The sequence below is a fragment of the Jaculus jaculus genome, chromosome 9 (assembly GCF_020740685.1).
Source record: "Jaculus jaculus isolate mJacJac1 chromosome 9, mJacJac1.mat.Y.cur, whole genome shotgun sequence".
NCBI lineage: Eukaryota > Metazoa > Chordata > Mammalia > Rodentia > Dipodidae > Jaculus > Jaculus jaculus.
This window is the reverse complement of record NC_059110.1, coordinates 108,470,927-108,590,075: the sequence shown is the minus strand read 5'-3', so window position 1 is coordinate 108,590,075 and position 119,149 is coordinate 108,470,927. Positions and strand designations below refer to the sequence as shown.

General features: G+C 45.0%; 1 protein-coding gene and 3 pseudogenes across 2 annotated transcripts; 3 read left to right on the top strand and 1 right to left on the bottom strand.

Annotated features, from left to right (window-relative positions):
- Positions 1-8,106: 8,106 nt before the first annotated feature.
- On the top strand, positions 8,107-72,150 carry Calcoco2 (calcium binding and coiled-coil domain 2). Of its 2 annotated transcripts, none has more exons than XM_045159589.1 (13): positions 8,107-8,194; positions 34,693-34,890; positions 45,576-45,678; positions 46,504-46,637; positions 48,483-48,608; positions 53,792-53,880; positions 54,960-55,029; positions 57,668-57,790; positions 58,021-58,107; positions 62,653-62,748; positions 64,191-64,326; positions 69,163-69,191; positions 70,511-72,150. In XM_045159589.1, the coding sequence occupies exons 2-13, from the start codon at positions 34,702-34,704 to the stop codon at positions 70,685-70,687; spliced, it is 1,359 nt and encodes a 452-aa protein (XP_045015524.1). In that variant the 5' UTR covers positions 8,107-8,194; positions 34,693-34,701; the 3' UTR covers positions 70,688-72,150. The 2 variants fall into 2 exon arrangements, with proteins under 2 accessions (XP_045015524.1, XP_045015523.1); XM_045159588.1 differs by lacking the exon at positions 8,107-8,194 and adding an exon at positions 22,796-22,854.
- Positions 35,254-36,088, top strand: LOC123463386 (annotated as a pseudogene).
- On the top strand, positions 64,495-65,487 carry LOC105943812 (annotated as a pseudogene).
- A 3,630-nt stretch (positions 72,151-75,780) lies between the features above and the next one.
- LOC101617301 lies at positions 75,781-76,957 on the bottom strand (annotated as a pseudogene).
- Positions 76,958-119,149: the final 42,192 nt, after the last annotated feature.

Sequence of the window (119,149 nt, the reverse complement as noted above, 5' to 3'; positions counted from 1 at the left end):
TCTTGCTCACTCTCGCATTTAAAAAAAAAAAAAAAAAAAAAAAAAGGCCAGTCTGTTGGGCTTGCCTCAAAGAAATGTTAAAAACCAAAGAATTCCCTCTCTCTTTCTCTCTCTATCTCCCTGCCTGGATTTTAAGTCCCAGTTCTGCCGCTTTCTATCGTCTGACTTCAAGGAGTTTAGTTAACCTCCTTGGCTTCCCCTTCTGTGAAATGGCCTGCTCCTATTACTGGGAGCAGACAGGTTAACTCAGTTGACTTCACACAACACAGCAGTGCCGTGGCAAGCAGTAGGTACTCACACGGGTCTAGCCATCAGCCCCAGGTGGCCTTGTTAGAGGAGGTCATGCCTGGAATTTCAGCATGGCACATCCAGATGTTTTTATACTTCTTGAATTCATGGGTTGGAGGAATAAATGAACTCATGAACTAATGTAGCTTCTCCAGGGTTCTTTTTGTCCTAAATATTTTATTTATTTATTTATTTACTTGAGAGAAAGACAGAGGAAGAGGCAGAGAGAAAGAGAGCGAATGGGCACGCCAGGGCCTCCAGCCACTGCAGACAAACTCCAGACACATGCGCCCCCTTGTGCATCTGGCTAATGTGGGTCCTGGGAAATCCAACCAGGGACCTTAGGCTTTGCAGGCAAATGCCTTAACCACTAATCCATCTCCCCAGCCCTCCAGGGTTCATTTTTCTTAGCTTATATTGGAGTGTTTTGTGAGCACTAATAAAAGCATTTTTAATTTTTCAAATTTTTATTTATTTATTTGAGAGAATACAGAAATAGGCAGGTAGAAAGAGAGAGAATGGGCATGCCAGGGCCTCTAGCCACTACAAATGAACTCCAGATGCATGCACCCCCTTGTGCATCTGGCTTACATGGGTCCTGAGGAGTTGAACCTGGGTCCTTTGGCTTTGAAGGCAAACACCTTAACCGCTAAGCCATCTCTCCAGCCCAATGACATTTTTAAAAACAGCAACATTGGATTCTTTCATATGATCAAACCAGTTTCATTTACTTATGATAATAGCTACTGGCCTGATACAATGGCTTGGTGATTAAGGGGGCTTCTTTGTAAAGCCTGCTGGCCAGGGTTCAATTCCCCAGCACCCACAGACACTGGATGCACAAAGTGACACTTGGATCTGGAGTTTGTTTGCAGTGGCAAGAAGCACTGGTGCCTATTCTCATTCTCTCTCTCCTCAAAAATAAATAAATATATTTTTTTAATGTTTTTTATTTACTTATTTGAGAGCGACAGACACACAGAGAAACACAGATAGAGGGAGAGAGAGAGAATGGGCGCGCCAGGGCTTCCAGCCTCTGCAAACGAACTCCAGACGCGTGCGCCCCCTTGTGCATCTGGCTAACGTGGGACCTGGGGAACCGAGCCTCGAACCGGGGTCCTTAGGCTTCACAGGCAAGCGCTTAACCACTAAGCCATCTCTCCAGCCCTAAATAAATATTTTTATCCCAGGCTAAACAGGAATTCACTCTGTAGTTTCAGGCTGGCCTTAAACTCACAGTGATCTTTTTTACCTTTTTTTTTTTGAGGCAGGATCTCATTTTAGCCCAGACTGACCTGGAACTTACTCTGTAGTCACAGGCCAGACTTGAACTCATGGAGCTCCTCCTACTTCTGCCTCCTGAGTGCTGAGATCAAAGGCGTGTGCCACCGTACCTGGCTCAATAAAAATATTCTTAAAAAATAATTTCGAGGGCTGGAGGGATGGCTTAGCAGTAAGGTATTTGCCTGCAAAGCCAAAGGACCCAGGTTTGATTCCCCAGGTCCCATGTTAGCTAGATGCACAAGGGGGTGGACATATCTGGAGTTCATTTGCAATGGCTGGAGGCCCTGGTATGCCCATTCTCTCGTATCTCTCTCTCTCTCTCTCTTTCTTTGTCCAATAAATAAATAATAAAATGTTTTTTAAAAATAACAATTTTGAGCTGGGCATGGTAGCACACGCCTTTAATCTCAGCACTCAGGAGGCAGAAGTAGGAGGATCACTGTGAGCTCAAGGCCACCCTGAGACTACATAGTGAATTCAGGTCAGCCTGGGCTAGAGTGAGACCCTACCTCAAAAAGAAAAAGAAAGAGTGCCACAAACCAGGCATGGTGGTGCATGGCTTTAATCCTGCATTTGGGAGGCACAGCTCAAAAAAGAAGGCTCAAGTTATCCATGATGGTACATGCCTATAATCCCAGGCTGAGGCAGAACGATTACCATGAGTTCAAGGACAGCATGAACTACAGAGCGAGACCCTGTTTCATAAGCCACCCCTTCCCAGCCCCCACAAAAAAACTGAGTTGTGTTACCAACATAGCAAAAAGGAACAGAAAATACCATATTTTGTTTTTCCTAATGATATAAGAAACATTCAGTTCACCTGTGCAAATAGAAAACTTAAGACCGAGGACAAACACTGGTGTTTCCTTCTATTTTAGCGCAGGCTTCCCTTTTGCATCATCCATGCCAGAAGCAGCCAGCCAAATCCCTGACAGCACGAAAATGCCTTTTCTTGGCCACCAGGGGGAGGGAAGGAGCACTGGCATGGCCCAGAGCAAACACAAAGCAGGTTATTTGGAGAAAGAGGAGGATCCATGTCTCATTTCCACTTAAAAAAAAACCAAAAAACAGCATTTGCCAGGTGTGGTGGCGCACACCTTTATCCCAGCACTCGGGAGGCAGAGGTAGGAGGATCACTGGGAGTTCAAGGCCACCCTGAGACTACATAGTGAATTCCAGGCTGACCTGGGTTAACGTGAGACCCTACCTCCAAAAAGCAAAAAAAAAAAAACATTTATTTATTTGCATGTGGAGGGGGTGGAAGAGTCTTTTGCTGCTGCAAACGAATGTCAGACTCATACATCACTTGCATCTGGCTCTATGTGGAGGCTGGAGAATTGAACCCAGGCAAGCAGGCTTAGCAAGCAAGCACTTTTAACCAGTGAGCCAGCTCCCCAGCCACTGCTTTTTTGAGATAGGGTCTCATGTATCCCAGGTTGGTATCAAACTCCCCATGTATACCAAACTAGCCCTGAACTCCTGATCCAACTGCCTTCATCTCCCAAGTACTGGGATAATAGTTGTGTACCATCATGCCAGCCTCATTTCTACTTCTTTTTAAAAATATATTTTAGGGGCTGGAGAGATGGCTTAGCGGTTAAGCACTTGCCTGTGAAGCCAAAGGACCCTGGTTCGAGGCTTGATTCCCCAGCACCCACGTTAACCAGATACACAAGGGGGCGCACGTGTCTGGAGTTCGTTTGCAGTGGCTGGAAGCCCTGGCGCGCCCATTCTCTGCTTCTCTGCCTCTTCCTCTCTCTCTCTCTCTGTCGCTCTCAAATAAATAAATAAAATATATATATTAGAGCCAGGCACACACCTTCAATCCCAGCACTTGGGTGGGTTAGCTTGGACTAGAGCAAGACTCTACCTTAAAACAATTACGTGTTTGTAAGCTGGGTGTGGTGGCGCACGCCTTTAATCGCAGCACTCAGGAGGCAAAGGTAGGAGGATAGCCATGAGTTCAAGGCCACCCTGAGACTACACAGTGAATTCCAGGTCAGCCTACACTAGAGTGAGACCCTACCTCAAAAAAAAATTGTGTGTATGTGCATGTATAATATTGATTTATTTATTTGAGAGAGGCAGACAGAAAGTATAAGAACACCAGGATTCCAGACACATGTGCCACATTGTGCATCTGGCTTTACATGGGTACTGGGGAATCAAACCAGGACCATCAGGCAAGGCACTGCAAACAACTGCCTTTGACTGCTGAGCTATCTCCCCAACCCTTCATTTCCACTTCTGAAGGACTATAGATATTAACCACTCCTCTTCCCCTGGAGATGTTCCAAAGGGTAGAAAATGGGTATTGCTTTCTTGGTCAAGAAGGAATGAATACAGGAGAAAGAATAATTTGTTAAGGAAGGGAGGAGGGTACTTAATAGGTTGATATTGTATATATGTAAGTACAATGATTGAGATGGGGAGGGGATATGATGGAGAATGGAATTTCAAAGGGGAAAGTGTCAGGGGGAGGGAGGGAATTACCATGGGATTTTTTTTTTTTATAATCATGGAAAATGTTAATAAAAATTTAAAAATTTTTTAAAAATCTGAAGAAAAAAAAAGAAAGAAAAGATCAGGTCTGGAGAGTGGCTTGGTGGTTAAGGCATTTGCCTGCAAAGCCAAAGGATCCTGGTTCAACTCTCCAGGACTCACATAAGCCAGATGCACAAGGGGACGCACGCATCTGGAGTTCATTTGCAGTGGCTGGAGACCCTGACATGCCTATTCTCTCTCTCTCTCTCTCCCTCCCTCTTTCTGTCTCTCAAATAAATAAATATATTAAAAATAATAATAATAATTTGTTGGTTTATGAACAAGAATGATAGGGGAGCATGGTTCCAGAGTTAGCCAAGGGACTGGGGAGAGGCATCTGTGAGTAAGCGTGGCGTGGAGATGGAGTTCCATTCCAGACATTCTCCTCCGGCCTCTGCATGTGTGCACATGGGACAGATCATCTGCACACACATGCATACACCAGAGAGAGAGAGAGAGAGAGAGAGAGAGAGAGAGAGAGAGAGAGAGAGAGAGAGAGAGAGAGAGAGAGAAAGTTGTTCTTTAACCCCTGAACTTCCAGAACATACAGCGCTGAAGGCTTTCCTATTGTCTGCTTATAACTTCTTTCTTCTTCTCTAAATAGTAGGTTTTCCTTCATGCATCTTCCTTTTCATCTTTTAGTCCTCATTTCCCTACTAGAAGCATTCTCCAGAAAGCCTCTAGTGGCCAGAAAGATGTTGAATGAAGGAGACACAAAAAGATGAGGGTGGTGAGGAGAGATGGCTTAATGGTTAAGGTGTTTGCCTGCAAAACCAAAGTACCCAGGTTCGAATCCCCAGATCCATGTAAGCCAGTTGCACAAGGTGGTGCATATGTCTGGAGTTCGTTTGCAGTGGCTGGAGGCCCTGGTGTGCCATTCTCTCCTCCCTCCCTCCCTCCCTCCCTCTCTCTCTCTCTCTCTCTCTCTTTCTCATAAAGATGGGGTGGTGAGAGCTTTCAGCTTTGCCCTTCTGACCAGTAAGCCATAGGGAGCAAGGTTATTATTTCTGCATTCCCAATCATCGCTGTGATTACAGTACCACCAGGAAGATAGGAGCTTTACAGCCAGAAAAGGATTTTGAGTCAGCAAGTCAGCAAGGGCTACAATGAATTCTAAGTCAGCTTGGGCTAGAATGAGATCCTGCCTCAGAAAGGGGCAGGGGGAGATGGGGCTGTAACTCAGTCCGCAGAGTGCTTGGTGCTTGCCTAGCATTCACAAAGCCCCTGGTTTGATTCCCTCAGCACTGCATAAATGAGGTATGGTGGCATGTCTGCAGTGCCAGGACTTAGGAAGTGGAGGCAAAAGAATCAGAAGTTCAAGGTTCTAGCAAGTTCAAGGTTAGCCAGGGATACATAACATCCTGTCCCAGAGAAAAATAAAGTGAGTGGGGGAAGGGGTGGAGAGACAGCTTAGCATTTAAGGCACACGCCTGTGAAGCCTAAGAACCCAGTTTCAATTCTCCAGGTCCCACGTAAGCCAGATGCACATGGTGGCACATGCATCTTGAGTTCATTCGCAGTGGCTAGAGGCCCCAGTGTGCCCATCCTCCCCAACAAATAAATAAATAAAAATAAAATCTTAAAAGAAATAAAAAGAAAGTGGGAGCCTTGTGATTACACTGAGTCTGCCCCAGCAATCCAAGAAGTGCTGAAGATTAGAGACTACATTTACTGGGAACAATGATTCTTCACTAACTCAGACGCCACCTCTATCCTGCTACAAGTTGAGTCGTTCTGCTAGATTGGAAGATGCAATTGTCAGGCCAAGCTCATGCCCTGCCATTCCCTCCACAGCACTCAGGACACTACCAGCAAAATTAGTGTTACTTCTTTACCTTTCTTTTACTCTTTCTGTTTCGACAGGATCTCACTGCAGCTCTACTACTTCCTTTCCTCCTTTCATCTTTTTTTCGAGAGAGAACTGGTGTGCCAAGGCCTCAGCCACTGAAATCCAACGCCAGACACTTGCACCACCTAGTGGGCAGTTGCGACCTTGCACTTGCCTCACCTGTGCGTGTCTGTCTCATGTGAGATCTGGAGAGTAGAAGGTCCTTAGGCTTCAAAGGCAAGCACCTGAACTGCTAAGCCATCTCTCCTGCCCCTCTCAGGTTTTTTTGTTTTGTTTTTGCTTTGTTTTGTTTTTCGAGGTAGGGTCTTGCTCTAGCCCAGGCTGACCTGAAATTCACTATGCAGTCTCAAGGTAGCCTCGAACTCAGGACGATCCTCCTCCCTCTGCCACCACTCCCGGCCTTCTACTACTTTCTATGGTGGTGGCTGTGGTGAGTCAGTTATCCTCTGGATCTCAGTTGTCTCAAGTAAAATGGGGCAGTCAGTCAGTATTCATCTCATGGGTTGGTTTCTGGCATGTGCGTATGTATGATGTATGTGTGTATGCTCACGTGTGTTAGGGCAGGCACGGACGTGCCACCACCCACCTGAGGCAGTCAGGGGACAACTTCAGGCGCCAGTCTTCACCTTCCTTCTTGCTTGAGGTCCTCACCATGCATATGGTTATCACGGCTAGCTGTCCCGCCCGCTCAGCTTCTAGGCTAATTCTCCTGTCTCTACCTCCCTTTCTGATATGAAAGCCAAAGAAAAGATAAAAGGGCCTGGGAGGTTGCTCAGTGGTTAGAGAAGCTTGTTTGCAATGCCTGCTTCCCTTGTGGTTCAGACTCCCTCCAGCCACCCCCATAAAGCTGGACTCAGGAAGTGGTGTAACAACTATGACTCCATTTGCAAGAGACCCTACCACATCCATACACACATTCACGTGCAAATAATTATTTTTTTCCAGAAGGAAAAAAGAAAGCCTGGCATGGTGGCTCATGTCTCAAACTCCAACATTCAGGAGGCAGAGGTAGGACTGACTGGAGCTACAGAGAGAGTTCCAGGTCAGCCTGGGCTACAGTGAGACCCTGACTTAGAAAATAATAATAATAATTAATTTAAAACAAATGCTAGGTCAGGTGTGGTGGTGCACACCTTTAGTCCCAGCACAGGGGAGGTTTGAAATAGGAGGGCTGCTGTGAGTTTAAATCCAGCCTGGGACTTCAGAGTGAGTTTCAGGTCGGCCTGAGATACTGTGAGACACTACCTTGAAGAAAAAAAAAACAGTATTTTTTTTGGAGAGATGGAGAGCTGGAGAGATGGCTCAGCAGTTAAGGTGCTTGCCTGCAAAGCCCAATGATCCAGGTTCAGTTCCCCACTGCCCACGTAAAGACAGATGCACAAAGTGACTCGTGCATCTGGATTCATTTGCAATGGCTGGAAGCCCCGGCAGGCCCTTTCTCTCTGTCTCTTCTATCTTTCTCTGCTTGCAAATAAATAAATAAAAATATTTTTAAATACTATATCTAGCTGGGCGTGGTGACACACACCTTTAATCCCAGCACTCAGGAGGCAGAGGTAGGAGGATCACCGTGAGGTCACCCTGAGACTACATAGTGAATTCCAGGTCAGCCTGGACTAGAATGAGACCCTACCTCAAAAAACCAGGAAAATAAATACTATATTTACTAGGTATACTGGGATTACAGACACAGCTACAGCATCCAGCTTTATACGGGTTCTGGAGATCTGAACCCAGGTACTCAGGACTTCAAGGCAAAGGATTCCTCCACTGAGCCTTCTTCCCCTCCCAGAGCTAATATTTCTAATGCTCTCAAAGCAGTGTTTGGTTGGAAATGAGCGCTATATTATAAAGTGAGACTATAGGGAGTGGTGTGGGGCTCGGTGTTAAGCGTGCTTGCCCAAAACCCTGGGTTTTCTCCTCAGCACCACGAAGTCAAGACGGTGGTGGTAGGACTGGTGTAAATATTAAGTAACTTTCAGGAGTGCCAGGCACATACCAGTGCTTGATGAACGTTAGCTCCCCACTTCAGAGAGGGAAAGGGAGAAGGGGGAGAAAATGGAAAGGAGGCGGTGGAGGCATCCTCTACACAGAGTTATCCAGAGCGTTTTAAAACAAGTGGGGAAGGGTGCCGGGGGAGTGGTCTTCTTTCTGGAAGGTTTCTCCAGTCAAAGGAAGAAAAATACTAAAAGGATGGACTCCTGATGAGGAAGACAGAAGTGAACAGCGGTAGGTGTCTCCGATCTTCGGTATTTAAGGGACTGATCCCAAGTGTCGCCGGGAGGATGGGCAGGACACCAGCGTTTACCCAAGGGCTGGAGAGGCGCTCGAGCATCAGCGGAGGGCAGCGGAGCAGGGGGGTGGAGGAGGAGGGAAGAGGGAAGACGGGGTGTGTGGGGACAGGTTTTCAGGGCAGAGACACCGAGCTCGGGAGCGTTCTTACCCGCGCTTCCTACCGCCCCGGCTCTGGCCCGGTTCGACGACCGTAGGGCTCGCAGCCACACCCGCGGACCGGCTCCCCCCGGGAGCAAGGAGGCGAGCTCCCATTGGCTGCCACACCGCCCGCCCCCCCACCCCACTCGCGCCCCGACTAACCTCCGGTCCGCCCGGCCCTCATATTTGCATATAGGACCTCCCAGGCCTTCGATTGGCCCCCCGAAACAGACGGCCATGCGCCCCCCCCCTCGAATGTAATTAACCGCCAGGCGCCCGCAAAGGGAAGCACCGCCGTGGTTGCCCCGGGAGACGCGGGAGAACGCCCCGAGACCGCGAGCCTCCCGCCTGGCCCCGCCCCCTGGTGCCCCGCCCCCCCCACCACGGTATCACCCCACTCCCAGCCCCCCACCACCAACCAGGGTCCACCTGCCAGGCGCATGACGCAGGCGCAGTCTGAAGGTCTGGCTCGCGAACTTAGGCTCTAAGGTCCTGGAAGGAGGAGGGGACATTTCGGAGGTCGGGTGGAAGAGCAGTGGGTTGAGATGGATCTCAGGCCTGTTGGTACAAGCTGATCCAAAAATACACAGCTCACTTGTGCACCTGGCTTACGTGGGCGCTGAGGAATCGAACCTGGTCTTTAGGCTTTGCAAGGAGAACCTTCAGGGCAAAGCCATCTCTCCAGGCAGAGTGACTTTTCTCTGTGCGCATCACCAGCCAGACCAACGAGGAGCCGGGTGGAGAAGCTGCTTGTACATTAATGGGTCCTCTGTCCACGGGATTGGCGGCGCTTTGTCCGTTCTCTCCCCCAGATGGTTTTACTTCTTCTGCAAGTTATTGACTGAGTCAGTTCCCTTTACTTACTTACTTTATTTTATTTTAGAGAAAGAATTAGCACACCAGGGCCTCAGCCACTGCAATCCGACTCCAGGTGCTTGCGCCACCTAGTGGGCATGTGCGACCTTGGGCTTGCCTCACCTCTGCATCTGGCTTACATGGGATCGGGATAGTGAAACATGGGTCCTTAGGCTTCGCAGGCAAGCGCCTTAACCGCTAAGCCATCTTCCCAGCCCATTTCTTTTTTCTTTTCTTTTTTTGTCCTTGGGCTACACAACTGGCTGGTAATGGTCTAATTTGTAATTCACCCTCACCCCCTGACTGCCTTGAGGTGTTAATGCCTATCTATCTTAACTCGATGTCACTGAAAGGTGACTATGCCTGTGGAGAAGATTGGTCTCAAGGTATAAGACAATGGCTCATGTCTGTCTTCTGAGCTTTGCGGGTCACCTGAAGGGAGACGTAAAGGAGAGAAGAGCCTCTTCTCGGGGTCAAGGGAAGAGGCAGGGAGAAGCGCATGCCAGATGCAGAACCTGTCAATGCTAATCCAGGAAACTTTTATTAGATTTTATTAGATTTATTGGGGACATTTTGCCTGTGAGTGTGTCCTGGGCCTCATGTTACTCTTTAAGGGGAAAGTTGGCGGGGGGATATAGGTAAATTATCGACCAAGTTTGAGGCCAGCTTGAGCTACAGTAGTGAGTTTCAGGTCAAACTGGGATACGAAGGGTAACCTGTCTCAAAAAAGAAAGAAAGAAAGAAAGAAAGAAAGAAAGAAAGAAAGAAAGAAAGAAAGGAAGGAAGGAAGGAAGGAAGGAAGGAAGGAAGGAAGGAAGGAAGGAAGGAAGGAAAGAAAAGAAAGAAAAGAAAGAAACCAGGGCTGGAGAGATGGATTAGTGGTTAAGGCGCGTACCTGTGAAACCTAAAGACCCAGGCACTTGCATCTGGAGTTCCTTTGCAGTGGCTAGAGGCCCTAGTGTGCCCATTCTCTCCTTCTCTCTCTTTCCCTCTGTTTTAAATACATACATACATACATACATACATAGATAAAAATAAAATATTAAAAAAATATTTAGCCAGGCATGGTGGTGCACGCCTTTAATCCCAGCACTCGGGAGGCAGAGGTAAGAGGATTGCTGTGAGTTCAAGGCCACCCTGAGACTACATAGTGAATTCCAGGTCAGCCTGGGCCAGAGTGAGACCCTACCTCAAAAAAACCAAAAAGAAAGAAAGAAAGAAGAACACCCAAACCAAGCAAAATCCCACCGATATAATACAAAGATTTCTTCAAAGTGAAAACATTTGAGCAACAGCAAATACACAAGAAAATTTTTTATCAGAATTCCCCTTATCTGAATAAACCAGCAGCCACAAGCCCTTTATGGGAAAAGTGTTGCTATCAGAGACTTTCTTCTTGGACTCTTAAAAACATGATCCAAATAGGGGTGTGACTCAATGGTACAGTGTTTGCCTAGTATACATGGGGTTTAATCCCTAGCAGTGAAAAATAAGGTGCCAACAGCCTCATGAGAAATTTCCACATATCTTTTTTAAAAAATATTTTATTAGCCAGGCATGGTGGCACATGCCTTTAATCCCAGCACTCAGGAGGCAGAGGTAGAAGGATCACCATGAGTTTGAGGCCACCCTAAGACTCCATAGTGAATTCTAGGTCAGCCTGGGCTAGAGTGAGACCTTACCTTGAAAAACCTAAATATATATATAACCTATATATATAAAACCTGTATGTGTATTACAAGGAGAGAGAGAGAGATTGGGTGTGCCAGGGCCTCTAGCCACTGCAAATGAACTCCAGACACGTGTACCACCTTTTGCATCTAGCTTCATATGGGTACTGAGGAATTGAACCTGAGTCATTAGGCTTTGCAGGCAAGCATCTTAACTGCTGAGCCATCTTTCCAGCCCCTCCATATTATCTTTTTAAAAATACTTTTAGTGGGCTAGAGGGATGGCTTAGTGGTTAAGGTGCTTGCTTGCAAAGCCAAAGGACCCAGGTTCAATTCCCCAGGACCCACATTAGCCAGATATACAAGGGGGCACACATGTCTGGAGTTCGTTTGCAGTGGCTGGAGGCTCTGGTGCACCCATTCTTTCTCTCTCTCTCCCCCTCTTTCTTTCTGTCAAATAAATAAATGTTTGCTTGTTTATTTATTTATTTGAAGGAGAGACTGACTGTGGCTGCACCAGGGCTGCTAATCACTGAAAACTGAACTCCAGACACACATGACACTTTGTGCATCTGGCTTTATGTCAGTACTGGGTAATTGAACCCCAGAACAATCCAAGCCAAGAGATTTTGCAAAAGCAAGTCCTTTTAAACATTGAGCCACATCTCCAGCCCTCCATGTGTCCTTTTTTTAAGGTTAGGAAGGATTTATTTTTAGAAATTTCTGTCTTGAAGCAACTAAAGCACTTTTCCTCATAAAGCTAATATGTAAATCTTTATCCATAGCTATATAGGAGTTACTCACTGCTGAGTTAACAACTTAAATTCTTTGCAACACAGGAAACAGCTGCTTTTTCACCTGCTGATCTACACAGACAGGAGGCTAGAGGCAAACCCTAGCTTAGCCCCAGGATCCTGGCAGCCTGTGATCTGATGTTTATATATTTGCTCTGGAGTGAATAGAGGGACCAATGTAAAAAATCAACAGCCCATTTGCTGCTCTTCCAGAAACCTCTGGCCATCTAGTCCTCTTCCCGGCAGGTGGCCTAGGCCCCCCCCCCCAGTGTCCTAAAGGCCCAGGTGACCATCATCAACTGGCCACCCGGCAGATGTTTCCAACTGTCTCAGCTAGGCTCTCCTCCCCCAGCCCATCCTTTTCTTTCCCCTGTGTTCCACCAATCTGCTCCACCACGCTCTGGCGTGTCCCTCTGGAGTGATATTGTGATGGAAATGAGCGAGCAGCCAAGATTTACTGCTTCTAGAGGGTTTCCATTAAAACCCCTGACAACTGAATATTTATGAAAGCACTGGCTACAAGGGGGGCTAAGGGGCCAGAGCCTGGTGCTGTGTCCTCTCAGGGGTGGTGACAGGAGCACACAGGGTGACCTGCCCCCAAGACAGGCCAAAGCAGGCTTCCACTGTCAAGCGTGTCCTCAGGGCCAGAGAGTGGCAGCCAGGAAATCAGAGAATATCAGTGATTTGTGCTAGGCAAACCAGAGCAGGAAAAACCAGCTGGGGGTGGTGTCTCAGGCCTGTGAAACCAACATCCCAGAGACCAAGAGCAGGAGGATCAAGAGCTCCGAGCCTGGATTACATATCAATTTCTGGGCCAGCCTAGGATACACAGGGAGACCCTTTCTCAAACAAACGAGCAAGCAACAAAGGCTGGGGATATAGCTCAGTGGTAGAGTATTTGCCTACCATGACTGAGGCCTTAGGTTCAATACCTAGTACCAATAAATAAATAAATCTATACTTAAAAAAAAAAAAAAGCTGGTTGCCCATGGTGGCGCACACCTTTAAATCCCAGCACTAGGAGGATCACTGTGAGTTCAAGGTTAGGTTGAGACTACGTAGTGAATTCCAGGTCAGGCTGGGATAGAGCAAGACCCTACCTTGAAAAACCAAAAACAAAACAAAACTAAACTGGGGCTGAGGAGATGGCTCAGTGGTTAAAGGTGCTCACAAAGTCTGGCAGCTTGGGTTCGATTCCCCAGTACCCACAGTACCCATGTAAAGCCAGATACACAAAGTGGTGGGTGCATGCATTTGGAGTTCATTTACAGAGGCAAGAGGCCCCAGCATGCCCATGTTCTCAGTCTCTCTCTCTCTCTCTCTCTCTGTCTCTGTCTCTCTCTCATAAATAAATAACAACTGGGCTGGAGAAATGGCTTGATGGTTAAAGAAACTTGCTTTTTTCACCCCCTCCCCCCAGCCACCTGTGTAAAGCCAGGTGGACACTCACTTGCAGTGGCAAGTGACTTTGGCTTGGACACACAAATAGCATTTTGCTGTTGTTGTTGTTTTGTTTTTTGAGGTAGGGTCTCACTCTAGCCCAGGCTGACCTGGAACTCACTACGTAGTCTCAAACTAACCTGGAACTCAGAGATCTCACCGAATTCACAATGTAGTTTCAGGGTGGCCTCAAACTCAGAGTGAATTCTCCTACCTTTGCCTTCCAAGTGCTGGGATTAAAGGCGAGTGCCACCCTAACTGGCTGTTTTTGTTTCTTGTTTGTTTGTTTAATTGAGGTGAGGGCTGAGAAGATGGCTCAGTAGTTAGAGGTACTTGCTTACAAAGGCTGTGGACTGGGTTTGATTCCCCGGATCCCACGAAAAGCAAGATACACAAAGTGGTGCATATATACATCTGGAGTTTGCAGTGGCAAGAGACGTTTGCATATCAATACACTCTTCTCTCCCTCTCTCTCAAATATAAATGTAACCATATATATGTGTGTGTGTGTGTGTGTGGTTTTTAAGGTAAGAGAGAGAAGAAAAAAGGAAAGAAGAAAGAGAGGAAGAAAGAAGGGCTGGAGAGATGGCTTAGCAGTTAAGCGCTTGCCTGTGAAGCCTAAGGACCCTGGTTCGAGGCTCAATTCCCCAGGACCCAGGTTAGCCAGATGCACAAGGGGACACATATGTCTGGAGCTCGTTTGCAGTGGCTGGAAGCCCTGGTGTGCCCATTCTCTCTCTCTCTCTCTTTCCCCTTCCTTCTCTCTGTCGCTCTCAAATAAATAAATAAAAATAAAAAAAAAATAAGAAGGGAAAGAATAGAAAAAAGGGAGAAAGAAAGAGGGCTGGGGCAACAGCTCAGTCAGGAAAGTGCTCACCTCACAAGCATAAGGACTTAAGTTAGATCCTCAACCCACACACAGATGCACAAGATGGCGCATCTTGTCTGGAGTCTGAGATTTGCAGCGATTGGAGGCCCTGCTGTACCCATTCTCTCTTTGTTTGCAAATAAATCAATAAAATTATAAAAATATGCCTAATATTATAAGAAGATATATGTGTATATATATATATATCTCCTCCTCTGAGCTTCCAGAGACAAGAGTGTGTCAGACAGAAAAAAAATAAAAGACAAAAAAAAAAAAAAAACAGGGGCCCAAGTTGGAAAGTAGGTGACTTCTTTTCACTGTTGTTTGTCCCTAAGGCACCCACCTGACTCAATAAATAGTGAAACAATAAAACCTTCAGAAGTTTGTTTGCTAAGCAGTTGACATGCTGGCTCTTTTCTCAGCTCCAGGATTCTTTTAAGTAGTTACAAAAAGAGAGATCCTGGTTCTGTTCCCTGAACCATCCTAGAAGCCTTTTGCTTCCTGGGCCAAAGTCTTGGTAAACATAGCTATGGATGGATTAAAAGAAGAGAGTGAGAGAGGCAAGGTTTCTAAATTTTGCACACCACAGACTTTTTTTTTGGTTACCACCTCCAGGTAGGGTCGCACTCTAGCCCACGCTGACCTGGAGCTCTCTCTGTAGTTACAGGCTGGCCCCCAACTCCCAGTGATCCTCCTACCTCTGCCTGGGATTAAAGGCATTCACCACCACAGGCTTTTATTTTTATGTTGCCCACTTGTCTGTCTCATCTTCCTTCACCTGCTAGAGGAAACAATTTTCCAAGAAAAGAGCTGTTGGGCTGGAGAGATGGCTTAGCAGTTAACCACTTGCCTGTGAAGCCTAAGGATCCCGGCTCGAGGATCCATTTCCCAGGACCCACTTTAGCCAGATGCACAAGGGGGCGCATGCGTCTGGACTCTGGAGTTCATTTGCAGTGGCTGGAGGCCCTGGCACTCCCATTCTCTCTATATATCTGCCTCTTTCTCTCTCTGTCTGTTGCTCCCAAATAAATAAATGAAAATAAACAAAAAAAATTAATTAAAAAAAAAAAGAAAAGAGCTGTTCATGGATGGGTATAGAGCCAAGGCTGAAGAAATGGTTCAGTAGTTAAAGGCACTTGCTTGCAAAGCCTGACACCCTAGGTTCAATTCCCCAGTACCCATGTAAAGCCAGACACACACAGTGGCACATGCATCTAGCATTCAGTTGCAGTAACAAGAGGCCCTGGCACACCCATGCTTATTCCTGCTCTCTCTTCCTCTCCTCCACCCATCTTGCAAATAAATAAATAAAAATACTGGGCTGAAGAGATGGCTTAGCAGTTAAGACATTTGCCTGCAAAGCCAAAGGATCCAAGTTCAGTTTCCCAGGACCCATGTAAGCCATACATGGCACAAGAGGGCGCACACATCTGGAGTTCGTTTGCAATGGCTGGAGGCCCTGGCGTGCCCATTCTCTCTCTCTCTCTCTGTCTACCTCTTTCTCTCAAATAAATAAAAAAAAATATTTTTAAAATATTTTTTAAATTGTAAAACCTTGCACACAAAAACATTTCTAAGTCCTCTTCTGCATAACCCGGAATCTGACAAAAGTCCAGCTTGTATATCTCTGAGCCCTACTTTTGTTATCTGTAACGTAGGGAAAATCAAAGTACATTTTGGCGGGGGACGTAGCCCGGGGGTAGAAGGCTTGCTTAATATGTTCAAAGCTTCAGACTTTACCCTCAGCACTCCAGGAGCACTCTGACACTGAACTACACCCCAGCCCCAAGATTATATTATCATAGCACTCTCCCTCTCTCTCCCTCTCTCCCTCTCCCTCTCTCTGGCAGGTTCTCACTCTGACCCTAGAGCTCTCAGCACAAATCTCAGGCAAGCATTAAATTCATGAGGATTCTCCCATTCTAGCCTCCTAAGTGCTAGAATTATAGGTTTGAGTCACTCACTGAGCTCCAAAATGATTTTGTTGCTGTTGCTGTTGCTGTTGAGGCCGGGTCTCACTCTAGCCCAGGTGAGCCTGGAACGTGATCACTCTAGTTTCAGACTGGCCTCAAACTCACAGCAATCCTCCTACCTCTACCTCCTGAGTGCTGGGATTAAAGTCTTGCACCGCCAAGCCTGGTCTTAAAATGACTTGTTGATAAGACAAAGCTAAGGATTTTTTTTTTTTTTTTTTTTTTTTTTTGGTTTTTCGAGTAGGGTCTCACTCTGGTCCAGGCTGATCTGGAATTAACTATGTACTCTCAGGGTGGCCTCGAACTCACGGCAATCCCCCTACCTCTGCCTCCCGAGTGCTGGGATTAAATGCATGCGCCACCACACCCAGCTAAATTAAGGAATTTTTGTATCTTTTTTTTTCTGTTTGCTTTTAGAATAGAATCATGCGCCAGATGTGGTGGTGTATGCTAGTAGCTATTACTAAAGATGTAAAGATGCAGAGGTGGGAGGATTAGGTGTTTGAGGTCAGCCTGGGCTTAAAGAAAAAAAAAAAAAAAAGGAGGGGCTGGGCACTGTGGTGCACCCCTTTAGTCCCAGCACTTGGGAGGCAGAGGCAGGAGGATTGCCATGAGGCGGAGGCCAGCCTGAGACTACATAGTGAATTCCAGGTCAGCATGAGCTAGGGCGAGACCCTACCTTGGAAAAAAAAAAAAAAAGAGGATCTTGGTATGTTGTTCAGAATGGCTCGGAGAACTCAAAGGATCGTCCCTCTTCAGCCTCCCCAGTTGCCGGGACTACAGGCGATGCCACCATGCCCTGTGTGACAAAATTATTACATTACGTACAGCACCGAGTGTGGCAGCTGCTCAGAGTGGGGAAGAGAAAGTACAGACGTTTGACTGAGTTTGGCCTTGGGGGCCTTCTTTAATGCAGGTGGAATGATCACTAGCGTTGAAGATGATGATACAGCACTTAGCCTTCGTGAAGACATCGTAGCGAGTATTTTGCAGCCAGGGGTCTTAAGAGCCTGGAGCACAGACCATGTCAGCAGATGCTTTCTAGTGAGGATTCTTTTAGGAAGTTCCTGGTGGACAGTCAATTTATTTGCATTTTTAACTTCCGGAACACATTTCCTGAAATAGTTGCCGTGTGAATGTACAAAGCAACCCAGAGAAGTATAACTAGTTTCGGTTTCAATTCCCAATGCCTTTTTTTTTTTTTTTTCTCCAGTCAAGGTTTCATTCTAGTCTAGGCTTAACCATCTGTAGCCCAGGCTGGCCTCAAACTCATGGCAATCCTTCTGCCTCAGCCTCCTGAATTCTGGGAGTATAAGCATGAGCCGCCACATTTGGCCCTAATACTTTTATTTTATTAAAATTTTTTAAATTTATTTGCAAGCAGAGAAAGAGAGAGAGAAAAAATATGTGGGCAAGCGAGAGCCTCTTGCGCCTGCAAAAAGAACTCCAGAGGTGTGTGGGTACTGGGGAATTAAACCAGACTGTCAGACTCTGTATGCAAGTGCCTTGAGCCAAAGAGCCATCTCCCAGACTTCTTTTTTTTTTTTAAACATTTTTACTTATTTGCCAGCAATGACAGAGGGTGGGGGGGTACACCAGGGCCACAGATGAATTCCAGATGCATGGTCCACTTTCTGCATCTGTTTTTTCTTGGGTACTGGGGAATTGAGCCCAGGCTGTCAGGCTTTATAGACAAGCAACTTGAAATGCTGAGCCATCTCTCCAGCACCTTTTTTTAAAAAAAATTTTAAAAATATTTGGACTGGAGAGACGGTTTAGCAGTTAAGGTGCTTGCCTGCGAAGCCTAAAGATCCAGGTTCAATTTCCCAGTACCCTTGTAAGCCATGTGTACAAGGTGGTGCATGCATCTGGAGTTTATTTGCAGTGGCTAGAGGACTTAGCACCCCCCATTCTCTCTCTGTCTCTCTCTCTCATAAATAAAATATCCAATTAAAAAAAAATATTTATTTATTTATTTGAGAGAGAAAGAATGGGCATTCCAGAGCCTCTAACCACTGTAAACAAACTCCAGACACATGTGCCACCTTGTGTATCTGGCTTACATGAATACTGGGGAATCGAACCAGGGTCCCTAGGCTTCACAGGCAAGTGCCTTAACCACTGAACCATCTCTCCAGCCCCCTTTTTGTTTTCTTAAGACAGGATCTCTTGTAGCTCAGGCTGGTCTCAAAGTTGCAATGTAGTTGGGATGACCTTGAATTGTTGATCCTCCTGCCTCCACTTCCTGATTGCTGAGATGACAGGTGTGTGCCACCACACCCACTTTCTGTTTTTTTATTAAATATTTTGTTTTTATTTTTATTTATTTGAGAGCGACAGACAGAGAAAGAGGAAGAGAGAGAGAGAGAGAATGGGCATGCCAGGGCTTCCAGCCACTGCAAATGAACTCCAGACGTGTGCGCCCCTTTGTGCATCTGGTTAATGTGGGTCCTGGGGAACCGAGCCTCGAACCAGGGTCCTTAGGCTTCACAGGCAAGCGCTTAACCACTTAGCCATCTCTCCAGCCCACTTTCTGGTTTTTTGTTTATTTGTTTTTTTTTTAATTTTTTGTTCATTTTTTTATTTATTTATTTGAGAGTGACAGAGAGAGAGAAAGAGACAGAGAGAGAGAGATTGAGAACGGGCACGCCAGGGCCTTCAGCCACTGCAAACGAACTCCAGATGCGTGCGCCCCTTGTGCATCTGGCTAACGTGGGTCCTGGGGAACCGAGCCTCAAACTGGGATCCTTAGGCTTCACAGGCAAGCGCTTAACCGCTAAGCCATCTCTCCAGCCCTTGTTTTTGTTTTTTGAGGTAGGGTCTCACTCTAGCCCTGGCTTATCTAGAACTTACTATATAGTCTCAGAACTCACAGTGATCCACCTACCTCTGCCTCCCGGGTGCTGGGATTAAAGGCATGCACTACCACACCTGGCCCACTTTCTGGTTTTATTGTTAGTTATTGTTGTTAATTTTACTGTGCCTAATTAATAAATTAAGCTTTATTATAGGTTTGTATAGGAAAAAGCATGATGCATATATGGTTTGGCAGGTACTATCTAAGCGTTCTTGGAACCTATTCCCTCTAAAAATAATGGAGGAGGCTACAGATCCAGACTTGCAGGGCGTTTGTCCTCATACACAGAGTTTAAAATGGAAAAGTTGGGAGTGGGAAAGATGGCTCAGCAGTCAAAGGCCTGGGGCAAGGGCCCTGGTCCAGGCATTAAGGTCACTTGACTGCTCTGGGGTCTGGTCAAGCTGGCTCAGAGTGACCCTCTATGGGGAGGGGTCTCCCTAATAGGAACTAAGAGAGATTGGGAGGTTAGCTGGCACTTTTGTAAGAAGATGGTATAGAGACAGAAACGATACTCGGGGGCTGGAGAGATGGCTTAGTGGTTAAGCGCTTGCCTGTGAAGCCTAAGGACCCCGGTTCAAGGCTCAATTCCCCAGGAGCCACGTTAGCCAGATGCACAAGGGGCGCACACGTCTGGAGTTCGTTTGCAGTGGCTGGAAGCCCTGGTGCATCCATTCTCTCTCTCTCTCTCTCTCTCTCTTTCTGCCTCTTTGTCTGTAGCTCTCAAATAAATAAATAAAATAAACAAAAAAGAAAGAAAGAAATGACACTCGGGTCTATTCTGTCCTCACTGCTAAAGAAGCTCTCTCAAGAGGCCTTTTCCTGGCCTTTGAGAAGTTTTGCCTGTGGTGGTGCAATCCTGTAATCCCAGCATTCCAGATGCCAAGGCAATTTATTGCAAGTTAAAGTCAGCTGGTCTGAGCAGCATAGTCTTGAACCTGTCTCAAAAAACGAAAAAACAAAAAAACAAAAACCATGCTCGGTCATGGTGGCACACACCTTTAATCCCAGTACTTGGGAGGCAGAGGTAGGAGGCGCATTGTGAGTTCAATGCCATCCTGAGATTACATAGTGAATTCCAGGTCAGCCTGGGCTAGAGTGAGACCCACCTTGAAAAACTAAAAAAAAAAAAAAAAAAGGTGAGGGCTGGAGAGATGGCTTAACAGTTAAGGCATTTGTCTGCAAAGCCAAAGGACCCAGGTTCGATTTCCCAGGACCCACATAAGCCAGATGCACAAGGGGAAACATGCATCTGGAGTTCGTTTGCAGTGCCTGGAGGCCCTGGGACACCCATTCTCTCTCTCTCTCTCCTTCCCTCCCTCCCTCTTTCTCTCTGTGTCTGTCTGTTGCTCTCAAATAAATAAATAAAAATTTTTAAAAAAAGGTGAGTGAAAAAAAAAAACCAGAAACTAGGAGACTCTGCAATGTTTCTGGGTTTTATTTGGGGACAGCTGTGATGTATGATATATACATATATATATATATTTTTTTTTTTTCATGCAGTGCTGGCTGGCTTGGAATTCACTACATAACTGAGTATGAACCTTGAACTTTTCTGATCTTTCTGCCTCCTTCTCCCAAATGTTAGGATTACAGGTAGGTGCCACCATGACTTACTGCTTTTGAGAGGCATGATTAAATGTCAGAGTCTCATCTTCAGGGCTTGTTAGTGTATGGAGTGCTTTGTGGAAGCATAAGAAATAAGATAAACTTTGTTGTTGTTTTGAAGTAGGGTCTCACTCTAGCCCAGGCTGACCTGGAATTCACTATGGAGTCTCAGGAGTGGCCTTGAAATCATGGCAATCCTCCTACCTCTGCCTCCCGAGTGCTGGGACTAAAGGCATGCACCATCATGCCTGGCGAGATAAACTTTTTATTTTGTTTTTAAAGTTTATAAAGGGTTGGAGAGATGTCTCAGTGGTTAAGGTGCTTGTCTGCAAAGCCTAGGGACACAGATTTGATTTCCCCAGTACCCACATAAAGCCAGATGTATAATTTGACATATTATTCTTAAGTTTGTTTGCAGTGTCTGGAGGCCCTGGAATGCCCATTCTCTCCCCCCCCCCTTCCCTCTCTCTCAAATAATAAAATTTTTTTTAAAAAAGTTTTAAGGCCCGCTGGGCGTGGTGGCGCATGCCTTTAATCCCAGCACTTGGGAGGCAGAGGTAGGAGGATCGCTGTGAGTTCGAGGCCACCCTGAGACTCCATAGTGAATTCTAGGTCAGCCTGGGCTAGAGTGAGACCCTAACTCAAAAAAAATTCAAAAAATAAAGAAAAAAATAGTTTTAAGGCTGGAGAGATGGCTCAGCCGTTAAGATGCTTGCCTGTGAAGCCTAAGGATCCATGTTCAATCTCTCTCCAGATCCTAGCTAAGCCGGATGCACAAAGGTGAAGCAAGCTCAAGTTCACACATGTGCAGTAGGTGGTGCAAGCATCTGGAGTTTGATTTCAGTGGCTGAGGCCCTGGCGTGCCAATTCTGTCTCTCTCTTTCTCTCTCTAATAAAAGAGGGGGTAGAGAGACTTTATAGATTAAGAGAACAGGGTATGAAGAGCTCCTGCCCATGAGAAGGCAGAAAGCATATACTAAGATAAATGTTTAATGCCCATTCAAGCGTATGGTGCTTTCTCAGTTCTGGAAGAAATAAAGGTTAAGAAGCAGAGGTAGAAGGATCACTGTGAGTTTGAAGCCAGTCTGAGACCATGTGATGAGTTCTAGATCAGCCTGGGCTAGAGAAAGACCCTACTTCCAAAAAAAAAAACAACAAAAAAAAAAGAGGTCTGGAAAGATTACTTAGCAGTTAAGGCACTTGCCTGAAAAGCCAAAGGACCTAGGTTTGATTCCTCAGGACCCACATAAGCCAGATGCACAAGGTGGCTCATGGGTCTGGAGTTTGTTTGCAGTGGCTGGAGGCCCTGGCTGTCCATTCTGTCTCTGTATCTGCCTCTTTCTCTCTCTCCAATAAGTAAATAAAATATTTTTTTAAAAAAGGGGAGGGGCTAGAGAGATTGCTTAGCAGTTAAGGCATTTGCTGAAGGCCCTGGTGGCCCATTCTCTCTATCTGCCTCTCTTTCTCTCAAATAAAGAAAGTGAAAGATAGAAAAAAGGAAAGCAAAGGAAAAAGGAAGGAAGGAAGGAAGGAAATTAGTTTGGACACATAACTATTTTTATGCCATAGTGGGGTAATCTTCAGAGGGTGAGAGGTTAAAAAAAATAAAAAAGAAAGTATGTGCCGGAGATGGCTCAGCTTATAAAGCATGATGGCCTGAGTTCCCCAGCACCCACGTAAAGCTCCATGTACAAAATGGTGCACACATCTGAAATTCCAGTTCATTTGCAGTGACCAGAGACTCTGGCGCACCCATTCGCTCTTTTTTCAAATAATAAAAAAAAAATTTTTTTTAAAAGTAGGGCTGGAGGGATGGCTTAGCAGTTAAGGCGTTTGCCTGCAAAGCCAAAGGACCCAAGTTCGAGTCCCCAGGACCCATGTAAGTCAGCTGCACAAGAGGGCGCATGTGTCTGGAGTTCTTTTGCAATGGCTGAAGCTCTGGCGCGTCCATTCTCTCTCTCTCGCTCTCTCTCTCGCTCTCTCCCTCTCTTTCTCCAAAATAAATAAATAAATAAAATCACACACACACACACACACACATATATATACATATATATATATACATATATATACATATATATATATATATATATATATATATATATATATATATATAGAGAGAGAGAGAGAGAGAGAGAGAGAGAGAGAGAGAGAGAGTAAACAGCTTGTTGCAGAGGACAAAGCCAAACCCAGCCACTGACCCCCACCCCACAACCGGACACCCGGTACTACAAGTCCCAGCGGGCCTCACGGCGGAGGCGGGGCTTCCGACCCTTGCGCTGTAAGGGGCGTGGTCTGGCTGTTGGGGCGCCCCCTCGGGCCCTTAGCCACGCCCCCGCCCCGTCCCCGCCCGGTCGCTGGTAGCCGTCGTGCCGCTGCTGGCCGCTGTCCCTGGTGAGTTCCTGCAGTGAGGGGGGTCACTTGGGTCTCCGGGGTTCCCCAAATCGACACTTGTAGCTCTGGCGGAAGGGCCCTGGACGGATAAAGCTTCGGCCGGTTTCGGCGCTCACCTAAGTCCACTTTCGAGGGAGTTAGTGACCTCCTGGGGACCCCGCTCTGTGTTCCGGGGCTCGGGAGGCTCTCGGGCCGCTTCTCTTCTGCGGAGGGCAGGGCTGCGGCGTTCCCGGCAGCTGGGAGGCTCCTGGAGCCCGAGAGAGCCCGCTGACCGGAGCCAGGGTGGTGGTGTCGTCGTCCCCAACATGTCTTGGGGTCATGCTTGCTCCCCCCACCCCACGATCGTGGGGGTTTGGAGTCACCGGTCCTCCTCCTGTGTGTCCTCAGGGTCGCCCGTGCTTCCCGGCGCTGGAGGGCCCTGCCGCGTCACCCCGGGCCACTTACTTTCTCTTTAGGCCAGTTTCCTCCTCCAGGAGAAAAAGTTGAATCCTGAAGCGCCTTTCATTCGCATCCTGAAATTTTTTGCATGTCCTAGGCAGCCAGTGGACCTGCACCTGTACAGTTGATCGGCCATTGCCTCCCCCACCCCCAACGTAGTGCGGGGTGCAGGGGTCCCACACAGATATGATTTCAACTCGAAATGACATGTTAACTTGTCTGTTTGCTTTTGGTTTGTCAAGGTAGGGTCGTGCTCTAGCCCAGGCTGACCTGGAGCTCACTGTGTAGTCTCAGGGTGGCCTCAAACTAACAGTGATCTTCCTATTTTTCCACACACACCCCCCCCCCCACGTGCTGGGATTAAAGGAGTGTTAATTTTTGTTGTTGTTGTTCTGTCATTTGGATTCTTTTCTCCAGATGCAAACCAACAAATGGCTCTGGTTGGAGCCAGGAAGAATAATTTGAATGTTGTATATGTTCTGCTTGCCTGTAACCCTGGCACTGGGGAGAGCTGAGGCAGGAGGCTCTCTGGGGCACACAACAAAACCAAAAACCTCGAGATTTGATGAGAGACACTGTCTGTCTAGGGAGATAAGAAGAAAGGACATGGGACATCCTCCTCTGGCCACAGTGTGGGTGCCCATGCACATGGGGAGTGGACACACATAACAAAAGACTTTATACAATTTTTGTTGGCTGGTTGGTTGGTTTTTCCAGGTAGGGTCTCACTGTAACCCAGGCTGACCAGGAATTCAGTATGTAGTCTCTGGCTGACCTTAAACTCAAACTCACGGCAATCCTCCTACCTCTGCCTCCCGAGTGCTAGGATTGATGGCCTGTGCCACAACACCTGGCTACAGTGGGCTTTTGTAACATGTAGCATGTATGATCAGGAATACCTAGGTGGCATCCTTTCTCGGGTATTTTCAGGAGCCTTTGAAACTCTACCCATTAGCAGGCGTGAGAGCTGTGGGATGGAAAGGGCCTTGAAAAGCACGTCCATCATCCTAAGTTACCTGGCACTAACGAGTAGGGTATTCTGTCTGCTGCATGTGCTGGTGGATTCCTGTCGTCCCAGCACTCTGGACAGGCTGAGGCCGAAGAATGGAAAGTTTGAGGTCAGCCTGAGCTACAGAGTGAGGCCCTGTCTCAAAAAACAAACACATTAAAAGTATTTTATTGATAAAAAAAAAAAAAAGAGAGAGAGACAAGCCGGATGTCGTGGCGCACACCTTTAATCCCAGTACTCGGGAAGCAGAGGTAGGAGGATTGCCGTGAGTTCGAGGCCACCCTGAGAATACACAGTGAATTCCAGGTCAGCCTGAGCTAGAATGAGACCCTTACCTTGAAAAACAAAAATCAAAAAACAAAAATTGGTTGCACTGACTGATATCTCTTTCTTTCTTTCTCTCTCTCTCTCTTTTTTTTTTTACCTTTTTAAAATTATTTTTATCAGAGAGAGAGAGAATTGACATGCCAGGGCCTCCGGCCATTGCATCCAAACTCCAGACGTGTGCATCACCTTGTGCTCACATGTGACTTTGCATGCTTGTGTCACATTGAGCGTCTGGCTTACGTGGGACCTGGAGAGTCAAACATGAGCCCTTTGGCTTCACAGGCAAGCGCCTTACCCACTAAGCCATGTCTCCAGTCCCTGACTGATATTTCATGTGTTTTTATTTTCTTAGACAAAAACCCAGTTAACATGAACTTTGACTTCCATTTCCTTCACTTAGGATCATCATTAGAGCTGGAATGGCCCTTAGAGATTTTCTAGCCAGAGCCATGCGTTTTCCAGAGGCCTAACAGGAGCTAGCGTGACTTGGCCAAGACTTGAGCCTAAGTAATGGTAGAACTAAGGCAGGAGCCCAGGTACCGTGGTCCCCTTAAACACTGTCACTGTGGATGAATAGACTCGGTAAGCCTTGCATGGTTTTTTCTGGTGTCTGCACTTCACAGAACGATTCCGTGCTCCCCTAGTACAGCTCTGCTATGTGGGATGACTACTTGCTGAAAACAAGCTGGACAGCCAATTCAAAAAGTTGTTCAGTCATCTTCAAGAACTCGGGTGGGGGTGGAGACCTCCAGAGATGACTCAGCCATTAAGGCGCTTGCCTGCAAAGCTTGACAACCCAGGTTCGGTAGCCAGATACAATAAAGGGGCACATGCATCTAGAGTTTGTTTGCAGTGGCTAGAGACCCTGCCCTTTATCTCTCGGCTTGCAAATAAAAAAATATATTTTTAAAGAGACCTCTAGGGATTTTTTTTTTCCTTAGAAACTAAAACATTTCAGAAAAGGAATTAGAATGAGCTTTGTAAATCTGGCTTGAGTGAGTGTCTTTTTTGTTGTTGTTGTTTGTTTTAAAATAAATTTATTAGTAGTAAAATATTTGCTTTGTATCCTTACATACCCAAATTGTAATGAAAAGGGGTCATAGATGGAAAAAAAAGTTAAGTCAATTAACTATATATCAATTATGCTTATTATCTTTTTGAGGTAGGGGTTCACTCTAGTCCAGGCTGACCTGGAATTCATTATGTAGTGTCAGGATGGCCTCAGTGAGTGTCTTAATAATAAGGAGCAGTGATTTTAGTTTTAGTTTTGCCAACTTTCTCAGGACCATCTACATAGTAGTGCTATCTATTCACAGTATTCACTAAATATTATTATTATTATTTACTAAGTATTATTATATGTAATGGCAAGGCCAGGGAGGAGTTCAAATCAGTTCATCCATTTGGCTAATTGCTTCTTTTTTTTAATTTTTTTTAATTTATTTATTTGAGAGTGACAGACACAGAGAGAAAGACAGATAGAGGGAGAGAGAGAAAATGGGCGCGCCAGGGCTTCCAGCCTCTGCAAACGAACTCCAGACGCGTGCGCCCCCTTGTGCATCTGGCTAACGTGGGACCTGGGGAACCGAGCCTCAAACCGGGGTCCTTAGGCTTCACAGGCAAGTGCTTAACCACTAAGCCATCTCTCCAGCCTGCTAATTGCTTCTTTAAAAATTTTTTTTTTATTTATTAGAGTGAGAAAGAGAAAGAGGCATACAGAGAGAAAAAATAGGCACACCAGGGTCTCTAACCACTGCAAATGAACTCCAGATGCATGTGCCACCTTGTGCATCTGGCTTACATGGGTCCCAGGGAGTCAAACCTGGATCCTTAAGGCTTTGCAGGCAAGCACCTTAACCACTAAGTCATCTCTCCAGCCCTAATTGCTTCTTATAGAGAGTAAAGTAAACAGAATGAAAGAAGTAAATGTGGGTTTTGTTAGGACATAGATGTGTTTGTGGCTGTCCCCCAAGAGAAATTTGAGTGTCTCCATACTGAACCTGCTCTCAGTCTTTCTTATATCGTCTTACAGGTTTGACTTTTTAAATTTTTGTTCATGGTTTTGACTTTTACTAGTCTTTTTATTTTTTTTTTTCTTTACTTTTCCCAAATTAAGAACCTTAGGGCTAGAGAGATACATCAGTCAGGAAAGTGCTTGTCATGCAAGCATGAGGACTTGAGTGTGGGTCCCCAACACCCACATAAAAGCCAGGTGCAAGCCAAGGAGCAGTGGCACACCCTTTTAGTCTTAGCACTTGGGAGGCAGGAGGATCGCCGTGAGTTCAAGGCCACCTTGAGACTACATAGTGAATTCCAGGCCAACCTAGGCTAGAGTGAGGCTCTGCCTTAAAAAATAAAACACCAAACAATAAAAAAGTCAGATGCAGTGGAAAGTGCACTCAGTGCTGGGGAAGTGGAGACAGGATTCCTGGAGCTTGCTGGCTACCTCTTCTAGATAAATGGAGAGTTCTAGGTTCCCTGTCTGAAAAAAAATAAGGTGAGCCATTGAGAAAGACCTCTGGCTTCCACATGCATATGCACACCACATGTGCCCGCTGACATATGTGAACATACAGGTAAGTAGCTAGCCACCGAGCCATCTCTCCAGCCTAAATATTTTTATTTATTTGCATGTGTGTGTGTATTTATGGGTGTGCCAGGGTCTCTTGCTGCTAGATGCTTGTGCCACTTTTTACATGGGTGCTGGGGAATTGATCCCAGGCTGGAAGGCATGAGCATACATACATGTATAACACACACACACACACACACACACACATTAAGAATTGATTTGCAGGGTAGAGAGATAGCTTAGCAGTTTAGGCATTTGCCTATGAAGCCAAAGGACGGAGGTTCAGTTTCCCAGGATCCACGTAAGCCAGATGCACAAGGTGGTGCATGTATCTGGAGTTCATTTGCAGTGGCTGGGGGCCAGGCGTGCCCATTCTCCCTCTCTCTCTCTCCCTCTCTCTCTTCCTCTCTCTCTCTCTCTCTCAAATAAATAAAATAAATAAAAAAGAATTGATTTGCAGCCAGGCATGGTCATGGCTCATGCCTTTAATCACAGCATTCAAGAGGCAGAGGTAGGAGGATCACTGTGAATTTGAGGCCAGCCTGAGACTACATAGTGAATTCCAGGTCAGCCTGGTCTAGAGCAAGACCCTGCCTCGAAAGAAAACAAAAAAAAATTGATTTGTAATACTGTAAGATTTGGGAGAATTTGATTTCTTTTTGTGAACTAATCTTTATTGGGCTCTTTCTCTCTCTCTTTGAGGAAGGGTCTGGATATTTAGCTCTGGCTGACATTTGACATTTGATGTAGAACAGGCTGGCTTCAGACTTCCCGCAGTCTTCCCATGCCTCACGAGTGAGCAAGCACACCCCTGTCGCTCTTTCTCTTGAAGCACGTACCCACTGGGACGTAATGCTAATGTCTGCAACGTCAAACTTCTTCTGCTGCAAGGATATCAGCAAAGTTTGTAGATTCACTCAGAAAGAGACAACTGGCTGTTGTTGCCTTGCTTCGGGATAAGAGGATCTATGCCCTCGTGGAACAGTCTTGGGAGTAGTATATTAAACCTAAAAAGCTCATTAGATGAAAATATGTCAGGTTTTCTTAGGATCTAAGAGCCAGTTCAGAGGACTTATTTTAAAATACATTCTCATTATTGTCAGCTCCCTTGAGGGTCCTAATCCTTTTGGAAACTGTTGGGGGTGGGGAGGGGAGGAATAATAACTACAGTCAGAGTCTGAATAAAGAGCCTCTTACAGTTTGTAGAATCTACATTATTTTCCCATGATTGATTTTTTTTTTCATTTATTTGAGAGAGAAACAGAGAAAGAAGCAGAAAGTGAATATGGGTATACCAGGGCCTCCTGACACCGCAAATATAATCCAAATGCATGCACCACTTTGTCCACCTGTCTCTACATGGTTACTGGGGAATTGAACCTGTGCTATGGGACTTTCAGGCTTTGCTTGCAAGAAAGCACCTTTAAGCCCTGAGCCATTTCTCTAGCCCTTGATTTTTTTAATAAGTATTATTTATTTATAAGGAGAGAAAGAGAATGGGCACACCAGAGCCTCTAGCCACTGTAAACAAACTCCAGATGCATATGCTACTTTGTGCATGGGTACTGGGGGAACTGAGCCCAGTCGTTAGGCTTTGCAAGCAAGCACCTTAACTGCTGAGCCATCTCTCCAGCCCCTTGGCAGTTTCTTAAAAAATATTATTATTTAATAGATTGATATTGTATATATGTAAGTACAATGATTGAGATGGGGAGGTAATATGATGGAGAATGGAATTTCAAAGGGGAAAGTGTGGGGGAGGAGGGAGGGAATTACCATGGGATATTTTTTTATAATCATGGAAAATGCTAATAAAAATAAAAATATATATATTATTATTATTTTATTTGCACGTATGTGCATGTGTACCAGGACCCCTTGCTACTGCAGAGGAACTCTAGAGGCATGTGCCACTTTTTGCACTTGGCTTTATGTAGGTACTGGGGAATTGGACCTGGGCCAGCAAGGTTTTCAAGCAGACACCTTTAACCAGCTACTTCCCCAGCCCTTGTTTGTTGATTGAGACACAGTCTCATGTAGCCCAGGCTGGCCTTGAATTCACTATGTAGGCTGAAGATGACCTTGAATGGATCCTCCTGCCTCACCTCCCAGTGCTGAGATCACAGGCACAGGCCACCACACCAGGCTTCTTGATGGTTTTGCAGCAGCATGCTCTTGTAATCCCAGCACTGGGGAGGCAGCTCACTTGCCATCTATACTAGCCTAATTAAATGAGGTCCAGGCCAATGAAAGACCCTCTCAAAAAAGGTGGATAGTGTGTGAGGAAAGACACCCAAAGTTGCCCTCTGACTTCCACATGAACGCACACACAATACCCTCATTTGTTTTTCCTGGTCCCTTTTTAAAAAAAGATTTATTTTTATTTATTTGACAGAGAAAGAGAGAAGGAGGGAATGGGCATGCCAGGGCCTACAGCCACTGCAAACTAACTCCAGACACGTGCACCCCCTTGTGCAGCTGGCTAACATGGATCCTGGGGAACCGAACCTGGGTCCTTTAGCTTTGCAGGCAAATGCCTTAACTGCTAAGCCATCCCTCCAGCCCCCTAGTCCCTTCTTAGGTGACCAGCCTAGGATTTGGAGGAAGGAGTAAGAAATTAAATAGAATAAATACCAGTCCACAATTTATAAAGAACCTAATACGCTCCACTATCTTTTCATGACTCAGTAGCTCTCTGAGCTTCTGAAGTGAACTTCTGCTTTAATTATATTTCTTTACTCTTCCTGGCCTCTATGAATTATGCCAGAATTAGAGTGGATGATAGAGAGTTTCTGCAGCAAGATGGTTCAAGGAAAGGGAAAATGATGCTCAAATTATTCCTGTTTTCTTTCCATACTCCCTTACTGCCATACACACACTCATTTCTAAACTGCTTTGTTAAAGATAATTTCCCAGGTCATTGTTGGAGCCCATTTTTCCCAGGGGAGTTTATCACTTGGAGGAAGGAAAGGCTTTGTGTGTGTGTGTGTGTGTGTGTGTGTGTGTGTGTGTGTCAGGATTTCATTCTTGCCCAGGCTGACCTGGAACTCTGTAGCCCAGGCTAGCTTGGAATGTACAACTCACTGTGATCTTCCTACCTCAGTCTCCCAAGTGCTGGAATTAGAGGCATAAACTACCACACCCAGATAGAGAAGGCTTTTAAGTATCACGATCTTGATTTTTTTTTTTTTTTTTTTGAGATAGGGTCTTTCTTGCTATGTAGCCAAGGGCCTGGAACTCACTGTGTAGACCAGCCTCAAACTCAGGACAGTCCTCTTTCCTCGGGCCTACCAAGTACTGGGACCACAGGTCACCATGCCCAGTTTAGGATCATTGATCTTAGAAATCAACAGATCTGTGCCCTCCAGGAAAAAAAAAAAAAAAAAAACAACAAGCAAACAAAAAAACCTTGGAGTACTTTCTCACTGACCTAGTGCAAGGTGGTGTGGCTACACCCGAGGTTTGCCCATGGCCCATTCTGTCTTGAGCTTCATCAAAAGAGAGACGGGGAAACATTGCTGTTCTCTGCTTGCCTCTTCTGCCCCTTCCCCAACCTTGTAAGGTGGTTTCAACCTCTGTTTCAAGATGGTTGACTGGAGAAACCCAGAGGCTCATAGGGTACCCTGTGAGTTGTATTAGGAATATGGTGAGATCTTTAAAATTGGAACTTTCATGTACTCAGCCTTTTGTTTTGTTTTTTTTTGTTTTTTGAGGTAGGGTCTTGCTCTAGCCCAGGCTGACCTGGAATTCACCATGTAGTCTCAGACTGGCCTTGAACTCAAACAACCATCCTCCTACTTCTGCCTCCCAAGTACTGGGATTAAAGGCATGTGCCACCATACCTGGTATATATATATCCCCCCCCCTCCGACTTTTTTAAACATTTTATTTATTGGAGAGAGAACAGACATACACCAGGACCTCTAGCCACTGCAAATTAAATCCAGACACATGTGCCACTTTGTACATCTAGCTTATATGGGTACTGGGGAATTGAACCTGGGTCCTTAGGCTTCACAGGCAAGCTCCTTAACCACTAAGACATCACTCCAGCACCTCCCTTTTATTAAATATTTTACTTATGTATTTACAAGGAGAGGAGAGAGAGAGATTGAAAGGGCAAGAGTGCACACAAGGGCCTCCGTCACTGCAAACGAACTCCAAACACTTATACCACTTTGTGCATCTAGCTTTACATGAGAAATGAGGAATTGAACCCTGGCCTGACAGGCATTACAAGCCAACACCTTTAACCACTGAAACCATCTCGCCAGCCCATGATGGAGTTCTTTAAAAAACAAACAAACAAAAAAAAACTTTTTTGCTTTTTTGAGGTAGGTTTTGCTCTAGCCCAGGCTGACCTGGAATTCACTATGTATCTCAGGGTGGCCTTGAACTTTTGGCAATCTTCCTACCTCTGCCTCCAGAGTGCTGGGATTAAAGGCATGCACCACCACACCTAGCTAAAAACATGTCTTTAAATTTATTTGCAAGCAGAGAGACACAGTGAGTGAGCTGGGCATGCCAGGACCTAGTACCAAATGCAAAATGAGCTCCAGATATATGTGCCACTTTGTGCATCTGGCTTTATGTGGGTACTAGGGAACCAGACCCAGGCTGTCAGGCTTTGCAAGCAAGCACCTTTAACCACTGAGCAATCTCTCTAGCCCATGATGCGGTTCTTAAATCAAACTTTTGCCTTTTTTTTTTTTTTTTGCACCTTGCCACTTAAACCAGCCATGCCAGCTGAACTAGTCATACCTAGAATTGGCATTGCACTAGGAGGTTAACTGTACATATCACACACACACACACACACACACACACACACACACATACCACTCACACACTGAAAAAGAGAGAGGGGGGCTGCTGGAGAGATTTCTCAATGGTTAAAGGCACTAGGTTCAAAAACAAAACAAAATAAAGTGACTCTGAGGTTTGAGGTTCAGGATGTGACTAGACTGTCACAAACCCAAAAACCAGTGATTCCTTGGTTCTGTTGTTTAATCCCAAGAATAGGCAATTCAGTGTCCCGAAGTCCACTTGCCTTCTCTATGAAAAACAGACTGACTTCTGGGAAGCTAGAAGAGGAGGCCTGGCTGGACTCACTTCAAAGAAAGATCAGGAAATAGGTGGGGCAGGGCTGTAAGAGCTGTGGTGATTCTCTTTTCGTTATTGTACTTACTTACCTATTTGAACTGTGGGCGTGCTTATGTAAATAATCTTCCCGCACATTCCAGTGGCTGAACTTGTAACGTATCATGCAGCATTTGCATATGGACAGCTTTGGAGTATTTTCCATTTCCTGGTAAAACCCTGGGTTGAAAATCAGACTCAATGTTAGATCAGCACGCACTTGTTAAAATGTTAAAAGACAGTCCCTATGACTTGTTGGAAGAACAGGAAGTATCAGATGACAGCAATTTTAAAAATAGCCTGCTTCTGGGCTGGAGGGATGGCTTAGCAGTTAACACGTTTGCCTCCAATGCCAAAGGACCCAGGTTGGATTCCCCAGGACCCACGTTAGCCAGATGCACAAGGGGGCGCATGCATCTGGAGTTTGTTTGCAGTGGTTGGAGGCCCTGGCGCCCATTCTCTCTGTACCTCTCTCTCTCCTTCCTTCTCTGTCAAATAAATAATAAAATATTTTTTTTAAAGATAGCCTGTTTCTTTTATGTGTTTTTACCCAGTTTCCCACCTTTTTTTATTTAAATATTTATTTATTGGCAAACACAGAGAGAAAGAATGGGTGCAGCAGGTCCTTGAGCTGCTGCAAGCTAGCCTTGAACTCACGGTGATCCTCCTGCCTCAGCCTCCTGAGTGCTGGGACTAAAGACATGCGTCATCACACCCAGCTATTTTGCATTTTTTTTTTCTTGTTGTTGTTTTGCTTTTGTTTTTCGGGGTAGAGTCTCACTCTGGCCCAGGTTGACCTGGAATTCACTATGTAGTCTCAGGGTGGCCTTGAACTCATGATGATCCTCCTACCTCTGCCTCCCAAGTGCTGGGATTAAAGGCATGCACGCCTGGCTATTTTGTATTTTTTTTTTTTTTTGTGGTTTACGTATATGTGTTTGTGTATGGTGTGCATGTACATACATACTGTAGCAAGTTGTGAAGGTTATAAGACAACTTTTTTATTTTTACTTATTCATTGAGGCAGGGGGGTGGTGAATATGGACACACCAGGGCCTCCAAATGAACTCCAGAAACATGCAGCACCATGTGCATCTGGTTTACATGGGTTCTGGGGAGTCGAACCTGGGTCCTTAGACTTCATAGGCAAGCCTCTTAACTATTAAGCCATTATCTCCAGCCCACAAGGCAACTTTCAAGTGTCACCTTCTACCTTTTTTTGAGACAGGATCTCTCTTTGTCATCACTGTTGGCTTGGCTAGCTATTCCGCCAGCATCAGCCGATTCTCCTGTCTCTTCTCACCACAGGCAAGCTGGGATTAGAATCACCTGTGGCAGCGTTGGGCTTTGTATGTGGGTTTGAGAGATCCAAACTCGGTTCCTCACACTTGTGTGGCAAGCACTTCGGATACGGAGCCGTCTCCCCAGCCCCGCGTCACATTCTCTCTTGTCTCTGTCTTTAAACCCTATTTTCAGCTCCCTGCACAGATATGAAAGGCCTAGTTATCATAGGATAAACGAAATCGAACGGAAACGCTAGAATCCAAAGAGATTAAATTTCTTAAAATCACAGGGCTTGTTGGGATGACAATTTAGGTTTTATAAGTTCCCAGTTTAGGCTGCTTTTCTCTAGAGAGTCCTGAGAAGAGAAAAGGAACCAACCTGAGACAACAGAGCGGATTCCTGGTCTGCTTGGGCTGGGCTAGAGCAAGACCCTACCTCAAAACACCAACTGGGGAGATAGCTTAACTGTTAAGGCACTTGCCTTAACAAAGGACCTCGGTTCAATTCCCCAGGACTCATATAAGCCAGATGCACAAGGTGGCACATGCATCTGGAGTTTGTTTACAGCAGCTGGAGGCCTGGCACACGCATTCTCTCTCTCTCTCTCTCTCTCTCTCTCTCTCTCTCTCTCAAAAAAAAATTAATGAAAATAAAAATATTTCTTAAAACACCAAATTAAAAAAAGGCACAAAGTGAAACAGAAAACAAATTGTATGATCTCAAAACTTATCAGAATTTTGCTTTTCTGGAATGGAATGTTCTTGGGTGAGAGCCCAGAAATCTCTACCAAACCCTTCTTGAGCCTTACTGTATTACACAGCTTTTTAAAAAATGTTCTGTTTATTCATTTATTAGAGAGAGAGAAAGGGGCAGAGAGAAAGAGAGGGAATGGGCACACCAAAGGCCTATAGCCACTGTAAACAAACCCCAGATGCATGTGCCTCCTTGTGCATCTGGCTTATGTGGATCCTGGAGAATCAAACCGGGATCCTTTGGCTTTGCAGGTAAATACCTTAACCGCTGAGCCATCTCTCCAGCCCTGTGTACTTTGTTCTGTGTCTCCTAACAGGACCTCACCATGGAACAGACAGGAGACGACATCCCTCCCACATCAGCTATCTTGCTGGACCCGGATCATTGTAATTTCTCTCAGGTCGTCTTTAACGATGTGGAGAAGTTCTACGTGCCTGGAGGAGACATCATATGTAATTATACCTTCACCCAACACTTCATTCCCCGCCGAAAGGACTGGATTGGCATCTTTAGAGTAAGTGGTTAATTTGGTACAAAGTGATTGGGAACTAGTGATGAATCTTAGCTACATGAGGGTACAACTCCTCATGCTCATTATGAGCACATTGTATACCAACTGTGGACAATTTAAAAATTCTAAACTAGCTTCCTAGCACTTCTGTCATCATTCACCACTGTATGCCAGGAGGTTCACATTTTTTATTTTTTTGGTTTTTTGAGGTTGGATCTCACTCTAGCCCGGGCTGACCTATAATTAGACTCAGGGTGGCCTCAAACTCATGGTAATCCTCCTACCTCTGCCTCTCAAGTGCTGAGATTAAAAGCATGCGCCACCATTCCTAGCAGGAGGTTCAAGATTACATTCAGGGCTGGAGAGATGGCTTCGCTTGCATGTGAGGCTTAAGGACCAGGTTCGACTCCCCAGAACCCATGTAAGTCAGGTGCACAAGGTCATACATGCACACAAGGTGGCACACACGTCTGGAGTTCGGTTGCAGTGGCTGGAGGCCCTGGTGCACCAATTCTCTCTGTCTCTCATAAAAAGGATTGCATTCAGCAGTGTCCCCTACAGCCAGGGCTGCTGTGGGCGCTGGGGAGCCTATGTCCCCTGAAGGATTGCTCCCAAAAGGCGATGTGGAAAAGACCAACCAACTAGAGGAGACTCCGGGGTCTGATGGAAATGTTTCTGGAGAGGGTCCATTCTGAGGCTGCAGCCAGCTTTGATCACTTGCTTTTTGTGGCTCAAAAACTGTTATAGATTTTGGGCTGGAGTGATGGTTTAATGGTTAAGGTGCTTGCCTAAAAAGCCAAAGGACCTTGGTTTGATTTCCCCAGGACCCACGTAAGCTAGATATATAAGGTGGCGCATGTGTCTGGAGTTCATTTGCAGTGGTTAGAGGCCCTGGTGTGCCCATTCTCTCTCTCTCTCTCTCTCTCTCTCCCCCCCCCTTTCTCTCTTGCTCTCTCAAATAAATAAATAAATAAAAAATTTTTAAAATGTTGCAGATTTTCCAGGACAGCTTTGTGGATTGGGACCACTTCATTTATGATCCTGGTTCTTCCTGTTGTCTTTTGAGACAGAAAAATTGCAAATGGAGCAACCACAGCAAAGACAGTTATTTCTAGGGCTTCACACAGGGCTGTCAGAAGGAATGCCAGGGGCTCTACCTCCACTCCCTGGTAAAATCCAGATGCTCAGCTGCTTTAATTGAGCTTTGTGTGAGAACTTTGAAATTCGGTTGTGTCTGAACTGGTTATTTGGATTCCCCTCCCCCTTTTTAATTTTGACACACTGATCTATGTATTTAAACGTGGCAGGGGGTGTGAACACTCCCTCACTGTCTCATGGAGACTCCCAACTTGCAACTGTGCCCTTTATACCATCCTCACTTTTTTTTTAAATTATTTATTTATTTATTTGAGAGCGACAGACACAGAGAGAAAGACAGATAGAGGGAGAGAGAGAGAATGGGCGCGCCAGGGCTTCCAGCCTCTGCAAACGAACTCCAGACGCGTGCGCCCCCTTGTGCATCTGGCTAACGTGGGACCTGGGGAACCGAGCCTTGAACGGGGTCCTTAGGCTTCACAGGCAAGCGCTTAACTGCTAAGCCATCTCTCCAGCCCCCATCCTCACTTTTATTTCCTGTTCTGACTCCGACTACAGAGGGCAGCCACGTGGCATTATTGCAGCTCTGCCCACCTCTCAGTGAGCTGCTCCTCACTGGCAGTTCTCACCATCTCACTGTGGGGCAAAACATTAACGCCAGTGGGAGGAAAGCAAGCAACCATGGCCATTGACCATCTTTTTCTTTTTTTTTAAGAATGGATATGTCAGAAAGGGACATGCACACAAAATGAGACTGACAAAATAGATCACAACCTTAAGGCAAAAGAGCCATCAGGAATCCTTGTGTATGTTGGCAAGAGAGAGGCTGGCTGCGGTTTCAGCCAGAAGATGTGGTGATGGGGCTGTGGACAGAACGGGAGCTCATTTCCTCTGAAAATTCTGGCCACTAGAAGACCTGTGTGCATTTGTATGTTAAAAAATAAACTTGGGGGGAGAGATGGCTTAGCGGTTAAGCACTTGCCTGTGAAGCCTAAGGACCCCGGTTCGTGGCTCGGTTCCCCAGGTCCCACGTTAGCCAGATGCACAAGGGGGCGCACGCGTCTGGAGCTCGTTTGCAGAGGCTGGAAGCCCTGGCGTACCATTCTCTCTTTCTCTATCTGTCTTTCTCTCTGTGTCTGTCACTCTCAAATAAATAAATAAATAATTTAAAAAATAAATAAATAAATAAACTTGGGCTGGAGGGATGGCTTAGCGGATAAGGCGTTTGCCTGCAAAGCCAAAGGACCCAGGTTCAGTTCCCCAGGACCCACGTTATCCAGATGCACAAGGGGGCGCATGCGTTTGGAGTTTGTTTGCAGTGGCTGGAGGCCCTGGCGTACCCATTCTCTCTCTCTCTTTTTTCTCTTTCCCTCCCTCTTTCTCTGTCAAATAAATAAATAAATAAAAATAAAATATTTTTTAAAAATCTATCCAAGCACAAAAAATTTTTAAAAAACTCAGTGCTTCCTTTTTGTATTTAAATATTAAAAGGATTCCAATTGAAAAAAAAGATTGCATTCAGCTCACTTTCTATATCCCATTTTTCTTCCCACTTTTGCCTCTCCCCTCCCTTCCTTTCTGTACTACTCCCCTCTCTTCCCACTCCCCCCCTTTCCTTCCTTCTCTCCCAACACACACACACACACACACACACACACACACACACCATAATGTCACACATCTTATCTTCTTATTTCCAGAGCCAGGAAATAAAGGTCAAATTTAAAAAATGTATATAGCCAACTCTGATATCAGTGACCTTGGGTCTGGCAGTTTAGTATGTCATGTGCATATTTTCCAGCAATGTTCATCCTGCAATCAGACACCATGCTTTACTTTGGTGTGAAGAGAAAATTGTGAGTTTCTCTTCCTCAGCTGTCTGGAGGACTGAGCGTATCAATGAAGCATTGGAAACTAGAGATAATAAGACTGGTCTTTGGAGGGATGCACAGCAGAAAACCAGAAAGACATGGCAGCTTCTGAGACTCGAAGATATCGAATCTTCACACGGGGAGGGTTCCAGCACAGAAAGCTGATACCGCAGAGTGGTTGCTGTCTTGCAAAGACAGGAGCTGCTGTGTTCTTCCTCATAAATAGCGAAGTGTGTAGATCAGCACCACTCAGTGTGAGGTTCTGCTGTGAAGGCACTTAGAATGTGGCTAGGGGCTGGCCAGATAGTTCAGTGGGTAAAGCACTTGTCATACAAGCATGAGGTCCTGAGTTCTGATCCCAGCACCCATGTGAAATATTGAGCACCATGGTGGTACATGCCTGTAATCCCAGCACTGGGGAGGTGGAGGCAGGAAATCCCTTGGGGTTCACTGGCTAGCTGGTCTAGTTGAATGGATGAGCACTAGGTTTCATGAGAGACTCGATCTCAAAGAATAATGTGGGGCTAAAGAGGTGGCTTAGCCATTGAAGGCACTTGCTTGCAAAGTCTGGTGGCCCAGGTTTGATTCCCCAGGACCCACATAATGCTAGAAGCACAAAGTGGCCCAAGCATCTGGAGTTCATTTGCAGTGGCCAGAGGCTCTGGTATACCCATTCTCTCCCCTCCCTCTCTTTCTGCTTGTAGATAACAGAAAAATAGATACCCTTTTTTAAAAGAAGAGTAAACTAGGCATGTTGGCACATATCTTTAATCTCATCACTTGATAGGCAGAAGTAGGAGGATCTCTGTTAGTTCGAGGCCACCCTGAGACTACATAGTGAATTCTAGGTCAACCTGGGCCAGAGGAAGACTCTACCTCAAAAAAAAAAAAAAAAAAAAAAATTGAAATTGAAACTGAAAAAAAAAAAAAGAGTAAGGTGAAAAGAGGAAAAGATCTAACTTTCACCTCTGGCCTATACACACATATGAGAACACATGTACATTAACTCACACCATACACACCCAAAAAGAAATAAAATTTGGCTAGTATAACTAAGTAACTCAAATTCAAATTAGTTACTTATTTACTGGCTTTAATTTTTTTTTTTTTTTTTTTTTTGGTTTTTCAAGGTAGGGTCTCACTCTGGCCCAGACTGACCTGGAATTCACTATGGAGTCTCAGGATGGCCTCGAACTCACGGCGATCCTCCTACCTCTGCCTCCCGAGTGCTGAGGTTAAAGGCAGGGTGCGTAGCAAGTAGGTTTAACCACTGAGCCATCTCTCCAGACTCATGTTTGGGTGTTTTAAGACAGGATGTTGTCCAGGCTATCCTCAAACTCACTTTATAACCAAGAATGGTCTCGAGCTCCTAATCCTCAGGCCTATCCCCTCATGTGCTGGGATTATAGGCACATGCTACCACGCCTGACTTCAAATGTTTTATTGTTTGGTTGGTTAGTTGTTGTTGGTTTTTTTGTTTTGTTTTGTTTTGAGGTAGGGTCTTGCTCTAGCCCAGGCTGATCGGGAATTCACTTTGTAGTCCCAGACTGGCCTCAAGCTCACAGAAACCCTCTTACCTCTGTCTGCCTCCTGAGTGCTGGGATTAAAGGCGTGTGCCTCCATGCCTAGCTCCAATTTTTTAAAAAATATATCCAGTGTTATCTTTTCTATATTTAGTGACACCACCAATGACAAAGCTTAAAGCAGGTAGAAATCAGCTTTCCTTCCTTCGCTGTGTCATCTGCCCTGTGTACTCGTCTTGACTGGGATTTGAAATGTTTCCCAAGTTTCTCAGCAACTAGCAGGACACAAGAGGCAGACCAGGGCCAGGACTGCTCAAGTCGGAGAGCAAAGACAGAAATTGAGGTTGGCTAGAAGTTCTTTCCTTGTTGCTAGAGGTAATTCGTAGGCCTTTCTTGGGATGATTTAGCAGTTAAGGCGCTAGCCTGCAGAGCCAAAGGACCCACGTTCAATTCCCCAGTTCCCATGTAAAGACAGTTGCACAAGGTGGCACATGCATCTGGAGTTCGTTTGCAATGACTGGAAGCCCTGGCATGCTCATTCTCTCCCCCCCACCAAATAAAAATAAAAATAAATTTAAATAAGAAAAGAAACTCCAAGAAGTGAATGAGGACTCCATAAGATTCCTATTTCCTGTACCACAGTCGGAGGCAGTGGCTCTGACGTTCTCACAGCGGCGGGGTGTGTAATAACGAGGCTCTAACATGTGCCCGAGTATTTTCTGATGAACTCTAGATTCCTTAATATGTAAAAGGGGAATTTATTTTTACTTCTTTCTCTTCCCACTGGGTTCAGACAGGGTCAAAATATGGCCATAAATGTAATTTTGCTTCTCAATTGCTACATGTTCTGCTCTTAAAGACGCGGTGGCTCCAGCCCTATTCCCTGGAGTCCTTTTATCTTCAGATAAACTTTGGGCCATCCTTTACTCTCGTCTTCACATTTGTGAGAGTATTTTCCACTTGACTGCTTTCCGCTCTAGACATGCCTTGCTGTGTCCTTGTGCATATAACTCCTTGTATTCAATACCCAGAAGAGGCATTCTGCATACCCACATTCTTGCATTCTGCTTTTTTTTTTAATCACTAAAAAGCTTTCATTAAGTATGCATTAAGAAAAACATGGGGGTGGTGGGGCTGGAGGGATGGCGTAGCGGATAAGGCGTTTGCCTACAAAGTCAAAGGACCCAGGTTCAATTCCCCAGGACCTATGTTAGCCAGATGCACGAGGGGCACATGCATCTGGAGTTCGTATGCAGTGGCTGAAGGCCCTGGCGCTCCCATTCTCTCTCTCTCCCCCTCTTTCTCAGTCAAATGAACAAATAAAATATTTTAAAAAAAAGAAAAGAAAAGAAAAGAAAAACATGGGGGGGGGCAGAGTGTGGTGGTGCACGCCTTTAATCCTAGCACTAGGGAGGCAGAGGTAGGTGGATCGCCATGAGTTCAAGGCCACCCTGAGACTACATAGTTAATTATAGGTCAGCCTGGACCAGAGTGAGTCCCTATCTCCAGAAAAGAAAAAAAAAAAAAAAGGCTGGAAGGATGGCTTAGTAGTTAAGGCCCTTGCCTACAAAGCCAAAAGACCCAGGTTCAATTCTCCAGGACCCCCATAAGCCAGATGCACAAAGTGCTGCATGCATCTGGTATTTTTATGCGGCAGCTGAAGGCCCTGGTGTGGCTCATATTCCCCCCCCCCTCAATGTCTCTCTGTCTGCCCTTTTCTCTCTCAAATAAATAAAAATGAGCCAGGCATGGTGGCGCACGCCTTTAATCCCAGCACTTGGGAGGCAGAGGTAGGAGGATCAAAGTGAGTTCAAGGCCACCCTGAGATGTCATAGTGAATTCCAGGTCAGCCTGGGCTAGAGTGAGACCCTACCTCAAAAAACACACAAACAAACAAAAAAAAAAAGGATAAAGAAAAAGAAATTTAAAAAGAGTAAAACAACAACAACAACATGGAGCCAGGTGTGGTGGTGCACACAGAGGTAGAAGGATCACCGTGAGTTCGAGGCCACCCTGAGAACACAGAGTGGATTCCAGGTCAGCCTGGGCTAGAGTGAGACCCTACCTTGAAAAAACAAAAAAGAAAGAAAGGAAGAAAAACTCGGCCTCAGCATGATGGCATGTGTCTAGAACTCCAGCACTCAGAAGTCTGAGGCAAGAGGATTGTATGTATGAGGCCAGCTTGGGCTACAGAGACCCTGTCTCAACACTCCCCCCACAGAGAGAGAGAGAAAGAGAGAGAGAGAGAGAGAGAGAGAGAGAAAATAAAAAGCACTGATGGAGATTAAAGAAAAAAAAAAAACAAACACCTATCCAGACAGCACTCTCTTATCTGGTGACTTTTAATAAGAACGCTTTTGCCCTTCTGCCTCAACTGAAAGAATGCATTTTTAAATTGTAGTAGTAGAAATGGTGACTCATGCCTATAATCATAGCACTCAGGAGGCAAGAGGATTGTAAATTAGATGCCAACCTGAACTCTCAGTGGTTAAGGCACTTGCCTACAAAGCCTAAGGACCTGGGTTCAGTTCCCTAATACCTACATAAAGCCAGATGCACAAAGTGGCACATTTGTCTGGAGTTTGTTTGCAGTGGCTAGAAGCCCTGATGTGCCCATTCTCTCCCTCCCTCCTTCTCTCCCTCCCTCCCTCTTTCTCTTTCAAATAAATAAATAAGCTACACAGTGAGACCCTATGGTGACCATGCCTTTGGTCTCAGTACTTGGGAGGGGGAAGCAGAAGGACGAGGACCCTGTTCAAGGCCAGCCTAGGCTACATAAGACCCCCACCTCAAACCTAAATAACTAAATAAAAATGAGAAATTATATCCAGATTGGCTATGGCAAGTCCGAAATGGATATAGAAGAGGACAAAGCAGAAAGAGAATTGATTTATAAATGCCTGCTTATTGAGGAGTTTGTTGTTTATTTGGTTTTGGTTTTTCAAGGTAGGGTCTCACTCTAGTTCAGGCCGACCTGGAATTCACTTTGTAGTCTCAGGCTGGCCTGGAACTCACAGCGATCCTACTCCCTCTTCCACCCAAGTGCTGGGATTAAAGGTATGTGTCACCACGCCCGGCTTTGAGAAGTTTTGAGAGTACCATTGTAAAACTGGAAGCATAGCCAGGCGTGGTGGCGCACGCCTTTAATCCCAGCACTCCAGAGGCAGAGGGAGGAGGATGGGTTCGAGGCCACCCTGAGACTACATAGTGAATTCCAGGTCAGCCTGGGCTAGAGTGAGACCCTACCTCAAAAAAAAACCCAAAAAGAATGGAAGCAGGATCAAGGTTCGCAATCCCAGGACTTTATTTGGGTGTTTAAAAAAATATTTATTTATTTGGGAGAGAGTGAGAGAATCGAACCTGGGTCAGCAAGCTTTGCAAGCGGGCACCTTTAACTGCTAAGCCATCTCTCCAGCACTAGAACTTTTTCCTTTTTTTTTTTTAATTTTTTGTCTTCTTTCTTTATTTTATTTTTTATTTTTATTTTTTGGCTTGAGGTAGGGTCTTACTCTAGCCCACACTGTAGCTCTGGCTGGCCTTGAACTCATGGTGGTCTTCCCACTTCAGCCTACTGAATGCCAGGAATTACAGACATAAGCCACCACCCCTGGCTTATCCCAGCACTTTTTGCTTTTTCTTTTTCTCTTTGGCGTGTGTATTGTGGTATCTGTGTTCATGTGCATGTGGGCTCATGTGTAGGCGGGCACATGTGTGTGAACATGTGGAGGCCAGAGGTCTATGTCTGGTGTTTTCCTTAACTGTTCTTCACCCTGTTTATTGAGACAAAATATTTTTTTTAATATTGTTAATTAATTAATTTATTTATTTGAGAGAAATTGGGCACTCAAGGGCCTCTAGCCACTGCAAACAAACTCCAGACACATGCCCCACCTTGTATGGGTACTGGGGAATCAAACCTGGGCCCTTAGGCTTCACAGGCAAGCACCTTAACCACTAAGCCATTTCTCTAGCTCAAAACAGAATCTTTCATAAGCCTGGAGCTCATCAATTCCAGCAAGCCTCAGGGAGCTCTCATCTCCTTCACCACACCCAGCCTTTCTGTGGGAGCCGGGATCAGAACTCAGGCCCTCATGCTCCGACAGCAAACACTTTACCAACTGAGCAATCTCTACAGTAAGTTACTTTTCACTTTTTTAAGGTAGGATCTCACTGTAGCTCAAGCTGACCTGGAATTCAGTATGTAGCCTCAGGGTGGCCTCGAACTCATGACGATCCTCCTACCTCTGCCTCCTGAGTGTTGGGATTAAAGGTGTGCACTACTGGCTTTTTTTTTAAAGAAGGATTTTACCATGTAGCTGTGGTGGTTTGTTTTTTTTTTAATATTTATTTATTTATTTATTTGAGAGCGATAGACACAGAGAGAAAGACAGATAGAGGGGGAGAGAGAATGGGCGCGCCAGGGCTTCCAGCCTCTGCAAACGAACTCCAGACGCGTGCGCCCCCTTGTGCATCTGGCTAACGTGGGACCTGGGGAACTGAGCCTTGAACCGGGGTCCTTAGGCTTCACAGGCAAGTGCTTAACCGCTAAGCCATCTCTCCAGCCCTGCTGTGGTGGTTTTAATGTAAGAGCCCCCCACAGACTCAAGTATTTTTAAGAATATTTTTATTTATTTATTTGTAAGCAGAGAGAGACAGAAGATAGACAAAGAGAATGGGCATGTCCAAGGCCTCTATCTGCTGCAAATGAACTACAGATGCATGTGCCACTTTGTGCATCTGGCTTATGTGGGTACTGAGGAATCAAACTGTGGTCATTAGGCTCTGTAGGCAAGTGCCTTAACTGCTGAGCCATCTCCCGGGACCCTAGACTCGGGTATTTTTAATTAAGTTTCCTATTTAAATAAATTTTTATTTAATTTTATTTATTTGATAAAGAGAGAGACAAACAGGCAGGGAGAGAGAGAATGGGCATGCCAAGGCCTTTAGCCACTGTAAACAAAATCCAGACACATGTGTCACCTTGTGCATCTGGCTTATGTGTGTCCTGGAGAATCGAACCTGGGTCCTTTGGCTTCATAGGCAAGTACCTTAACCACTAATCTTCTCTCTAGCCCTAAGCCTTGTATTTAAGTCTCCAGCAGGCAGAACCCTACTGGAAGAGATGTGTCACTGGAGATGGATCTAGAGTCCAGCCTACTTGTATTGAGAGCCATCTTGAGCTCTGGTTGGTTATTCTCTCTGTGCTCTGGGTATTCAGAGTGGGCTTGTGCTTGCTGGAGCTGGCTGTTCTGTCTGTCTGCCATGGTTGCATGATGAAGCAAGCCAGCTTCCCCCACCATGATGAAGCTTCCCCTGGAATCTATAAGCCTGAAATCAACTCTTTCCTCCCATAAGCTGCTTCTGGTCAGGAGCTTGTCACAGCAACAAGAAGGCAAGTGCAACACTAGCCCAGCCTGGCTGGCCTTGAGCTTGCAGTCCTCCCCCATCAGCCAACCAACTAGCTGAAATTGCGGGCTTGTGTTGTCATGAGCTCTCAGGACAATTTTAGCCAGTCATGCTTAGCTCTGTGTGTTTGGATATGCTGTTTGTTTGTTTGTTTGTTTGTTTGTTTAAACACGGTCTCAACATTGTGGCTCAAGTTGGCCTAGAACTCACCATGTAGCACAGTCTGGCCTCAGTCACAGCAGTCCTCTCGTAGACCAGGCTAGCCTTGAGCCCACAGTGATTCATCTGCTGCAGTCTCCCAAGCGCTGTAATTATGGATGTGAGCCACCACACCTGGCTTTTCTTTCTTTCTTTCTTTCTTTTTAATTTTTATTTATATAACAGAGAAAGAGGGGGACAGAGAGAGAGAATGGGTGTGCCAGGGCCTCTAGCCACTGCAAACGAACTCCAGACGCTTGCTCCCCCCTTGTGCATCTGGCTAACATGGGGAATCGAACCTGGGTCCTTTGGCTTTGCAGGCAAACACCTTAACTACTAAGCCATCCCTCCAGCCCTTATTTTCTCATTAACTGGTATTTTGAACTGTGCATATATACCTCAAGTTTTGGTTGTATTAGATTTTTTCCTGTAGAGTTATCGTAAGTCAAATACCATGTGAATCTGGTCAGAATGCATTCATCCTATTTTACATATGTACAAATGAAGGGTGGTCACATGTTAAGAAGTCACAGCTCAAATGGGTGTTTCCCGCAAGTCCTGCTGCTGCTGAAAGGGAAGTTTCTTGTCCTTGCAGGTGGGGTGGAAGACCACCCGGGAGTATTACACCTTCATGTGGGCTACTTTGCCCAGGGACCTGAACACAGAGTCAGCCACACAGCAAAAAGTCCAGTTCAAAGGTGAGAAAAATACCAGATCGAAGGTGTCAAAGGGCTGGAGACATGGGTCGAAGTGCATGCCCGCTAATCCTAAGGTCCGAGACTCAGTTCCCCAGGACCCAGGCACAGCCAGATGCACAAGGTGGTACATGCATCTGGAGTTCATTTGCAGTGGCTAGAGGCCCTGGTGCGCCCATATTCATATTTTATCTGTCTCTTCCTCTCCTTACAAAATAAATAAATAAAATCTTGCTGGGCTTGGTGGCGCACAGCTTTAATCCCAGCACCTGGGAGACAGAAGCAAGAGAACTGCTGTGAGGCCAGCCTGAGAATCCATAGTGAATTCCAGGTCAGCCTGAGCTAGAGGGAGACCCTACGTCCAAGAAAGAAAGAAAGAAAGAAAGAAAGAAAGAAAGGAAGGAAGGAAGGAAGGAAGGAAGGAAGGAAGGAAGGAAGGAAGGAAGGAAGGAAAAGGTGTTAAAAACGATAGCTAGGGGCTGGAGAGATGGCTTAGCGGTTAAGCGCTTGCCTGTGAAGCCTAAGGACCCCGGTTCGAGGCTCGGTTCCCCAGGTCCCACGTTAGCCAGATGCACAAGGGGGCGCACGCGTCTGGAGTTCGTTTGCAGAGGCTGGAAGCCCTGGCGCGCCCATTCTCTCTCTCTCCCTCTACCTGTCTTTCTCTCTGTGTCTGTCTCTCTCAAATAAATAAATAAAATAAAATATTAAAAAAAAAAAACGATAGCTAGTTCCCTTGAAATTGACTTTAAAGCAGATAGAAAGATTTTTCACATTAAAAACTTTGGGGATAGATTTTAGTTTGGATTAACAACCATGTTTTGTTTTCAGCTTACTACCTGCCTAAGGATGATGAGTATTATCAGTTCTGCTACGTGGATGAGGATGGTGTGGTCCGGGCAGCAAGCGTTCCTTTCCAGTTCCGTCCAGAAAGTGAGGATGACATCCTGGTGGTTACCACTGAGGTCTGTAATCGTCTCATCTCAATTCCTGCTCGTCATTAAGCATAGTTACATTAACAAATACACAATAAATGATTGCTCCCTCCTCTAGAATTTATTTTTCCATTTTAATTTTTTTTTTTTTTAAATTTTTGAGGCAGGGTCTCACTCTAGCCCAGGCTGACCTGGAACTCACACTGTAGCCCCAGGCTGGCCTTTTCCAACTCATGGCAATCCTCCTGCCTCTGCCTCCCAAGTGCTGGGATTAAAGGCATGCGCCACCACGCCCGCCTTAGTTGGGTGGCCAAATTTAAGGCTTGCAGTGTCCACTGTTGAATATCTCCATTGGTGATTTCTGTCTCTCCTATTGAACTGTATGCAGCATTGCTTTCTCCAGCTTTCTGTCAACTGGTCTATATGGAAGAGGTTTTCGGCTCAGCAGGATTTCTCAGGGGCCTTGCAACCCAAGTATGTGGAGTTTTCATCAATAGGCTCTTACCATCTATTCCTGGTGAGAAACTAAGAGCCTTGGCAATAGCCTGTAATGTTTTGGGGGCATCAGGGACCTCCCTGGCCAGCAACTCACTGGAAGGTATCCCATCTCTGGCACTGAAAATTTTCTAGTAACCATCTATGGCTCCTGTGTGTTCCATTGTCCAAAAATGTAGGTTTCCATATTTATATCCTCTTAGATTTTGATTAGCCCTCCCTCCACCTTTCCTTTACTCAATCTCTTCCCCTGACCTCACTTAGGCCTTTTCACCCCTGTTAATCTGTTCTTTGTGATCAGAGAGAGTTTGAGAGAGTGAGTACGGGTGCACCAAGACCTCTTGCCTCCACAAATCAACTCCAGGTGCATGCACCGCTTTGTGCATGTGGCTGTATGTAGGTACTTAGAATTGAACCTGGGCCAGCAGGCTTTGCAAGCAGGTGCCTTTAGCCACTAAACCATCTTCCCAGATTTAGAATTTCTATAATTTGGCTGACATTCAGTTATTCTCTTAACTCCCACTACTTAACATTTTTTAAATTTTTATTTATGCTGGGTGTGGTGGCGCACGCCTTTAATCCCAGCACTCGGGAGGCAGAGGTAGGAGGGTCACTGTGAGTTTGAGGCCACCCTGAGACTACAGAGTGAATTCCAGGTCAGCCTGGGCTACAGTGAGACCCTACCTCAGAAAACCAAAAAAAGGAAAATAAATTATTGATTTGTATGTGTGTGTGCATGTGTGTGCATGTGTGTGCATGTGTGTGCGGTGTGTGTATTTGGGCACATGTGTCATGGCATGTGTGGGGAGGTCAGAGGACAACTTCAAGGTGACTGTGCTCCACCTTCCTTGAGACAGAATCTCTTGCTGCTGCAAATCAACTGCCAGACAACAAGCAAATCTCAGACTAGCTGCCCACAAGCTTCAGTTCTCCTGGCTCCACCTCCCATTGCTTTATTCTTACGAGATCATAGATGAATTTTCCATTTGCAACCGGCTTTATGTGGGTGCTGGTAGGCTTTGCAAGTGAGTGACTCAACCACTGAGCCATATTCCTAGCTTCCTACCTCTAATTTTTTTTTTGAGTTAGGGTTGCTCAAGATGGCCTGAAATTCAGGATAATATTCCTGCCTCAGCCTCTTGAATGCTGGGATTACAGGCATGTGGCTGTAACTTTTTATGGCCTTAATTTTTGCTTGTCTTTCATGCTATGGTGGATTTAATGCTGCAATCACACAGATGCACCTCTGTTGCGTCATTATCCACACACTGAATAGATGCTGCCACTGGGATACGCTGAATCACTCAAGTGTTCCCCATCCTGGTATATGGGAATGTTCTGCTGGGACTCAAGTAAAGTTTATGGAATGTTCTTTCATAGGCAAAGGTGGAAGAAATTGAGGAGCGCAATAAGGAACTCTGCAGAGAAAACCAGGACCTGAAGGATAGCTGTGCCAGCCTCCAGAAGCAGAGCTCAGACATGCAGGCTGAGCTCCAAAGGAAGCAGGTATGGCTGCCCGTCAAGGGTGAAGTTGGAGCGTGGAAATCAGAAGTGCATTGTGTCTCTGCTCCATCACTATTTTCCATTTTGCTTATGATCTTCCTGATTAAATAGTTAGTTAATTAGTTTATGAGAGAGAATGAAATAGAGTAAGTATGGGCATGCCAGAGCCTCCTGCCACTGCATACAAACTCCAAACATATATACCACTTTATGCATCTGGCTTTCCAAGGATTCTGGAGAATCGAACCCAGGCTGTCAGGCTTGCAAGCAAGCACCTTTAACCACTGGACCATCTCCTAGGCCCCAGGTTTTTGTTTTTCAAGGTAGGGTCTCACTCTAGCTCAGGCTGACCTGGAATTCACTATGTAGTCTCACAGTGTTCTTGAACTCACAGCGATCCTCCTACCTCTGCCCCCGGAGTTCTGGGATTAAAGACATGTGCCACCATGCCCAGCCTAAGCCTTAATTTAAAAAAAAAAAAAGTTTTTTTTAGCTGGGAGTGGTGGTGCACTCCTTTAATACCAGCACTCGGGAGGTAGAGGTAAGAGGCCACCTGAGGCCACCCTGAGACTACATGGTGAAGTCCAGGTCAGCCTGGGCAAGAGTGAAACCCTACCTCAAAAATTATTTATTTATTTATTTAAGAGAGAGAGAGAGGCAGATAGAGAGAATGGGCATACCAGGGTCTTCAACCACTGCAGTGGGTCCTGAGAAATTGAACCTTGGTTCTTTGGCTTTGCAGGCAAGTGCCTTAACCCTAAGCCATCTCTCTAGCCTCCCAATTTTTTTTTTTTTTTTTGAGAGAACTGCCACACCAGGGCCTCAGCCACTGCACTCAAACTCCAGATGCTTGCACCATCTAATGGGTATGTTTGACCTTGTACTTGCCTTACCTTTGTGTGTCTTGGTCCTTAATGGGTCCTTAGGCTTTGCAGGCAATCTCTGCAGCCACATTTTCTTTTTTTTGTTCTGTCTTTGTGTGGTTTTGGTATCAGAGCAATACTGGCTTTTTAGAGGAGTTTGATAGTATACCTTCCTTTACTATTTTATGGAATAGTTTGAGAAGCATTGGTATTAGCTCTTAGGTGAAAGTCTGGTAAAATTCACCAGTGAATCCATCTGGGCCTGGACTTTTTTTAGTTGGGAGATTTTTTTATAACTGCTTTGATCTCTATACTTGTCATAGGTCTGTTTAAATGATTTACTGCATCTTTATTTAATTTTGGCAGGGTATATAATCTATGAAATTATCCATTTCTTTTAGATTTTCAAACTTAGTGGAATATATGTTCTTAAAGTATGTCCTTATGATTTTCTGAATTTCATTGGTATATGTTGTAATGGTGCCTTTTTCATCTTTAATTTTATTAATTTGTGTCTTTTTTCTCTTTGTTTTAGTCAGAGTTGTGAAGGATTTATCAATCTTGTTTATCCTTTCAAAGAACCAACTCTGTTTCATGGATTCTTTGTATCATTTTTTGGTTTCTCTTTCATTAATTTCTGCCCTAATCATTACTATTTCTTCCCATCTACTGATTTTTGGTTTGCCTTTTTCTTCTTTTTCCAAAGCCTTAAATTGAAGCATTAAGTTGTTTATTTGTGATCTTTTATTTCTTAATATAGGCACTTAAAGCTATAAATTTCCCTCTTAGGACTGTCTTCATTGTGTCCCAAAAGTTTTGGTATATTGTAATATAATTGTCATTTGATTATATCAGTTTTTTAATTTCCTTTTTGATTGCTTCAATGACCCATTCATCATTCAGTAGTATACTGTTTACTTTCCATGATTTTGTATATGCTCTATAATTTTTCTTGGGCTGGAGAGATGGCTTAGCAGTTAAGATGTTTACCTTTTAAGCCTAAGAACCCAGATTCAATCCCCCAGTACCCATGTAAGTCAGATGCACAAGGTGGCACATGCATCTGGAGTTCGTTTGCAGTGGCTAGAGGCCCTGGTGTGCCATATTCTCTCTCTCTCTAATAAATAAATAAATAAATAAATAAATAAATAAATAAATAAATAAATAAATAAATATTTTTACAGTTTTTCTGGCTGTTGATTTTTAGTTTAATCCCATTTTGATCAGATAGAGTACAAGGAATTATTTCAGTTTTCCTATATTTGTTATGATTTGCTTTGTGTCCTAATATATGGTCTACTATATAGAATGTTCCATGTGCTGCTGAAAAGAATATGTATGCTGTAGCATTTGGATGGAATGTTCTGTAGATATCTGTTATTCTCATTTGTTCTATGACATCATTTAATCCAGATGTAGATGTTTATTTTTTTGACAGGATGACCTGTCAATTGATGAGAGTGGGATATTGAAGTCACCCAGTACAATTGTGCTTCGTGTTACCTCTGACCTTAAGTCTAATAGCGTTTGTTTGATGAAATTGAGAGAGCCCATGTTAGGTGCATATATGTTTAGAATTGTAATGTCCTCATGTTGAATTGTTCCTTTAATCAATATAAAATGATCTTCTTTATCTTTCCTAACTAAAGTTGGTTTGAAGTCTATCCTGTCAGATATTAAGATAGCAATACCTGCTTGTTTTCTAGGCCCATTTACTTGAAATACCATTTTCCATTCTTTCACCCTAAGATAGTGTCTGTCTTTTATGGAGAGGTGAGTTTCTTGGAGGCAACAAACAGAAGGATCCTGCCTTCCTTCCTTCCTTTCTTTCTTTCTTTCTTCCTTTCTTTCTTTTTTTTTTTTTTTTGAGGTAGGGTCTCACTCTAGCCCAGGCTGACCTGGAATTCACTATGGAGTCTCAGAGTGGCCTCGAACTCATGGCAATCCTCCTACCTCTGCCTCCCGAGTGCTGGGATTAAAGGCATGCACCACCATGCCCGGCTAGGATCCTGCCTTTTAATCCAGTCTGCAAGCCTGTCTTTTGGTTGGGACATTGAAGCTCTTGATATTAAGAGTTATTATTGAGGGCTGGAAAGATGGCTTAGTGGTTTAACTGCTTGCCTGCAAAGCCTAAGGACCCAGGTTCAATTCTCCAGGTCTCACATAGCAGCCAGATGCACAAGGTGGCACAGATGTCTACAGTTCGTTTGCAGTGACTAGAAGCCCTGGGGTGCCTATTCTCTCTCTCTCTCTTTTCCTCTCCCCCTCTCTCTCTGTCACAAATAAAAATAAATTTTAAAAAGTTTTAAAAGGTTATTATTGGAGTTGGGTGTGGTGGCGCACGCCTTTAATCCCAGCACTTGGGAGGCAGAGGTAGGAGGATCACCATGAATTCGTGGCCACTCTGAGATGACATAGTGAATTCCAGGTCAGCCTGGGCTAGAGTGAGACCCTACCTCAAAAAAAAAAAAAAAAAAAAAAAAAAAAGGTTATTATTGAAAGGCATATATTTATTCTTGCCATTCTTCTTGTTTTATTATTCTTCCTGTTTTTCCTTTACTCTCTTGTATTAACTATTATTTGAGTGGGGGGTTTTGTCTGTCAGTCTGTTTGTTTGTTTGTTTCCTTATGTGTGTGCTTTTCCTTTTATTTAGTATGAAGGATCCCTTCAAGCATTTTCCATAGAGCTGGCTTAGTGGTCATATATTCCTTTAGCCTGTTTTTGTTGTGGGATGTCCTTATTTCTCCATCAATTGGGTTGGATAGCTTTGCTGGATAAAGTAATCTTGGTTGGGCTGGAGAGATGGCTTAGTGGTCAAGGTATGTGCCTGCAAAGCCAAAAGATCTCAGTTTGATTCTCTAGGACCCATGCAATCCAGATGCATAAGGGGGCCTTTGCATCTGGAGTTTGTTTGCAGTGGCTGGAGACCCTGCTGACCCATTCTCTCCCCCCCCCCCACCTATTTCTCTCTCACTCTCTCTCTCTCTCAAATAAATAAAGTATATATTTTTTAAAAAGGTAACCTTGGTTGATAGTTGTTAATCTTCCAGAACTTGGAATACATCATTCCAAGCCCTTCTAGCATTTAGAGTTTGTGTTGAGTAATCTGCTTTATCCTTATTGGCTTGTATTTATATGTGACTTGATGTTTCTCTCTAACTAATTTCAATATATGCTCTTTGGTTTATGTGTTTAGTAGTTTAATTATAATATGGCGAGGAGAGGTTCTTTTCTGGTTTTGTCTGTTTGGCATTTTAAAGGCTTCCTATATATGTATTGGCATCTCTTTCCCTATTTGGGGGAAATTTTCTTCTATGATTTTGTTGAAAATATCTACTATGGGGCTGGAGAGATGGCTTAGCAGTTAAGGAGCTTGCCTGAACCCAGGTTTGATTCTCCAGATCCCACATAAGCCAGATGTACATGGTGGCACATGCATCTGGAGTTTGTTTTAGTGGCTGGAGGCCCTGGCGTGCCCACACACTCTCTCTCTCTCTCTCTCTCTCTCTCTCTCTCTCTCTCTCTCTCTCTCTTTCTCTCATAAATAAATAAAATCTTTTTTTTTTTTTTGAGGTAGGGTCTTGCTTAAGCCCAGGCTGACCTGGAATTCACTGTGTCATTTCAGGGTGGCCTCGAATTCATGGCGATCCTCCTACCTCTGCCTCCCAAGTGCTAGGTTTAAAGGCATATGCCACCATGCCTGGCAAAAATAAATCTTAAAAAAAAAAGGAAAAGAAAATACCTATTATGCCTTTGGTGTGAAATTCTTCTTCTACTGTATCTTTAATTCTTATATTTGATCTCTTCACAGTGTCCCAAATGTCTTGAAATTTCCATTTCCTACTTCCCTGCCCCGAGGTTCCTTTCGCATAGCTACTATGCCAACATCTTAACCAGAAGTCCTGAACTCTTTCTTCTTTCCAATTAGTCTGCCTTCTATGTTGATGTCGCCATTTTTTCCCTCCTTTAATTCACATCTTGTGTAGGTAACATCAGCCAGTCTGAAGTCATGAGTGCCATGGCCACTTTGTCTGGAAGATACTATTGCAAAGCACTCCTCCCCTTCCGTTGGCTCTTACATGTTTTCTGCCACCTTGTCCGCAATGGTCCATGAGCTAGACTATAGTAGAGATGTCTCACTTAGTGCTGAACACTCCACTGTCACTTCTCAGCACTTTCATGAGTTTTGAGTCTCCCCAGTGGTCACAATCATTTGAAAAGAGAAGCTTCTCACTAAAAGTGTCAATAATTATTTTTTTGCTGCCTAAGATACTAAAGAGTGTTCTGGAAATTGCTCCTTTAAATGACATTTCAACTTACAGGAGGAGCTGGAATCTCTACAGAGGATCAATAACACATTGGAACAGCAAATGAAGGAGCAGAAAGCCTGTTGGGAGACTGAGCTTCATCAGTGAGTGTGCCCGCTGCTTTTGGACAGGAGAAACTGCTGTATCACAGACACACTTCTTGGGTCACAGTCAATTTCTGGAATTCTTTAGAGAACACTTCCTGTTACAGCTGAGTATGGTGGCACATGGCACATAATCCCCGCTCTCGAGGTAGAGGCAAAAGGATGAATAGTTCACGGTTGTCCTCAGCTATGCAGTCATTTCAAGACCATTCTAGGGCTGGAGAGATGCCTTAGATGTTAAGGCACTTGCCTGTGAAGCCTAAAGACCCAGGTTCGACTCCCCAGAACCCACATAAGCCAGATGCATATGGTGGTGCATGCGTCTGGAGTTTGTTTGCAGTGACAAGAGACCCTGGTGCCCCATTCTCCCCCTCTCTCTCATATAAAAAGACCAGTGTAAAGATTTGGGAGGGGGACAATGAGGGCGATGCGAGAGAATTACCATGGTTTATTACCTATTTATACTTAGACTTTATTGAAGAAGTCAATAAAAAGTTTTTTTGAAAGGTGAGTTTTAGGGCTGGAGAGATGGCTTAGCAGTTAAGTGTTTGCCTGTGAAGCCTAAGGACCCCGGTTCGAGGCTCGGTTCCCCAGGTCCCACGTTAGCCAGATGCACAAGGGGGCGCACGCGTCTGGTGTTCGTTTGCAGTGGCTAGAGGCCCTGGCACGCCCATTCTCTCTCTCTCTCTCTCTCAATCTCTCTCTCTCTCTGCCTCTTTCTTTCTCTGTCTTTCGCTCTCAAATAAATAAAGTAACAAAAAAAAATTTTTTTTAAAAGGTGAATTTTAGCCCCTCCTGCCTTCTCATGGGCATGAACTCTGCATATTCTCTTCTCTTTCTTTCTCTTACTCTAATAAAGTCTCTCTAAACTTCTAAAAAAAAAAATAGAGAAAGGGAGAGAAGAAAGGAAAAGGAGGGAGGGAGGGAGGAGAAAAGAGAGAGAGGTATATACTGCTATGGCAATACAAGGTGTGACTAACTCTGCAGGCTTACGCCAAGCCTGTGGTAAGTCGCTTGTGCCCTGGGGTCGCTGACCTGGAACCAGAAGGTATTTCACATCCTCATCTCCACCTCCACAGAGTGAAAGAACACAACCAGAAGATATCCTCAGAACATGAGAAGATGAGAATCAGACTAGATCAGCTTCAGGTAGGTAATCCCATACCTTTGCAAAGGATCGCATTTTAGCTGTGACGCTAGCATGGTAGCCCAGAAAGATCCGTTTCATTGTAGCGAGTGCCTCGTAGCGTATATTTTATGTTAGATTTCTCCCCCTGGGACAGAACACCTGACAAAACAACGTGAGGAGACAGAGCAGCTCACGTCGTGCCAGCGACTCGGAGGTGGCGTCTATGGGTGTTTATGCCAGCTAGCATTCTCCTTTGTCCCCATTTATTCTCTTGGGGCCCCAGCCTATGGGGCATTGCTGCCTGCATTCAAGGAATGTCTCCATCCCTTACTTAATCTTCTCTGGAAATGTTCTCAGACACACCACCCAGAGAGATGCGTCACTAGTCTCTAGGCACTTCTCCACCTGAAGGGGTCAAGATGACCACCACAGTGGCTAGGGAGGTGGCTCAGTAGCGAGAGGCGCTTGCTCACACAGCCTGCCAGTCTGGGTCCGATTCCCCAGTGCACACAGAAAGTGGGACACAAAAAGTATGTGGGACATGCATTTGGCTTTTTTTTTTTTTTTTTTTTTTTTTTTGCAGTGGTAAGAGAGCCTGACATGGCCCTGCCACACACACACATGCAAATAAGTGAACAAAAATTGGAAAAAGGGGCTGGAGAGATGGCTTAGCGGTTAAGCACTTGTCTGTGAAGCCTAAGGACCCCGGTTCGAGGCTCAGTTCCCCAGGTCCCACGTTAGCCAGATGCACAAGGGGGCGCACGCATCTGGAGTTCGTTTGCAGAGGCTGGAGGCCCTGGTGTGCCCATTCTCTCTCTCTGTGTCTCTCTCTATCTGCCTCTTTCTCTTTCTGTCTGTCGCTCTCAAATAAATAAGAATAAACAAAAAAATAAATAAATAAAAAATTGGAAAAAGATGAATGAAAATTGAAAAAGAGAGAGAGAGATCCTGACACACACACACACGCACACATACAAGCAAGGGGGAAAAAAAAAAGACGTAGCCCATCACACTCTTTAAAGCACCAGATTGTAGTTATGGGTTATGTGTTTTCAGTCTTGTATCAGGTGATCCCACACTCACATATTTCAAAGTAATGGTCTTTAATTTATATGTGTCATGAACTCTAAAGGTGGACAATAATCATTTGTACTAATAGTTTCAAACCCTTTATTTTGTTGTTTGTTTGAAGTTGTCAATAAAAAGTTTTTTTGAAAGGTGAGTTTTAGCCCTTCCTGCCTTCTCATGGTCAGGAACTCTCTGTACTGTGGGGTTTACCTTCTCATGGGCATGGACTTTTTGTTTGTTTGTTTGTTTTTCGAGGTAGGGTCTTACTCTGGTCCAGGCTGACCTGAAATTAGCTATGTAGACTCACTCAGGGTGGCGTTGAACTCATGGTGATCCTCCTACCTCTGCCTCCCAAGGGATTAAAGGCATGCGCCACCATGCCTGGCTTTTTTCAAATCTTTTTTTTTTAAGTTTCATTTATTTTAGACAGTCAGAAAGAAAGACAGACAGACAGAGAGAATGGGTGCACCAGGGCCTCCAGCCACTGCCAACAAACTACAGACGCAGGCGCCACCTAGAGCATGTGGCTTACATGGGTCCTGGGAAATTAAACCAGGATCCTTTGGCTTTGCAAGCAAATGCCTTAACTGCTAAACCGTCCCTCCAACCCTCAAATCCTTTTTTAAAAAGTGTGCATGTGTGTGCATGTGCATGTGTGTGTGTGCATGTGTGTGTGTGCACGCACGCGTGCGGTCCTGGAGTTCACCAGTTAGGCCAGACTAGCTATCCAGCCAACACTAACACCTCCTCAATAATGAGGTTATAGACATGCCCCACTACACACAACTTTTTGATGTACTAGAGATTAAACTTGGGTTCTCATGCTTGTGAGGTAAGCACTTCAACTAAGCTATCTCCTCAGGCCCCAAACCTTTTGTTGTTGTTGTTGGTTTTTCAAGGTAGGGTCTCACTCTAGCCCAGGCTAACCTGGAATTCATATGTAGTCTCAGGGTGGCCTCGAACTCATGGCCGTCCTCGTACCTCTCCCTCCCAAGTGCTGGGATTAAAGGTGTGCGCCACCACGTCCAGCTCATCTTTTCTTTTCTTTTTTTAAATTTATTTTTATTTATTTATTTATTTATTTGAGAAAGAGAGAGTATGGGCGCGCCAGGGCTTCCAGCCACTGCATTCGAACTCCAGACGCGTGCACCCCCTTGTGCTTCTGGCTAACATGGGTCCTGGGGAATCGAGCCTCGAACCAGGGTCCTTAGGCTTCATAGGCAAGCGCTTAACCGCTAAGCCATATCTCCAGCCCTTCTTTTTTTTTAACTATAAAATCTTTTCAAGAAAAATCTTACTCAAAAAAAAAGCCTGGAATGTAATAAAAACAAAATTGCTCTGTGTTTAGGAAGATATGCCTTAAAGAAGGCCTTTAATTTAAAAAGTAGTTCATCTGATTTTGCGCATTTGAGTTTTAGATTCTTTGTATATAAGGGAAAGCTGATGAGCGAAGTAGCTCTGGGGGCTTTTTTCCAACTGAGGATTGCTAGGAAAAAACATCCATGTAGTTGCCCATTAAAATTTGACCCTTGCTTCCAGCTAGTTTTCTTCTTTTAGAGCCTGGTGTTATAGCCACTGTTTTTGCTTTAGACCCAGCTGTCAGCTGAAGAGAAAGAAATGAAGAGGCTTGTTCTGGAAGATCAAAACAAGGCAGAGCAGTTGCAACGTCTAACAAAGGAAAACGACCAGCTGTCTCTCAGTTTAACAGAACAGGTAGAGTCATGGAAGACCACAATAATTTCAGACATCTCCAGGAAAATCTACCTGTGCTTTTTTTTTTTTCTGGTTCTGGGAACAATCTCAAAGGAAGCCATCTTATACAGGTTGTCTTGTGGTTTTACGCAACAGTTAAAAGGCTTCCCTCTCCCTCCGCACCCTGCATGCTCACGGTTCAGCGGGGGTGCGCGCGTGGGTGCTGGGTACTGAGTCTGCTTTCCGTGCAGAGCGCGCGCCAGGAGAAGCTGCAGCAAGCCCTGGAGGAGACGAAGCAGAGGGACGCCGCTGCCGCGAAGCAGCACCAGGAGTTAACGGCACGTTAAGTCTGCGCGGCTACGTGGGAGGGACCCTACATTTTATAATGGAGGGGCTGGGGCTGGAGAAGTGGCTTAGTGGTTAAGGCGCTCGCCTGCAAAGCCTGCGGACCGAGGTTCGATTCCCCAGGACCCACGTAAGCCAGATGCACAAGGGGGCCCATGCATCTGGAGTGTGTTTGCAGCGGCTGGAGGCCCTGGCCTGCCATTCTTTCTCTCACTGCCTATTTCACTCTTGCGCTCGCTAATAAATAAATTAAAATTTTAAAAAATATATAATGAAGAGGATAAATCAGACAGATTAAAATATCGTTTGCCTCTACATTTTTTACCTACTACCCAAAAGGACTGAGACTGCCATTTACAAGATGTGAGGTGAATATGTCTAATATGTGATAGAGAAATACTGAAAGTTAGATATTGCTGGGTGTGATGGCACATGCCATTAATCCCAGCATTTGGGAAACAGAGGTAAGAGGACTGCCAAGAGTTTGAAGCCACACTGAGACTACATAGTGAATTCCAGGTCAGCCTGGGCTAGAGTGAGACACTACCTAGAAACAACAACAAAAAAAGGGGGGGGCTGGAGGGATGGCTTAGCAGTTAAGGTGTTTGCCTGCAAAGCCAAAAGACCCAGGTTCGATTCTTCAGGACCCACATTAGCCAGATGCATAAGAGCGTGCACGTGTCTGGAATTCATTTGCAGTGGCTCTAGGCCGTGGCATGCTCATTCATTCTCTCTCTTTCTCTCTCCCCTGTTTCTCTGTCAAATAAATAAATAGATAGATAGATAAATAAATTTATTTTTAAAGTTAGATATCATGACAAGTTGTAGTGAATAGATCCTTGAGCTATGCACAGAATAACCCCAACTCCTACAGAGCTATTGTAGGATAGACAAATTAATGACTCTTAAGAGCTCTAAACAGGAAATTATCATACTCAAAGCAAATTTGGTTATAATTAATATGTCAGCAGTTTTCATTACAAATCATTCTGAGTTATCGTTCTGTTGTAATGGCACCCCAGTTAACTAATAATTTCCTGTAATATGTTGTTGGAAAAGAGGCCTCTTGATGCTGACAGGTGTCTGGAAGCTCTGCGTTCTGAATCACTGTAAGAGGATGAGAATTCTGATGTCTGCAGGTGTGCAGCACTGGGAATGTGACTCACATCATAGATGTGTCCATCATTCATTTAACCATATTGAGTCAGTTACTGTATACTGAATATATTATTACATGTTTACCAAACATGGTAGTACACACCTGTAATTTCAATACTTGGGAGGAGGATTAGGATTTCAAGGTCATCTATAGCTATGTAACAAGTTTGAGGCCAGCCTCAACTACATAAGACCCTGTCTCAAACTGTCTCAAAACACCAGACATAGCCAGGCATGGTGGTGTACACCTTTAATCCCAGCATTCAGGAGGAAGAGGTAGGATTGTTGTGAGTTTGAGGCCACCCTGAGATTCCAAGTCAGCCTGAGCTAGAACAAAACCCTATTTTGAGGGTTGGAGAGATGGCTTAGCGGGTAAGGCACATGTTTGCAAAGCCTAAAGGACCCAGGTTCAATTCTCCATGTCCCACATAAGACAGATGCACATGGTGGCCATGCATCTGGAGTTTGTTTGCAGTGGCTACCAGCTCTGGCATGCCCATTCTCTCTCTCTCTCTCTCTCTGTCTATCTCTAATAAATAAATTAAAATAAATCTTTAAAAAAAAGTACCAAGAAAGCCAAGTGTGGTAGCGCACGCCTTTAATCCCAGCACTCGAGAGGCAGAGGTAGGAGGATCGCCATGAGTTCAAGGCCACCCTGACACTACTTAGTGAATTACAGGTCAGTCTGGACCAGAATGAGACCCTACCTCGAAAAACCAAAAATTAAAATAAAAAAGGCACTGTATGTTGTAGAATGATGAAGATTAGGACAAAGTGCTTAAATTTAGTTCACGAAATGGCTTTGGTCAGAGATGTCCAGTCTGTGGCGCACAGGCTACCTACGGTCCAAGGCAGCCATAAATGCAGCCCATTACAAAACTTAAACTTACGTACAATGTTATGAGACTGTGTGTATGTGTGTAACTATTGCATGTTCGGAAGCCTGACCTCTGTAGATGACGGCTTCATGCTGCAAGTGACACGCGAAGTTTGACCCCCCTCCCGGGCCTATGTGGTGCTTTTTTAGAAATCAGCAGAACTTGCAAATGAGAATATTTTCCATACCATTGTATTTCTCACTTCTTTAAAAAAAAATGAGAGGATCTGGTAATATTCAGCCCCTATTATTACACAGCAGCAATGTCCGGGGCTCAGTAGCTACTATGTGCTTTTGGTGGATCACATGCTGTTATTTGATGACAGCTCACTGGTTGGCTATTTGGCGATGGCCTATTCCCAGCTCAATGTTTTTTCTTTTTTCTTTTTTTTTTAATTTTTAATTTTTATTTATTTATGTATTTATTTATTTTTAATTTTTATTAACATTTTCCATGATTATAAAAAAAAAATCCCATGGTAATTCCCTCCCTCCCCCCACCCCCGACACTTTCCCCTTTGAAATTCCATTCTCCATCATATTACCTCTCCATCTTCAATGTTTTTTCCATTCACTTTCCTGGTCCCTTAGGCAACTATGAGTTTATGATTGCTTTAAAACAAAAATAGTTTTCACTAGGCATGGTCAGCCTGGGCTGCAGTGAGACTCTACCTTGAAGAAAAAGAATAGTTTCAAGCTATAATAATTGAGAGGCTTGAACCACATTGGAAGTATATTAGGTTTCGTTCTTGATTTTCATAGGATATTTTTCAAAGCCCAAGGATTCTTTACCTATCTAATAGAATTTTTTATTTATTTATTTTTTGATTTTTTGAGGTAGGGTCTCACTCTAGCCCAGGTTGACCTGGAATTCACTATGGAGTCCCAGGGTGGCCTTGAACTCACAGCAATCCTCCTACCTCCCAGTGCTGGGATTAAAGGCGTGTGCCACCATGCTCGGCATAATTTTTTTTTTTTTTTTTTGGCTTGGTGCTGGGCATTGAACCCAGGACTTCGCACATGTAAGGCAAGTGTTCCACCTCTGAGCTACAGCCTAGCTCATAACAATCCCTTATTTCTCATGCATCTAAAAGGCTTGTAACTGCAAGAACTATATCATACACTTCAGGAGCCTAGAAACAAGGAAGCAACAGTGGAGGAGCAGTTAGTACAAGAGGTAGAACGCCTAAAGAGGCTGGGAAAGCCCATTACGTAGAGAAGTACAGAGCATCGGCGACTCCACAAACAGATCAGCAGCTCAGGGCTGTGCTGTGGTAGGTGACAGAGATAAGGGCCCAGGAAAGCAAGGGATGTGAATGTTTATGGATTTTAGACCAAGCTCACCCTGGTTAAGGAGAAAATTTTCCCACTAAAAAGGGAGGGAGGCTGGAGCGATAGCCGTTAAAGTTCTTACTTGAGAAGCCTTAAGGATCCAAGTTCGATTCCCCAGTGCCTACGTAAGCCAGATGCCCAAGGTGGCACATGTGTCTGGAGTTTCTCTATATATCTGCCTCTTCCTCTCTCTCGCTCGCTGTCTCTTTCTCTCAAATAAATAAATAGATAAAATATTGAAAAACAAAAAAGAGTGGAGTGTGAGGCCAGAAGATAACCTAGGAGGGACCCCCCTGAAAATTTAGGCCCAGTCCAACCATGGTCAAGCAAGGTCAGTGCAGACTCAGATGGTCCTTTCTTATTTCTGCCTTTTGGGGGAAGTGAAGCAGGACCAGAGGAGCCAGCAAGAACCAGGGGGATATGGAGCAAGAAGCATCATCTTTGGGTAGACACCCCCCACCCTCGTAGTACCTCAGGGTCAGATAGAAGCGCACAACAGTGTGGGCATCAGCATTCAAATAAAAAGTCATGGACCATAAACCACAACCAGGAGGATTAGCTCAAGCATGCTTGTGAGATGTGAGCATGTGTGTGCGTACAAGGAGCAGATGGGAAATTCTGAAGCATGAAGCTAATTAAATCATCTTATCTTTCTGGGAAGCTCAAGATCCCAGTCTGGGATCCTTGTAGCCTGGGACAAATGTCTTCCAAAGTTCCTTCTTTCTTAGTGGAACTTGAGACCAGATGCCTAGGAAGGAATCACACCAACCTAAACGCAAGTGCCTTAGGCTTCAGGGCGCAAAATATCTGTTCTAAGCAAACATGATGGTTTTACCGCTGGGTGGGATAAAAAGAGTCCTAGTTACCCTGACCTCTCACGTATCAGTCTTGAGGTTTTCCCCAAGTTTACTTTTATCTGTTCACTTATACGGTAGCTTAATGTAAAACACCCTTGGGTCTTTATGCAAGCTCAGGCCTTCCGGCATTTGGTTGAGTCACCTCTGTATACATGGCACCCTATCCATGCACCATTCTTTCCTCCATACTTTTCTTCTCCCCAACCTCATTCCTACCCCTTTGGATGGCCAGATCCCCTCCAGTCTCCCACCTTGGGTCTACATTACAGTACAGGATCCTAATTCTAATTGGTTTTTTTTTTAATTGTTGACAGGATGAGATCTTTGAGCTGTCGAGAAGACTCGATGATAACAAGGTTAAATGTGATGTTCTGCAGAAAGATAAAGAGAGACTTGAACAAGAAAATAATGTGAGTGTTTGAAAGAGGGTATAAAAATACCAAGGATAGCCAGGCGTGGTGGCATACGCCTTTCATCCCAGCATTTGGGAAGCAGAGGCAGGAGGATTGCTGTGAGCTCAAGGCCACCCTGAGAATACATAGTGAATTCCAGGTCAGCCTGAGCTAGAGTGAGATTCTACCTCAAAAAAACAAGAAAAAAAAGAAAAAGAAAAAGAAAAAAAAAGAAAGAAAGAAAAAAGAAAAAGAAAAATTCCAAGGTTTTTAAGGGAAAGAGCATGCATGGTGGCTTTTGCATGTAAACCCAGCACATAAGAGGCTGAGGCAGAAGGATTGCTGTGAGTCCAAGGCTAGTCTGAGCTACATAATGAGTTCCAGGTTAGTCTGAGCTAGAATGAGACCCCACCTCAAAAAAAAAAAAAGTGTACTGGGCTGGAGAGATGCCTTAGCTGTTAAGGCACTTGCCTTCAAAGCCCAAGGACCCAGGTTCAGTTCCCCAGTACCCATTTAAAGCCAGTTGCACAAAGTGGTGCTTGCATCTGGAGTTCATTTACAGCAGCTAGAAACCCTAGTGCACCTATTCTTTCTCTCTCTCTCCTTGCAAAAAAATTTTAAAAAATTAAATTTTTTAAAAATACAGGTGTTAAGGGGAAGTTTACTCATTTACTTATATTTTACTTATTGTGGTGCTGGGGATAAACTTAAGGCCTCAGGCATGCTATGCATGCACACTAATACTAAGATATATCCCCAGCCCTTTTTCTAAAAACCTAAACTGGGTATAGTGGCATCTGCCTGTAATCCCAGTACTCAAGAGGCTGAGGGTATGAGAATTACAAGTTCAAGACCAGCCTGAGTTACATAGCAGTTTCCTGGTCAGCCTGAGCTACATAGTGAGATCCTATCAAAAAGAAAAGAAAAAAAAAACCCACATACAGACTAAAAGTTAAGCTAAACAGAGCTGGAGAGATGGCTCAGCAGTTAAGGTGCTTGCCTGCAAAGCCTAATGACCTGGGTTTGATTCCTCAGTACCCATGTAAAACCAGATGCACAAAGTGATGTATGCATCTGGAGTTTATTTGCATTGCCTAGAGGCCCAGGCACACCCATTCTCTCTCTCTCTCTTTCTCTTTCTGTCCCTCTCTCTAATAAATAAAAAGTTAAATTTAAAAAGAACCTTGAAATCCGGGCATGGTGAGTTCATGGCCAACCTGAATTACATAGGGAAAGACTGTCTCACAAACATAATTTAGTAAATATATTTAAATTCAGATGTAAAGATCTCAGATCTTAGGACTATTTCGGCGGTTACTTCTCAAATTGAAGAATTGTAGATTGTCATTCACTAAGCTTCATCCATACTGTTAAGAACGGACTAGTGAACGTCTCCCACCAAGCTCCTGGCAGCTGCTCTTTGTCATCTTCCAACATGTCTATAAACCCTCTTCCCGTAGCGCTTGAAGAGGGAGAACAGCAGAATGCTGAAATACATGGGTCTTGATGGTGACTCTTTGCTGTATCAAATGCCGTCTTCAGATCATGGAGATGCTGGACCAAATCCAGGCCTTGTCTATGGAAACCCATATTCTGGTAAGACAACTTTTTTTTTTTTTAATTTTATGTTATGTTTTATATTTTGTCATGTTTTATGTTATTTATTTTATTTTAGTCTTGTCAGAGTAGATGCTAATTAAAACCAGTCTCGTTATTAAGACTTGCTGGGCAGAAACTGAGGACCCAATAGAAAGATTGCCAGGGATGCAAAGTCCAGGGCGGCCAAGGCGGACACTTAAGTGGGGGACCAGGTTGCCATCAGCTCCGCGCTCCACCGAAGTAAGTGTGGAGAAGCAGGAGGGCTGAGAGCTGGCCTGGGGCGCCTCCCGCCCACCCATTTTGGAAGCTCCAAAGCGCAGGGCCCATTTGGAGCAGGAGGAGCATGTCAGATGTTTCCATCAGGCTCCAGAACAAACCGGGACCCTGAGCGCTCCACCTGCTTCACCAGGACAAAAATCCCACAGCAGAACTCAGAGTCAGCAGTGGCTAAACCCCGGCTGCTTGTGGCTCCTGTGCTAATGTCTAAGGTGTCTGCAAACCGACACCCTGAACTTAACCCATCAGGCGGGTCTTGTACTTACACAGCATCCTGTGGGGCGGGGAGTGGAGTTTCATCTCACCTTCGCAGAGTGTGTGCACGATTTCCTGCATCATCTCGCAGAGCAGCCTTGTCAGTCTTGAAGCAGACGTTGAAGACTTTGGGGAGACCCTGGATGGCTGGGTCAGGATGAGGGTGCCGGCAGGAGCTCATCTATCAGCAGGCCATGTGTGTCCCAGATTTCTCTCATACGGGAGCTCGCCTGTGTCATTACTTGTCCCTTCACCTGACAATTACCCCACCAAGTAGCAACTTCCGCCAGTTGCTTATTCAAAGATGCCGGACTGAATATGAGGTTAAAGAAATATCTGTAAATGGGGACACAATAACTCGAAAATGACTTCATGCATGTGTGTTCTTTCTGAGAGAACTTTTATCTTAACCTGAAGACCCAGGGAACAAATGGACAGGTTAAAAGAGTTGATATTCTGCATGTTGGTCTGCAGGGATTGCTAAATGTTCTCTTCTCTAACCCTATTGATGACAATTTAATCTGTGCCGTAAAATTACTGAAGTTGATGGGGTCAGTTTTGGAAGGTACTTGGAAAGAAAAGGGGAAAGCTGATATGCAAGAAATATTTTTATCTTTTTGCAACTAACTAAAACGTAAACTTACATATAAAAGGGTTGCTTGAAATATACATGTAAATTGTTCTGTTAATAACCCGTTGTTTTACATTTAGTGCATCTTTGCTTATACAGTTAGCTTTCTCACTTTTCTGCTTGTTTGTTCAGTCTTAATTAAAATTAAACTTTGAACATAAAAAAATCCAAAGATTGCCAGGCAAGAAGTTTAATTGAGAAATAAATCTGAATCCAAAAGACACAAATCAGATCATTTGCCTAAAGGCAGCAGACACAAATTAAGTCCCGTGGCTATATCCCCAATGTATAAATCAGAGAAATGTCTTTGTATAGAAGATGTACACATACCAAGCAAAGGGAGCTAATTAAGGCTTGGAAATGGAGGCACTTGAGTCAGATTATGCCTCCCAGAAACTGATGGCTACCCAGCGAAGGGTAACAGCAGTAGGTTCCACTGAGACTGAGTAGAAATCCAGGAAATAGGGGTGAACACCAGTTTTCTCTCTCAAGATCTTGAGGTAACATGCCTCTGACAAACAGGGAGCTTGGCTCCTTTGTCCCCAAAAGCAATGTGAGACCCTCCCCCTTTTTTTGATGGTTTGAAGTAGTGTTGTTTTCTTAAAAGTCACAACCAGATCTTTGCAAAAGACAAGAGAAGAAATTTAGTTTGCACTTAAAAATATTTTTACTTGTTGCCGGGCATGGTGGCGCATGCCTTTAATCCCAGCACTGGGGAGGCAGAGGTAGGAGGATCGCCGTGAGTTCCAGGCCACCCTGAGATGACATAGTGAATTCCAGGAGAGCCTGAGCTTGAGTGAAACCCTACCTTGAAAAACAAAACAAAAATATATATATTTTAAAATTTATTTGTATTCTTTCCACCTCACCCAAAATAGCAGCCTCAGCAAAAAATAATAAGTACAAAGCTAAGGCTCCAGAACAGCAGGTTTGAGGCCAGAGTAGGATTCACAGGGAAACTGTGTCTCAAAAACTAATGAGGGGCTGGAGGGATGGCTTAGTGGTTAAGGAGTTTGCCTGCAAAGCCAAAGGACTGAGGTTCGATTTCCCCAGGACCCACACTAGCCAGATGCACAAGGGAGCACAAGCATCTGGAGTTCATTTACAGTGGCTGGAGGCCCTGGCATACCCATTCTCTCTCTCTCTCTCTCCCACTTTCTCTGTCAAATAAACAAATATATATATACATAACTAATGAGCGGGCTGGAGAGATTGCTTAGTGGTTAAGGCACTTGCCTGTAAAACCTAAGGACTCATGTTCAACTCTCCAGGTCCTACATAAACCAGATGCACAGTGACACAAGCACGCAAGGTTGCTTATGCCACAAGGGGGCGCACTCATCTAGCATTCCATTGCAGTGGCTGGAAGCCCTGGTGTGCTAATTCTCCCTCTCTCTCTCTCTCTCTCTCTCTCTCTCTCTCTCTCTTTCTCTTTCTACCTCTCACTCTCTCTCTCACACTCTTGCATAAAAAAAGGCAGTCTGGGGCTGGAGAGGTGGTTTAGCGGTTAAGCGCTTGCCTGTGAAGCCTAAGGACCCTGGTTCGAGGCTCAATTCCCCAGGTCCCACGTTAGCCAGATGCACAAGGGGCGCAGGCATCTGGAATTCGTCTGCAGTGGCTGGAGACCCTGGGGCGCCCATTCTCTCTCTCTCTCTCTCTGCCTCTTTCTCTGTCTGTCGCTCTTAAATAAATAAATAAAAATAAATCAAAAAAAATTTTTTTTAAAAAAGGCAGTCTATTGGGCTTGCCTTAAAAATACATAAAAATTAATGAGGGAGCTAGGCGTGGTGACACATGTATTTAATCCCAGCACTTGGGAGGTAGAGGTAGGAAGATCACCATGAGTTCAAGGCCACCCTGAGACTAGATAGTGAATTCCAGGTCAGCCTGGGCTAGAGTGAAACCCTACCTAAAAAAAAATATATATATAATAATAATAATAATAATAATAATAATGAGGGCTGGAGAGATGGCTCAGTGGTTAAAGGCGCTTGCTTGCATAGCCTGATGGCCCAGTGCCCACATAGCACCAGATGCACAAAGTGGCACATGCATCTGCAGTTGGTGTGTTTTGTGCTCTACAAATGATGCATTAGTAAACAGAATAAACAGAAGATGAAGAAAGAATCTCAGGAATACCAGAAAGAGGTGATGTAGAAAAAATTTAATAAGTTCATAATTTGAATAAAATCTTAGCAACAACAAAAAAAATAGGGGCTGGAGAGATGACTTAGCAGTTAAGGCGCTTGCCTGCAAAGCCAAAGGATCCCGGTTCGATTCTCCAGGGCCCAGGTAAGCCAGATGCAGAAGGGGTACATACATCTGGAGTTCGTTTGCAGTGGCTAGAGGCCCTGATGCACCCATTTTCTCTCCCTCTCTCTCTCTCTCTTTCTCTCTTTCTCTCCCTCTCCATCACTTTCTCTCTCAAATAAATCAATAAAATATATTTTTTTAAAAAGAAGTGTTATAAAAATAAATAAATAAAAGGTGCAAATAGTCCTGACATTTTTAGAGACAACTGTATATAAAAAAACTACACAGAGGCCAGGCATGGTGGCGCACACTTTTAATCCCAGCATTTAGGAGGCAGAGGTAGGAGGATCACCTTGAGTTGGAGGCCACCCTGAGACTACACAGTGAATTCCAGGTCCGCCTGGGCAAGAGTGAGGCCCTACCTCAAAAAAAAAAAAAAAAACAGAAAAAGAGACTGAACTGATTCTGCCAAGTGAAGTTACTTGAACAACAGCAGGATTGCTGGGTGGAGACTTGTGCACAAAGATCTAGGACCCTATTATGTACTAGTAGCAAGCATTCAAAATGGAGTTTTGACCTGGTATGGTGCCACACGCCTTTAATCCCAGAACTCAGGAGGCTGAGATAGGAGGATCACCTTGAGAGTGAGGCTAGCCTGGGCTACAGAGTGAGTTCTAAGTCAGCCTGGGTTAGAATGAGACCCTACCTCAAGAAAAAAAAAATGGAATTTCAAAAGATGACTTTTAGCTGGATGTGGTGGTGACTCATACCCACAATTCCAACACTCAGGTAGGAAGAATACTATAAACTGGAATCGGGCTGGAGAGATGGCTTAGCGGTTAAGTGCTTGCCTGTGAAACCTAAGGACCCCAGTTCGAGGCTTGATTCCCCAGGACCCAAGTTAGCCAGATGCACATGGGGGCACATGCACCTGGAGTTCGTTTGCAGTGGCTGGAAGCCCTGGAGCGCCCATTCTCTATCTGCCTCTTTCTCTCTCTGTCTGTCACTCTCAACTAAATAAATAAAAATAAACAAAAAATTTAAAAAACAAATAATAATAAATTGGAATCCAACCTGGGCTACAGAGTAAGACTGTTTCAAAATACAAAACAGCCAGGCCAGTGGCTCACACCTTTAATCCCAGTACTTGGGAGGCAGAGATAGAATTGCCATGAGTTGAAGGCCACCCTGAGACTACATAGTGAATTCAGATCAGCCTGAGATAGCCTGAAACCCTTCCAAAAATAATAAAAATAATAACAAATGATAATATTAATATATATACATATATGCTGAAAATTGCTTTCCATTACTTTTTCCTCTCTTTGCTGTCAGAAGTAAGTGGTATAAAAAAAAAAAAGAAAAAAATATCAAAAAACTTTTCCATTGAGTGAAATCTTGTTTTCTGTTCCCCTCAGGTATCCAAGAAAGTTCTGCTCCCAGCCCTGTAAGTGTTTGATTCTTTAAAAATTATTTTTTTGTTTTTCTTTTTTTAAATATTTTATTTTTATTTATTTATTTATTTGACAGAGAAAGAGGAAGAGAGAGAGAATGGGTGCACCAGGGCCTCCAGCCACTGCAGACGAACTCCAGACACATGTGCCCCCTTGTGCATCTGGCTAACGTGGGTCCTGGAGGATCAAATCTGGGTCCTTTGGCTTTGCAGGCAAATGCCTTAACCGTTAATCCATCCGTCCCTCCAGCCCTTAAAAAATATTTTTATTCATTTGATAAAAGCTGGGTATGGTGACACATGCCTTTATTCCTAGCACTCAGGAGACAGAGGTAGGAGATTGCTGTGAGTTCAAGTACACCCTGAGACTTCATAGTGAATTCCAGGTCAGCCTGAGCTAGAGTGAGACCTTACTTCAAAATAATAATAATAATAATAATTTTTGATAGAGAGAGGGAGACAGAGGCAAAATCAGTCAGAGAAAGTAAGGACACACGAGGGCCTCCTGCCACTGCAAATGAACTCCAGATACGTAGACCACTTTGCACATCCAGCTTTATATGGGTACTGGGGAATCAAACCCAGGTCATCACACTTTGCAAGCAAGTGCCTTTTAACCACTAAGCCACCTCCCCAACCCAGTATATTTGATTCTTGAGCTAGTTCCTGTCAAATGCATGAGAAAAATACCATATTTGGGCTGGAGAGATGGCTTATTGGTTACGGCGCTTGCCTACAAAGACAAAGGACTTTGGTTCAATTCCCCAGGACCCATGCCAGCTGCGCAAAGTGGCACGTGCATCAGGAGTTCATTTTCAGTGCTGAAGGCCCTGATATACCCATTCTTTCTCTTTCTGTTTTCCTCTTTCTCTCTTAAATAAATATTTTTTTAAATTACCATCTTTGTTCCAACTCATGGGAGAACCATGGGGAGAGTGGTTTGTTTCGGTCAATGCAGAAACCAGCTGGATCAGGCAGCCTGTTGAGGTGACAAGGAGAAAGCGAGGTTCATCCGTCAGCGGTGGAGAAGCTTGGGAGATGACTGGGGAGGAGATGCGATCCAGGCTGCTAGCCAAACAAGGGCTGTGCGGGGCTCCTTCCAAGCTGGAGCTCCGTTGTTGACCGCTGTGACAATATTAGGTCCTTTTAGTCCTAGGTTAGAGACAACCCCAGGGAACGTCTTCAGATGTGAATCTATTCTTTGTCTTAAGAAGTACCTATCTAATGCCAGTCATTCTGGTAGGCATACAGTAAAAAGGAAGTGGATGGCGTAACGTGCTCACAGTTGATTGACTTCCTGCTCTTCCTCTCAGCTTTCCAAACCGAAATACCTTACCTGCCAATCCAGCTGCGGGGATGGAATCTGCGGTCAAGCCTCGGAGCAGGAGCAAATGCAGAGCCTTTATGTGAACTGTCCGGTTTGCAACAAGGTCTTCCTAGCAAGAGAGAAGCAGATATTTGACGACCATGTGTTCTGCCACTCCCTCTAACTGCCTGCGGCAGCCCGGCGCCTCTATGCCACCCGCAGATCTCGTAGAGGAACCTGTATTTTTGACTGAGCTGTATGAGTAGAGATCCTGCCTGACTAGAAATGATTGAGGGTTTCTGTAAGGCAGAGTCATGTGCATTATCTGCAGATGGTAGGTGACCAGCTGAGACATAACTCTGGCTTATCAGCCTCTCAGCTACAGTGCCCTTTCTTCCTCGGGAGTCCACTATAAGGGTCCCAGGATGGAACGGACCTGCTACTTACAAGCCTGACTCGATTCTAAACTATTCTATTCTAAGCTAAGCCTCCAAGTTGCCCCACTGCATTCAAGGTCAAGGCTTGAGTGCATTAGTACTCAGTCCTCAGTCCTAACCCTGAGGGCAGAGACTGACCCAGGGTCCTTCAGTTCTGTAGTTCTTTCTTCAACCAATCACACAGAATGTCATAGCAGATTGCTCACACATCAGACCTGAATACCAGAGGTGACTTTCTCAGCTCCGAGAAAAAAACATCTTTTCCCTGACCATGGTCAGGAAATATTTCAGTAACAGAAAGCCTTCTGTGCAGCAGGCTGTGCTGATGCACTCCAGTAATCCAGCAGTGGGGAGACTGAGGCAGGAGAACTGCAAGTTCAGAGCTGGGCTATGTAGGAAAACTTGGTCTCAAGAAAAAAAAAAAAAAAAAACTTTCTATCTGGATACCTCTGAATGACATTTTATGTTCTTTCCTACGTATATGACATTTATTGTTATTAGTCTTTTTTTTGAGACAGTGTCTCACTCGGTAGTCCAGGCTGGCCTATTTAGCTCCAAATGACCGTGAACAATCAGCAGCCACCCAGTGTAAGTCTCCCTGCTGAGTGCGGAGCGCTGAGGTTGCAGGCCTGGGCCACCATGCCTGATTTGTAAGTCATTTCTTATGATTGGGAGTTGTTGCAAACTATATGGGTTTGAACAATTGAGTTTGTGTGGATGTCTGAATAACAGGATGGCTATGGTTAATCTCTTTAAATTAAAAATAAATTACTCTTCTTTCAGGGACTTGATAAGTTAAGAAAACTTTCAGGTTATGATCTTTAAAGATGAAACAAAAGATTATGGAAAGGGAAATCACCCCCATTTGAAGGTGCCATTCTTAAGTCAAGAATTTAGTGTCTTGAGCTAGAGAGATGGCTTAGTGGTTAAGCACTTGTCTGTGAAGCCTAAGGACCCCGGATCGAGGCTCGATTCCCCAGGACCCACGTTAGCCAGATGCACAAGGGGGCGCACGCATCTGGAGTTAGTTTGCAGTGGCTGGAGGTCCCAGCGCGCCCATTTTTTCTCTCTCTCTCTCTGTCTGTCACTCTCAAATAAATAAATTAAAATAAACAAAAATAATTTCTTAAAAAGAATTTAGTGTCTAAAAGTTCACTTTGAGGAAATAATGTGTAACATAATTTGAAATAAAGGCATTATAATAACCTTAGCATTATAACTGAAAACATTGTTGAATGGGGTGAATTTGTTTAATGAATGAATAAATGAGAAGGTTTTATGCACAGGCAAAATGTACTGACTAGATTTCTGTGTAGCGATGTAGTTTTACTTTGTAATTTGTAGTCCTCAAAATACTTTTTAAAAAGTAAAGTCTATCCTTACACTTAAAAATTAAAAAAAAAAAAGATTATAAAAATGCAGACGGCATCATGACATCTTCTCACCTGTCCTAACTATTCAACAATTGTCCTGCACTTAGTTGAGGTAGGGAGGGAGGTGATAGAGCACCTGCTTGAGAACTTAAGGGTCTGCCTTCCTTCTTGCTGTAACTTTCTGTACATTTACAGAGAAAAGCAGTAGAGAGATGGCTTAGTGATTAAGGCACTTGCCTACGAAGCTCAAGGACCCAGGTTCACTTCTCCAGTGCCCACATAAGCCAGATGCACAGGTGGTGCATGTGTTGGGACTTTGTTTACAGTGGCTAGGAACCCTAGTGTGCCCATCCTTTCTCTATTTTCCTCTTTGTCTCTCAAGTAAGTGAATAAGTAAAATATTTTTTCAAAAAAAGAAAAGCAAAGCCGGGCACAGTGGCACACGCCTTTAATCCCAGCATTCGGGAGGCAGAGGTAGGAGGATCACTGTGAGTTTGAGGCCACCCTGAGACTCCGTAGTGTATTGCAGGTCAGCCTGGGCTAGAGTGAGACCATACCTCGAAAAACCAAAAAATAATTTAAAAAAAAAAGAAAAGAAAAGAAAAGCAGCCAGGTGTGGTGGTGCACCTTTAATCCCAGCACTCAGTGGGCTGGAGAGATGGCTTAGCGGTTAAGCACTTGTCTGTGAAGCTTAAGTACCCCAGTTCGAGGGTCGATTCCCTAGGACCCATGTAAGCCTGATGCACAAGGTGGTGCATGCATCTGGAAGTCGTTTGTAGTGGCTAGAGGCCCTGGCGTGTCCATTCTCTCTTTTTCTTCCTCTATCTCTCTGCCTCTTTCTCTCTCTGTCTGTTGCTCTCAGATAAATAAAAATAAACAACAACAACAAAAACATCCCAGCACTTGGTAAGCAGAGGTAGGAGGATCGCTGTGAGTTCGAGGCCACCCTGAGACTACATAATGAATTCTAGGTCAGCCTGGGCTAGAGTGAGACCCTACCTCAAAAAACCAAACCAAACCAAAACAAACAACAAAAAAACAAAAAGAGAGGCAGCATGGATCTAGCATTCTTTGTCAACCTAAGCTCAAAACTCTGTCCAGATTTACCCAATTAAACTATATGAAAGCCTTTCCAGTTTCTCTTTCCTGAGGGACAGGACAAACTGAAGTGACCCCCAAACAATCAAGCAACTTGTCGCTGTACAGACTTGTCCAACAGCTGTGAAGTGTGATGTCATGCATAAGGCAGAGGCCCCCAGAACTCTTTGCTCCTACTGGGGTTTGACTGGGGTGATCAGAGTGTGTCCCCTAAACTATTGTCCTGGTCACAGCTCCTTGCTTTGCTTTCTCTATGATGAAATGAAAACGAAACGCTACCATTCCTTCTCCTGTGTCATCATTTCAGTAAGAGCCTTTTGTCCCGTGAGGAATCAGATGTGACATGAACCCTAACTCTACAATAATAAAAATATAATGGGGAAATGGAAATAAAGGCGTTTCTCCGATCCATAGCCTTCCTCTCTACAGACTGTCGGTGGCTCCCCAGATAGTTCCAGGGAAGAGCTGTAATTTCATTTATTTTGTACTAGTCAGCTCTTAATTAAGCACATGAATGCAGAAGAGCAGTGGTACGCATAATCCAAATCAGTGAGCACCATTTTCTGGTGAATTACCCACCCCCTCTGCCCCTACTACCCCGAGGGCTGGCATGATTTCCAACAGCAGCAGGAGCCCTTCCCAGGGCCTGGTGAAAAAAAAAAAACAGTTGAGATGTTAATGATCCTTTTTGCTGGGTGTAAAACAAAGCATCTTTAACCACTGCTCATGATCCCCAGCTGCTCTTACCAAGGCTGGGAAAGGGCACTTATGCTGCAAGCAGCCAGTACTGGTAACCGAAGCAATCGTTCTCAAATAATCCATTGCGTAGTCCAGCCTTCCCCTGTCCTCTATGCGCCCGCATATTCTATAGCTGGGAGACAAATACCTGCAAAAATATCAAGACAGTATAGGAGCAAATAGTATTTTTATCCAAGCCAGATCATAAAAAGTCTAGACATCTCTGGCAGGCTTTCCCTCTCAATTCATTTATTTTCCCCTCCATCGATTGTTAAATGTTTTCTCATTGCCTTAGCATGCTCACTTGATGGTGTGGAAAACTCACTGTGGCACATCTGAGTGGTGAAAGAAAGATAGCCTTGGGGCTGGAGAGATGGCTTAGCAGTTAACATGTTTGCCCGCAAAGCCAGAGGACCCAGGTTTGATTCTCCAGGACCCACATAAGCCAGCTGCACAGGATGGAGCGTGCGTCGAGAATTCATTTGCACTGGCTGTGAACCCTTTCTCTCTGTGTGTCTCCCCCTCCTTCACCCTCTCTCTGCCTCTTTCTCTCAAGTAAATAAATAATATTTTTTTAAAAAGAAAGAAAGGTAGCCTTGGCCAGGCACAGCGGGCCACACCTCTAGTCTCAGGACTCCAGTAGCTGAGGCAAAAGGATTGCAACCTGAGCCACACTGTCTCAAAAACAACAAAAAAGGACTCAGATGTTGTTCAGTAGTTTTCCCTAACATACAAGACACTCAGTTTGATACCTAGCAACACCATCACTCCCCCAAAAAGCGGGAACTGGAGAGATAGTTTGCCAGTTAAGGTGCTTGCCTGCAAAGCCAAAGAACCCAGGTTCAATTCTCCAGATCCCACAAAAGCCAGATGCACAAGGTGGCACATGCATCTGAAATTCATTTGCAGTGGCTGGTAGCCTTGGCATGTCCCCCCCACACACCCAACACTCACTCTTTCTCAAATAAATAAATATTTTTTTTTTTTTTTTAAGGCTAGGCTACAGTAACATCTCAATCACACCTTCCAAGGCTCAGGGTCTAATGCAGAAGAGGTGGTGGAAAGAATGTAAGAGCCAAAGGAAGGGTTGGACTCCTTACAACATGCTCCCTCCAGACATAAAATGGCCTCGATATCCATGACCTCACAGTGCCTGACACTACCTACACAAGACCATGATAAGAGGAGGAGAAGATCATGACATCAAAATAAAAGAGAGACTGATTGAGATGGGGAGGGGATATGATGGAGAATGGAATTTCAAAGGGGAAAGGAGAGGGGAGGGAGGATATTACCATGGGATATTTTTGTTGTTGTTGTTAAATTTTAAACCAGTTTAATTTTAAGAGTCTACATAAGGTACAGAATACAGGCCACATACTATAATTTTATATATGCAAAAGAAAGACACAATGATAGTAAAATGTTCCCTATTATGAAGGGTGAACCATTATGCAAACTTTAAAAGGGTGTTTTCCATCTCTGTGTTAACGATGTAATCTGATGATTCTCTACCAGTTTAATTTATAAAGTGTCTATGGCATTACAGTGAGACTCTACCAATCTCAAAAAAAAAAAAAAAAAAAAAACTCAACAAGAAAAAGCGTCGGTGATGAAATTATCCGTGGTCGTCACGCGCCCACGTGGGAAGTAGTAGGAGAGCGTCTGTAGGAGGACAGCTTACTGTCCACTCCTCCCTCAGAAGTAGCCCCGGGTCTGTCCAGTCCACACTTAGGACTTTATCTTCATGAGCAGCCAACTCATAGAGAGGAGCCTTGCAACTTCTTGTGTCCCACAGCTTGACAATATTATCTAAAGAGCCTGAGATCAGCTGCTGTTCATGGGTAGGAGACCACTTCACTGATGTGACCCAGCCTGTACTGAGGTTAGGGACAGTGACCCCAAAGAACCCTCTTTAGTCCGAGGGTCCCACAATCTGATATGCCTATCTGCGCTTCCAGATGCCAGACGTTTACAGAGTGGAGAATAGGAAATACAATTAAACACTTTGTTTCCTGACAAAGTTGACTTAAGACCACCAGACTCAACATCCCACACTCTAATTGTGTGGTCCCAGGATGCACTGCAGATTTCGTCAGCATCTGACCACAGTACTGAGGAAATTGCTTCTGTGTGGCTAGAGAGGGTCGCTATGGGAGTCCTTGTCAGCTCCAACCGCTCTGGTTTCTGTTTCTTTCTTGGATGATCTGTAGATTCCTCCATTTCATCTTCTTCATCTGTCGGGACTGTAGACCAGATCTTTAGCACCTTATCCCAGGAACCACTGCAAAATTTAGTCCCTGAGCTATCAACAGCTGTGGAGTCCACACTTCCAGCATGCCCCCTGCGGCAGTGCAGGGCTTTCACCTTGTTCCCGTCCACATCCCACTCCCACAGGAGGATCGTCTGATCCATGGAGGCACTCAGGAGCCAGCAAGACAAACTATCGTTTTTTACCCAAGCCACATCTTTCACAACATCCGTATGTCCCGCAACTGTCATTATTGACTTTCCTTACAAGGACCAGATTCGAGAAGTCTTATCATAAGAACCAGTTGAGATCCATTCCTCTGCCCCTTCCATTGACCGGATCCAGTCATCATGGAGCATGCACTGCTCTGGCTGGGGTGCGGTGTTCATTTCTCCACATATTCTAACTCCACAACCTCTTCCATTTTGGGCCTGCAGTAGTTTGTTAATGATGCTACTGAGGTCAGCAATTTCAGAGGTGGCAGGAATTGAGAAGGGAACATCATCGACAGTGTATTTCTTGGTTTCAGTGTAAAAGCGTGCCTGGAGCTGAGCCATGCGATCAGGACACACGAGATTTATCCGCAAAAATGCACGGCTTGGTAGCTCAAAAATCACACGGCGGCCCCGGGAGAGCGAGACCCGAGGATGACGCGTGCCGGCAGCTTTCTTCCTCAGGGTTTACCACGGGATATCTTTTATAATCATGGAAAATGTTAATAAAAATTGAGAAAAAATTAAAAAATAAATAAAAATTGAGAAAAAATAAAATAAGATTAAAAAAAAAGGCTAGACTAAAATCAGAGCAAGTTTACAAGTTGGTTGGTAAACCTAGACTCTAAGTAAGGGCCTTCCCTCAGTCTTGTTAAAAATTGGAATGAAAGGACTGGAGGGATGGCTTAGAGGTTAAGGCATTTGCCTGCAAAGCCAAAGGACCCAGGTTCTATTCCTCAGGACCCACATTAGCCAGATGCACAAGGGGGCACATGCATCTGGAGTTTGTTTGCAGTGGCTAGAGGCCCTGGCGCACCCATTCTCTCTCTCTCTCTCTCTCTCTCTCTCTCTCTCTCTCTCTCTCTCTCTTCCTCTTTCTCTGTCAAATAAATAAACAAACACAAATAAAATATTTTTTAAAATGTAATGGAAGCCAGACATGGTAGCACACGCCTTAAATCCCAGCACTCGGGAGGCAGAGGTAGGATTGCCATGAGTTCAAGGCCATCATGAGACTTCATAGTGAATTCCAGGTCAGCCTGGTCTAGAGCAAGACCCTACCTCAAAAAAAAAAAAAACCTGGAATGGCAGCAGACATGGTGGACACGCCTTTAATCCCAGCACTCGGGAGGCAGAGGTAGGAGGATCGCTGAGAGCTCGAGGCCACACTGAGACTACATACTGAATTCCAGGTCAACCTGAGCTAGAGTGAGACCCTACCTCAAAAAACCATAAAAATTAATTTTTTTAAAAAAAGAGCCAGGCATGGTGGTGCAATAATCCCAGCAGGAAACTGAAGTACGAGGACTGAGCAGAGTTAGAAGCCAGCCTGGGGGTACAGAGTGAGTTCCAGGTCATCCTGGGCTAGTGTGAGACTCTGCCTCAAAAAAATGTTTTAGGGCTGGGAGATTGCTCACTGGTTAAAGGTGCTTGTTTGCAAAACCTAATGGCCTGGGTTTGATTCCCCAGGATCCACATAAAGCCAGATGTACAAAGTGGCACATGCTGGAGTTTGGTTACAGTGGCAAGGGGCCCTGGCATGCCCATTCTTATTCTCCCATTCATTCTCATTTTCTCTCTCTCTCTCTCTCTCTCTCTCTCAATCCTTGTAAATAAATAGAATTATTTTTTTGAATAAATTAAGTTTTAAAAATTCTATTTAGGGGCTGGACATATGGCTTAGCGGTTAAGCGCTTGCCTGTGAAGCCTAAGAACCCTGGTCTGAGGCTTGATTCCTCAGGACCCAAGTTAGCCAGATGCACAAGGGGGCGTACGCGTCTGGAGTTCATTTGCAGTGGCTGGAGGCCCTGGCGTGCCCATTCTCTCTCTCTCTCTCTCTCCATCTCTCTCTCTCTGTCACTCTCAAATAAATAAATAAAATAAATAAATAAATAAAATAAATTCTGTTTGGTTTCTCAAGGTAGGGTCTCACTCTAGCTCAGGCTGACCTGGAATTTACTTTGTAGTCTCAGGGTGGCCTTGAACTCATGATGATTTTCCTACCTCTGCCTCATGAGTGCTGGTATTAAAGGCATGCTTGGCAAAAGAATGTTTCCAATGGGCTAGGGCAATGGTTCAGTAGCTAAAAGTGCTTGCTTACAAAGCCTGGCAGACTGAGATTCAATTCCCCACTACCCACAATGTAAAGCCAGATGCACAAAATAGTGCAATTGTCTAGAGTTAATTTGCAGTGGCAAAAGGCCCTAGTAAACCCACACTCTCTCCCCTGCCCTCTCCTCAAACAAAACTAGTGTGTTTAAATATCTATATATAGGGCTGGAGAGATGGCTTAGCAGTTAAGGTGCATGCTTGCAAAACCTAAGGACCCACGTTCAATTCTCCACGTCCCATATAAACTAGATGCATATGGTGATGCATGCATCTAGAGTTCGTTTGGCAGCAGCTGGAGGCCCTGGTGTGCACCCATTTTCTCTCTCTCTCTGTCTCTAATAAATAAATAAATAAATCTTTAAAAATATATACATATACATATATGTGGAAATATATATATATCCGGGCATGGTGGTGCACACCTTTAATCGCAGCACTTGGAAGGCAGAGGTAGGAGGATTGCTGTGAGTTCAAGGCCACCCTGAAACTATATAGGGTATTCCAGGTCATCCTGGGTAGAGTGAGACCCTACCTTAAAAAAAAATACACACACACACATATATGTATCTTCTTTTCCCTCCCGAGATAGGGTCTTGCTCTAGGCAGGCTAATATAGAATTCACAATGTAATCTCAGGGTGGCCTCTAACTCATGGCAATCTTCCTACCTCTGCCTCCCAAGTGCTGGGATTAAAGGTTTGTGCCACCATGCCCAGCTTAAAAAATATTTTTATTCATTTGGAAGAGAAAAAGAGAGTGCATGTGGGCAAGCCAGGGCCCCTTGCCACTGAAAACTCCAAGACACATGCTCCATGTTGTGCTTCTGGCTTTATGTGGGTACCAAAGATTTGAACCACGGTCTACAAGCTTTGCAAGTAAGTGTCTTTAACCATTTAGCCATCTTCCCAGCCCTATAATAATTTTTTCCCTTTGGTTTTATTAGGTAGGATCTCACTCTAGCCCAAGCTGGCCTGGAACTCACTATGTAGTCTCAGGCTGGCCTCAAACTCATGGTGATCCTCAAAGTGCTAGTTTTAAAGACATGTGCCATTATGCCCAACCAAGAATGATTTTTTGTTAGGATTAAAGGTGTGCCCCACCATGTTGGGCAAGACTGTTTTAAGTGAAGGGCTGTAGTATAGCTCTTATCTAGCATGCTGGAGCCCTGGGCTCTATTCCCAACACTTAATTTAAAAAAAAAAAAATTTGGGGGGTGGTGCATACCTTGAATCCCAGCACTTGGGAGGCAGAGGTAGATGGATCTCTGTGAGTTCAAAGCCAATCTGAGACTACACATTGAATTCCAGGTCAGACTGGGACAGAGGGAGACCCTATCTCAAAAGAACAAGAAAACAAAGAACAAAAACTTAAAAGCAGACTGAGTTGGGCATGGTGGGTGTGGTGGTTTGAGTCAGGTATCCCCCATAAACTTAGATGTTCTGAATGCTAGGTTCCCAGCTGGTGGAGATTTGGGAATTAACACCTCTTGGAGGCAGTATATTGTTGGGGATGGGCTTATGGGTGTTATAGCCAGTTTCCCCTTGCCAATGTTTGACAAACTCTTCTGTTGCTGTTGTCCACCTTATGTTGGCCAGGGGGTGATGTCCACCCTCTGCTCATCTCATCATTTTTCCCTGCCATCATGGAGCTTCCCCTAATGTCTGTAAGCCAAAATAAACCCTTTTCTCCCCAAAAGCTGCTCTTGGTCTAGTGATTTCTGCCAGCTGAGAGAGGAGGATTGCAATGATTTCAAGGCCAGATTGGGCTAAATAGCATTAAACCAGCAGGGTTATCTCAAAAAAAAAAAAAAAAAAAAGTTGCAAAGATGGATTAACAGTTAAGGTGCTTGCAGGCAAAACCCAAATGACCCAGGACCCACATAAAGCCAGATGCACAAAGTGGCACATGCGTCTGGAGTTTGTTTGCAGTTGCTAGAGGCCCTGGCATTCCAATTCTCTCTCTCTCTCTCTCTCTCTCTCTCTCTCTCTTTCTCTCTCTTTCTCTCTGTGTGTGTGCCTCTTTCTCTCTCTCAAATAAGATTTTTTTTTTTTTAAAAAAAAAGGAAGGGCTGGAGAGATGGCTTAGCAGTTAAGGCACTTGCTTGCAAAGCCAAAGGACCCAGGTTCAATTCTCCAGGATCCATGTAAGCCAGATGCACAGGGTGGCCCATGTGTCTGGAGTTATTTTTATAGTGGCTGAAGGTCCTGGCATGCCCATTCTCTCTCTCTCTCCCAAATTAAAAATCTGGGGGGGGTGTCAGGCATGGTGGCACACGCTTTTAATCCCAGCACTCAGGAGAGAGAGGTGGGAGGATCGCTGTGAGTTCAAGGCCACCCTGAGACTATATAGTTAATTTCAGGTCAGTCGGGGCCAGAGTGAGACCCTACTTCGAAAAACCGAAAATAAGGGGGGGAAGGTGAAGGAGGGTCAGAGGGAGGAAAAGGATTGGGAAGAGAAAAATGAAGGTAAAATTAGTTGTGAAGATGGTTACACAACTCCATCCAGGCAGAGGTAGGAGGATCGTCATGAGTTCGAGGCTACCCTGAGGCTCCATAGTGAATTCCAGATCAGCCTGGGCTACAGTGAAACCCTACCTTGAAAAAAAAACAAAAACAAAAAAACAATGGCACTGGGCTGGGAATTCGCCTCAGTGGATAGAGCGCTCACTTGTCTTTCAAGCTGCAGTAACTGAGCCCTGTGTAAACAGCCGGCTTCCATGATGCAGACAGCAGGATGCAAGAGTTTTCTGGAAGTCTGTGCTACGTCAGCACAGAACACCAGCAAAATGAGAATCCAGAGGAGGAAACCCCACCTCAAATGAGGTGGGCAGGTGAGGTCCAACCAGAAAGTTCTCTTCTGACATCCACATACATGCCATGGCACACGCACACACTGAATTATACTTAATGCTTGTATGGTGAATTATATTCTTTTAAAAAAGTTTTTTGTATAAAATGATTGCTTTATAGAAGGTACTAAGGTACTCTTTCATTATTTTTCTCCCTATGGCAAATTTTATTATTTACAGTGCAGTTAGGGGGTCAAAACTATCTGTGTGGTGGAAAATTGAATGTGACAGGAAGGGGTGATCCCTCTTACAATGCAGATGTTTACTGTTGCCTAAGAAATGGGATGATCCCTCTATGCAATGTGCCATGACCTTCCTGTATCTCTTTGTTTCTAGAGATCTTTGTGATTACATGGCATAGAGCCAGGTAGATAACGGGAAGTCATTTATTTATTTTTATTGACAACTTTCATAATTGCAAACAATATCTTGCCTCAGTTCTGCCTCTGTGACCTATGTAACCTTGTGACTTCTTGTAATAGCCCCCCCACTTGTTTAACAGTATGTAATTCTGTGGTTTAACTCCTGATCCTGTTTTTACTATAAACATCATGTGGTTATTTCCAATACAAGCTGACACTTCCAACAGATCAGAGCTGCATCTTGAGATCCTGGACACTGGGATGCAGACCTGGTACACCAGCTTTCTTTTTCCCTCTTTTTACCCAATAAAACTTTGCCTCACATTTTGTGAGTCGATGGTCTTACTTGTGTGACACTGGGCCCCATAACATCTTGGGGGCTCATCCGGGATCCACATTTCAAGACCTCCCTTCCCTACTCTGGGATGACTGAACCGGGGAAGGACCCCGAGTCTCAGTCAGAGAACCATATCTCCATTCGTCTGCATGTTCCTGGTTTTGGAGTTGGTAGCAAGCTATTGGCGGGGAACTTTTGCCCAGGACTGACAGGCCCCTCCTTTGTTGGGTAAGAAACCTCCTGAGGTGCTTTTTCCACTCTTTTTGTTTTTCTTATTTTCTGGTTTTGCCCACATGTCTGGGTCCAAGAGGGAAGCTGGAGGCAGCATTAGTTCCCCTGGATGAAGGATGGAGGGGACGCCCTTGACCGTCTCTGGCTCCATTCAGCGATTTCAAATGGAGGTCTGTTTCTGGTTGGTTTCGGTTTGATAGCACATCTGTTTCTGGTTCACCTTTGGTTTGACAGTGCATCTATTTCTGGTTCGGTTTCAGTTTGGCAGCCACGTGGCAGTGTCAGGAGAGCCATTATTGCTAGCATGTTTGTGTTTGATATTGTATTCTTTTGTCTTGTCCTCGGCTTTGAAGATATGGGTCAAAATCATTTTGTTGAAAAATCTCCTTTAAAACTGTTTAAAAAGCACTTTGAAGATCCCTCATCTGATAAAGGAACAGACCCCACAAAGATGGTATCACTGGAGAATGGACGAGTATTGCTGCCCCAAGCCCTAAGGCAGAGACTGGCTAAGCAACTAACTCGCTTAGGAAACAACAAGCTAGCTGAGATAATAAGGGACGAGCTCTTCTTCCCAGGTATGGACTCAGTCATGAGGACATCACCACCAGTGGTTAGGCCTGCCAACATACAAATGCCTCCTCTGGTAAGGTAACACCAGTGTTGGTGAGAGAGCAGGGAACAGAGCCAGGTAGATAACAGGAAGTCATTTATTTATTTTTATTGACAACTTTCATAATTGCAAACAATATCTCATGGTAATTACCTCCATCCCCCCACTTTCCCCTTTGAAACTCCACTCTCCATCATATCCCCTCCCCCTCTCAGTCTCTCTTCAATCTCTCTTTTATTTTGATGTCATGATCATTTCTTCCTATTATGATGGTCTTGTGTAAATAGTGTCAGGCACTGCAAGGTCATAGATATCCAGGCCACCTTATAGTCTCATTTTTCAATAGTTTCAATATTTATTTATGAGAAAGAAAGAATAAACATGGCAGAGCCTCCAGCCACTGAAAAAGAACTCCAGACACACGTGTTACCTTATGCATCTGGCTTTACATGGGTCTTGAGGAATTGAACCAGGGCCCTTTGGTTTTGCAGGCTAAACACCTTGACCAAGAAGCCACCTCTGCAGCCCCACTGTCATATTTCAGAAGGCTAAAATCACTAAGGTAATACCGTACCACCAGAGGAAGCCTCAGATAGGAAGTTCAGCATGAACTTGCATGGATTTTCCTTATCATTTCAACCACTGCTACCACCATGTTGAGTTCTTCCCTAATCTCTGATCTGGGTGCAGCAGAATTAGGCAGTGATATAATCAAGATTAAAGGGGATGGGCTGGAGGGATGGCTTAGCGGTTAAGGGGTCAAAGCAGTCTGTGGTGGTCCACCACGTGGCCAGAAGCATGAGTGGTTTCTGTTGAGGATGTTGGCCAGAGTCCTCAGCCCACAAATCCCAGGTAATCATATTAAAAGATCCAGCTTGCTCTGCCTAATGGTATTACTTTCTTCCTGTGGAAAGAATACCACACTAAGTGTTGTTTACTCAGTCAATCCGCATGCATGCAACCCACAGTGTGCATGGCTAATGCCAGGCCAGGAAAAAGAAAGGGGGGGGTGTTACCCTAAGGGATCTTCAAAATTAATGAAGACATTCTCTGTGCCCTCTGGGAACCCTAAGGGAGAGAGTCTCAGGTTTCAGGGATCTCCCAATCTAAGAGAGAACCCATAAAAGAATTTCAGAACTGGGCTGGAGGGATGTCTTAGCACTTAATGCGTTTGCCTGAAAAGCTGAAGGAACCAGGTTCAATTCCCCAGGACCCACATTAGCCAGATGCACAAGGGGGCACATGCATCTGGAGTTTGTTTGCAGTGGCTGGAGGCCCTGATGCACCCATTCTCTCTCTCTCTCTCTCTCTCTCTCTCTCTCTCTCTCTCCCTCTTTCTCTGTCAAATGAACAAATAAATAAATAAATAAAATTGTTTTTTTTTTTAAAAAAAAAAAGAATTTCAGAACACAAACAGGGGAATCATTCTCCAAACTGAGGACATAAGAGTGTTGGGATCCTCATGTTAGGTTCTGGTTTTGGAAGGTTTTTTTGTTTTGTTTTGTTTTGTTTTGTTTAGACAGAGAATAAGAATTGGCAAGCCAGGGCCTCAGCCCCTGAAATTGAACTCCAGATGCTTGCGCCACCTAGTGGGCATGTGTGACCTTGTGCTTGCCTCACCTTTGTGTGTCTGGCTTATGGGGGATCTGAAAGTCAAACAAGGGTCCTTAGGTTTCACAGGCAAGTGTCTTAACTGCTAAGCCATCTCTCCAGCCCTGTTGGGTTTTTTTTTTTTTTTTTTTGAGACAAGATCTTATCTTGAGGCTAGAAAGATGGCACAGTGGTTAAAGGCACCTGCTTTCAAAGTGAGATAGCCTAAGTTCAATTCCCCAGTCCTACATACAAAGTGGCACATGTGTCAAGAGTTCATTTGTTGCTGTTGTTTTTTGGGGGGGTATCTTTTCTTTATTGACAACTTCCATAATTATAGACAATAAACCAGGATAAACCCCCTCCCCACCCTTTCCTATTTACAACCAGTTCATTGGTAATGGCAGGAAGCCCTGGAACACCCATTCTTTCCCTCCCTCATCCCTCCCCTACTCTCTCTCTCTTCTCTCTCTTTCCTAGCAAATAACCAATAAAAACATTTTTAAAGTTAAAAAAAAAAAAGGTCTCACTCTGTACTCCTGGGTGAGCTGGAACCCATTCTGTAACCCAGGTTTATCTTCACAGCAATCTTCCTGCCTCAGCCTCCCAAGGGCCGGCGTTATAGGCCTGAGATAGCACACCTGGCTAATACAGGTAGTTCCAGCTGTTGTTTGGAGGGAGTAAGACAGAGAGATGGCAAGGATAGTTAAGGAGACCATTCTGAAGGTCTCCGTAAACCAAGGGAGATGGGAAGGAGCAGCAGACCCCCTAGTGGAAAGGGCTTTGTCGCGGTTTGAATGTGATGCATCCCCACAGGCTCATGTGCGTGAGCGCTTGTTCCCCATCTGGTGGCGCCTGGGTGGGTCGTAGAACCTTTAGGAAGCGGCGCCTTGCTGGAGGAAGTGGGCCGCTGGGCCTTGCAGCGTCCTAGCCCAGCCACGCTTTCTGTTTCCCCGGGGCTTCCTGACTGTGCGTGCAATGTGAACAGCCCGCCCCCCCCGCTCCTGCGGCCATGCCTCCCCACCGTGAGGACTGGACCCCTCCAGAACTGAAAGCAGAAATAAGCCCTTTCCTTCCTTAAACTGCTTCTTCTTCTCAGGTACTTGGTTACAGTGGTAAGTGATGAATACAGACTTCAAAGTAAAAATACTAGAACATAAAAAGAACTGTCTTGGGCTGGAGAGATGGCTTAGCGGTTAAGCGCTTGCCTGTGAAGCCTAAGGACCCCGGTTCGAGGCTCGGTTCCCCAGGTCCCACGTTAGCCAGATGCACAAGGGGGCGCACGCGTCTGGAGTTCGTTTGCAGAGGCTGGAAGCCCTGGCGCGCCCATTCTCTCTCTCTCCCTCTATCTGTCTTTCTCTCTGTGTCTGTCGCTCTCAAATAAATAAATTAAAAATTAAAAAAAAAAAACTGTCTCTAGGGGCTGGAGGGATGGCTTAGTAGTTAAGGTGTTTACCTGCAAAGCCAAAAGACCCTGGTTTGATTCCCCAGGACCCATGTAAGCCAGATGCACAAGGTGGCACATGCGTCTGGAGTCCATTTGCAGTGGCTGGAGGCCCTGGTGTACCCATTCTCTCTCTTTCTCTCTCTCCCACTTTCTATCAAATAAATATTTAAAAAAAAAAAAAAAGAACTGTCTCTCTAGATCTCCTGGGGAGCACTCACTGTCTTATTCTGCTAGCCTACCCAGTTTGAAGGAAGCAGTTAGAGCCGCTATCACCCCATTTTATCTTTTTTTTTTTTTTTTAGTTTTTCGAGGTAGGGTCTCACTCTAGCTCAGACTGACCTGGAATTCACTCTATACTCTTAGGGTGGCCTCGAACTCTCAGTGATCCTCCTACCTCTGTCTCCCAAGTGCTGGGATTAAAGGCGTGCGCCACCACGCCCGGCTCCGCTTCCATTTTCTTAATAGCAGTTAGTGTTTCCTCTCAGGGAGGGGGAATTACTGATTAGGAGTGAGGTAGCTTTTTCCTGATAGGTAGTCAGCAAGGGACTAGCCCACATGGATGCCTCCTTGCCTCCCCTGGCAGGACTAGAACTTATGTCTGATCCAGTCTCATCTAAAATGGTGGTAAACCACCACCTTGTAAGCCTTCCTTGGCAACAACTACTACTTCTTATTTCTCCCCCCAATTTCATGGCCTTAGCCCCTGTGGGCTGACCCTTCCTAGGTCAGCCTTCCTACTGGGCCCACATGCCAATCAGGTCCCTCCCTACACACCTGAGCCTGGTGATGAGGCTCTTTCTAAGTGGAGCCTGACTCTCATAAATGGACTTTAGACACATATGTAACCCTTATCTCTTTCTAACTGTCTTCCTCTTCTCCAGACACTTTTGAGACTTCTATTCTGTGTGTGAGGTAAATTCTTCTGGGTCTTTTTCCTGCCTTTTTTTTTTTGCTTTTTATTTTTACTTACTTATTTGAGAGCAACAGACAGAGGGAGAAAGAGGCAGAAAGACAGAGAGAGAGAATAGGCACGCCAGGGCCTCCAGCCACTGCAAATGAGCTCCAGACGCATGCGCCCCTTGTGCATCTGGCTAACGTGGGTCCTGGGGAACCGAGCCTCGAACAGGGGTCCTTAGGCTTCACAGGCAAATGCTTAACCACTAAGCCATCTCTCCAGCCCATTCCTGCCTTTTTTTTTACCCCCCGAGGTAGGGTCTCACTGTAGTCCAGGCTGACCTGGAATTCACTATGTAGTCTCAGGGTGGCCTCAAACTCACGGCAATCCTCCTACCTCTGCCTCCCGAGTGCTGGGATTAAAGGCGTGTGCCACCACGCCCAGCTAGCTAGCTTGCTTGCTTGCTTTCATTTTAAGCTTTATTTATTTATTTGAGAGAGAGAACGGGTGTGCCACGGCCTCCAGCCACTGTAAGTGAACTCCAGATGCATGTGCTATCTTGTACATCTGACTTATGTGGCTCCTGGGGAATTGAACCTGGATCCTTCGATTTTGCAGGCAGGTGCCTTAACCATTAAGCCATCTCTCCAGCCCTTCCCTGTCTTTTTCTACTCTCCTACTTTTACACTATCTTTAATAAATTCCCAGGGCTACAGAGATTGCTCAGGGGTTAAGGCACTCGCCTGCAAAGCCTAACAACCCTGATTCAATTCCCCAGTACCCACATAAAGCCAGATACACAAAGAGGCACATGCTTCTGGAGTTTGCTTGCTGCATCTGGAGTTTGTTTACACTGGCTGGAGGCCCTGGCCCACCCATACTCACTCTCCTCTCCTCTCCTCTCTTCTTCTCTCCTCTTCTCTTCTCTTCTCTTCTCTTCTCGCTCCCTCCCTCCCTTCCTCCTCCTCCTCCTTCTTTTCACTCTCTCTCTCTCTGCTTGCAAATAAATAAATCTTTAAAAATTTTTAAAAAATTAATTCTCGAGCTGGAGAGGTGACTTAGCCATTAAGGCACTTGCCTGCAAAGTCAAAGGACCCAAATTCAATTCCCCAGGACACACATAAGCCAGATGCACCAAGTGCCACATGCATTTGGAGTTTGTTTACAATGGCTGAAGGCCCTGTAGTGCCCATTCTCTCCCTCTCTCTCTCTCTCTCTCTCTCTCTCTCTCTCTCTCTCTTTCTGTCTACCTCTTTCTCTCTCTCTCTCAAATAAATTTTAAAAATAAATAAATGTTAAAAATAAATTCTCCAGCTGGAGAGATGGCTTAGCAGTTAAGGCTCTTGCCTGTGAAACATAAGGACCCATGTTTGACTCTCCAAGTCCCACATAAGCCAGATGTACAAGTTGCTGCAAGTGTACAAGGTCACACATGCACACAAGGTGGCACACACATCTGGAGTTCAATTGCAGTGGCTGGAAGTCCTGGTCCCCCTCCCCACCTCATAAAAATGTCACAATAAATAAATAAATTCTCTTGGCCAGATGTGGTGGTGCACACCTTTAATCCAAGCACTTGGGAGGCAGAGGTAGGAGGATCACAATGGGCTCAAGGCCACCCTGAAACTACATAGTCAAGTTCAGGTCAGCATGGACCAGAGTGAGACTCTACCTCAGAAAGAAAGAAAAAAAAATCACAGGACAGGGCTGGAGAGATGGTTTAGCAGTTAAGGCATCTGCCTGTAAAGCGGAAGGACCTTGGTTCAATTTACCAGGACTCATGTAAGCCAGATGCCCAAAGTGGCACATGCATGTGGAATTCGATTGCAGTGGCCAGAGGCCCTGATGCACCCATTCATATTCATATTCATTCTCTTTCTCTCTCTCCCTCCCCCTCTCTCTCTCTCTTTCTCTCTCCCATAAATAAATTTGAAAAAATTTTAAAAACAGAAAATAAAAACTCATAGGGTAGATGCCAGGCTTGGTGGCGCACACTTTTAATGCTAGCACCAGGGAGGCAGAGGTAGGAGAATTGCTATGAATTCAAGGTCACCCTGAGACTACATAGTGAATTCCAGGTCAGCCTGGGATAGAGCGAGAGCCAACCTCAAAAATAAGTAAATAGCCAGGCTTGGTGGCACATGCCTTTAATCCCAGCAATTGGGAGGCAGAAGTAGGAGGATCGCCGAGAATTCAAGGCCACCCTGAGACTACATAGTAAATTCCAGGTCAGCCTGAGCCAGAGTGAGACCCTTCCTTGAAAAACCAAAAAAAAAAAAAAGTAAATAAATAAAATAAAAAATTTTAAAATAAATAGGAAGCCAGGTGTTGTACCTTTAATCCCAGCACTTGGGAGGGAGAGATAGTAAAAGGATTACTGTCAGTTCTAGGCCAGCCTGGGTCTAGAATGGCATCTAGGTCAGCCTGAACTAGAGTAAGACATTACCATGAAAATATTTAAAAAAAAAAAAGAAAGAAAGAAAGAAAATGAAAGGAAAAAGAATAGAAAGCTGGTCGTTGTGGTGGTTGATTAGACGACTCAGCAGCTAAAGGTGGCTGCTTGCAAAGTCTACTGGCCCAAGGCTCAATTGCCCAAGTACCCAAAGAAAGCCAGTCACACAAAGTGGCGCAAGAGTCTGCAGTTCATTTGCAAAGGCAAGAGACTGGTGCGCTCTCTCTCTCTCTCTCTCTCTGTCTCATAAGTAAATAAATATTTGGAAAATAAAAGCTGGGTATTGGGCACACACCTTTAGGCCCAGCACTTGGGAGGCTGAGGTAGGAGGATCACCTTGAGTTCAAGGCCAGCCTAGGATTACAAAGTGCATTCCAGGTCATCCTGGGCTAGAGTGAAAGCCTGCCTCAAAAAAAAAAAAAAAAAAAGAGACATGAATAAATCAGAAGGAGGAGGTTGGGAAGATTGCTCTGCCATTAAAGGCACTTGCTTCCAAAGCTTGACATTCTGGGTTCAATTCCCCAGGCACCAGTAAAGCCAAACAGGCATCCATTTGCAGCAGCAAGAAACCCTGGCATGCATGCATATACACACACATACGCAGACAAATAATGAATGGAGTGGAGTGGGATGGGATGGGATGGGATGGGATGGGATGGGATGGGATGGGATGGGATGGGATGGGATGGGATGGGATGAGATAGAAGGGCTGGAGAGATTGCTCAGTGGTTAAGGAGCTTGCATGCAAAGCCTAAGGACCCAGTGGCTGGACACCTTGGTGTACCCATCCTCTCTTTCTCTCCCTCTTACTCTCTCTAATAAATAAACAACATATTGGGAAAAAAAGAATAGAATAGGTGGTTTCCATAGATAAGGGCAAGGTAAGAGGGGAAAGGATGTTATTAAAGGGCTTTGTGGGCTGGAGAGATGGTGTAGCAGTTAAGGTACTTGCCTGCAAAGCCCTAAGATCCAGGTTCGATTCCCCAGTACCCACCTAAGCCAGTTACACAAGGTAACACGTGTCTGGAGTTCGTTTGCAGTGCCTAGAGGCCCATTCTCATCCTCTCTCTCTCTCTCTCTCTCTCTCACACACACACACACACACACACACACACACACACACACACACACACATAAAGGGGCTTTGTAAGGTGTCCTATGCCAATAGCTAGAACTTTTCTGTATTTTTTAGTATGGGGGACACACCCACACATGACACAATTGCATAGGCCTAAATATATGAATAAGAAAGAAATAGAAAATTTGAATAAGCTTTATGGATCACATTTATGTCAACATCCTGGTGGCTGACATTGTACCCAAGTTTTTGTTTTAATATTTATTTATTTATTTGAGAGCGACAGACACAGAGAGAAAGACAGAGGGAGAGAATGGGCACGCCAGGGCTTCCAGCCTCTGCAAACGAACTCCAGACACGTGCGCCCCCTTGTGCATCTGGCTAATGTGACCTGGGGAACCGAGCCTCAAACCGGCGTCCTTAGGCTTCACAGGCAAGCACTTAACCTCTAAGCCATCTCTCCAGCCCTGTTTTAATATTTTTTAAAGGCAGCACCTTTTATTATTTATTTATTTATTTGCAAGCAGAGAGATAGTAGAGAGACAGAGAGACAATGGGTGTGCCAAGGCCTCCAGCCACTGCAAATGAACTCCAGATGCATGTGCTACCTTGTGCATCTGGCTTTATGTGGGTACCGAGGACTTGAACCCAGGTCCTTAGGTTTTACATGCAAGTGCCTTAACCACTAAGCCATCTCCCCAGCCCCTTGTTTTAATATATTTATTTACAAGCAGAGAGAGAGAGGAGAGAGACAGCCAGATACAATGGGTGCACCAGGGCCTCTAGCCACTGCAAACAAACTTCATACACATGTGCCATCTTGTGCATCTGGCTTTATGTGGGTCCTGAGGAATCAAACCAGGGTCCTTAGGCTTTGCAGGCAAGTGCCTTAACCTCTGGGCCATCTCTCCAGCCCTATGTCTATGTTCTAATCTCCAGAACCTGTGATTATCATGTCGCCTGGAGGAAGAGTATTGCCTTTGTTGTTGTTGTGGTTGAGACAGGGTCTCACTGTGTAACTCTACTGGGCATGGGTTTGCTATGTAGCCAAGCTCACAGGCGTCTTCCTGTCCCAGCCTCCTGAGTGCTGAGATTACATGAGTATGCCACATGCATGGTTTATTTGGTGCTGGGGTTCAAACTCAGGGCTTCATGCCTGCTAGGCAAGCACTCTACCTACTGAGCTATATCCCCCCCTCCCTCTTTCTGCTGTTTTTTTTTTTGTTGTTGTTGTTTTGTTTTATTTATTTATTTGAGAGCGACAGACACAGAGAGAAAGACAGATAGAGGGAGAGAGAGAATGGGCGCGTCAGGGCTTCCAGCCTCTGCTAACGAACTCCAGACGCATGCGCCCCCTTGTGCATCTGGCTAACGTGGGACCTGGGGAATCGAGCCTCGAACCGGGGTCCTTAGGCTTCACAGGCAAGCGCTTAACCGCTAAGCCATCTCTCCAGCCCTCTTTCTGCTGTTTTTATTCCTCAGCACTGGCAAGACAAGACAACCATCTGCTTATTGGTGGCGGTGCGGTCGGGGGGGGTTGCTGTTGTTTAAACACTGTTTCACAACTGTAGCCCATGTTTGCCTGGAACTCGTTATGTAGCCCAATCTGGCCTCAGACTCATGGCAGTCCTCCTGCCTCAACATTCCCAGTGCTTATATGACAGATGTGAGCCAGCATGTCCAGCTTTATATATTTATTGACTTCTATCTATTTTATTCCTTTAACCAAGAAGAGGAACATGCTCTGCTCTTTCCCCTGGGTGCAGATCACTGGCTGTTGGACTAATCACTACTTATCTGAACCCAATATATATATTGAGCACTTGCTATAAGCTGTCGTAGACAAGGGAGCCTAGGCTTAGGGAGGATAAGACCTCAAAGGTCGGGCTGGAGAGATGGCTTAGAAGTTAAAGTGTTTGCCTGCAAAGCCTAAGAACTCATGTTCAAATCTTCAGGTCCCACGTAGCCACACACAGTGATGCAAGCATGCAATATCGCACATGCACACAAGGGGGCACATGCATCTGGAATTCATTCGCAGTGGCTAAGGCCCTGGCATGCCCATTCTGTCTCTCTCTCTCTCTCCCCCTCTCCCCTTCTCTTAAGATAAATTAAGGAAAAGATAAAGAAAAAAGAACTCAAAGATTGCGCAATTGTGCAGTTGCTGGAGGCTAGGCTGGGCCAGGCTGTGGGATGTAGCACTGGACCATCAGGGAAAGGGCAAACCCAATTGTGGAGGACAGAGTGGGTGTGGAGCTTGGGGCTAACTTCCTCCCATTCAGCTTCTCTGTCCTCTGCAATAAAGTTCATGGTACAGGAAGTTCCCTGCAAGTGGCAATGACTTTTTAAACTTCCCTGAAGATAAGAAAGGCTTGGGCAAAGGTGAGGGAGCCTCTCTCCATCCCCCTAAGCTGAGGCTCAGTAACTCTTCCTTGGCCAGAAGCCTGGCCTTCCATTACCTTCAGGCCAGGCTATGTCTTCCTAAAGATGTATGACCCTTCTCTGAAGTCATCGCTCTACCTCGCCAGACCCATCCCTGTTCCTCCTGCCCTCCCTCCAGGAAGCTCTGCAGTCCAGCTCCCATGGAACCAATGATTCTCTGTGTTAGGTGCTGGGGTCTCAGAGGCACCTTGTTTTTATTTATTTGTTGGCTTGCTTGCTTGCTTTGGTTTTCCCAGGTAGGGTCTCACACTAGCTCAGGTTGACCTGAATGGAATTCACTATGTAGTCCCAGGTTAGCCTCAAACTCACATGGGTCCTCCTACCTCAGCCTCCCGAGTGCCGGGATTGCATGCACCACCACGGCCGACCCTGTTGTTTGTTTGTATATATACTTTAGGTATGTATTTGAGAGAGAATGGGCATGCCAGGGACTCTGGCCTTTGCAGAGAAACTCCAGATACATGTGCCACCTTGTGCATCTGACTTACGTGGGTACTAGGGAATCAAACCTGAGTCCTTAGGCTTTGCAGGCAAGTGCCTTAACCACTGAGCCACCTCTCCAGCCCCCTTTGTTTGTTTTAATTTTTATGTGCGGGTATGGATGTATGTGTATGTGTATGTCTGGGGAACTGAACCTGGGACAACAGGCTTTACAAGCAAGCACCACTGAGCCAACTTCCCAGCTGCCACATTTTTAATATTTATTTATTTATTTATTTATTTAATCAGGCATGGTGGTGCATGCCTTTAATCCCAGAACTTGGGAGGTAAAGGTAGGAGGATCTCTGTGAGTTCGAGGCCACCCTGAGACTACATAGTGAATTCCAGGTCAGCTTGGCCTAGATTGAAATCCTACCTCAAAAACCAAAGAACATTTATTTATTTATTTGCAAGCAGAGAGAGAGTAGGCATGCCAGGGTCTCTAGCCACTTCAAACAAACTCTAGACACATGCACCACTTTGTGCATTTGGCTTTACATGTGTACTAGGGAACCAAACCCAGGCCATCAAGCTTTGCAAGCAAGTGCCTTTAACCACTGAGTCATCTCTCCAGCCCCACCCACCCCACTTTTGTAATAACAGCATGTAAATATAGACTTTAAGTAAATTCAAAAGAAAGAAAAAGGGCTTGAGAGATGGCTTAGCGGTTAAGCGCTTGCCTGTGAAGCCTAAGGACCCTGGTTCGAGGCTCGGTTCCCCAGGTCCCACGTTAGCCAGATGCACAAGGGGGAACACGCGTCTGGAGTTCGTTTGCAGAGGCTGGAAGCCCTGGCGCGCCCATTCTTTCTCTCTCCCTCTATCTGTCTTTCTCTCTGTGTCTGTCGCTCTCAAATAAATAAATAAAAAAAAAATTAAAAAAAAAAGAAAGAAAAAAAGTTTAAAAAAAAAGAAATAAAATAAATAAATAAATTCAACCTGGTGTGGTGGTGTATGACTTTAATCCCAACACTCAGGAGGCAGAGGTAGGAAGATCACCATGAGTTCCAAGCCACCCTGAGACTACACAGTGAATTCCAGGTCAGCCTGAGGTAGAGTGAGATCCTACCTCGAAAAAAAATTCATCCAGGCATGGTGGCGCACACCTTTAATCCCAGCACTCAGGAGGCAGAGGTAGGAGGATCACCATGAGTTCGAGGCCACCCTGAGACTGCATAGTGAATTCCAGGTCAGCCTGAGCTAGAGTGAAGACCCTACCTAGAAAAAAAAAAAACCTCACTATAACATATCTTTTATCATTTGGATGCAATGATAGATACTGAGTGCGTGTAATAGAGGTAGCAGGTCCCCCATGTATGACTGGAGCCAGCGGGGGATGGAGCTTGAAAACCTCAGGGTGTAGGCTATTTCCACCGCCCTTCAGACAGCCAGATACCCAAGTATGATGGCAGGACCACCGCACCAGGCTCTGACACATTTCTTGTGAGCACTCAGTAAATAAGATAGATTGGGCTGGAGAGATGGCTTAGCGGTTAAGTGCTTGCCTGTGAAGCCAAAGGACCCCAGTTCGAGGCTCGATTCCCCAGGACCCACGTTAGCCAGATGCACAAGGGGGCGCACGCGTCTGGAGTTCGTTTGCAGTGGCTGGAGGCCCTGGCGTGCCCATTCTCTCTTCTCTTCTCTCTCTTTCCCTCTTTCTTAAAAATAAATAAATAAATAAATAAAAGATAGATTGGCCCACTTTGAAAGAATAGGGTATGATGTCTTGATAGGAACATTGGCTTTGAAGTCAGATGGCCTTGCTCTTGAATCCTGACTCTCATCCACCAATCTAGTGACCTCTCTGAACCCCAGTCTCCTTATCTGTAAGTGAGCCTGACAACATCGATCACCCTTCAGGTGAAATGACAATAGGTAGAAAAGGCTTGCCACAGTGGCCTGGTTATCATATCGTGGTCGAGGCCCTGGACTTTGGTCATGTGGTGTGTAAAATGAGTTGAAAATGCCCCAGAGAGTTCTGTGAGGCTTGAAGGACACGTCACATATTTTCCCCTTCCTTCTCCCACTCCTTCAGCAAGTTCTATGCATGAGAGAGCTGACTTCCCAAGGAGCCCCGTTCCGCAAGCTTCCCAAGATGCCCAAGAGTGTGTTAGATCCTGACTATTTGAGATGGAATTCAGAGGCCCATTGATTCTGGCTCTTACCTTTTTTTTTTTTTTTTTTTAGGTAGATTTTTACTCTGGCCCAGGCTGACCTGGAATTCACTATGTAGTCTCAGGGTGACCTCAAACCCATGGCCATCCTCCTACCTCTGCTTCCCAAGTGTTGGGATTAAAGGTGTGCACCACCACGCCCAACATTCTTTATTTTTTGAGATAGGGTCTTATGTAGCCCGAAGTAGTCCCAAACTCAAGATGTAGTTGAAGATGATGTTGAGCTTCTGTTCCTGAGTGCTGGAATTACAGTGTGGGCTGTCACCGTCAGGCTTGCTTTTATGAAGTGCTGGGGATTGAACCCAGGGCTTTCTGCATCGTAGTCAAGCACTCTACCAACTAAGCTACATCCCCAGCCACCCCCCCACCTGCTGCCACTTTTTTAAAAAATGTTTTTATTTGTTTAGTGGCAAGCAGAGGGAGTGGGTAAGGAATGGGCACACCAGGGCCCCTTGCCTCTGCAAATGAACTCCAGACTCTTGCTACACTTTGTGCATCTGGCTTTATGCGGGTACTGAGAAACTGAACTTGGGACATTAGACTTGGCAAGCAAGTGTGCGTAACTGCTGAGCCATCTCTTCAGCCCCTTCCCCCACTGTTTTAAGAAAAAAATATTTAGGGGCTAGAGTATTTGCCTAGAATGTACAAAATCCTGCATTCACTATCTCATATTAAAAAAGAAGGGCTGGAGAAAGAGCTTAGCAGTTAAGGCGCTTGATTCCCCAGTACCCACATAAGCCAGATATACAACGTAATGCATGCATCTGGAGTTCATTTGCAGTGGCTGGAGGCCCTGGAGTACCCATTTCTCTCTCTCTCTCTCTCTCTCTTTCTCAGTCTCCCTTTCTCTCAAATAAATAAATAGAATTAAAAAAAAAAAAAAAAGAACAGACTGGAGAGATGGCTTAGCATTTAAGGTTCTTGCCCGTGAAGCCTAAGAACACATGTTCAACTCTCCAGGTCCCCTGTAGCCAAATGCAGTGACACAAGTGGGCAATGTTGCACACGCGCCACAAGGGGGCGCACACGTCTGGCGTTCACTTGCTGCAGGCTCGAGGTCCTGGTGTGCCCATTCTCTCTCTCTCTCTCTCTCTCTCTCTCTCTCTCTCTCTCTGAAACAAAAATTAAAATTAAAAAAAGTAAAAAGAATAAGAGAAAGGTTTTATGGTCCGGAAAGCCCAACATCAAGGTGTGGGCATCCAGCAAGAGCCTCAGGCCGCCATCACGTCAAGGGGTTGGTGGAAGGACCAGTGAGCGTGAAAGAGAGCAGGCATCATGTGAACAAGCCAGAGAGCACCAGAGGGCACCTCTGGTCTTGCCTACTCTCCGGAAATTCCACCCCTGAAACCCAGAGTCCCAGAAGGTAGAACCTTTTTGTACACAGTGGCTGGCTCCTTGGTGTCAGAACCTAAGTGCATTTACTATCCACCCTGCTTCTTACCTTGAGGGCAGGGAAGGTGGCTGGGAAGGAGCCTGTGCTGCTGAGTATACCGGCTTCCTGCTCTGGCAGCTTCAGGCTGCCCCTGAGCTCATGAGCAGCACCCTAAGCCCTCTGGTGGGAGCCTTTGGTGCCATTTAATGCTGCTTCTGCTCACTCCCTCCAGGGGCCTCTGCAAAGAGCACTGACTTTTCGGAAGAGCCCTCATCATGTAAATAGTAAAACAGGGCTAGAGTGATGGCTCAGTAGTTAAGGTGCTTGCCTGCAAAGCCTAAGGACCCAGGTTCTAGTCCCCAGTACCCATGTAAAGCCAGATGTATAAAGTGGCACATGCATCTGGAGTTTGTTTGCAGCAGCTAGAGGTCCTGGTGTGCCCATTCTCTTTCTCTTTCTCTCTCTCTCTCCCCCCCTTGCAAATAAATAAATAAGAATTGTTTAAAAAAAAAGTAAAGTACAGTCATATCAAACTTAATTTATATATAAACTATACACAAATTGAGTTGCAGTTAATATATTGGAGCTATTCACTTAAATATTGTAATTTTTATTTTTAAACCAATAACTTCTTTTGAAACAGAGTTCATACAGACAAGATGACCTTGAACTTTTTTAAAATACTTATTTTATTTATGAGAGAGAGGCAGATAGACAGAGAATGGGCACACTAGGGCCTCTAAACACTGCAAATGAACTCCAGACACATGCACCAACTTGAGCATCTGGCTTGACGTGGGTACTGGGATTTGAACCTGGGTCCTTTCGCTTTGCAGGCAAGTGCCTTAGTCACTAAGCCATCTTTCCAACCCAACCTTGAACTGCTGATTCTCCTGTTTCCAAGAGATTACAGCTATCTATGGCACCACCACACCCAGTTTTGTTTGGGGGGAGTTGTTTGTTTTTAATTTTTATTTCTATTCATTTATTTGAGAGAGAAAGAGGCAGATATACAGAGAGAATGGACGCACCAGGGCCTATGGCCACCACAAACAAACTCCAGACACATGCACCAGCTTGTGCATCTGGCTTACGTGGGTCCTGGAGAATCAAATCTGGGTTTTGTGGCTCTTTAGGCAAGTACTTTAACTGCTAAACTATCTCTCAGGCCGCCCCCCACCTCTTTTATTTGTTTCTTTCTCTCTCTCTCTCTCTCTCTCTTTTTTGGGGGGTGTTGTTTTTCAAGGTAGGATCTCACACTAGCCTAAGCTGATTTGGAACTTTGTAGTCCAAGGCTGGCCTCAAACTCAAGTGTTTCTCCTACTTCAGCCTCCTGAGTGAGCTGGGATTGAAGGCATGCACCACCATGCCCAGTTCACACCTTTTTTTTTTTTTTTTTTTTTTTGAGGTCGGGTCTCACTCTAGCGCAGGCTGACTCGGAATTCACTCTGTATTCTCAGGGTGGCCTCGAACTCACGGCGATCATCCTACCTCTGCCTCCCAAGTGCTGGGATTAAAAGTGTGTGCCACCATGCCTGGCTGTTTGTTTTTGCAAGGAGAGGGAGAATAAATAGGCATGCCAGGGCCTCCTGCCACTGCAAATGAACTCCAGACACATGCACCACTCAGCATCTGGCTTTATGTGGGTACTGGGGAGCTGAACCCTGCCCATCAGCCTTTGCAAGCCAGCTCTTTTAACCTGTGCCATCTCTCCAGCCCAACACCCAGATTTTTATGCAGGGCAGGGGATCAAATCCAGGGCTTCTCCCAAGACAGGCAAGCAACTCTAGCACTGAGCTGCATCCTCAGCCACAGTGAGTTTTCTAGGTTCCCAAGTCTCAGGCTATGTGTGTAAGGGATGGACCACCAGTGCCTCCTTTGCTAAGGCAGGTTGGTTAGACACACCCAGTCCCAGAGCTTGTCAACTCCAGAGACTATCTAGACTGAGCCCACCAGATCTGACTGTCCATTCATCTACTCAAACCATGCACCCACCCACCCATCAATCCATCCATTCACTGGAGCTGCTGTGGTAGAAAAACAAAACTGGGCAGAGGCTAGAAAGGCTAAGTGTGGTGTGAGGCTACCCTCTAGAGGTTGCTCCATGAAGGTGCAGATGGGGAGCTGAGATCAGCCCCATCTCTCATTCACATTTAGGGACCACCTGCCTGTCCTGGACGCCATGTATGTGCTCTGGGAACAGACCAAAGAGTGATTCTCTGCAGAAGTTCATGCGTTCTATAGGCAACTAGAACATAGTAAATGTTTACAGTTCAAACATGCTTTTGTTTGTTTGGTTTTTAAATTTTTTCTTTCTTTTTTTTTTTTCTTTTTTTTGTTTTTCGAGGTAGGGTCTCACTCTGGTCCAGGCTGACCTGGAATTAACTCTGTAGTCTCAGGGTGGCCTTGAACTCACAGCGACCCTCTTACCTCTGCCTCCCGAGTGCTGGGATTAAAGGCGTGCGCCACCACGCCCAGCTAAATTTTTTATTTACTTATTTAAGAGAGATGGAGAATGGCAGTGCCAGGGCCTCTAGCCACTACAAACAAACTCCAGATTCATGAGCCCACCTTGTGCATCTGGTTTTATGTGCATCCTGGGGAATTGAACCTGAGTCCTTTGGCTTTGCAGGCAGGTACCTTAACCACTAAGCCATCTCTCCAGCCCAAACGTCTACAGTTCAGTGCAATGACTGATGGGATACGTGTGTGCCTCAAGTCTGTAGGAGCACCCGAAGAAAGCAAAAGGTCTAGGGCAAGCCTGGTATGGTGGCACACATCTTTAATCCCAGCACTTGGGAGGCAGAGGTAGGAGGATCATCATGGGTTCAAGGCCACCCTGAGACTAACAGTGAATTCCAGGTCAGCCTGGGCTAGAGTGAGACCCTACTTTGGGAAGAAAAAAAAAAGTCCAAGGCAACAGAGGAAGACATTACAAGGGAGATGAAATTCAAGCTGGGCCTCCTAAGACGGTACAGCTCTTCCAGGCAGCACCAGGGAGGGAAGGCGTTCTGGGTGGGTGGAGGTGGGAGCGATGCTGTTGGAGTGTAGCCTTACAGGGGGCCAGTGAGAGGCACCGAGCGGCCCCACCTAGCACCACACCATCAAGACTCGGTTGAAGAGGAGGGAGGGTCCTATGGTGAGGAAACTTGCACACGGCAAACCTCTCACGCCCAAGAATGAAGTTAAAATACTGATTACAAAGCTGCTAGGTGAATGCCTCCCGTGCCCAAAGCACAGTGAACTCAATAGCCAAAGACCCTGCACTCAACGAGTTTAAGATGTAAAAGGAGACTGAAAAGAAACAAGTTTGTTTGGCATAGTAGAACAGAGTGGAATTTAAAATGCTTAAGTAGGGCTGGAGACATGGCTTCCTGGTTATGACACTTGCCTGCAAAGCCCCAAGGATACAGGTTCGATTCCCAAGGACCCACATAAACCAGCTGCACAAAGTGTCACATGTGTCTGGAGTTCTTTTGCAGTGGCGGGAGACACTGGCATCTCCATTCACTCTATCTATCAAATAAATAAATAAATAAAATGCTTAAGCAGAGGCCAGTGAGATGGCTAAGTGGTTAAGATACTTACCAGCAAAGACTAACGACCTAGGTTCGACTCCCCAGTACCCACAGAGAGCCAGATGCAGAGTGACACATGCATCTGGAGTTTGTTTGCAGTGGCTAGAGGCCCTGGCATGTCCATTCATTCTCTCTCTCTATCTCTCCTTGCAAGTAAATAAAGAATTTTTTAAAGTGCTTAAGTACAAGGCTAAGGCGATGGTTCAGAGAGTAAGAGCACCGGCCGCAAACATGAGGGCCTGAGGCTGCCTGACTTGGATTCCCCGCGACCCGTGTGAACAGGCCGACATGGCCACGCACGTCACAACCCCAGTCCTGTGGGAAGCAGGGGCCAGAGAATCACTGGGGCTCAGGAAAACTGCACCTCTACATTCCGGGAGAGATTCCTTCTCAAGAAAATATGTAGAAACATGTGAATGAGTAATACGGGAAGGACATCCAGTGTTATCGTCTGGTCTTCATGCACCCACAAGCACATATGTGTGCCCCCCCACACACACATATTACACGTACAAAAACTGACAAGTGAGTGCTCTGGAGGAAATAATAAAGAAGAAAACAGCAGGTGGGTCTCCATTACTATTGCGCTCTTCAGTATTAAATAAACTTGCTTTAAAAAATATATTGGGCTGGAGAGGTGGCCTGTGAAGCCTGAGGACCCCAGTTCAAGGCTCAATTCTCCAGGACCCACGTTAGCCAGATGCATAAGGGGGCACATGCGTCTGGAGTGCAGTTTGCAGTGGCTGGAGGCCCTGGCGTGCCCATTCTCTCTCTCTATCTGCCTCTTCCTCTCTCTCTCTGTCTCTCTCAAATAAGTAAAAATAAACAAAAAAAAAAATATTGTAGGCCAGGCGTGGTGGCACACGCCTTTAATCCCAGCACTCAGGAGGCAGAGGTAAGAGGATCACCGTGAGTTCAAGGCCACCCCGAGACTACATAGTGAATTCCAGGTCAGCCTGGGCTAGAGTGAAACTCTACCTCGAAAAAACAGGGAAAAAAAAAATTTATTTATTTATTTGAAAGAGTTAGAGAGGGAGAATGGGCATGCCAGGGCCTCTAGCCACTGCAAACAAATTCCAGATGCATGTAACACCTTGCGCATCTGGCTTACATGGGTCCTGGGGAATTGAACCTGGGTTCTATGGCTTTCCAAGCAAGCACCTTAACCACTAAGCCATCTCTCTAGCCCAAACTTTTTTTTTTTTTTGATGGGGATAGGGTCTTGCTCTAGCCCAGGCTAATGTGGAATTCACTATGTATTCTTGGGATAGCCTCAAACTCATGGCAATTCAACGACTTCTACCTTACAAGTGCTGGGATTAAAAGCATGTACCACCATACCCAGTCCAAAGTTGCTTTAAAAAAAATCATCTGGGCTGGAGAGATGGCTTAGCGGTTAAGCGCTTGCCTGTGAAGCCTAAGGACCCCGGTTCGAGGCTCGGTTCCCCAGGTCCCACGTTAGCCAGATGCACAAGGGGGCGCACGCGTCTGGAGTTCGTTTGCAGAGGCTGGAAGCCCTGGCGTGCCCATTCTCTCTCTCTCCCTCTATCTGTCTTTCTCTCTGTCTGTCACTCTCAAATAAATAAAAAATGAACAAAAAATAAAAAAAATCATCTATTCATTTATTTATTTATGAAAGAAAGAATGGGCACACCAGGGCCTCATGCTACTACTAACAAACTGCAGATGCATGCACCTCTTTGGGCATCTGGCTTTACATGGGTACTGGAAAAGCAAAACCAGGTCAGTTGGCTTTGCAAGCAAGCACCTTTAGCCACTGAACTATCTTCTCTGCCTGAAAATACGATTTTTGAACAAGACCTAAAATAGGGAGTAAGTGAGCCTTGTGGGTGTCAAACGGAAGCTTGAGACCAGGCCTGGTGTCAGTCAGTAAGCGGGGACTTCAGCAGAATACTCGGGGACAAATTGAAGAAAGTAGGCCATCAGGCAATGAGGAGAGCAAGAAAGATTTTGACTCCAAGAAACATGGGACACTATTGCAGGATTTGGAATGAAGAATGACAAACATTTGTATCTTAGAAAGATCACTCTGAGGGCTGGAGAGCTGGCTTAGCAGTTAAGGCACTTGCCTGCAAAGCCTAAGGACTCATGTTCGACTCTTCAGATCCCACATAAGCCAGATGCGCAAGGCAACACAAGCGTGCAAGGTTGCACATGCACACAACATGGCACACACATCTGGAGTTTGATTGCAGTGGCTGGAGGCCTTGACGTGCAAATTCTCTCTCTCTCTATCATAAAAAAAGTACAAAAAATTCCAAACAAAATAAATAAATAAACCAGGTGTGGTAGCGCATGCCTTTAATCCCAATGTACATTCAAGGCTACCTGAGACGACATAGTCCAGGTCAACCTGGACTAGGGTGAAACCTTATCTCAAAAAATAAATTAATAAGAAAAAAGATCACTCAGGCTGCTGAGTGGAGTTCAGATAATAAAGATGCTGGTAAAAACAGGGCAAGTATGAGGTCTCTGCAGTTAAGCCAGAAGAGAAAATTAAGGGGCTCAGGCTAGAGCCGTAGTGTTGGAGGGGTGGGGAGGTGATCAGATTCTGGATGAATTTTGAAGGCAGAACTCATGTGATTTCACTGAATGAGAGTGAATGTGGAGTATAAAAGAAATATGCTTCGTTTACACACACACACACACACACACACACACACACACACCCTCCTCAGTTCTGTATCTCTGGCTGAGCCCCCTCTGCTGGAAAAATGTGAGATTGCGCCCCCTTATAAGAGTCCACAGAATGCGGGGTGTGGTGGCACACATCTTTAATCCCAGCCCTCTGGAGGCAGAAGTAGGATTGCCAGGAGTTTGAGGCCACCCTGAGACTACATAGTGAATTCCAGGTCAGCCTGGGCTAGAGTGAAACCCTACCTTGAAAAACAAAAAAGTCCACAGAAATTGGGAGTACAAGGGTTGCCAACTTAACCCTCCAAAACAGATTACAAAGCTGCTATGGCGGTGCTTATCTGTGCTCCCAGCCCAGAGGCTGAAGCAGGAGGGTCTGAGCTGAGTTTGAGGCCAGTTTAAACGATAGCGTCAAGGCCAGAGCTCAAGTAACACAGACTCTGCCTCAAACATCTGGACTTGGTCAGACATGCCTGTAAACTCAGCACCTGGGAGGCAGAGGCAAGATTAGGAGTTCATGGTCATGTTCAGCTGCATAGTGAGAGGCCAGCATGGACTACACGAGACTTTGCCTCAAAAGAAAAATTGAGGGCTGGAGCGATGGCCTGCAAAGCCTGACAGCCTGGGCTTGATTCCCCAATATCCACGTAAAGCCAAATACACAAAGTGGTGTAGAGATCTGGAGTTTGTTTACAGCAGCAAGAGGCCCTACAGCACCCATCTCTCTCTCCTTGAAAAAAAATAAACAATTAAATAAGTAAATAAAATAATGTATTTGAAAATTGGAGCTGAGCCAGGCGTGGTGGCACACTCTAATCCTGGCACTAATCCTGGGAGGCAGAGGTAGGAGGATTGTCATGAGTTTGAGGCCAGCCTGAGACTACATAGTGAATTCCAGGTCAGCCTAGGCTAGCATGAGACCCTGCCTCACAAAACCATAAAAAAGGAGGGGGTGCTAAAGAGGTGCTCAGTGGTAAGAGCACGGCTCACAAGCACAAGGATTTGAGGTCGCCCTCCTCCGCATGTAAAAAGCCAGGCCACACATGCCCGGAAACCCAGTGCTAAGAGACAGGAGAATTGCTGGGGCTTGCTGAGTGCATGCACACACACACACACACACACACACACACACACACACACACCACATACACCACACACACATAAGACAAAAATTGAGAGTAAGGGGCTGGAGAGATGGCTTAGCGGTTAAGTGCTTGCCTGTGAAGCCTAAGGACCCTGGTTCAAAGCTCAATTCCCCAGGACCCATGTTAGCCAGGTGCACAAGAGGGCATACACGTCTGGAGTTCCTTTGCAGTGGCTGGAGGGTCCTGGCACACCCATTCTCTCTCTATCTATCTGCCTCTTTCTCTCTCTCTCTCTCTCTCTCTCTCTCTCTCTCTCTCTCTGTCACTCTCAAATAAATAAATAAAAATAAATAACAAAAAAAAAAAGTTTTTTTAATTGAGAATAAAACCAAAAGTGTGTTAGAGGAAAAGAGGGTCCTCATTAGATGCCTTCACCTCCATGCTCAGGGTCCACACTCTAACGAGGAGCCAGAATGGGTGAGCAGAAGCCCGAGGCAAGCCCAGCTCCAAGTTCTTACCTGGCCTGGGAATTACCAGAGAAAGAAAAGATCCCTAGTTGGTCTGAAAGCACATAAAATGACTTCAATATTCATGACCTCACATGCAGTGCCTGAAACTACCTACATCAAAGGTTCATGTAGGAAGAAAAGATGATGATATCAAAATAGAAGAGAGACTAATGGGAATGGGGAAGAGATTTGGTGGGGGGTGGATTTGAGAGGGGGAATGGGAGTGGAGGGAGAGAATGATCATGGTTTTATTGTCTATACTTATGGAAGCTGTCAATGAAAAGTTAAAAAAAAAAAAAGATTCCTAGTTAGTCCTCTTTTACCCATAGTCCCCCAAATGAAGCACTCAACTGCCAAGGTCTTTTAAGAATTGTAATACTTGGGCTGGAGAGATGGTTTAGCGGTTAAGGAGCCTACCTGCGAAGCCTAAGGACCCATGTTCAACTCTGCAGGTCCCACATAAGCCAGACGGATAAGACGACACAAGCATGCAGGGTCGCACATGTACACAAGGTGGCACGTGCATCTGGAGCTCAATTACAGTGGCTGGAGGCCCTGGCACACCAATTCTCTCGGTGTGTTCCTACGCATACTTGCTCTCACTCTCTCACATTAAAAAACAAAATCCAATACTGGGCTTGAGAGATAGCTTAGCAGTTAAGGCACTTGCCTGTGAAGTCTAAAGATCCAGGTTCGGATTTCTCAGTACTCACGTAAGCCAGATGCACAAGGTGGCGCATGCATCTGGAGTTTGCAGTAGCTAGAGGCTCTGGCAAACTCATCTCATTCTCTCTCCCTCCCTCTTTCTCTCTCACATAAATAAATTTTTAATTATAAAAAGAAAATAATTGCAATACTGCTGGGCATGGTGGTTCACACCTTTAATCTGAACGAACACTCGGGAGACGGAGGTGGAAGGATCCCTGTGAGCTTGAGGCCAACCTAAGACTACAAGAGTGAATTCCAGGTCAACTGGGCTAGAGAGAGACCCTACCTCAAAAAAAAAAAAAAAAAGAAAAAGAAAAGAAAAGAAAAACAGGGGACACACTCTCCTGTTGTTGTTGTCCACCTTGTGGGCCAGAGGGTGATGTCCACCCTCTGCTAATGCCATCATTCTCCCCTGCCATCACAGAGCTTCCTCTCAAGTCTGTAAGCCAAAATAAACCTTTTTTTCCCACAAGCTGTTCTTGGTCAGGTGATTTCTGCCAGCAATACGAACCTGACTGCAACAGTAAAATTGATACTGAGAAGTGTGATCACTGCTGCTAGATACCTGACTGTGTGGCTTTTGGCCTTTTGGAGCTGAATTTTAAAAGGAATGTGGAAGGATTTGAAATCTTGGTCTAAGAGATGTCTTGCAGTGCTGTAAGTACACCTGATGGACCATTCTGGTCAGAGTTGAAAGACCTGAATGCAGTAAGAAGTATAGACTGTGAGGTTTGGCTTGTGAGGGTAGAAAGAGCTTTGTCTGGACTGGGCTAGAAGCAATTTGTGTGAGGGGCTTGTTGTTATGCCTATGTCTTGAGAACTTGTGCAGGGTTACATTGTATAGAAATGGACTGGTGTGAACAGAGATATGGCACAGAAATGAAATCTTTGGGCCTAAATTTCTACTCATTCCACTTCAATTGTTTGAGAGATTACAACCTTTGAGATTTGGGCCACCTGGCCTGCATTGAGACAACAGCAGAGTCTTTTGAAGGGGCCTGAATGCTGAAGGAGCGTCCTGTTCTTCAAAGTCTGCTTTATTCCCCCCTGGATTAACAAGTTGGTAGCCCACCTTGTATTATGAAGTATAACAAATGCAGGAAAGATAATTTGAATTTGCAACATGGTTTTGTACTTTGGAAATGGCCATGGGCAGTGTGAAACAGGCTTGTTGCGTGGAGCCCAATTGGAGCCGTAAGGATGAACCATGGGTTGCAGTGGAGACCCAATGGAGCGGCTATGGGATGGCTGCCAAGGAGAGCTGCCAGCCAGCACCAGATGAAGGTTTCTGGGACTGTGAGTATCCTAACTGGTGGGGTAGAATTGGAACTCCAGAGTGTTGTCACTGGTTAGAATTATCAGACTTGGAAACTTGTCACTGACTAGTGTTGATGGACTCAGAGCTAAAGAGTTTGGTGTTTGCCCTGTTTAAATCTTGTATTGGTTGAATATTTCTTTGCTATGTCCAGTGCTAACTTTTGCGGTGTGAATGTTTATTCTGTGCCACTATGGGCTTTTTGGGTTTTAGTGTTTTTTATGTTTTGTTTTGTTTTGTTTTTGGTATTGCGGCTCAGTTAAAAGACCTTGAATTTTGGCTGAAGATATGGCTTAGCAGTTAAGGTGCTTGCCTTCAAAGCGAAAGGACCCAGATTCAATTCTCCAGGACCCGTGTAAACCAGATGCACAAAGTGGCACATCTAGAACTCACTTGCAGTGGCTGGAGGCCCTGGTGAACCCATTCTCTCTCTCTCTCCCACCTTTCTTTCTCTCAAATAAATTAAAAAAAATTAAAATTAAATAAAAAATTTAAGTTAGCCGGGCGTGGTGGCACATGCCTTTAATCCCAGCACTGGGGAGGCAGAGGTAGGAAGATCGCTGTGAGTTCAAGGCCAGCCTGGGACTACATAGTGAGTTCCAGGTCAGCCTGGGCTAGAGCGAGACCCTACCTCAAAAAAACTAAAAAAATAAATAAATAAATTAAGTTAGAACTGGGGTTCTTAGAAGAAGTGGTAATACAAGAAGTTTCTGGGGCCGGGTGTGGTGACACACACCTTTAATCCCAGCACTCAGGAGGCAGAGGTAGGAAGATCACCATGAGTTTGAGGCCACCCTGAGACTACATAGTGAATTCCAGGTCAGCCTGAGCTACAGTGAAACCCTACCTCGAAAAACCAAAAACAAAAAAAAAAAAAGAAGTTTCTGGGAAAGGCCAGACACCAGGAGATTATTGCTGTTGCTGCCACTGGTGCTCATGATCATTATTTTACCTTTTAATTCCTTTTGTTCCCCCCCACACACTTTTGCCAAATGCTTTGACTCCAAGTTTCCTATGTGTATCTATTGAGATAAATGCCTATATTTACTTATTCTAGCTGTCAGGTGTTTAAAAAATAAATGCAGCCAGGCGTGGTGGCGCATGCCTTTAATCCCAGCACTCGGGAGGCAGAGGTAGGAGGATTGCCTTGATTTCGAGGCCACCCTGAGACTACATAGTAAATTCCAGGTCAGCCTGGGCTACAGCAAGACCCTACCTCAGAAAACCAAAAATAAATAAATAAATGCAGACTAGCCCCAAAAAAAAGTTTTTAAAAAAACTTTGTGGGGCTGGAGAGAAGGCTTAGTGGTTAAGGTGTTTGCCTGCAAAGCCAAAGGACCCAGGTTCAATTCCCCAGAACCTACATAAAGCCAGATGCACAAGGTGGCACATGTGTCTGGAAGTGGTTTGCAGTGGCTAGAGATCCTGGCGTACCTGTTCTCTCTCTCTCTCTCTCTCTTTCTCTCTCTCTCTCTCTCTCTCTCCCCCTCTCTCTCTCTCTCCCTCTCTCTCTCTCTCCTTCCTGCCTCCCTCTTTCTTTCTCTCAAATAAATAAATATTTTTTAAAAAAGATCTTGGACTATAAGGATGCTTGAACATCATTGGGATGGATAAAACCTATGAGGACTTTTGAAGTTAGATAAATGCATTGCGTTTTTACATCATTTAGGATTATCAGTTTATGGCACGCAAGGTTGGAATGTGGTGGTTTGATTGAGGTGTCCCCCTAAACTTAGGTATTCTGAATGTTAAGTCCCCAGCTTATGGTAATTTAGGAACTAAAGCCTCTGAGAGGCAGTGTATTATTGGGGGCAGGCTTATGGGTATTATAGCCAGCTTCTGCTTGCCAGTGTTTGGCACACTCTCCTGTTGCTGTTGTCCATCTGATGTCGACCAGGAGGTAATGTCTATACTCTGTACATGCCATCATTTCCCCCTGCCATCCTGAAGCTTCCCCTCAATCCGTAAGCCAAAATAAATCCTTTTTGTTTCCCCACAACAAGAAAAAGAAAATAGAGAAAGTAAAGTAAAAAGAATTGCAATACCAAAATAGTAATAATGTTGGGAAGCAATGAGCTTTTCTTTTTGTTTTAATTTTTATGTGTGTGTGGACATGTCAGTGTCTCTTGCCACTGCAAACAGAACAGCAGACACTTGTACCACTTTGTGTGTGTGTGTGTGTGTGTGTGTGTGTGTGTGTGTGTGTGTGTTTCCCGAGGTAGGGTCTCACTGTAGCTCAGGCTGACCTGAAATTCACTAGATAGTCTCAGGGTGGCCTCGAACTCTCGGCGATCCTCCTACCTCTGCCTCCCAAGTGCTGGGATTAAAGGCATGAGCTGCCACGCCTGGCATGCACCACTTTTGCATCCTGCTTTACATGGGTGGCTGGAGAATTTAACCCAGGCTGACAGCTTTTCAAGGAAGCACCTTTAACTGCTGAACCTTCTCACAAACCCCTGCACTCTTCTTAAGCCAATGCTGCAGGAAGACTCAGTCCCAGAACTCCAGATGCATGCGCCGCTGTGCATCTGGCTTTATGTGGGTGCTGGGGAATGGAACCTAGGTCATTAGGTTTTGCAGGCAAACTCCTTAACTATTGAGCCGTCTCTCCAGCCCTGAAAGCTTTTTGAAATTTTGTTTTGTTTATGTCTGGGGGTGGGGTTGGATTTTGTTTTTATAGGGTCTTGCTCTAGCCCAGGCTGACCTAAAATTCACTGTGTAGTCTCAGGGTGGCCTTGAACTAATGGCAACCCTCCTACCTCTGCCTCCTGAGTGCCGGGATTAAAGGCGTGTGCCACCACGCCCGGCTTGATTACATTTCTGTTTCGTCATTTTACAAGACTGTTCTACTTTGAGTAAGACTAATATTCAGGTTGGCCTCAAATTTACAGCATTCCTCCTGCCTCAGCCTGCCAAGTACCAGCTTCACAACCAGTTTTGAAAGTTTGTATTTTATGTCTAACTATATATACTTGTTTTTACTGTTGTGTGTGTATGCACATGTGTGTGTGTCTATGTATGTGTATGGACACATTAGGTTCTCTTCCAGTTTGCTGCAAGCAAACACCACATGCTTGTGTCAATTTGTGCATCTGGCTTTTTATGGGTATTGGGGAATTGAATCCAGCCAGGCTGTAGGCTTTATAAGCAAGCACTTTGAACTGCTGAGCCATCTCCCCAGCCCCCAAACTGAATAATATTTTATGTTTTGATTTCTTATTTAATTAGACTGTGGTCAGACAATGTGGTGTTTGTAATATTGATTGTCATTAAAATATGTTAGTGGCTTAGTGGTCATTTTTATTGATTTATTTTTGGTGTGTGTATATGTGTGGTGTTTATGTATGTTGTGTCCACATGTGTGGAGACTAGAGGAGAATTCTGAGTGTCCTCCTCCTCAGCAGCGTTTCCTTGAAACAGAGTCTCTTGCTGAACCCAGAGCTACTGGTTTCAATCAGACTGGCTGATCAGCAGGCCCCAGCGATTCTCCAGTCTCTCCCATCATGCACATACATACATAAAAATTAGGGACTGGTGAGATGGCTTAGCAGTTAAAGGTCCTTGCTTGCAAAGCCTACCAGCCTGGGTTTGATTCCCCAGCACCCACATAAAGCTAGATGCACAAAGTGGCCCATGTGTCTGGAGTTCACTTGCAGTGGCTAGAGGCTCTGGTGCACCCAAGAACACTCTCTCTCTCACTTTCCCTCTGTCTCACTCTCTCTCAACTCAGTGCTTGCCTGTGAAGCCTAAGGACCCCGGTTCGAGGCTGAATTCCCCAGGTCCCACATTAGCCAGATGCACAAGGGGGCGCACGCGTCTGGAGTTCGTTTGCAGTGGCTGGAAGCTCTGGCGCGCCCATTCTGTCTTTCTCCCTCTATCTGTCTTTCTCTCTGTGTCTGTCGCTCTCAAATAAATAAATAAATAATGAACAAAAAATATTAAAAAAAAAAAATACACACACACACACATCTTGGCCAGGCGTGGTGGCACACACCTTTAATTCCAGCACTTGGGAGGCAGAGGTAGGAGGATTGCCATGAGTTTGAGGCTACCCTGAGACTACAAAGTGAATTCCAGGTCAGCCTGGGCTAGAGTGAGAACCTACCTTGAAAAAGCCAATATATATATGTATCTATTTATCTATTTGGAAGAGGGAGAGAGAGAGAAAGAGGCAGATAGAATGAGAAAGAAAGAATGGGCATGCCAGGGCATCTAGCTGCTGCAAACAAACTCCAGATGCATGCACCACCTTGTATATCTGGCTTCTGTGGGTCCTGGGGAATTAAACTTGGGTCCTTTGGCTTTGCAGGCATCTTAACTGCTAAACCATCTCTCCAGCCCTAAACATATTTTTTAAAAGAATCAAGATTGGAGAACTTCTGGTTAAGCTGGCAATTTAGGAACCATGCTAAAGCAGCCTAGGGGAGGAAAAAGCCAAAAATAAACCTAGCAAAATACACTCTTTTTTTTTTAATTAATTAATTTATTTATTTGAGAGCGACAGACACAGAGAGAAAGACAGATAGAGGGGGAGAGAGAGAATGGGCGCGCCAGGGCTTCCAGCCTCTGCAAACGAACTCCAGACGCGTGCGCCCCCTTGTGCATCTGGCTAACGTGGGACCTGGGGAACCGAGCCTCGAACCGGGGTCCTTAGGCTTCGCAGGCAAGCACTTAACCGCTAAGCCATCTCTCCAGCCCGCAAAATACACTCTTCTACTAGAAAGTGAGGTGTATAACAAATCAGCAATTGCAGCAGAGAAGTAGGGGAGACCCAGCATGTCTAGAGCCCACAGAAGCAGGCAGAAGTGGCTCCAGCAGCAGCGGAACCCGGTCGGCAGAGCTACAGCCGCCAGGCTCAGCCTGAGCTGCAGGAAAAGCCCGGGGAAGGGGTTCTCCACTCACACTAGCCTCACAAACTCAAGAAAAATTCAAGAAATATGAAGGGAGGACGGCAGGGAAGAATGGAGAAGCAGCTCCTGAAGAAGAGGACCAGCGGGAGAACTTCAGCCACCACCCACGACCTCCCCTCCCCCACTGCCAGTGCAAGTGCCAGCAAGCACCAGAGACCTGGAGAAAGGAGCTCACCTACACAACACAGGTGATCAGAGCAGCGATCCAATGACCCAGCCAGCCTACCTGAGCCCACAGCTCAGCAAAATGGGGCCCAAGCAAGAGCACAGCATAACTGAGCCCAAAATCATCCCAAAAGGTAACAGGGATTACACCAGGTAGATACCTGAGAAATAAGCCTGGTATATAGGCTTGAGTTGGAAGTGCTAATTGCACCTTCCATGTCAGGATAAATTATATGTTAAATCTGATGGATGGTAGGATTTGCCATTCTTAAATAAGCTATATTTTGGGCTTGTCATTTGTTGCTTCCTGATTTATAGTGCCTTTGTTTCCTCTTCTGTCATTCATTAGGGAAGGGTCTCACTTGGTCACAAGCTGACTTGGAACCCTCAAGAGACCAGAAATCTTAGTCTCCTAGTTGATAGAATTAAGGGGGCAGGGCAACACACATCCTAAGGGACTGTGACTTTGTTAGAGGATCTGCTTGTCATAATATCTACTCTTGTATAAATACTCTGTACTGCTTTTCATTGAATGTGTACATTGTATAGTTAAATTTTAGAATCTGCCTGTATTTTGTTCCACTCAGCCTACTTGAATACTCTCATAGCAGGCAAACTCAACATCTAGGGCCACTTTTGTAGTTACACTGAGAGTTGTAAGAGCCACACCTAGCACCTTAAGCTACTACCCTGAAGATTATATAGCATCATATTGATTAATATATCAAATAACACTGCAGATAATAAGAAAACCCAAGCATCAAATTAATCCAAGATGCAAAACTATGTACAGTATAACACAAGAAACACAAAAAATCAAGACAAAATAAATCCACCAAAAAGTATTAATGCATCAGAAATGACCTCCAGTGAGACTGATTTAGAGGAAATGCCTGAGAAAGATTTCAAAAGAATTATTATAAATATGTTCAAAGAAATCAAAGAGGAAATCAAAGAAATGAAAGAAGACACAGGAAACCAATCTAATGAAATAAGGAGGTCAATACAAGACATAAATAAGGAGGTAGAAATAATAAAGAAAGCTCAGTCAGAATTACTAACACTGAAGAACACAGTCAATGAAATAAGAAACTATGTAGAAAATCTCACCAGTAAAATTGATGAGGGAGAGAACAGAATATCTAAATTAGAAGACCAAGTGGCAGATCTAATACAGTTCAACAAAGAGAAAGACAAAGTAATAGGAAAGTATGAATGGGAATTTCAAGATATTTGAGACACTGTGTAAAGATCAAACATAAGAGTTCATGGTATAATAAAGGAGAAGAATTTCACTCCAAAGGCATAGTAGGTGTCTTCAACAAAATCATAGAATAAAAGTTCCCAGAAATTGGGAAAGAGATGCCAGTGCAAACACAGGAAGCCTCTAGAACACCAAACAGACAAAACCTGGAAAGAACTTCTCCTTGCCATATCATAATTAAACTACCAAACATACAAACCAAAGAAAATACATTGAAAGCAGTTAGAGAGAAAAATCAAGTCCCATACAAAGGCAAGCCCATCAGAATCACAGCAGATTATTCAACACAAACTTCAAAAGCTAGAAGGGCTTGGAATGATGTATTCCAAGTTCTGAAAGATAACAACTGTCAACCAAGGTTACAAAGGAATCCATTCAAATAAATGAGAAATAAGGGCATTCCACAACAAAATCAGGCTTAAGGAATATTTGAAGACAAAACCCCAAGCTCTACAGAAAAGACTTGAAAGGATCCTCCATGCTGAAGAGAACGAAAAGCACAAATATAAGGAACCTGGAAAAAAACAAACACGCTTTTAATCCCAGCATTCAGGAGGCAGAGGTAGGAGTATTGCCATGAGTTTGAGGCCACCCTGAGACTACATAGTGAATTCCAGGTCAGCCTGGATTAGAGGGAAACCCTACCTTGAAAAAACAAAACAAAACAAAACAAAAAACTACATTGAGATTCCATCTCACTCCTGTCAGATTGGCTACCATCATGAAAACAAATGACCATAAATACTGGCAAGGATGCGCAAAAAGAGGAACCCTTCTACACTGTTGGTGGGAATGCAGTCTGGTCCAGCCATTGTGGAATCAGTGTGGAGGATCCTAAGACAGCTAAAAATAGATCTACCTATGACCCAGCTATAGCACTCCTAGGGGTGTAACGTCTGTTGCTGTCTGGCTAAATGTATGCTCACCAAACTGCCCAGTAAGCACTTCTCTTAATGTTCATACTCTTATATTAATGCTACTATCATTTTTGGTCTCTTTTCAGATGGCTGTGACCTTGGGATGATTCAGAAGGCACCATGGTGCTGAGAAGAAGTGACAGAGGAATGCTCAGCACTGAAATATCTCAATCACACCTTCCATGGCTCAGGGTCCATTGCAGAAGAGGTGGCAGAAAGAATGTAAGAGCCAAAGGAAGGATAGGACTCCTTACAATGTGCTCCTCCAGACACAAAATGGCCTGGATATCCATGACCTCACCGTGCCTGACACTACCTACACAAGACCATCATAATAGGTAGAAAAGATTATGACATGAAAATAAAAGAGAGACTAATTGAAAAGGGGAGGGGATGGGCTGGAGAGATGGCTTAGCGGTTAAGCACTTGCCTGTGAAGCCTAAGGACCCCGGTTCAAGGCTCGATTCCCCAGGACCCACGTTAGCCAGATGCACAAGGGGGCGCATGCATCTGGAGTTCATTTGCAGTGGCTGGAGGCCCTGGCGCGCCCATTCTCTCTCTCTCTCTCTCTCTCTCTCTCTCTCTCTCTCCTCTTTCTCTATCTGTCTGTCGCTATCAAATAAATACAGAAAAATAAACAAAAAAATTTAAAAAAAAAAGAAAAGGGGAGGGGATATGATAGAGAGTGGAGTTTCAAAGGGGAAAGTGGGGGAGGGAGGGAATTACCATGGAATATTGTTTAGAATTATGGAGGTTGTCAATAAAAATAAGAATAATAAGGGCTGGAGAGATGGTTTAGCGGTTAAGTGCTTGCCTGTGAAGCCCAAGGACCCCGGTTCAAGGCTCAGTTCCCCAGGTCCCACGTTAGCCAGATGCACAAGGGGGTGCACGTGTCTGGAGTTTGTTTGCAGAGGCTGGAAGCCCTGGCGCGCCCATTCTCTCTCTCTCCCTCTATCTGTCTTTCTCTCTGTGTCTGACGCTCTCAAATAAATAAATAAATAAAAATTTAAAAAAAAAATAAGAATAATAAAAAAATAAAAGAATTGAATTATAGGTTGAATTATAGGTCAGCCTAGGTTAGAGTGAGACCTTACCTCATCACTCCCCCCAAAAAAAGAATCAAGATGAAAATGAAATTTCTTTCCTTTTTTAAAAAAATTATTGAGGGGCTGGAGAGATGGTTTAGTGGTTAAGCAATTGCCTGTGAAGCCTAAGGACCCCAGTTTGAGGCTCAATTCCCCAGGACCCACGTTAGCTAGATGCACAAGAGGGTACACGCATCTGGAGTTCATTTGCAGTGGCTGAAGACCCTGGTGTGCCCATTCTCTCTCTATATCTGCCTCTTTCTCTCTGTTGCTCTCAAATAAATAAATAAAAATAAAAAAAAATTTTAAAAAAATGTATTTTACTTATTTGAGAGACAGAAGAGGGAAGGAGGGGAGAGGGAGAGAGAGAATGGGCACTCCAGATGCATGTGCCACCTTGTGCATATGTTGGTCCTGGGGAATCAAACCTGGGTCCTTTGGCTTCACAGGCAAACACCTTAACCACTAAGCCATCTCTCCGGCCCTAAATTTCTTTCTTTTTTTTTTTTTTCAATCTTTACTTTTTATTTATTTGCAAGTATAGAGAGAGATGCATGTGTCTTTTTTTTTTTTTTCATCTTGGCTTTTCATGGGTCCTGGGAGATTGAGCCTGGTCCATTAGTCTTTGCAAACCTAAGCCTTTAACCAGTGAACCATCTCTGCAGTCCACACTTCTTTTTAAAAAATTTCAGCCGGGCGTGGTGGTGCACGCCTTTAATCCCAGCACTCAGGAGGCAGAGGTAGGAGGATCACCAAGAGTTTAAGTCCACCCTGAGACTACATAGTGAATTACAGGTCAGCCTGAGCCAGAGTGAGACCCTACCTCGAAAAACCAAAAAAAAAAAAAAAATTTATTCCAGGTCAGCCTGGACCAGAGACCCTACCTCGAAAAAAAACAAAAAAAAAAAATTCTATTTATTTATTTGAGAGAGACAGACAGACAGAGAAAGCATGGGCATGCTTAGATGCATGTGCCACTTTATGCATCTGGCCATATTGGGGAATTGAACCTCACCTCGTGAGCTTGGCAAGTAAATTCTTTTAACTGCTGAGCATGTCCTGGGCCCCCTGAAAATAAACTTTTGCATTCTCCTGTGATGAGACTGAGATACAAATAATCAGGAACAAGAAAGAGGAGGCGAATGATGGCAGTTCACAGAAACCTGGAATCCCAGGTGAATAGAAGTGTGCAAATTGGAGAAAAGCAGGCTCATTCCAGGATAAAATGAGTGATCCTACTGCACTCCACAATGAAGCAAAGCAGGAAGACCAAGTCGTCAGAGCTACTGTAAAAGTCCCTTCTCTGGCCTGGAGGGATGGCTTAGCGGTTAAGGCATTTGCCTGCAAAGCCAAAGGACTCAGGTTCAATTCCCCAGGACCCACGTTAGCCAGATGCACAAGGGGACGATGCGTCTACAGTTCATTTGCAGTGGCTGGAGGCCCTGGCGCACCCATTCTCTCTCCCTCTCTCTCTCTCTCTTTGTCTGTCACTCTCAAATAAATAAATAAACAATTTTTTTTAAAGTCCCTTCTCCCCCAGACCAGAGCCAAGGAGAGCAGAGGACAGTTTCCTCAGGAAAAAGTAAAATAAATAGCAGTGAAAACTCAAAGGGACCTTCACAATAAAAAGGTCTCTGTGCATGGATGGGTTTTCTAAACCTGGGAACATAAAAGAACTGCTTCTGCAGCCACTACTATAGACTCTAAGAGACTTTATGAGGCTTATTTTAAGAAAATGGAATAGAAATGTGTGTGTGTGTGTGTGTGTGTGTGTGTGTGTGTGTACGCACGTGCATATCACAGTGGGTGTGGAGGTCGGCCTCACCTTTCTTGTCAGGGAACAAACATGAGGCAGAGCAAAAGGAGAAGAGGCCTCATGTTTAAAGTACAATGTTTGTTTAACATCATGTCCATTCTTTAGTGTAAGTTTGTTTTCCTTTTCTCTTTGTTTTGTTTGGTTGTTTTGCTTTTGGAGGTACGGTCTCACTGAAGCCCAGGCTGATCCTGACCTGAAACTCATTCCATAGTCCCAGGCTGGTCTCACACTCATGGCGACTCTTCTATCTCTACCTCCCAAATGCTGGAAGTAAAGGCAGTAGCTCCCCGCCCAGCCTGTTTTCCTTTTTTTTTTTTTTTTTTTTAATTAATTTACTTATTTATAAGAGAGAAAGAGAAGGGGTGCCCCAGGGCCCCTGGTCACTTGCAAATGAACTCCAGACACATGCATCAGCATGTGCATCTGGCTTATGTGGGTTCTAGGGAATTGAACCTGGGTCCTTGGGCTTTGCAGGCAAGCACCTTAAATGCTAAGCCATCTCTCTAGCACCTTGTTTTCCTTTTGTAAATATTTTATACTTTCTTATTTAATGTTATTTATTTATTTATTTGAGAGAGCGAATGAGGAAAAAAGAGAGAATGGGTGCACCAGGGCATCCAGCCACTCACTGCAAATGAACTCCAGACACATGTGCCACCTGTGCATCTGGCTTATGTGGGTCCTGGGGAATTGAACCTGGGTCCTTTGTCTTTACAAGCAAGCACCTTAATCTCTAAGCCTTCTCTCCAGCCCTTATTTTATACTTTCTTTCTTCACATTAGTCAAACACTCTTTTTCTTTTTCCATAACTGCATAGTATCTGTGGGTTCCTCATATGTTATAACCTTGAAAATAGTGTCACCTTACCGCTCATGAATTCTTTGTAATGTTTTCACCTTGCACCCACAGTTTTCTGTTTTTAGTTAGTTAGTTGACAAGGGGAGAGAGAGGGAAAGACAGAGATTAGGTGCACCAGGGGTTCTTGCCACTGTAAATGAACTCCAGAGGTGTGCACCACTTTGTGCATCTGGCTCTACATGGGTGCTGGGGAATTGGACCCAGGTCATCAGGCTTTGCAAGCAAGTATCTTTAACTGCTGAACCATCTCCCCAGCCCTTATTTAATTATTTTGACAGAGTAGATTAGGCCGACCTCTTTTTCTCTCTCATAAATAAAAGGGCTGGAGAGATGGCTGAGTGGTTAAGGTGTTTGCCTGCAAAGCCTAATGATCTGAGTTTGATTCCCCAGTACCCATGTAAAGCCAAATGCACAAAGTGGCGCACGCATCTGGAGTTCGTTTTCAGTGGCTAGAGACCCTGGTGCTCTCATACTCTCTCTGTCTCTCCCTGCAAATAAATAAATAAAAAGAAAAAAAAGGCAGGCACATTTTTAATCCCAGCACTTGGGAGGCCAAGGTAGGAAGATTGTGTGAGTTTGAAGCCAGTCTAAAATTACATAATGAATTTAGGTCAGCCTGGGCTAGAGTCAGACCCTATCTTGAGAAAAAAAAAGCACCAACAAGAGCTGGGCATGAAGGCCGAAGCAGGAAGATCTCAAGTTAGAGGGTAGAGGGCAGAAGTCTACACAATGAGATTCCAGATCCAAGCGTATCTCAAGAAAACCAAACACAGGAGCCAGGCGTGGTGGTGCACGCCTTTAATCCCAGCACTTGGGAGGCAGAGGTAGGAGGATCACACGGTGAGTTCAAGGCCACCCTGAGACTACATAGTTAATTCCAGGAGTGAAACCCTACCTTGAAAAACCAAAAAAAAAAAAAAAAAAAAAAACACAGGGCTGAGCCATGGCTCAGCACTCACAAGCACTTGCTTGCAAAGCCAGACAGCCGCGTCCAAATCCCCAGTAGAGCCAGATGCATAAGGTGGCATGTGTTCAGAGTTCCTTTTTGGTGGCAAGAGGCTCTGATGCATCCATACTCTCTCTTCCCTTGCAAATAAATAAATAAAAGAAGATGTTTTTAAATTTTACTTATTTATTTATTTGACAAAGAGGGAGAGAGAGAGAATGGGTGCCAGGGCCTCCAGCCACTGCAAACGAGCTCCAGATGCATGTGGCCCCTTGTGCATCTGGCTAACGTGAGCCC

What these genes read in the sequence shown, in the direction of transcription:
- Calcoco2 (XM_045159589.1), top strand. Translation starts at nt 34,702, where the DNA reads ATGGAACAGACAGGAGACGACATCCCTCCCACATCAGCTATCTTGCTG. An exon ending in ACTGGATTGGCATCTTTAGA is followed by an intron (nt 34,891 to 45,575) that starts GTAAGTGGTTAA and finishes TTGTCCTTGCAG; the next exon opens with GTGGGGTGGAAGACCACCCG. An exon ending in GCAAAAAGTCCAGTTCAAAG is followed by an intron (nt 45,679 to 46,503) that starts GTGAGAAAAATA and finishes TTTTGTTTTCAG; the next exon opens with CTTACTACCTGCCTAAGGAT.